We start from the raw sequence: 118409 nt of genomic DNA, 5'->3' as shown, positions 1-118409 counted from the left end.
TAAGGCAGATTCCTTTGATATATGTATATTACTATTTCTTTAATAGACTCTTAAGCAGAAAAGTGTTTTAGTTTTGCTTGCCAGAAGCAGGAAAGGGCAGAATACTGCTTTAGTACAGAAATTGGAATAATGTGTCCTTTTGGTATGCTTCTCTTCTTTAAGCAAAAGGTGGGAATACCTTGTTTTTTACTGCATACATTTCCTGGAATTGTGGTTTCAAACATTTTTCCTTGTGGAGTGTCAATGTATTGTAAAGGCACTACTAGTCCTGTGTCAAAGTCTGTATTGAGGGGTCCAGAGGAATATTTTTACGAGGACCATATTGAAAATACCCGACATGGTGTAGAATTTCTTTAATAATTATTTAATAAAGTTTTAGGTCGACTGAGCATCAAGAGTATACACTAGAAACAGATTGTATCTCCTGTTTTATTGTAAGGCATCTGTTCTTTTTTATGCTAGCAACAAATAAGTTGGGAAGCCTTTTTTGGAAATTGGGAGCATCATGTGCAGTGTGACATTCAACGAAGAAGAGGTTGCAGTCAGACCCACGATGGCGCCTGCTGCGTTCGTCCGGGCCTCGCTACGGTAGGCAATGTCGGTTGCGGCGGTTGGTCACCCCCACTGCTCCTTGGACTGCGCCACACAGGAACCACTTCTTGGTTCCTCGCTGCTGTGCCTCGGTTATAAGACGGTCCCCAGTGCCAAAGAAATCTTCACATTCAACCCGTAAACGAGCGTGCTGCATTCGTTCCACCTAGACTGTGCTGGGCTAAGTCACTTGCGGCGGGTGTTATTTCCACTACTCCCTGAACAGCTCCAAACCGGGCAATCACAACGGTAATCGAAAGGTTCACGTTCTGCCCGTAATGATGAGTGCTGCTTTCGTTTCAACCGGCCTGCACTAGGTCACGTCCGTTGCAGCTGCTGTTCACTTCCACTGCTCCCTAAAAGCCAAACAGAACTTTCGCGAAATGGACACTGAAATGGAACGAACTATCTCAGTGAATGTATCGGTGCGCTGCCACCCACTTGTGGCCAAAGAACAAATAGAAGGGTGCCAGATTTGCACGCAGCCAGTGCCAAGTCAACAAATGATAGTTATCCGTGGAGAGAAGCGATTTACATATGACTATGTTTTCGGGGACGAATCTAGCCAAGAGGCAGTATACGAGGCGTGCGTCTCAAGGCTGCTTCACAAGATCCTTGACGGTAAGGCGGTTGGTCACCCCCACTGCTCCTTGGACTGCACCACACAGGAACCACTTCTTGGTTCCTCGCTGCTGTGATCTTCACATTCAACCCGTAAACGAGCGTGCTGCATTCGTTCCACCTAGACTGCGCTGGGCTTTGTCACTTGCGGCGGGTGTTATTTCCACTACTCCCTCAACGGCTCCAAACAGGACAATCACAACGGTCAACAAAAGGTTCACGTTCTACCCGTAATGACGAGTGCTTCGTTCGTTTCAACCGGCCTGCTGCAACTGACGTGACCTAGTACAGGCCTGTTGAAACGAACGCAGCACTATTCATTACGGGTAGGACGTGAACCTTTCGTTGACCGTTGTGATTGTCCTGTTTGGAGCCGTTCAGGGAGTAGTGGAAATAACACCCGCCGCAAGTGACAAAGCCCAGCGCAGTCTAGGTGGAACGAATGCAGCACGCTCGTTTACGGGTTGAATGTGAAGATCACAGCAGCGAGGAACCAAGAAGTGGTTCCTGTGTGGTGCAGTCCAAGGAGCAGTGGGGGTGACCAACCGCCTTACCGTCAAGGATCTTGTGCAGCAGCCTTGAGACGCACGCCTCGTATACTGCCTCTTGGCTAGATTCGTCCCCGAAAACATAGTCATATGTAAATCGCTTTGCTCCACGGATAACTATCATTTGTTGACTTGGCACTGGCAGCGTGCAAATCTGGCACCCTTCTATTTGTTCTTTGGCCACAAGTGGGTGGCAGCGCACCGATACATTCACTGAGATAGTTCGTTCCATTTCAGTGTCCATTTCGCGAAAGTTCTGTTTGGTTTTTAGGGAGCAGTGGAAGTGAACAGCAGCTGCAACGGACGTGACCTAGTGCAGGCCGGTTGAAACGAACGCAGCACTCATCATTACGGGCAGAACGTGAACCTTTCGATTACCGTTGTGATTGTCCGGTTTAAAGCTGTTCAGGGAGTAGTGGAAATAACACCTGCCGCAAGTGACGTAGCCCAGCGCAGTCTAGGTGAAATTAATGCAGCACGCTCGTTTATGGGTTGAATGTGAAGATTTCGTTGACTGTGGGGACCGTTTTGTAACCGAGGCACAGCAGCGAGGAACCAAGAAGTGGTTCCTGTGTGGCGCAGTCCAAGGAGCAGTGGGGGTGACCAACTGCCTTACCGTCAAGGATCTTGTGCAGCAGCCTTGAGACGCACGCCTCGTATACTGCCTCTTGGCTAGATTCGTCCCCGAAAACAGTCATGTATCCCCAGTGGAAGTGAACAGCAGCTGCAACTGACGTGACCTAGTACAGGCCGCTTGAAACGAACGCAGCACTCGTCATTACGGGTAGAACGTGAACCTTTCGTTGACCGTTGTGATTGTCCTGTTTGGAGCCGTTCAGGGAGTAGTGGAAATAACACCCGCCGCAAGTGACGTAGCCCAGCGGCGTTCGTCCGAGCCTTGCTACGGTACGCAATGTCGGTTGCGGCGGTTACGATTGCTGAGCTTGTTGAGGTTGAGGCGTTGAGACTTTTCACTCAGCTGGTTCAGCACCTCTTGAAGTTCCATTTTCAAGCGCTGGTTTTCAGCTTCCAGCTGCCTTTTGCGCGAGACCTCCACCTCCAAGTCCTTTGACTCGCCGCCGTCATATTCAACGGATGTTACTACTCCTTTTTAACTCTGAACTAGTTTGCACCTTGCAAGCTCAGTCATCACTTCCTGGAGCTGTTTGATCCAACACAAGCTGAAATTGTTCTCCTTAGCAAAGTTTACAACGGGCTTGTTCTTGATCTTTCTTGCCCTGCTTGCATACGCAGAGTGTTCAGGGTCTCCTCCATGTTGGTGTCTGCTGGGCTAATGCAGGCAATCATTAAGGTGTGACAGTTGCCGCCCAGCGAATCTTGAAGCAGTCTTGTCAATTTAGACTCACGGTATGGTATGTGGATATCCCCGTCGCATAGAATGCTAATGATGTTGGCAAGTGAGAGAAGTCCTCGATTGATATTTATTCCTTCTCTCAGCCTATCACCAACAGCCCCGGTCTTCTCGGTCCGTTCAGAGCCAGCCATGGCTTCCGTATGGGTCCAGGCTAGTTAGTCACATTCAGAACCACAAAACTGGAACACTATTATAGTGTTTTGTGCAGTGTAATTTGAATGCAGGCTGCATCTAGACTAGCATCGACAGAATACATTGAGCTAAAAGTGTGTTGTTTTTTAAATTGTTTCGTGGTGTTGTTGGCAAGCATTTTGTATGTTAGGTATATACTTTACGGTTCTCACTTCAGAAATCTAGAATATTTTAACAAAAACTACTCTCATAATCTGTGTTACATGATACTTGCACAATATTCGTAGTTATTGGATGTCTTCAGTGTGAGTTAATATGAGCAATAGCTTGTCACAAATGGCTTCTAGTGACTAAGAATCTCACTTCAATAAGGCAGATTCCTTTGATATATGTATATTACTATTTCTTTAATAGACTCTTAAGCAGAAAAGTGTTTTAGTTTTGCTTGCCAGAAGCAGGAAAGGGCAGAATACTGCTTTAGTACAGAAATTGGAATAATGTGTCCTTTTGGTATGCTTCTCTTCTTTAAGCAAAAGGTGGGAATACCTTGTGTTTTACTGCATACATTTCCTGGAATTGTGGTTTCAAACATTTTTCCTTGTGGAGTGTCAATGTATTGTAAAGGCACTACTAGTCCTGTGTCAAAGTCTGTATTGAGGCGTCCAGAGGAATATTTTTACGAGGACCATATTGAAAATACCCGACATGGTGTAGAATTTCTTTAATAATTATTTAATAAAGTTTCAGGTCGACTGAGCATCAAGAGTATACACTAGAAACAGATTGTATCTCCTGTTTTATTGTAAGGCATCTGTTCTTTTTTATGCTAGCAACAACAAATAAGTTGGGAAGCCTTTTTTGGAAATTGGGAGCATCATGTGCAGTGTGACATTCAACGAAGAAGAGGTTGCAGTCAGACTCACGATGGCGCCTGCTGCGTTCGTCCGGGCCTCGCTACGGTAGGCAATGTCGGTTGCGGCGGTTGGTCACCCCCACTGCTCCTTGGACTGCGCCACACAGGAACCACTTCTTGGTTCCTCGCTGCTGTGCCTCGGTTATAAGACGGTCCCGAGTGCCAAAGAAATCTTCACATTCAACCCATAAACGAGCGTGCTGCATTCGTTCCACCTAGACTGTGCTGGGCTAAGTCACTTGCGGCGGGTGTTATTTCCACTACTCCCTGAACAGCTCCAAACCGGGCAATCACAACGGTCAACAAAAGGTTCACGTTCTACCCGTAATGACGAGTGCTGCGTTCGTTTCAACCGGCCTGCACTAGGTCACGTCAGTTGCAGCTGCTGTTCACTTCCACTGCTCCCTAAACGCCAAACAGAAGTTTCGCGAAATGGACACTGAAATGGAACGAACTATCCCAGTGAATGTATCGGTGCGCTGCCACCCAGTTGTGGCCACAGAACAAATAGAAGGGTGCCAGATTTGCACGCAGCCAGTGCCAAGTCAGCAGATGATAGTTATCCGTAGAGAAAAGCGATTTACGTATGACTACGTTTTCGGGGACGAATCTAGCCAAGAGGCAGTATACGAGGCATGCGTCTCAAGGCTGCTGCACAAGATCCTTGACGGTAAGGCGGTTGGTCACCCCCACTGCTCCTTGGACTGTGCCACACAGGAACCACTTCTTGGTTCCTCGCTGCTGTGATCTTCACATTCAACCTGTAAACGAGCGTGCTGCATTCGTTCCACCTAGACTGCGTTGGGCTACGTCACTTGCGGCGGGTGTTATTTCCACTACTCCCTGAACGGCTCCAAACAGGACAATCACAACGGTCAACAAAAGGTTCACGTTCTACCCGTAATGACGAGTGCTTCGTTCGTTTCAACCGGCCTGCTGCAACTGACGTGACCTAGTACAGGCCTGTTGAAACGAACGCAGCACTATTCATTACGGGTAGGACGTGAACCTTTCGTTGACCGTTGTGATTGTCCTGTTTGGAGCCGTTCAGGGAGTAGTGGAAATAACACCCGCAGCAAGTGACGTAGCCCAGCCCAGTCTAGGTGGAACGAATGCAGCAAGCTCGTTTATGGGTTGAATGTGAAGATTTCGTTGGCTGTGGGGACCGTCTTGTAACCGAGGCACAGCAGCGAGGAACCAAGAAGTGGTTTCTGTGTGGCGCAGTCCAAGGAGCAGTGGGGGTGACCAACCGCCTTACCGTCAAGGATCTTGTGCAGCAGCCTTTAGACGCACGCCTTCGTATACTGTCTCTTGGCTAGATTCGTCCCCGAAAACATAGTCATATGTATCCCCAGTGGAAGTGAACAGCAGCTGCAACTGACGTGACCTAGTACAGGCCAGTTGAAACGAACGCAGAACTCGTCATTACGGGTAGAAGGTGAACCACCCATCATTGGGAAGAACGTGAACCTTTCGTTGACCGTTGTGATTGTCCTGTTTGGAGCCATTCAGGGAGTAGTGGAAATAACACCCGCCGCAAGTGACGTAGCCCAGCGGCGTTCGTCCGGGCCTTGCTACAGTAGGCAATGTCGGTTGCGGTGGTTACGATTGCTGAGCTCGTTGAGGTTGAGGCGTTGAGACATTTCACTCAGCCGGTTCAGCACCTCTTGAAGTTTCATTTTCAAGCGCTGGTTTTCAGCTTCCAGCTGCCTTTTGCGCGAGATCTCCACCTCCAAGTCCTTTGACTCACCGCCGTCATCTTCAATGGATGATACTACTCCTTTTTCACTCTGAACTAGTTTGCACCTTGCAAGCTCAGTCATCGCTTCCTGGAGCTGTTTGCTAAGGAGAACGATTTCAGCTTGTGTTGGATCAAAGTTTACGACGGGCTTGTTTTTGATGTTTCTTGCCCTGCTTGCATAGCGCAGTGTTCAGGGTATCCTCCATGTTGGTGTCTGCTGGGCTAATGCAGGCAATCATTAAGGTGTGACTGTCGCCACCCAGCCAATCTTGAAGCAGTCTTGTCAATTTAGTCACGGTATGGTATGTGGATATCCCCGTCGCATAGAGTGCTAATGATGTTGGCAAGTGAGAGAAGTCCTCGATTAATATTTATTCCTTCTCTCAGCCTATCACCAACAGCCCCGGTCTTCTCGGTCCGTTCAGAGCCAGCCATGGCTTCCGTAACTGGGTCCAGGCTAGTTAGTCACATTCAGAACCACAAAACTGGAACACTGTTATAGTGTTTTGTGCAGTGTAATTTGAACGCAGGCTGCATCTAGACTAGCATCGACAGAATACATTGAGCTAAAAGTGTGTTATGTTTTTTAAATTGTTTCGTGGTGTTGTTGGCAAGCATTTTGTATGTTAGGTATATACTTTACGGTTCTCACTTCAGAAATCTAGAATATTTTGACAAAAACTACTCTCGTAATCTGTGTTACATGATACTTGCACAATATTCGTAGTTATTGGATGTCTTCAGTGTGAGTTAATATGAGCAATAGCTTGTCACAAATGGCTTCTAGTGACTAAGAATCTCACTTCAATAAGGCAGATTCCTTTGATGTATGTATATTACTCTTTCTTTAATAGACTCTAAGCAGAAAAGTGTTTTAGTTTTGCTTGCCAGAAGCAGAAAAGGGCAGAATACTGCTTTAGTACAGAAATTGGAATAATGTGTCCTTTTGGTATGCTTCTCTTCTTTAAGCAAAAGGTGGGAATACCTTGTTTTTTACTGCATACATTTCCTGGAATTGTGGTTTCAAACATTTTTCCTTGTGGAGTGTCAATGTATTGTAAAGGCACTACTAGTCCTGTGTCAAAGTCTATATTGAGGGGTGCAGAGGAATATTTTTATGAGGACCATATTGAAAATACCCGACATGGTGTAGAATTTCATTAATAATTATTTAATAAAGTTTTAGGTCGACTGAGCATCAAGAGTATACACTAGCAACAGATTGTATCTCCTGTTTTATTGTAAGACATCTGTTCTTTTTTATGCTAGCAACAACAAATAAGTTGGGAAGCCTTTTTTGGAAATTGGGAGCATCATGTGCAGTGTGACATTCAACGAAGAAGAGGTTGCAGTCAGACCCACGATGGCGCCTGCTGCGTTTGTCCGGGCCTCGCTACGGTAGGCAATGTCGGTTGCGGCGGTTGGCCACCCCCACTGCTCCTTGGACTGCGCCACACAGGAACCACTTCTTGGTTCCTCGCTGCTGTGCCTCGGTTACAAGACGGTCCCCACAGCCAACGAAATCTTCACATTCAACCGAGTAAACGAGCGTGCTGCATTCGTTCCACCTAGACTGCACTGGGCTACGTCACTTGCAGTGGGTGTTATTTCCACTACTCCCTGAATAGCTCCAAACAGGACAATCACAATGGCCAACGAAAGCTTCACGTTCTACCCGTAATGACGAGTGCTGCGTTCGTTTCAACCGGCCTGTACTAGGTCACATCAGTTACAGCTGCTGTTCACTTCCACTGCTCCCTAAACGCCAAACAGAACTTTCGCGAAATGGTCGCTGAAATGAAACAAACTATCCCAGTGAATGTATCGGTGCGCTGCCGCCCACTTGTGGCCAGAGAACAAATAGAAGGGTGCCAGATTTGCATGCAGCCAGTGCCAAGTCAACAGATGATAGTTATCTGTGGAGAAAAGCGATTTACATATGACTATGTTTTCGGGGACGAATCTAGCCAAGAGGCAGTATACGAGGCGTGCGTCTCAAGGCTGCTGCACAAGATCCTTGACGCTAAGGTGGTTGGTCACCCCCACTGCTCCTTGGACTGCGCCACACAGGAACCACTTCTTGGTTCCTCGCTGCTGTGCCTCGGTTACAAGACGGTCCCCACAGCCAACGAAATCTTCACATTCAACCCGTAAATGAGCGTGCTGCATTCGTTCCACCTAGACTGCACTGGGCTACGTCACTTGCGGTGGGTGTTATTTCCACTACTCCCTGAACAGCTCCAAACAGGACAATCACAATGGCCAACGAAAGCTTCACGTTCTACCCGTAATGACGAGTGCTGCGTTCGTTTCAACCGGCCTGTACTAGGTCACATCAGTTTCAGCTGCTGTTCACTTCGACTGCTCCCTAAACGCCAAACAGAACTTTCGCGAAATGGACACTGAAATGAAACAAACTATCCCAGTGAATGTATCGGTGCGCTGCCGCCCACTTGTGGCCAGAGAACAAATAGAAGGGTGCCTGATTTGCATGCAGCCAGTGCCAAGTCAACAGATGATAGTTATCTGTGGAGAAAAGCGATTTACATATGACTATGTTTTCGGGGCCGAATCTAGCCAAGAGGCAGTATACGAGGCGTGCGTCTCAAGGCTGCTGCACAAGATCCTTGACGGTAAGGTGGTTGGTCACCCCCACTGCTCCTTAGACTGCGCCACACAGGAACCACTTCTTGGTTCCTCGCTGCTGTGACTCGGTTACAAGACGGTCCCCACAGCCAACGAAATCTTCACATTCAACCCGTAAACGAGCGTGCTGCAGTCGTTCCACCTAGACTGCGCTGGGCTATGTCTCTTGTGGCGGGTGGCGGGTGTTATTTCCACTACTCCCTGAACGGCTCCAAACAGGACAATCACAATGGTCAACGAAAGCTTCACGTTCTACCCGTAATGATGAGTGCTGCGTACGTTTCAACCGGCCTGTACTAGCTCACGTCAGTTGCAGCTGCTGTTCACTTCCACTGCCCCCAAAATGCCAAACAGAACTTTCGCGAAATGGACACTGAAATGAAACAAACTATCCCAGTGAATGTATCGGTGCGCTGCCGCCCACTTGTGGCCAAAGAACAAATAGAAGGGTGCCAGATTTGGACGCAGCCAGTGCCAAGTCAACAGATGATACTTATCCGTCGAGAAAAGCGATTTACATATGACTATGTTTTCGGGGATGAATCTAGCCAAGAGGCCGTATACGAGGCGCGCGTCTCAAGGCTGCTGCACAAGATCCTTGACGGTTTCAACATCACGATACTTGGCTATGGCCAGACTGGATCTGGCAAGACATTCACAATGGGTACCTGCTGCTCTGCTAATGACGTCCACTCTAAGGATACAGGGATCATCCCTAGGGTAGTTGAAGACATATTCAAACAAATCGCGATGAGCTCAGGGAAAACATTTGTTGTGCGAGCTTCGTTTCTGGAGATTTACAAAGAACGCGTCTATGATTTGATATCTCAAAAACAAGATCGACAACCACTGGAGATTCGGGAAGATAAGACTGGAAGCATAAAGGTTACTGCTGCTGACAACAATGCTGCAGATAACCAGCGCATGCGTAGATAGTCCCTCTTTCCTTCTTCCCCTCCTTTCTTTCCTTCTCTATATATTTCCGAGCCGGAAATAAAGCGTCGTCTTTTCGCTCTGCGAATCTGCCTGGTTTTCATCGCGTAGTTGCCGGCCTTTGGCCGGTAGAACGCAACAGTGGCGACGAGGATTCTGCTGCAGCAAGGAAACCAGCAATACGCCCAAGCACTACAGTCATGCAGAAAGAACCCACCTCCAAGGATCAGCCATGGCACACAGGCTACCGGAATTCGAAGACGAAAAAGATAAGTGGCAGCCGTACCTTGTCAAGATTCAAGCTTACTTCGAAGCGAACGATCTGATAGACGATGCTAAGAAAAGAGCCCTGCTGGTAGCGGCGCATGGAACAAGGACAATAGAAATTTTGAACGCGAAGGTAGCACCGCAAAAGCCTAACGACCTTACCTACAAAGAAGTTGTGGAGACGCTAAGCAGCTACTACGACCCGGTACCGAATGAAATCTCTGAAAGTTTCAAGTTCTTCTATCGCTGCCAGCAAGAAGGGGAATCTGTACATGCATTCATTGTGGCAATACGGCAGATTGCACACAATTGCAATTTTGGAACGATGCTAGACAGAATGATAAGGGACCGTATTGTGTGTGGTGTCAGATCCAAGAATCTCCAGAAGCAGCTGTTAGCGAAGAAAAATCTGAATCTCGAAGAAGCCGAGGCTCTTGCCCTCGCCGCAGAGAACGCTGAACGTGATTCGCAAGGGATTGTTACTGACCAAGAACAAGCGAGATTGCTAAAGCTCTCTGGCCAATACGAATCGCACACGAAGTCACAGGGCGTGCAACAATGCAAATGTTGCGGTAAGCTTGGTCGTAATACAAAGGCTTGTCGACTAATCAAACGCAAATGTTTTAAGTGTGCACGGCCAGGGCATTTAGCGTGAATGTGTGCGGCAAATGAGACAAGCAGGACGCTAGCACTAACAGCCCAGACGCTAGAAACCGGAGAGTGATAGTGGCGCGTCCCAAATCTGGTCCTTGACCACCACGCGCTCTCTTATACCCCCCATCAGAAAATCGTTTGCACGGATTGGCATCGAAATAATGATGGATATTGATACTGGCTCCCCTGTTTGCGTCATTACCAAAAGCATTTACCAAGTGCACTCCCATCAATGGCCGCAGCTGCAAAAGTCGGAAGTACAGCTTTCATGCTATCTCGGAAAGTTGCCACTCCTCGGTACACTGACCATGCCAGTTTCCTATGAAGGTACCACAGTACAATGCAGTCTGATGGTTTTAGACTGCAATGGCCCAGTCTTTGCGGTCGGGACCTGCTGAAAAAATTGACAGACAAACGCATTCAGGTGCTGCCCATGTATTCGAAGCCTTCCGTATCAAAGCAAGCCAGGGAGGACGTGCCGATGCTGCTCCAGCAAAACTGTGACCTGTTCACTGAAGGCGTTGGTCTCATGAAAGGTCCGCCAGCCCGACTGCACATCAAGGCCGGAGCAAACCCCAAGTTCTTTAAGGCAAGGAAAATTCCTTTTGCACTTCGTGATAAAGTGTCTAAAGAGCTTGACAGATTAGTCTCAGCTGGCATAATACCACCAGTTCCTCATTCTGAATGGGCAACGCCCATCGTGCCAGTCTTGAAGAAGGACGGAACAGTGCGCATTTGCGGGGACTTTAAGATTACACTAAACCCTGTATGCGAGGTTGAGCAGTACCCCTTGCCTGTCATAGACGACATTTTTGCAAATCTATGTGGAGGAAAAAAATTCAGTACTTTAGACCTTCGAGATGCTTACAATCAGATTGAGCTAGATGAAGACTCGCGGAAATTAGCAGTGATAAACACACACAAGGGGCTCTTTTGCTACAACAGGTTACCGTTTGGCATCGCATCAGCGCCAGCGATATTCCAACGAAAGATTGAATCGGTGCTGCAAGGACTAAAAGGGACTCAGGCTTACCTAGACGATGTCCTGGTAGCCGAGAGCAGCGATGCTGATAACGCAAATCTGCAAGCGGTGCTACAGCGTTTCCGCGAGAACGGTATCAAACTTCGTTATGACAAGTGCAAGTTTGGCGAACAATCAGTGACGTATCTTGGTCATCGTATTGATGTTGAAGGGTTACACCCCCTCGAGAAGCACGTGGATGCAATCAGGCTAGCCCCTTTACCGCGAAATGTTGCCGAGTTGCGATCCTTTGTGGGAATGGTTACATTTTACAAGTTTTTGCCAAATCTTTCCACTATGCTTGCACCCCTGTACAGCCTTCTTGAAAAAGGTGCAAAATGGGTTTGGCACGAAAAAGAAGACGCGGCATTTAAGAAGGCCAAGGATGCTTTGTGTTCAGCCCCAGTGCTAACGTACTTTAATCCGCAGCTGGAGTTGATGTTGGAATGCGATGCTTCACCTTACAGTGTCGGTGCTGTGAAAACAGGCCAATTGGCTTCCAATCACGGACACTTACCTCAGCTGAGAGAAACTACTCCCAAATTGAGAAAGAGGCTTTAGCCCTGGTGTTTGGTATGACACGGTTTCGCGATTACCTGTTGGGCCGGGAGTTCACGCTTGTAACGGACCACCGTCCCTTATTAGGTCTACTCCGACAGGATCGTCAAATTTCTGTCATGGCTGCCGCCCAAATTCAGCGCTGGGCGCTTTTGCTTGGGGCATACAAGTACAAGCTCATTTGTAAACCTGGAAAACAGATGCTAATTTCTGACGCTCAAAGCCGTTTGCCTCAATCGCTGCAGGAGCCGCAAGCGGAAACAGAAGATATGTCGGAAATGGTGCTTATAATCGACGAATGGGACCAACCAGCGGTTTCCCACCAAGAGATTCAAGCGCTCACAGCAGCTAACGGGCTTTTTCAAGAGATATGCAGGTACGTGACTAACGGATGGCCCTCCGTCGTAGAAGGTGACAGCAGGGAAGTGGCGGAATTCCGGAAAAGGAGACATGAGTTGTCTGTGGAGAAGGGGCTGTTGTACTGGGGGCATCGTGTGGTGATACCAAGTGCGGCGCGTGAGAAACTGTTGACGATGCTACACGAGTCTCATCAGGGTGCGTCAACCATGAAGACAAGGGCGAGGGCTAAGTTTTGGTGGCCCGGTTTAGATCAAGATATTTGAATATTGCTCTCGAATTGTCGAAGCTGTGTGCAGGCTTTGCCCATGCCCCCTAGGAATCCTGTCAGCTGGCCGATTTCAAGAGAGAGGTGGTCACGGCTGCATGCAGACTATGCAGGGCCTATTGGAAACAAAATGTTGTTGGTAATTGTCGATGCACACAGCAATTGGATAGAAGCCATTCCAGTATCTCGAGCAACCGTTAAAGCCACTGCCGATTGCATGAGAACCTTGTTTAGCAGGTTTGGATTGCCCCGCACCATAGTTACCGACAACGGAACACCCTTTACTGGGTTAGAGTTTGCGGTATTCCTACAGAAAAATGGAATCAAGCATATTCGTACCCCACCTTATCACCCCCAGAGCAATGGTCTTGCGGAACGGGCCGTAAGAACAGTCAAGGAGGGTTTGAAGAAAATGTCGGGCGTGGAGTTGACAACTGCTCTGGCGAGAATTCTTTGTAACTACAGAAATTCGCCACAAGCTTCAGGCTCTACTCCGTCCGAACTTCTTCTGGGATACCGTTTGCGTACAAAATTAGATATGTGTTTTCCTCCCAGGAACTACGAAATGCCCAAGCATTCAGACTGATTCCGCCAATTGGTACTTCACCCCGGGAGACGCAGTCTACGTGTGCAACTACGGCATAGGAGAAAAGTGGACACCAGGCAAAGTGAAATCGACGAGTGGTGCCCGTCTAGTCACTGTGGCTACTGAGGACGGAGTCGTTCGACGTCATGTCGACCAGATCCGAAAACGCTCATCAGACACCGATGAAAGCAGAGAAGTATCAAGTCCTGCAGAATCGCCTCCTGCGACCTTAGGGGCCCTGACAGACGAGGCTCACGACCTTCCCGAAGGGCTTGTTCCTGAGCTACGCCGGTCCACAAGAACTAGAAAGCCAGTGGAGCTCTATGGCTATTAGGGGAAGGAAATGCTGCTGACAACAATGCTGCAGATAACCAGCGCATGCGTAGATAGTCCCTCTTTCCTTCTTCCCCTCCTTTCTTTCCTTCTCTATATATTTCCGAGCCGGAAATAAAGCGTAGTCTTTTCGCTCTGCGAATCTGCCTGGTTTTCATCGCGTAGCTGCCGGCCTTTGGCCGGTAGAACGCAACAGTTACCAACCTGACCGAACACAGAGTAACCACTCCCGAGACATAGTGCAGCTCCTCAAGATCGGTTCTGCATCTCGCAGCACTGCCTCGACCAAGATGAACGTGCGGTCATCGCGGTCGCACGCCATCTTCACTTTGAGTGTAGAACAGCATGGAAAAGACAATGGTGGCTCCACAAGAATAGCCAAGTTCCATCTCGTGGATCTGGCTGGCTCTGAATGGACCGAGAAGACCGGGGCTGTTGATGATAGGCTGAGAGAAGGAATAAATATCAGTCGAGGACTTCTCTCACTTGGCAACGTCATTAGCGCTCTATGCGACGGGGATATCCACGTACCATACCGTGACTCTAAATTGACAAGACTGCTTCAAGATTCGCTGGGTGGCAACAGTCACACCTTAATGATTGCCTGCATTAGCTCAGCAGACAGCAACATGGAGGAGACCCTGAACACTCTGCGCTATGCAAGCAGGGCAAGAAAGATCAAGAACAAGCCCGTTGTAAACTTTGATCCAAGAAAAGCTGAAATCGTTTTCCTTAGCAAACAGCTCCAGGAAGCGATAACTGAGCTTGCAAGGTGAAAGCTAGTTCAGAGTGAAAACGGAGTAGTATCATCCGTCGAAGATGACGGCGGCGAGTCAAAGGACTTGGAGGTGGAGCTCTCGCACAAAAGGCAGCTGGAAGCTGAAAACCAGTGCTTGAAAATGGAACTTCAAGAGGTGCCGAACCAGCTGAGTGAAAAGTCTCAACGCCTCAACCTCAACGAGCTCAGCAATCGTAAAATTAAGGAACCTTTCGTGAATTTGTCAGAGCAAACAGACAAACACCTGGCCGGCGCTGAGGAAGATCACCCAGCAAGCCTCCTGAATGACCTACAAAGCGCTTTTTCGGAATTCACGGGTGAGAAACCTTCAGGTGATGATGGCCAATACATGAATACCACCAGAGACGAAATTGCTGCCGATGAAGAAGGGACAGCTGGCCAGCAATCTTACGAACGCCACGGTGCGAGTAGTTGCGCATTGTTGCAACCAGGCGGCGTAATGACCTGACACTGAAAGAGCAGCTGGAAGACCTCAACCGGAGGCTACAAGCCAGGGAATATTTCGCAAGCAAAATGCACATGAGCGAGCAGAGGCTCGATGTAATGAAGGCCCAATACGAGCAGGTGTATTTCAGAACTACAGGTTTGGGCTGATGCTGGTGAACACCTCCGGCAAAGCACTCCCTCACCAAAACAGGAGTTGGCCACCCTGGTGCAGTAATTGGCCGTCAACCTCAACGAGCTCAGCAATCGTAAAATTAAGGAACCTTTCGTGAATTTGTCAGAGCAAACAGACAAACACCTGGCCGGCGCTGAGGAAGATCACCCAGCAAGCCTCCTGAATGACCTACAAAGCGCTTTTTCGGAATTCACGGGTGAGAAACCTTCAGGTGATGATGGCCAATACATGAATACCACCAGAGACGAAATTGCTGCCGATGAAGAAGGGACAGCTGGCCAGCAATCTTACGAACACCGCGGTGCGAGTAGTTGCGCATTGTTGCAACCAGGCGGCGTAATGACCTGACACTGAAAGAGCAGCTGGAAGACCTCGACCGGAGGCTACAAGCCAGGGAATATTTCGCAAGCAAAATGCACATGAGCGAGCAGAGGCTCGATGTAATGAAGGCCCAATACGAGCAGGTGTATTTCAGAACTACAGGTTTGGGCTGATGCTGGTGAACACCTCCGGCAAAGCACTCCCTCACCAAAACAGGAGTTGGCCACCCTGGTGCAGTAATTGGCCGTCAACCTCAACGAGCTCAGCAATCGTAAAATTAAGGAACCTTTCGTGAATTTGTCAGAGCAAACAGACAAACACCTGGCCGGCGCTGAGGAAGATCACCCAGCAAGCCTCCTGAATGACCTACAAAGCGCTTTTTCGGAATTCACGGGTGAGAAACCTTCAGGTGATGATGGCCAATACATGAATACCACCAGAGACGAAATTGCTGCCGATGAAGAAGGGACAGCTGGCCAGCAATCTTACGAACGCCGCGGTGCGAGTAGTTGCGCATTGTTGCAACCAGGCGGCGTAATGACCTGACACTGAAAGAGCAGCTGGAAGACCTCAACCGGAGGCTACAAGCCAGGGAATATTTCGCAAGCAAAATGCACATGAGCGAGCAGAGGCTCGATGTAATGAAGGCCCAATACGAGCAGGTGTATTTCAGAACTACAGGTTTGGGCTGATGCTGGTGAACACCTCCGGCAAAGCACTCCCTCACCAAAACAGGAGTTGGCCACCTTGCAAGCTCAGTCATCACTTCCTGGAGCTGTTTGATCCAACACAAGCTGAAATTGTTCTCCTTAGCAAAGTTTACAACGGGCTTGTTCTTGATCTTTCTTGCCCTGCTTGCATACGCAGAGTGTTCAGGGTCTCCTCCATGTTGGTGTCTGCTGGGCTAATGCAGGCAATCATTAAGATGTGACAGTTGCCGCCCAGCGAATCTTGAAGCAGTCTTGTCAATTTAGACTCACGGTATGGTATGTGGATATCCCCGTCGCATAGAATGCTAATGATGTTGGCAAGTGAGAGAAGTCCTCGATTGATATTTATTCCTTCTCTCAGCCTATCACCAACAGCCCCGGTCTTCTCGGTCCGTTCAGAGCCAGCCATGGCTTCCGTAACTGGGTCCAGGCTAGTTAGTCACATTCAGAACCACAAAACTGGAACACTATTACAGTGTTTTGTGCAGTGTAATTTGAACGCAGGCTGCATCTAGACTAGCATCGACAGAATACATTGAGCTAAAAGTGTGTTGTTTTTTAAATTGTTTCGTGGTGTTGTTGGCAAGCATTTTGTATGTTAGGTATATACTTTACGGTTCTCACTTCAGAAATCTAGAATATTTTAACAAAAACTACTCTCATAATCTGTGTTACATGATACTTGCACAATATTCGTAGTTATTGGATGTCTTCAGTGTGAGTTAATATGAGCAATAGCTTGTCACAAATGGCTTCTAGTGACTAAGAATCTCACTTCAATAAGGCAGATTCCTTTGATATATGTATATTACTATTTCTTTAATAGACTCTTAAGCAGAAAAGTGTTTTAGTTTTGCTTGCCAGAAGCAGGAAAGGGCAGAATACTGCTTTAGTACAGTGGGTGTTATGCAGTGGGTGTTATTTCCACTACTCCCTGAATAGCTCCAAACAGGACAATCACAATGGCCAACGAAAGCTTCACGTTCTACCCGTAATGACGAGTGCTGCGTTCGTTTCAACCGGCCTGTACTAGGTCACATCAGTTGCAGCTGCTGTTCACTTCCACTGCTCCCTAAACGCCAAACAGAACTTTCGCGAAATGGTCGCTGAAATGAAACAAACTATCCCAGTGAATGTATCGGTGCGCTGCCGCCCACTTGTGGCCAAAGAACAAATAGAAGGGTGCCAGATTTGCATGCAGCCAGTGCCAAGTCAACAGATGATAGTTATCTGTGGAGAAAAGCGATTTACATATGACTATGTTTTCAGGGACGAATCTAGCCAAGAGGCAGTATACGAGGCGTGCGTCTCAAGGCTGCTGCACAAGATCCTTGACGCTAAGGTGGTTGGTCACCCCCACTGCTCCTTGGACTGCGCCACACAGGAACCACTTCTTGGTTCCTCGCTGCTGTGCCTCGGTTACAAGACGGTCCCCACAGCCAACGAAATCTTCACATTCAACCCGTAAATGAGCGTGCTGCATTCGTTCCACCTAGACTGCACTGGGCTACGTCACTTGCGGTGGGTGTTATTTCCACTACTCCCTGAACAGCTCCAAACAGGACAATCACAATGGCCAACGAAAGCTTCACGTTCTACCCGTAATGACGAGTGCTGCGTTCGTTTCAACCGGCCTGTACTAGGTCACATCAGTTTCAGCTGCTGTTCACTTCGACTGCTCCCTAAACGCCAAACAGAACTTTCGCGAAATGGACACTGAAATGAAACAAACTATCCCAGTGAATGTATCGGTGCGCTGCCGCCCACTTGTGGCCAGAGAACAAATAGAAGGGTGCTTGATTTGCATGCAGCCAGTGCCAAGTCAACAGATGATAGTTATCTGTGGAGAAAAGCGATTTACATATGACTATGTTTTCGGGGCCGAATCTAGCCAAGAGGCAGTATACGAGGCGTGCGTCTCAAGGCTGCTGCACAAGATCCTTGACGGTAAGGTGGTTGGTCACCCCCACTGCTCCTTAGACTGCGCCACACAGGAACCACTTCTTGGTTCCTCGCTGCTGTGACTCGGTTACAAGACGGTCCCCACAGCCAACGAAATCTTCAAATTCAACCCGTAAACGAGCGTGCTGCAGTCGTTCCACCTAGACTGCGCTGGGCTATGTCTCTTGTGGCGGGTGGCGGGTGTTATTTCCACTACTCCCTGAACGGCTCCAAACAGGACAATCACAATGGTCAACGAAAGCTTCACGTTCTACCCGTAATGATGAGTGCTGCGTACGTTTCAACCGGCCTGTACTAGCTCACGTCAGTTGCAGCTGCTGTTCACTTCCACTGCTCCCTAAATGCCAAACAGAACTTTCGCGAAATGGACACTGAAATGAAACAAACTATCCCAGTGAATGTATCGGTGCGCTGCCGCCCACTTGTGGCCAAAGAACAAATAGAAGGGTGCCAGATTTGGACGCAGCCAGTGCCAAGTCAACAGATGATACTTATCCGTCGAGAAAAGCGATTTACATATGACTATGTTTTCGGGGATGAATCTAGCCAAGAGGCCGTATACGAGGCGCGCGTCTCAAGGCTGCTGCACAAGATCCTTGACGGTTTCAACATCACGATACTTGGCTATGGCCAGACTGGATCTGGCAAGACATTCACAATGGGTACCTGCTGCTCTGCTAATGACGTCCACTCTAAGGATACAGGGATCATCCCTAGGGTAGTTGAAGACATATTCAAACAAATCGCGATGAGCTCAGGGAAAACATTTGTTGTGCGAGCTTCGTTTCTGGAGATTTACAAAGAACGCGTCTATGATTTGATATCTCAAAAACAAGATCGACAACCACTGGAGATTCGGGAAGATAAGACTGGAAGCATAAAGGTTACTGCTGCTGACAACAATGCTGCAGATAACCAGCGCATGCGTAGATAGTCCCTCTTTCCTTCTTCCCCTCCTTTCTTTCCTTCTCTATATATTTCCGAGCCGGAAATAAAGCGTCGTCTTTTCGCTCTGCGAATCTGCCTGGTTTTCATCGCGTAGTTGCCGGCCTTTGGCCGGTAGAACGCAACAGTGGCGACGAGGATTCTGCTGCAGCAAGGAAACCAGCAATACGCCCAAGCACTACAGTCATGCAGAAAGAACCCACCGCCAAGGATCAGCCATGGCACACAGGCTACCGGAATTCGAAGACGAAAAAGATAAGTGGCAGCCGTACCTTGTCAAGATTCAAGCTTACTTCGAAGCGAACGATCTGATAGACGATGCTAAGAAAAGAGCCCTGCTGGTAGCGGCGCATGGAACAAGGACAATAGAAATTTTGAACGCGAAGGTAGCACCGCAAAAGCCTAACGACCTTACCTACAAAGAAGTTGTGGAGACGCTAAGCAGCTACTACGACCCGGTACCGAATGAAATCTCTGAAAGTTTCAAGTTCTTCTATCGCTGCCAGCAAGAAGGGGAATCTGTACATGCATTCATTGTGGCAATACGGCAGATTGCACACAATTGCAATTTTGGAACGATGCTAGACAGAATGATAAGGGACCGTATTGTGTGTGGTGTCAGATCCAAGAATCTCCAGAAGCAGCTGTTAGCGAAGAAAAATCTGAATCTCGAAGAAGCCGAGGCTCTTGCCCTCGCCGCAGAGAACGCTGAACGTGATTCGCAAGGGATTGTTATTGACCAAGAACAAGCGAGATTGCTAAAGCTCTCTGGCCAATACGAATCGCACACGAAGTCACAGGGCGTGCAACAATGCAAATGTTGCGGTAAGCTTGGTCGTAATACAAAGGCTTGTCGACTAATCAAACGCAAATGTTTTAAGTGTGCACGGCCAGGGCATTTAGCGTGAATGTGTGCGGCAAATGAGACAAGCAGGACGCTAGCACTAACAGCCCAGACGCTAGAAACCGGAGAGTGATAGTGGCGCGTCCCAAATCTGGTCCTTGACCACCACGCGCTCTCTTATACCCCCCATCAGAAAATCGTTTGCACGGATTGGCATCGAAATAATGATGGATATTGATACTGGCTCCCCTGTTTGCGTCATTACCAAAAGCATTTACCAAGTGCACTCCCATCAATGGCCGCAGCTGCAAAAGTCGGAAGTACAGCTTTCATGCTATCTCGGAAAGTTGCCACTCCTCGGTACACTGACCATGCCAGTTTCCTATGAAGGTACCACAGTACAATGCAGTCTGATGGTTTTAGACTGCAATGGCCCAGTCTTTGCGGTCGGGACCTGCTGAAAAAATTGACAGACAAACGCATTCAGGTGCTGACCATGTATTCGAAGCCTTCCGTATCAAAGCAAGCCAGGGAGGACGTGCCGATGCTGCTCCAGCAAAACTGCGACCTGTTCACTGAAGGCGTTGGTCTCATGAAAGGTCCGCCAGCCCGACTGCACATCAAGGCCGGAGCAAACCCCAAGTTCTTTAAGGCAAGGAAAATTCCTTTTGCACTTCGTGATAAAGTGTCTAAAGAGCTTGACAGATTAGTGTCAGCTGGCATAATACCACCAGTTCCTCATTCTGAATGGGCAACGCCCATCGTGCCAGTCTTGAAGAAGGACGGAACAGTGCGCATTTGCGGGGACTTTAAGATTACACTAAACCCTGTATGCGAGGTTGAGCAGTACCCCTTGCCTGTCATAGACGACATTTTTGCAAATCTATGTGGAGGAAAAAAATTCAGTACTTTAGACCTTCGAGATGCTTACAATCAGATTGAGCTAGATGAAGACTCGCGGAAATTAGCAGTGATAAACACACACAAGGGGCTCTTTTGCTACAACAGGTTACCGTTTGGCATCGCATCAGCGCCAGCGATATTCCAACGAAAGATTGAATCGGTGCTGCAAGGACTAAAAGGGACTCAGGCTTACCTAGACGATGTCCTGGTAGCCGAGAGCAGCGATGCTGATAACGCAAATCTGCAAGCGGTGCTACAGCGTTTCCGCGAGAACGGTATCAAACTTCGTTATGACAAGTGCAAGTTTGGCGAACAATCAGTGACGTATCTTGGTCATCGTATTGATGTTGAAGGGTTACACCCCCTCGAGAAGCACGTGGATGCAATCAGGCTAGCCCCTTTACCGCGAAATGTTGCCGAGTTGCGATCCTTTGTGGGAATGGTTACATTTTACAAGTTTTTGCCAAATCTTTCCACTATGCTTGCACCCCTGTACAGCCTTCTTGAAAAAGGTGCAAAATGGGTTTGGCACGAAAAAGAAGACGCGGCATTTAAGAAGGCCAAGGATGCTTTGTGTTCAGCCCCAGTGCTAACGTACTTTAATCCGCAGCTGGAGTTGATGTTGGAATGCGATGCTTCACCTTACGGTGTCGGTGCTGTGAAGACAGGCCAATTGGCTTCCAATCACGGACACTTACCTCAGCTGAGAGAAACTACTCCCAAATTGAGAAAGAGGCTTTAGCCCTGGTGTTTGGTATGACACGGTTTCGCGATTACCTGTTGGGCCGGGAGTTCACGCTTGTAACGGACCACCGTCCCTTATTAGGTCTACTCCGACAGGATCGTCAAATTTCTGTCATGGCTGCCGCCCAAATTCAGCGCTGGGCGCTTTTGCTTGGGGCATACAAGTACAAGCTCATTTGTAAACCTGGAAAACAGATGCTAATTTCTGACGCTCAAAGCCGTTTGCCTCAATCGCTGCAGGAGCCGCAAGCGGAAACAGAAGATATGTCGGAAATGGTGCTTATAATCGACGAATGGGACCAACCAGCGGTTTCCCACCAAGAGATTCAAGCGCTCACAGCAGCTAACGGGCTTTTTCAAGAGATATGCAGGTACGTGACTAACGGATGGCCCTCCGTCGTAGAAGGTGACAGCAGGGAAGTGGCGGAATTCCGGAAAAGGAGACATGAGTTGTCTGTGGAGAAGGGGCTGTTGTACTGGGGGCATCGTGTGGTGATACCAAGTGCGGCGCGTGAGAAACTGTTGACGATGCTACACGAGTCTCATCAGGGTGCGTCAACCATGAAGACAAGGGCGAGGGCTAAGTTTTGGTGGCCCGGTTTAGATCAAGATATTTGAATATTGCTCTCGAATTGTCGAAGCTGTGTGCAGGCTTTGCCCATGCCCCCTAGGAATCCTGTCAGCTGGCCGATTTCAAGAGAGAGGTGGTCACGGCTGCATGCAGACTATGCAGGGCCTATTGGAAACAAAATGTTGTTGGTAATTGTCGATGCACACAGCAATTGGATAGAAGCCATTCCAGTATCTCGAGCAACCGTTAAAGCCACTGCCGATTGCATGAGAACCTTGTTTAGCAGGTTTGGATTGCCCCGCACCATAGTTACCGACAACGGAACACCCTTTACTGGGTTAGAGTTTGCGGTATTCCTACAGAAAAATGGAATCAAGCATATTCGTACCCCACCTTATCACCCCCAGAGCAATGGTCTTGCGGAACGGGCCGTAAGAACAGTCAAGGAGGGTTTGAAGAAAATGTCGGGCGTGGAGTTGACAACTGCTCTGGCGAGAATTCTTTGTAACTACAGAAATTCGCCACAAGCTTCAGGCTCTACTCCGTCCGAACTTCTTCTGGGATACCGTTTGCGTACAAAATTAGATATGTGTTTTCCTCCCAGGAACTACGAAATGCCCAAGCATTCAGACTGATTCCGCCAATTGGTACTTCACCCCGGGAGACGCAGTCTACGTGTGCAACTACGGCATAGGAGAAAAGTGGACACCAGGCAAAGTGAAATCGACGAGTGGTGCCCGTCTAGTCACTGTGGCTACTGAGGACGGAGTCGTTCGACGTCATGTCGACCAGATCCGAAAACGCTCATCAGACACCGATGAAAGCAGAGAAGTATCAAGTCCTGCAGAATCGCCTCCTGCGACCTTAGGGGCCCTGACAGACGAGGCTCACGACCTTCCCGAAGGGCTTGTTCCTGAGCTACGCCGGTCCACAAGAACTAGAAAGCCAGTGGAGCTCTATGGCTATTAGGGGAAGGAAATGCTGCTGACAACAATGCTGCAGATAACCAGCGCATGCGTAGATAGTCCCTCTTTCCTTCTTCCCCTCCTTTCTTTCCTTCTCTATATATTTCCGAGCCGGAAATAAAGCGTAGTCTTTTCGCTCTGCGAATCTGCCTGGTTTTCATCGCGTAGCTGCCGGCCTTTGGCCGGTAGAACGCAACAGTTACCAACCTGACCGAACACAGAGTAACCACTCCCGAGACATAGTGCAGCTCCTCAAGATCGGTTCTGCATCTCGCAGCACTGCCTCGACCAAGATGAACGTGCGGTCATCGCGGTCGCACGCCATCTTCACTTTGAGTGTAGAACAGCATGGAAAAGACAATGGTGGCTCCACAAGAATAGCCAAGTTCCATCTCGTGGATCTGGCTGGCTCTGAATGGACCGAGAAGACCGGGGCTGTTGATGATAGGCTGAGAGAAGGAATAAATATCAGTCGAGGACTTCTCTCACTTGGCAACGTCATTAGCGCTCTATGCGACGGGGATATCCACGTACCATACCGTGACTCTAAATTGACAAGACTGCTTCAAGATTCGCTGGGTGGCAACAGTCACACCTTAATGATTGCCTGCATTAGCTCAGCAGACAGCAACATGGAGGAGACCCTGAACACTCTGCGCTATGCAAGCAGGGCAAGAAAGATCAAGAACAAGCCCGTTGTAAACTTTGATCCAAGAAAAGCTGAAATCGTTTTCCTTAGCAAACAGCTCCAGGAAGCGATAACTGAGCTTGCAAGGTGAAAGCTAGTTCAGAGTGAAAACGGAGTAGTATCATCCGTCGAAGATGACGGCGGCGAGTCAAAGGACTTGGAGGTGGAGCTCTCGCACAAAAGGCAGCTGGAAGCTGAAAACCAGTGCTTGAAAATGGAACTTCAAGAGGTGCTGAACCAGCTGAGTGAAAAGTCTCAACGCCTCAACCTCAACGAGCTCAGCAATCGTAAAATTAAGGAACCTTTCGTGAATTTGTCAGAGCAAACAGACAAACACCTGGCCGGCGCTGAGGAAGATCACCCAGCAAGCCTCCTGAATGACCTACAAAGCGCTTTTTCGGAATTCACGGGTGAGAAACCTTCAGGTGATGATGGCCAATACATGAATACCACCAGAGACGAAATTGCTGCCGATGAAGAAGGGACAGCTGGCCAGCAATCTTACGAACGCCACGGTGCGAGTAGTTGCGCATTGTTGCAACCAGGCGGCGTAATGACCTGACACTGAAAGAGCAGCTGGAAGACCTCAACCGGAGGCTACAAGCCAGGGAATATTTCGCAAGCAAAATGCACATGAGCGAGCAGAGGCTCGATGTAATGAAGGCCCAATACGAGCAGGTGTATTTCAGAACTACAGGTTTGGGCTGATGCTGGTGAACACCTCCGGCAAAGCACTCCCTCACCAAAACAGGAGTTGGCCACCCTGGTGCAGTAATTGGCCGTCAACCTCAACGAGCTCAGCAATCGTAAAATTAAGGAACCTTTCGTGAATTTGTCAGAGCAAACAGACAAACACCTGGCCGGCGCTGAGGAAGATCACCCAGCAAGCCTCCTGAATGACCTACAAAGCGCTTTTTCGGAATTCACGGGTGAGAAACCTTCAGGTGATGATGGCCAATACATGAATACCACCAGAGACGAAATTGCTACCGATGAAGAAGGGACAGCTGGCCAGCAATCTTACGAACACCGCGGTGCGAGTAGTTGCGCATTGTTGCAACCAGGCGGCGTAATGACCTGACACTGAAAGAGCAGCTGGAAGACCTCAACCGGAGGCTACAAGCCAGGGAATATTTCGCAAGCAAAATGCACATGAGCGAGCAGAGGCTCGATGTAATGAAGGCCCAATACGAGCAGGTGTATTTCAGAACTACAGGTTTGGGCTGATGCTGGTGAACACCTCCGGCAAAGCACTCCCTCACCAAAACAGGAGTTGGCCACCCTGGTGCAGTAATTGGCCGTCAACCTCAACGAGCTCAGCAATCGTAAAATTAAGGAACCTTTCGTGAATTTGTCAGAGCAAACAGACAAACACCTGGCCGGCGCTGAGGAAGATCACCCAGCAAGCCTCCTGAATGACCTACAAAGCGCTTTTTCGGAATTCACGGGTGAGAAACCTTCAGGTGATGATGGCCAATACATGAATACCACCAGAGACGAAATTGCTGCCGATGAAGAAGGGACAGCTGGCCAGCAATCTTACGAACGCCGCGGTGCGAGTAGTTGCGCATTGTTGCAACCAGGCGGCGTAATGACCTGACACTGAAAGAGCAGCTGGAAGACCTCAACCGGAGGCTACAAGCCAGGGAATATTTCGCAAGCAAAATGCACATGAGCGAGCAGAGGCTCGATGTAATGAAGGCCCAATACGAGCAGGTGTATTTCAGAACTACAGGTTTGGGCTGATGCTGGTGAACACCTCCGGCAAAGCACTCCCTCACCAAAACAGGAGTTGGCCACCTTGCAAGCTCAGTCATCACTTCCTGGAGCTGTTTGATCCAACACAAGCTGAAATTGTTCTCCTTAGCAAAGTTTACAACGGGCTTGTTCTTGATCTTTCTTGCCCTGCTTGCATACGCAGAGTGTTCAGGGTCTCCTCCATGTTGGTGTCTGCTGGGCTAATGCAGGCAATCATTAAGGTGTGACAGTTGCCGCCCAGCGAATCTTGAAGCAGTCTTGTCAATTTAGACGCACGGTATGGTATGTGGATATCCCCGTCGCATAGAATGCTAATGATGTTGGCAAGTGAGAGAAGTCCTCGATTGATATTTATTCCTTCTCTCAGCCTATCACCAACAGCCCCGGTCTTCTCGGTCCGTTCAGAGCCAGCCATGGCTTCCGTAACTGGGTCCAGGCTAGTTAGTCACATTCAGAACCACAAAACTGGAACACTATTATAGTGTTTTGTGCAGTGTAATTTGAACGCAGGCTGCATCTAGACTAGCATCGACAGAATACATTGAGCTAAAAGTGTGTTGTTTTTTAAATTGTTTCGTGGTGTTGTTGGCAAGCATTTTGTATGTTAGGTATATACTTTACGGTTCTCACTTCAGAAATCTAGAATATTTTAACAAAAACTACTCTCATAATCTGTGTTACATGATACTTGCACAATATTCGTAGTTATTGGATGTCTTCAGTGTGAGTTAATATGAGCAATAGCTTGTCACAAATGGCTTCTAGTGACTAAGAATCTCACTTCAATAAGGCAGATTCCTTTGATATATGTATATTACTATTTCTTTAATAGACTCTTAAGCAGAAAAGTGTTTTAGTTTTGCTTGCCAGAAGCAGGAAAGGGCAGAATACTGCTTTAGTACAGTGGGTGTTATGCAGTGGGTGTTATTTCCACTACTCCCTGAATAGCTCCAAACAGGACAATCACAATGGCCAACGAAAGCTTCACGTTCTACCCGTAATGACGAGTGCTGCGTTCGTTTCAACCGGCCTGTACTAGGTCACATCAGTTGCAGCTGCTGTTCACTTCCACTGCTCCCTAAACGCCAAACAGAACTTTCGCGAAATGGTCGCTGAAATGAAACAAACTATCCCAGTGAATGTATCGGTGCGCTGCCGCCCACTTGTGGCCAAAGAACAAATAGAAGGGTGCCAGATTTACATGCAGCCAGTGCCAAGTCAACAGATGATAGTTATCTGTGGAGAAAAGCGATTTACATATGACTATGTTTTCAGGGACGAATCTAGCCAAGAGGCAGTATACGAGGCGTGCGTCTCAAGGCTGCTGCACAAGATCCTTGACGCTAAGGTGGTTGGTCACCCCCACTGCTCCTTGGACTGCGCCACACAGGAACCACTTCTTGGTTCCTCGCTGCTGTGCCTCGGTTACAAGACGGTCCCCACAGCCAACGAAATCTTCACATTCAACCCGTAAATGAGCGTGCTGCATTCGTTCCACCTAGACTGCACTGGGCTACGTCACTTGCGGTGGGTGTTATTTCCACTACTCCCTGAACAGCTCCAAACAGGACAATCACAATGGCCAACGAAAGCTTCACGTTCTACCCGTAATGACGAGTGCTGCGTTCGTTTCAACCGGCCTGTACTAGGTCACATCAGTTTCAGCTGCTGTTCACTTCGACTGCTCCCTAAACGCCAAACAGAACTTTCGCGAAATGGACACTGAAATGAAACAAACTATCCCAGTGAATGTATCGGTGCGCTGCCGCCCACTTGTGGCCAGAGAACAAATAGAAGGGTGCCTGATTTGCATGCAGCCAGTGCCAAGTCAACAGATGATAGTTATCTGTGGAGAAAAGCGATTTACATATGACTATGTTTTCGGAACCGAATCTAGCCAAGAGGCAGTATACGAGGCGTGCGTCTCAAGGCTGCTGCACAAGATCCTTGACGGTAAGGTGGTTGGTCACCCCCACTGCTCCTTAGACTGCGCCACACAGGAACCACTTCTTGGTTCCTCGCTGCTGTGACTCGGTTACAAGACGGTCCCCACAGCCAACGAAATCTTCACATTCAACCCGTAAACGAGCGTGCTGCAGTCGTTCCACCTAGACTGCGCTGGGCTATGTCTCTTGTGGCGGGTGGCGGGTGTTATTTCCACTACTCCCTGAACGGCTCCAAACAGGACAATCACAATGGTCAACGAAAGCTTCACGTTCTACCCGTAATGATGAGTGCTGCGTACGTTTCAACCGGCCTGTACTAGCTCACGTCAGTTGCAGCTGCTGTTCACTTCCACTGCTCCCTAAATGCCAAACAGAACTTTCGCGAAATGGACACTGAAATGAAACAAACTATCCCAGTGAATGTATCGGTGCGCTGCCGCCCACTTGTGGCCAAAGAACAAATAGAAGGGTGCCAGATTTGGACGCAGCCAGTGCCAAGTCAACAGATGATACTTATCCGTCGAGAAAAGCGATTTACATATGACTATGTTTTCGGGGATGAATCTAGCCAAGAGGCCGTATACGAGGCGCGCGTCTCAAGGCTGCTGCACAAGATCCTTGACGGTTTCAACATCACGATACTTGGCTATGGCCAGACTGGATCTGGCAAGACATTCACAATGGGTACCTGCTGCTCTGCTAATGACGTCCACTCTAAGGATACAGGGATCATCCCTAAGGTAGTTGAAGACATATTCAAACAAATCGCGATGAGCTCAGGGAAAACATTTGTTGTTCGAGCTTCGTTTCTGGAGATTTACAAAGAACGCGTCTATGATTTGATATCTCAAAAACAAGATCGACAACCACTGGAGATTCGGGAAGATAAGACTGGAAGCATAAAGGTTACTGCTGCTGACAACAATGCTGCAGATAACCAGCGCATGCGTAGATAGTCCCTCTTTCCTTCTTCCCCTCCTTTCTTTCCTTCTCTATATATTTCCGAGCCGGAAATAAAGCGTCGTCTTTTCGCTCTGCGAATCTGCCTGGTTTTCATCGCGTAGTTGCCGGCCTTTGGCCGGTAGAACGCAACAGTGGCGACGAGGATTCTGCTGCAGCAAGGAAACCAGCAATACGCCCAAGCACTACAGTCATGCAGAAAGAACCCACCGCCAAGGATCAGCCATGGCACACAGGCTACCGGAATTCGAAGACGAAAAAGATAAGTGGCAGCCGTACCTTGTCAAGATTCAAGCTTACTTCGAAGCGAACGATCTGATAGACGATGCTAAGAAAAGAGCCCTGCTGGTAGCGGCGCATGGAACAAGGACAATAGAAATTTTGAACGCGAAGGTAGCACCGCAAAAGCCTAACGACCTTACCTACAAAGAAGTTGTGGAGACGCTAAGCAGCTACTACGACCCGGTACCGAATGAAATCTCTGAAAGTTTCAAGTTCTTCTATCGCTGCCAGCAAGAAGGGGAATCTGTACATGCATTCATTGTGGCAATACGGCAGATTGCACACAATTGCAATTTTGGAACGATGCTAGACAGAATGATAAGGGACCGTATTGTGTGTGGTGTCAGATCCAAGAATCTCCAGAAGCAGCTGTTAGCGAAGAAAAATCTGAATCTCGAAGAAGCCGAGGCTCTTGCCCTCGCCGCAGAGAACGCTGAACGTGATTCGCAAGGGATTGTTATTGACCAAGAACAAGCGAGATTGCTAAAGCTCTCTGGCCAATACGAATCGCACACGAAGTCACAGGGCGTGCAACAATGCAAATGTTGCGGTAAGCTTGGTCGTAATACAAAGGCTTGTCGACTAATCAAACGCAAATGTTTTAAGTGTGCACGGCCAGGGCATTTAGCGTGAATGTGTGCGGCAAATGAGACAAGCAGGACGCTAGCACTAACAGCCCAGACGCTAGAAACCGGAGAGTGATAGTGGCGCGTCCCAAATCTGGTCCTTGACCACCACGCGCTCTCTTATACCCCCCATCAGAAAATCGTTTGCACGGATTGGCATCGAAATAATGATGGATATTGATACTGGCTCCCCTGTTTGCGTCTATACCAAAAGCATTTACCAAGTGCACTCCCATCAATGGCCGCAGCTGCAAAAGTCGGAAGTACAGCTTTCATGCTATCTCGGAAAGTTGCCACTCCTCGGTACACTGACCATGCCAGTTTCCTATGAAGGTACCACAGTACAATGCAGTCTGATGGTTTTAGACTGCAATGGCCCAGTCTTTGCGGTCGGGACCTGCTGAAAAAATTGACAGACAAACGCATTCAGGTGCTGACCATGTATTCGAAGCCTTCCGTATCAAAGCAAGCCAGGGAGGACGTGCCGATGCTGCTCCAGCAAAACTGCGACCTGTTCACTGAAGGCGTTGGTCTCATGAAAGGTCCGCCAGCCCGACTGCACATCAAGGCCGGAGCAAACCCCAAGTTCTTTAAGGCAAGGAAAATTCCTTTTGCACTTCGTGATAAAGTGTCTAAAGAGCTTGACAGATTAGTCTCAGCTGGCATAATACCACCAGTTCCTCATTCTGAATGGGCAACGCCCATCGTGCCAGTCTTGAAGAAGGACGGAACAGTGCGCATTTGCGGGGACTTTAAGATTACACTAAACCCTGTATGCGAGGTTGAGCAGTACCCCTTGCCTGTCATAGACGACATTTTTGCAAATCTATGTGGAGGAAAAAAATTCAGTACTTTAGACCTTCGAGATGCTTACAATCAGATTGAGCTAGATGAAGACTCGCGGAAATTAGCAGTGATAAACACACACAAGGGGCTCTTTTGCTACAACAGGTTACCGTTTGGCATCGCATCAGCGCCAGCGATATTCCAACGAAAGATTGAATCGGTGCTGCAAGGACTAAAAGGGACTCAGGCTTACCTAGACGATGTCCTGGTAGCCGAGAGCAGCGATGCTGATAACGCAAATCTGCAAGCGGTGCTACAGCGTTTCCGCGAGAACGGTATCAAACTTCGTTATGACAAGTGCAAGTTTGGCGAACAATCAGTGACGTATCTTGGTCATCGTATTGATGTTGAAGGGTTACACCCCCTCGAGAAGCACGTGGATGCAATCAGGCTAGCCCCTTTACCGCGAAATGTTGCCGAGTTGCGATCCTTTGTGGGAATGGTTACATTTTACAAGTTTTTGCCAAATCTTTCCACTATGCTTGCACCCCTGTACAGCCTTCTTGAAAAAGGTGCAAAATGGGTTTGGCACGAAAAAGAAGACGCGGCATTTAAGAAGGCCAAGGATGCTTTGTGTTCAGCCCCAGTGCTAACGTACTTTAATCCGCAGCTGGAGTTGATGTTGGAATGCGATGCTTCACCTTACGGTGTCGGTGCTGTGAAGACAGGCCAATTGGCTTCCAATCACGGACACTTACCTCAGCTGAGAGAAACTACTCCCAAATTGAGAAAGAGGCTTTAGCCCTGGTGTTTGGTATGACACGGTTTCGCGATTACCTGTTGGGCCGGGAGTTCACGCTTGTAACGGACCACCGTCCCTTATTAGGTCTACTCCGACAGGATCGTCAAATTTCTGTCATGGCTGCCGCCCAAATTCAGCGCTGGGCGCTTTTGCTTGGGGCATACAAGTACAAGCTCATTTGTAAACCTGGAAAACAGATGCTAATTTCTGACGCTCAAAGCCGTTTGCCTCAATCGCTGCAGGAGCCGCAAGCGGAAACAGAAGGTATGTCGGAAATGGTGCTTATAATCGACGAATGGGACCAACCAGCGGTTTCCCACCAAGAGATTCAAGCGCTCACAGCAGCTAACGGGCTTTTTCAAGAGATATGCAGGTACGTGACTAACGGATGGCCCTCCGTCGTAGAAGGTGACAGCAGGGAAGTGGCGGAATTCCGGAAAAGGAGACATGAGTTGTCTGTGGAGAAGGGGCTGTTGTACTGGGGGCATCGTGTGGTGATACCAAGTGCGGCGCGTGAGAAACTGTTGACGATGCTACACGAGTCTCATCAGGGTGCGTCAACCATGAAGACAAGGGCGAGGGCTAAGTTTTGGTGGCCCGGTTTAGATCAAGATATTTGAATATTGCTCTCGAATTGTCGAAGCTGTGTGCAGGCTTTGCCCATGCCCCCTAGGAATCCTGTCAGCTGGCCGATTTCAAGAGAGAGGTGGTCACGGCTGCATGCAGACTATGCAGGGCCTATTGGAAACAAAATGTTGTTGGTAATTGTCGATGCACACAGCAATTGGATAGAAGCCATTCCAGTATCTCGAGCAACCGTTAAAGCCACTGCCGATTGCATGAGAACCTTGTTTAGCAGGTTTGGATTGCCCCGCACCATAGTTACCGACAACGGAACACCCTTTACTGGGTTAGAGTTTGCGGTATTCCTACAGAAAAATGGAATCAAGCATATTCGTACCCCACCTTATCACCCCCAGAGCAATGGTCTTGCGGAACGGGCCGTAAGAACAGTCAAGGAGGGTTTGAAGAAAATGTCGGGCGTGGAGTTGACAACTGCTCTGGCGAGAATTCTTTGTAACTACAGAAATTCGCCACAAGCTTCAGGCTCTACTCCGTCCGAACTTCTTCTGGGATACCGTTTGCGTACAAAATTAGATATGTGTTTTCCTCCCAGGAACTACGAAATGCCCAAGCATTCAGACTGATTCCGCCAATTGGTACTTCACCCCGGGAGACGCAGTCTACGTGTGCAACTACGGCATAGGAGAAAAGTGGACACCAGGCAAAGTGAAATCGACGAGTGGTGCCCGTCTAGTCACTGTGGCTACTGAGGACGGAGTCGTTCGACGTCATGTCGACCAGATCCGAAAACGCTCATCAGACACCGATGAAAGCAGAGAAGTATCAAGTCCTGCAGAATCGCCTCCTGCGACCTTAGGGGCCCTGACAGACGAGGCTCACGACCTTCCCGAAGGGCTTGTTCCTGAGCTACGCCGGTCCACAAGAACTAGAAAGCCAGTGGAGCTCTATGGCTATTAGGGGAAGGAAATGCTGCTGACAACAATGCTGCAGATAACCAGCGCATGCGTAGATAGTCCCTCTTTCCTTCTTCCCCTCCTTTCTTTCCTTCTCTATATATTTCCGAGCCGGAAATAAAGCGTAGTCTTTTCGCTCTGCGAATCTGCCTGGTTTTCATCGCGTAGCTGCCGGCCTTTGGCCGGTAGAACGCAACAGTTACCAACCTGACCGAACACAGAGTAACCACTCCCGAGACATAGTGCAGCTCCTCAAAATCGGTTCTGCATCTCGCAGCACTGCCTCGACCAAGATGAACGTGCGGTCATCGCGGTCGCACGCCATCTTCACTTTGAGTGTAGAACAGCATGGAAAAGACAATGGTGGCTCCACAAGAATAGCCAAGTTCCATCTCGTGGATCTGGCTGGCTCTGAATGGACCGAGAAGACCGGGGCTGTTGATGATAGGCTGAGAGAAGGAATAAATATCAGTCGAGGACTTCTCTCACTTGGCAACGTCATTAGCGCTCTATGCGACGGGGATATCCACGTACCATACCGTGACTCTAAATTGACAAGACTGCTTCAAGATTCGCTGGGTGGCAACAGTCACACCTTAATGATTGCCTGCATTAGCTCAGCAGACAGCAACATGGAGGAGACCCTGAACACTCTGCGCTATGCAAGCAGGGCAAGAAAGATCAAGAACAAGCCCGTTGTAAACTTTGATCCAAGAAAAGCTGAAATCGTTTTCCTTAGCAAACAGCTCCAGGAAGCGATAACTGAGCTTGCAAGGTGAAAGCTAGTTCAGAGTGAAAACGGAGTAGTATCATCCGTCGAAGATGACGGCGGCGAGTCAAAGGACTTGGAGGTGGAGCTCTCGCACAAAAGGCAGCTGGAAGCTGAAAACCAGTGCTTGAAAATGGAACTTCAAGAGGTGCTGAACCAGCTGAGTGAAAAGTCTCAACGCCTCAACCTCAACGAGCTCAGCAATCGTAAAATTAAGGAACCTTTCGTGAATTTGTCAGAGCAAACAGACAAACACCTGGCCGGCGCTGAGGAAGATCACCCAGCAAGCCTCCTGAATGACCTACAAAGCGCTTTTTCGGAATTCACGGGTGAGAAACCTTCAGGTGATGATGGCCAATACATGAATACCACCAGAGACGAAATTGCTGCCGATGAAGAAGGGACAGCTGGCCAGCAATCTTACGAACGCCACGGTGCGAGTAGTTGCGCATTGTTGCAACCAGGCGGCGTAATGACCTGACACTGAAAGAGCAGCTGGAAGACCTCAACCGGAGGCTACAAGCCATGGAATATTTCGCAAGCAAAATGCACATGAGCGAGCAGAGGCTCGATGTAATGAAGGCCCAATACGAGCAGGTGTATTTCAGAACTACAGGTTTGGGCTGATGCTGGTGAACACCTCCGGCAAAGCACTCCCTCACCAAAACAGGAGTTGGCCACCCTGGTGCAGTAATTGGCCGTCAACCTCAACGAGCTCAGCAATCGTAAAATTAAGGAACCTTTCGTGAATTTGTCAGAGCAAACAGACAAACACCTGGCCGGCGCTGAGGAAGATCACCCAGCAAGCCTCCTGAATGACCTACAAAGCGCTTTTTCGGAATTCACGGGTGAGAAACCTTCAGGTGATGATGGCCAATACATGAATACCACCAGAGACGAAATTGCTGCCGATGAAGAAGGGACAGCTGGCCAGCAATCTTACGAACACCGCGGTGCGAGTAGTTGCGCATTGTTGCAACCAGGCGGCGTAATGACCTGACACTGAAAGAGCAGCTGGAAGACCTCAACCGGAGGCTACAAGCCAGGGAATATTTCGCAAGCAAAATGCACATGAGCGAGCAGAGGCTCGATGTAATGAAGGCCCAATACGAGCAGGTGTATTTCAGAACTACAGGTTTGGGCTGATGCTGGTGAACACCTCCGGCAAAGCACTCCCTCACCAAAACAGGAGTTGGCCACCCTGGTGCAGTAATTGGCCGTCAACCTCAACGAGCTCAGCAATCGTAAAATTAAGGAACCTTTCGTGAATTTGTCAGACCAAACAGACAAACACCTGGCCGGCGCTGAGGAAGATCACCCAGCAAGCCTCCTGAATGACCTACAAAGCGCTTTTTCAGAATTCACGGGTGAGAAACCTTCAGGTGATGATGGCCAATACATGAATACCACCAGAGACGAAATTGCTGCCGATGAAGAAGGGACAGCTGGCCAGCAATCTTACGAACGCCGCGGTGCGAGTAGTTGCGCATTGTTACAACCAGGCGGCGTAATGACCTGACACTGAAAGAGCAGCTGGAAGACCTCAACCGGAGGCTACAAGCCAGGGAATATTTCGCAAGCAAAATGCACATGAGCGAGCAGAGGCTCGATGTAATGAAGGCCCAATACGAGCAGGTGTATTTCAGAACTACAGGTTTGGGCTGATGCTGGTGAACACCTCCGGCAAAGCACTCCCTCACCAAAACAGGAGTTGGCCACCTTGCAAGCTCAGTCATCACTTCCTGGAGCTGTTTGATCCAACACAAGCTGAAATTGTTCTCCTTAGCAAAGTTTACAACGGGCTTGTTCTTGATCTTTCTTGCCCTGCTTGCATACGCAGAGTGTTCAGGGTCTCCTCCATGTTGGTGTCTGCTGGGCTAATGCAGGCAATCATTAAGGTGTGACAGTTGCCGCCCAGCGAATCTTGAAGCAGTCTTGTCAATTTAGACTCACGGTATGGTATGTGGATATCCCCGTCGCATAGAATGCTAATGATGTTGGCAAGTGAGAGAAGTCCTCGATTGATATTTATTCCTTCTCTCAGCCTATCACCAACAGCCCCGGTCTTCTCGGTCCGTTCAGAGCCAGCCATGGCTTCCGTAACTGGGTCCAGGCTAGTTAGTCACATTCAGAACCACAAAACTGGAACACTATTATAGTGTTTTGTGCAGTGTAATTTGAACGCAGGCTGCATCTAGACTAGCATCGACAGAATACATTGAGCTAAAAGTGTGTTGTTTTTTAAATTGTTTCGTGGTGTTGTTGGCAAGCATTTTGTATGTTAGGTATATACTTTACGGTTCTCACTTCAGAAATCTAGAATATTTTAACAAAAACTACTCTCATAATCTGTGTTACATGATACTTGCACAATATTCGTAGTTATTGGATGTCTTCAGTGTGAGTTAATATGAGCAATAGCTTGTCACAAATGGCTTCTAGTGACTAAGAATCTCACTTCAATAAGGCAGATTCCTTTGATATATGTATATTACTATTTCTTTAATAGACTCTTAAGCAGAAAAGTGTTTTAGTTTTGCTTGCCAGAAGCAGGAAAGGGCAGAATACTGCTTTAGTACAGTGGGTGTTATGCAGTGGGTGTTATTTCCACTACTCCCTGAATAGCTCCAAACAGGACAATCACAATGGCCAACGAAAGCTTCACGTTCTACCCGTAATGACGAGTGCTGCGTTCGTTTCAACCGGCCTGTACTAGGTCACATCAGTTGCAGCTGCTGTTCACTTCCACTGCTCCCTAAACGCCAAACAGAACTTTCGCGAAATGGTCGCTGAAATGAAACAAACTATCCCAGTGAATGTATCGGTGCGCTGCCGCCCACTTGTGGCCAAAGAACAAATAGAAGGGTGCCAGATTTGCATGCAGCCAGTGCCAAGTCAACAGATGATAGTTATCTGTGGAGAAAAGCGATTTACATATGACTATGTTTTCAGGGACGAATCTAGCCAAGAGGCAGTATACGAGGCGTGCGTCTCAAGGCTGCTGCACAAGATCCTTGACGCTAAGGTGGTTGGTCACCCCCACTGCTCCTTGGACTGCGCCACACAGGAACCACTTCTTGGTTCCTCGCTGCTGTGCCTCGGTTACAAGACGGTCCCCACAGCCAACGAAATCTTCACATTCAACCCGTAAATGAGCGTGCTGCATTCGTTCCACCTAGACTGCACTGGGCTACGTCACTTGCGGTGGGTGTTATTTCCACTACTCCCTGAACAGCTCCAAACAGGACAATCACAATGGCCAACGAAAGCTTCACGTTCTACCCGTAATGACGAGTGCTGCGTTCGTTTCAACCGGCCTGTACTAGGTCACATCAGTTTCAGCTGCTGTTCACTTCGACTGCTCCCTAAACGCCAAACAGAACTTTCGCGAAATGGACACTGAAATGAAACAAACTATCCCAGTGAATGTATCGGTGCGCTGCCGCCCACTTGTGGCCAGAGAACAAATAGAAGGGTGCCTGATTTGCATGCAGCCAGTGCCAAGTCAACAGATGATAGTTATCTGTGGAGAAAAGCGATTTACATATGACTATGTTTTCAGAACCGAATCTAGCCAAGAGGCAGTATACGAGGCGTGCGTCTCAAGGCTGCTGCACAAGATCCTTGACGGTAAGGTGGTTGGTCACCCCCCACTGCTCCTTAGACTGCGCCACACAGGAACCACTTCTTGGTTCCTCGCTGCTGTGACTCGGTTACAAGACGGTCCCCACAGCCAACGAAATCTTCACATTCAACCCGTAAACGAGCGTGCTGCAGTCGTTCCACCTAGACTGCGCTGGGCTATGTCTCTTGTGGCGGGTGGCGGGTGTTATTTCCACTACTCCCTGAACGGCTCCAAACAGGACAATCACAATGGTCAACGAAAGCTTCACGTTCTACCCGTAATGATGAGTGCTGCGTACGTTTCAACCGGCCTGTACTAGCTCACGTCAGTTGCAGCTGCTGTTCACTTCCACTGCTCCCTAAATGCCAAACAGAACTTTCGCGAAATGGACACTGAAATGAAACAAACTATCCCAGTGAATGTATCGGTGCGCTGCCGCCCACTTGTGGCCAAAGAACAAATAGAAGGGTGCCAGATTTGGACGCAGCCAGTGCCAAGTCAACAGATGATACTTATCCGTCGAGAAAAGCGATTTACATATGACTATGTTTTCGGGGATGAATCTAGCCAAGAGGCCGTATACGAGGCGCGCGTCTCAAGGCTGCTGCACAAGATCCTTGACGGTTTCAACATCACGATACTTGGCTATGGCCAGACTGGATCTGGCAAGACATTCACAATGGGTACCTGCTGCTCTGCTAATGACGTCCACTCTAAGGATACAGGGATCATCCCTAGGGTAGTTGAAGACATATTCAAACAAATTGCGATGAGCTCAGGGAAAACATTTGTTGTTCGAGCTTCGTTTCTGGAGATTTACAAAGAACGCGTCTATGATTTGATATCTCAAAAACAAGATCGACAACCACTGGAGATTCGGGAAGATAAGACTGGAAGCATAAAGGTTACTGCTGCTGACAACAATGCTGCAGATAACCAGCGCATGCGTAGATAGTCCCTCTTTCCTTCTTCCCCTCCTTTCTTTCCTTCTCTATATATTTCCGAGCCGGAAATAAAGCGTCGTCTTTTCGCTCTGCGAATCTGCCTGGTTTTCATCGCGTAGTTGCCGGCCTTTGGCCGGTAGAACGCAACAGTGGCGACGAGGATTCTGCTGCAGCAAGGAAACCAGCAATACGCCCAAGCACTACAGTCATGCAGAAAGAACCCACCGCCAAGGATCAGCCATGGCACACAGGCTACCGGAATTCGAAGACGAAAAAGATAAGTGGCAGCCGTACCTTGTCAAGATTCAAGCTTACTTCGAAGCGAACGATCTGATAGACGATGCTAAGAAAAGAGCCCTGCTGGTAGCGGCGCATGGAACAAGGACAATAGAAATTTTGAACGCGAAGGTAGCACCGCAAAAGCCTAACGACCTTACCTACAAAGAAGTTGTGGAGACGCTAAGCAGCTACTACGACCCGGTACCGAATGAAATCTCTGAAAGTTTCAAGTTCTTCTATCGCTGCCAGCAAGAAGGGGAATCTGTACATGCATTCATTGTGGCAATACGGCAGATTGCACACAATTGCAATTTTGGAACGATGCTAGACAGAATGATAAGGGACCGTATTGTGTGTGGTGTCAGATCCAAGAATCTCCAGAAGCAGCTGTTAGCGAAGAAAAATCTGAATCTCGAAGAAGCCGAGGCTCTTGCCCTCGCCGCAGAGAACGCTGAACGTGATTCGCAAGGGATTGTTATTGACCAAGAACAAGCGAGATTGCTAAAGCTCTCTGGCCAATACGAATCGCACACGAAGTCACAGGGCGTGCAACAATGCAAATGTTGCGGTAAGCTTGGTCGTAATACAAAGGCTTGTCGACTAATCAAACGCAAATGTTTTAAGTGTGCACGGCCAGGGCATTTAGCGTGAATGTGTGCGGCAAATGAGACAAGCAGGACGCTAGCACTAACAGCCCAGACGCTAGAAACCGGAGAGTGATAGTGGCGCGTCCCAAATCTGGTCCTTGACCACCACGCGCTCTCTTATACCCCCCATCAGAAAATCGTTTGCACGGATTGGCATCGAAATAATGATGGATATTGATACTGGCTCCCCTGTTTGCGTCATTACCAAAAGCATTTACCAAGTGCACTCCCATCAATGGCCGCAGCTGCAAAAGTCGGAAGTACAGCTTTCATGCTATCTCGGAAAGTTGCCACTCCTCGGTACACTGACCATGCCAGTTTCCTATGAAGGTACCACAGTACAATGCAGTCTGATGGTTTTAGACTGCAATGGCCCAGTCTTTGCGGTCGGGACCTGCTGAAAAAATTGACAGACAAACGCATTCAGGTGCTGACCATGTATTCGAAGCCTTCCGTATCAAAGCAAGCCAGGGAGGACGTGCCGATGCTGCTCCAGCAAAACTGCGACCTGTTCACTGAAGGCGTTGGTCTCATGAAAGGTCCGCCAGCCCGACTGCACATCAAGGCCGGAGCAAACCCCAAGTTCTTTAAGGCAAGGAAAATTCCTTTTGCACTTCGTGATAAAGTGTCTAAAGAGCTTGACAGATTAGTCTCAGCTGGCATAATACCACCAGTTCCTCATTCTGAATGGGCAACGCCCATCGTGCCAGTCTTGAAGAAGGACGGAACAGTGCGCATTTGCGGGGACTTTAAGATTACACTAAACCCTGTATGCGAGGTTGAGCAGTACCCCTTGCCTGTCATAGACGACATTTTTGCAAATCTATGTGGAGGAAAAAAATTCAGTACTTTAGACCTTCGAGATGCTTACAATCAGATTGAGCTAGATGAAGACTCGCGGAAATTAGCAGTGATAAACACACACAAGGGGCTCTTTTGCTACAACAGGTTACCGTTTGGCATCGCATCAGCGCCAGCGATATTCCAACGAAAGATTGAATCGGTGCTGCAAGGACTAAAAGGGACTCAGGCTTACCTAGACGATGTCCTGGTAGCCGAGAGCAGCGATGCTGATAACGCAAATCTGCAAGCGGTGCTACAGCGTTTCCGCGAGAACGGTATCAAACTTCGTTATGACAAGTGCAAGTTTGGCGAACAATCAGTGACGTATCTTGGTCATCGTATTGATGTTGAAGGGTTACACCCCCTCGAGAAGCACGTGGATGCAATCAGGCTAGCCCCTTTACCGCGAAATGTTGCCGAGTTGCGATCCTTTGTGGGAATGGTTACATTTTACAAGTTTTTGCCAAATCTTTCCACTATGCTTGCACCCCTGTACAGCCTTCTTGAAAAAGGTGCAAAATGGGTTTGGCACGAAAAAGAAGACGCGGCATTTAAGAAGGCCAAGGATGCTTTGTGTTCAGCCCCAGTGCTAACGTACTTTAATCCGCAGCTGGAGTTGATGTTGGAATGCGATGCTTCACCTTACGGTGTCGGTGCTGTGAAGACAGGCCAATTGGCTTCCAATCACGGACACTTACCTCAGCTGAGAGAAACTACTCCCAAATTGAGAAAGAGGCTTTAGCCCTGGTGTTTGGTATGACACGGTTTCGCGATTACCTGTTGGGCCGGGAGTTCACGCTTGTAACGGACCACCGTCCCTTATTAGGTCTACTCCGACAGGATCGTCAAATTTCTGTCATGGCTGCCGCCCAAATTCAGCGCTGGGCGCTTTTGCTTGGGGCATACAAGTACAAGCTCATTTGTAAACCTGGAAAACAGATGCTAATTTCTGACGCTCAAAGCCGTTTGCCTCAATCGCTGCAGGAGCCGCAAGCGGAAACAGAAGATATGTCGGAAATGGTGCTTATAATCGACGAATGGGACCAACCAGTGGTTTCCCACCAAGAGATTCAAGCGCTCACAGCAGCTAACGGGCTTTTTCAAGAGATATGCAGGTACGTGACTAACGGATGGCCCTCCGTCGTAGAAGGTGACAGCAGGGAAGTGGCGGAATTCCGGAAAAGGAGACATGAGTTGTCTGTGGAGAAGGGGCTGTTGTACTGGGGGCATCGTGTGGTGATACCAAGTGCGGCGCGTGAGAAACTGTTGACGATGCTACACGAGTCTCATCAGGGTGCGTCAACCATGAAGACAAGGGCGAGGGCTAAGTTTTGGTGGCCCGGTTTAGATCAAGATATTTGAATATTGCTCTCGAATTGTCGAAGCTGTGTGCAGGCTTTGCCCATGCCCCCTAGGAATCCTGTCAGCTGGCCGATTTCAAGAGAGAGGTGGTCACGGCTGCATGCAGACTATGCAGGGCCTATTGGAAACAAAATGTTGTTGGTAATTGTCGATGCACACAGCAATTGGATAGAAGCCATTCCAGTATCTCGAGCAACCGTTAAAGCCACTGCCGATTGCATGAGAACCTTGTTTAGCAGGTTTGGATTGCCCCGCACCATAGTTACCGACAACGGAACACCCTTTACTGGGTTAGAGTTTGCGGTATTCCTACAGAAAAATGGAATCAAGCATATTCGTACCCCACCTTATCACCCCCAGAGCAATGGTCTTGCGGAACGGGCCGTAAGAACAGTCAAGGAGGGTTTGAAGAAAATGTCGGGCGTGGAGTTGACAACTGCTCTGGCGAGAATTCTTTGTAACTACAGAAATTCGCCACAAGCTTCAGGCTCTACTCCGTCCGAACTTCTTCTGGGATACCGTTTGCGTACAAAATTAGATATGTGTTTTCCTCCCAGGAACTACGAAATGCCCAAGCATTCAGACTGATTCCGCCAATTGGTACTTCACCCCGGGAGACGCAGTCTACGTGTGCAACTACGGCATAGGAGAAAAGTGGACACCAGGCAAAGTGAAATCGACGAGTGGTGCCCGTCTAGTCACTGTGGCTACTGAGGACGGAGTCGTTCGACGTCATGTCGACCAGATCCGAAAACGCTCATCAGACACCGATGAAAGCAGAGAAGTATCAAGTCCTGCAGAATCGCCTCCTGCGACCTTAGGGGCCCTGACAGACGAGGCTCACGACCTTCCCGAAGGGCTTGTTCCTGAGCTACGCCGGTCCACAAGAACTAGAAAGCCAGTGGAGCTCTATGGCTATTAGGGGAAGGAAATGCTGCTGACAACAATGCTGCAGATAACCAGCGCATGCGTAGATAGTCCCTCTTTCCTTCTTCCCCTCCTTTCTTTCCTTCTCTATATATTTCCGAGCCGGAAATAAAGCGTAGTCTTTTCGCTCTGCGAATCTGCCTGGTTTTCATCGCGTAGCTGCCGGCCTTTGGCCGGTAGAACGCAACAGTTACCAACCTGACCGAACACAGAGTAACCACTCCCGAGACATAGTGCAGCTCCTCAAGATCGGTTCTGCATCTCGCAGCACTGCCTCGACCAAGATGAACGTGCGGTCATCGCGGTCGCACGCCATCTTCACTTTGAGTGTAGAACAGCATGGAAAAGACAATGGTGGCTCCACAAGAATAGCCAAGTTCCATCTCGTGGATCTGGCTGGCTCTGAATGGACCGAGAAGACCGGGGCTGTTGATGATAGGCTGAGAGAAGGAATAAATATCAGTCGAGGACTTCTCTCACTTGGCAACGTCATTAGCGCTCTATGCGACGGGGATATCCACGTACCATACCGTGACTCTAAATTGACAAGACTGCTTCAAGATTCGCTGGGTGGCAACAGTCACACCTTAATGATTGCCTGCATTAGCTCAGCAGACAGCAACATGGAGGAGACCCTGAACACTCTGCGCTATGCAAGCAGGGCAAGAAAGATCAAGAACAAGCCCGTTGTAAACTTTGATCCAAGAAAAGCTGAAATCGTTTTCCTTAGCAAACAGCTCCAGGAAGCGATAACTGAGCTTGCAAGGTGAAAGCTAGTTCAGAGTGAAAACGGAGTAGTATCATCCGTCGAAGATGACGGCGGCGAGTCAAAGGACTTGGAGGTGGAGCTCTCGCACAAAAGGCAGCTGGAAGCTGAAAACCAGTGCTTGAAAATGGAACTTCAAGAGGTGCTGAACCAGCTGAGTGAAAAGTCTCAACGCCTCAACCTCAACGAGCTCAGCAATCGTAAAATTAAGGAACCTTTCGTGAATTTGTCAGAGCAAACAGACAAACACCTGGCCGGCGCTGAGGAAGATCACCCAGCAAGCCTCCTGAATGACCTACAAAGCGCTTTTTCGGAATTCACGGGTGAGAAACCTTCAGGTGATGATGGCCAATACATGAATACCACCAGAGACGAAATTGCTGCCGATGAAGAAGGGACAGCTGGCCAGCAATCTTACGAACGCCACGGTGCGAGTAGTTGCGCATTGTTGCAACCAGGCGGCGTAATGACCTGACACTGAAAGAGCAGCTGGAAGACCTCAACCGGAGGCTACAAGCCAGGGAATATTTCGCAAGCAAAATGCACATGAGCGAGCAGAGGCTCGATGTAATGAAGGCCCAATACGAGCAGGTGTATTTCAGAACTACAGGTTTGGGCTGATGCTGGTGAACACCTCCGGCAAAGCACTCCCTCACCAAAACAGGAGTTGGCCACCCTGGTGCAGTAATTGGCCGTCAACCTCAACGAGCTCAGCAATCGTAAAATTAAGGAACCTTTCGTGAATTTGTCAGAGCAAACAGACAAACACCTGGCCGGCGCTGAGGAAGATCACCCAGCAAGCCTCCTGAATGACCTACAAAGCGCTTTTTCGGAATTCACGGGTGAGAAACCTTCAGGTGATGATGGCCAATACATGAATACCACCAGAGACGAAATTGCTGCCGATGAAGAAGGGACAGCTGGCCAGCAATCTTACGAACACCGCGGTGCGAGTAGTTGCGCATTGTTGCAACCAGGCGGCGTAATGACCTGACACTGAAAGAGCAGCTGGAAGACCTCAACCGGAGGCTACAAGCCAGGGAATATTTCGCAAGCAAAATGCACATGAGCGAGCAGAGGCTCGATGTAATGAAGGCCCAATACGAGCAGGTGTATTTCAGAACTACAGGTTTGGGCTGATGCTGGTGAACACCTCCGGCAAAGCACTCCCTCACCAAAACAGGAGTTGGCCACCCTGGTGCAGTAATTGGCCGTCAACCTCAACGAGCTCAGCAATCGTAAAATTAAGGAACCTTTCGTGAATTTGTCAGAGCAAACAGACAAACACCTGGCCGGCGCTGAGGAAGATCACCCAGCAAGCCTCCTGAATGACCTACAAAGCGCTTTTTCGGAATTCACGGGTGAGAAACCTTCAGGTGATGATGGCCAATACATGAATACCACCAGAGACGAAATTGCTGCCGATGAAGAAGGGACAGCTGGCCAGCAATCTTACGAACGCCGCGGTGCGAGTAGTTGCGCATTGTTACAACCAGGCGGCGTAATGACCTGACACTGAAAGAGCAGCTGGAAGACCTCAACCGGAGGCTACAAGCCAGGGAATATTTCGCAAGCAAAATGCACATGAGCGAGCAGAGGCTCGATGTAATGAAGGCCCAATACGAGCAGGTGTATTTCAGAACTACAGGTTTGGGCTGATGCTGGTGAACACCTCCGGCAAAGCACTCCCTCACCAAAACAGGAGTTGGCCACCTTGCAAGCTCAGTCATCACTTCCTGGAGCTGTTTGATCCAACACAAGCTGAAATTGTTCTCCTTAGCAAAGTTTACAACGGGCTTGTTCTTGATCTTTCTTGCCCTGCTTGCATACGCAGAGTGTTCAGGGTCTCCTCCATGTTGGTGTCTGCTGGGCTAATGCAGGCAATCATTAAGGTGTGACAGTTGCCGCCCAGCGAATCTTGAAGCAGTCTTGTCAATTTAGACTCACGGTATGGTATGTGGATATCCCCGTCGCATAGAATGCTAATGATGTTGGCAAGTGAGAGAAGTCCTCGATTGATATTTATTCCTTCTCTCAGCCTATCACCAACAGCCCCGGTCTTCTCGGTCCGTTCAGAGCCAGCCATGGCTTCCATAACTGGGTCCAGGCTAGTTAGTCACATTCAGAACCACAAAACTGGAACACTATTATAGTGTTTTGTGCAGTGTAATTTGAACGCAGGCTGCATCTAGACTAGCATCGACAGAATACATTGAGCTAAAAGTGTGTTGTTTTTTAAATTGTTTCGTGGTGTTGTTGGCAAGCATTTTGTATGTTAGGTATATACTTTACGGTTCTCACTTCAGAAATCTAGAATATTTTAACAAAAACTACTCTCATAATCTGTGTTACATGATACTTGCACAATATTCGTAGTTATTGGATGTCTTCAGTGTGAGTTAATATGAGCAATAGCTTGTCACAAATGGCTTCTAGTGACTAAGAATCTCACTTCAATAAGGCAGATTCCTTTGATATATGTATATTACTATTTCTTTAATAGACTCTTAAGCAGAAAAGTGTTTTAGTTTTGCTTGCCAGAAGCAGGAAAGGGCAGAATACTGCTTTAGTACAGTGGGTGTTATGCAGTGGGTGTTATTTCCACTACTCCCTGAATAGCTCCAAACAGGACAATCACAATGGCCAACGAAAGCTTCACGTTCTACCCGTAATGACGAGTGCTGCGTTCGTTTCAACCGGCCTGTACTAGGTCACATCAGTTGCAGCTGCTGTTCACTTCCACTGCTCCCTAAACGCCAAACAGAACTTTCGCGAAATGGTCGCTGAAATGAAACAAACTATCCCAGTGAATGTATCGGTGCGCTGCCGCCCACTTGTGGCCAAAGAACAAATAGAAGGGTGCCAGATTTGCATGCAGCCAGTGCCAAGTCAACAGATGATAGTTATCTGTGGAGAAAAGCGATTTACATATGACTATGTTTTCAGGGACGAATCTAGCCAAGAGGCAGTATACGAGGCGTGCGTCTCAAGGCTGCTGCACAAGATCCTTGACGCTAAGGTGGTTGGTCACCCCCACTGCTCCTTGGACTGCGCCACACAGGAACCACTTCTTGGTTCCTCGCTGCTGTGCCTCGGTTACAAGACGGTCCCCACAGCCAACGAAATCTTCACATTCAACCCGTAAATGAGCGTGCTGCATTCGTTCCACCTAGACTGCACTGGGCTACGTCACTTGCGGTGGGTGTTATTTCCACTACTCCCTGAACAGCTCCAAACAGGACAATCACAATGGCCAACGAAAGCTTCACGTTCTACCCGTAATGACGAGTGCTGCGTTCGTTTCAACCGGCCTGTACTAGGTCACATCAGTTTCAGCTGCTGTTCACTTCGACTGCTCCCTAAACGCCAAACAGAACTTTCGCGAAATGGACACTGAAATGAAACAAACTATCCCAGTGAATGTATCGGTGCGCTGCCGCCCACTTGTGGCCAGAGAACAAATAGAAGGGTGCTTGATTTGCATGCAGCCAGTGCCAAGTCAACAGATGATAGTTATCTGTGGAGAAAAGCGATTTACATATGACTATGTTTTCGGGGCCGAATCTAGCCAAGAGGCAGTATACGAGGCGTGCGTCTCAAGGCTGCTGCACAAGATCCTTGACGGTAAGGTGGTTGGTCACCCCCACTGCTCCTTAGACTGCGCCACACAGGAACCACTTCTTGGTTCCTCGCTGCTGTGACTCGGTTACAAGACGGTCCCCACAGCCAACGAAATCTTCAAATTCAACCCGTAAACGAGCGTGCTGCAGTCGTTCCACCTAGACTGCGCTGGGCTATGTCTCTTGTGGCGGGTGGCGGGTGTTATTTCCACTACTCCCTGAACGGCTCCAAACAGGACAATCACAATGGTCAACGAAAGCTTCACGTTCTACCCGTAATGATGAGTGCTGCGTACGTTTCAACCGGCCTGTACTAGCTCACGTCAGTTGCAGCTGCTGTTCACTTCCACTGCTCCCTAAATGCCAAACAGAACTTTCGCGAAATGGACACTGAAATGAAACAAACTATCCCAGTGAATGTATCGGTGCGCTGCCGCCCACTTGTGGCCAAAGAACAAATAGAAGGGTGCCAGATTTGGACGCAGCCAGTGCCAAGTCAACAGATGATACTTATCCGTCGAGAAAAGCGATTTACATATGACTATGTTTTCGGGGATGAATCTAGCCAAGAGGCCGTATACGAGGCGCGCGTCTCAAGGCTGCTGCACAAGATCCTTGACGGTTTCAACATCACGATACTTGGCTATGGCCAGACTGGATCTGGCAAGACATTCACAATGGGTACCTGCTGCTCTGCTAATGACGTCCACTCTAAGGATACAGGGATCATCCCTAGGGTAGTTGAAGACATATTCAAACAAATCGCGATGAGCTCAGGGAAAACATTTGTTGTGCGAGCTTCGTTTCTGGAGATTTACAAAGAACGCGTCTATGATTTGATATCTCAAAAACAAGATCGACAACCACTGGAGATTCGGGAAGATAAGACTGGAAGCATAAAGGTTACTGCTGCTGACAACAATGCTGCAGATAACCAGCGCATGCGTAGATAGTCCCTCTTTCCTTCTTCCCCTCCTTTCTTTCCTTCTCTATATATTTCCGAGCCGGAAATAAAGCGTCGTCTTTTCGCTCTGCGAATCTGCCTGGTTTTCATCGCGTAGTTGCCGGCCTTTGGCCGGTAGAACGCAACAGTGGCGACGAGGATTCTGCTGCAGCAAGGAAACCAGCAATACGCCCAAGCACTACAGTCATGCAGAAAGAACCCACCGCCAAGGATCAGCCATGGCACACAGGCTACCGGAATTCGAAGACGAAAAAGATAAGTGGCAGCCGTACCTTGTCAAGATTCAAGCTTACTTCGAAGCGAACGATCTGATAGACGATGCTAAGAAAAGAGCCCTGCTGGTAGCGGCGCATGGAACAAGGACAATAGAAATTTTGAACGCGAAGGTAGCACCGCAAAAGCCTAACGACCTTACCTACAAAGAAGTTGTGGAGACGCTAAGCAGCTACTACGACCCGGTACCGAATGAAATCTCTGAAAGTTTCAAGTTCTTCTATCGCTGCCAGCAAGAAGGGGAATCTGTACATGCATTCATTGTGGCAATACGGCAGATTGCACACAATTGCAATTTTGGAACGATGCTAGACAGAATGATAAGGGACCGTATTGTGTGTGGTGTCAGATCCAAGAATCTCCAGAAGCAGCTGTTAGCGAAGAAAAATCTGAATCTCGAAGAAGCCGAGGCTCTTGCCCTCGCCGCAGAGAACGCTGAACGTGATTCGCAAGGGATTGTTACTGACCAAGAACAAGCGAGATTGCTAAAGCTCTCTGGCCAATACGAATCGCACACGAAGTCACAGGGCGTGCAACAATGCAAATGTTGCGGTAAGCTTGGTCGTAATACAAAGGCTTGTCGACTAATCAAACGCAAATGTTTTAAGTGTGCACGGCCAGGGCATTTAGCGTGAATGTGTGCGGCAAATGAGACAAGCAGGACGCTAGCACTAACAGCCCAGACGCTAGAAACCGGAGATAGTGGCGCGTCCCAAATCTGGTCCTTGACCACCACGCGCTCTCTTATACCCCCCATCAGAAAATCGTTTGCACGGATTGGCATCGAAATAATGATGGATATTGATACTGGCTCCCCTGTTTGCGTCATTACCAAAAGCATTTACCAAGTGCACTCCCATCAATGGCCGCAGCTGCAAAAGTCGGAAGTACAGCTTTCATGCTATCTCGGAAAGTTGCCACTCCTCGGTACACTGACCATGCCAGTTTCCTATGAAGGTACCACAGTACAATGCAGTCTGATGGTTTTAGACTGCAATGGCCCAGTCTTTGCGGTCGGGACCTGCTGAAAAAATTGACAGACAAACGCATTCAGGTGCTGACCATGTATTCGAAGCCTTCCGTATCAAAGCAAGCCAGGGAGGACGTGCCGATGCTGCTCCAGCAAAACTGCGACCTGTTCACTGAAGGCGTTGGTCTCATGAAAGGTCCGCCAGCCCGACTGCACATCAAGGCCGGAGCAAACCCCAAGTTCTTTAAGGCAAGGAAAATTCCTTTTGCACTTCGTGATAAAGTGTCTAAAGAGCTTGACAGATTAGTGTCAGCTGGCATAATACCACCAGTTCCTCATTCTGAATGGGCAACGCCCATCGTGCCAGTCTTGAAGAAGGACGGAACAGTGCGCATTTGCGGGGACTTTAAGATTACACTAAACCCTGTATGCGAGGTTGAGCAGTACCCCTTGCCTGTCATAGACGACATTTTTGCAAATCTATGTGGAGGAAAAAAATTCAGTACTTTAGACCTTCGAGATGCTTACAATCAGATTGAGCTAGATGAAGACTCGCGGAAATTAGCAGTGATAAACACACACAAGGGGCTCTTTTGCTACAACAGGTTACCGTTTGGCATCGCATCAGCGCCAGCGATATTCCAACGAAAGATTGAATCGGTGCTGCAAGGACTAAAAGGGACTCAGGCTTACCTAGACGATGTCCTGGTAGCCGAGAGCAGCGATGCTGATAACGCAAATCTGCAAGCGGTGCTACAGCGTTTCCGCGAGAACGGTATCAAACTTCGTTATGACAAGTGCAAGTTTGGCGAACAATCAGTGACGTATCTTGGTCATCGTATTGATGTTGAAGGGTTACACCCCCTCGAGAAGCACGTGGATGCAATCAGGCTAGCCCCTTTACCGCGAAATGTTGCCGAGTTGCGATCCTTTGTGGGAATGGTTACATTTTACAAGTTTTTGCCAAATCTTTCCACTATGCTTGCACCCCTGTACAGCCTTCTTGAAAAAGGTGCAAAATGGGTTTGGCACGAAAAAGAAGACGCGGCATTTAAGAAGGCCAAGGATGCTTTGTGTTCAGCCCCAGTGCTAACGTACTTTAATCCGCAGCTGGAGTTGATGTTGGAATGCGATGCTTCACCTTACGGTGTCGGTGCTGTGAAGACAGGCCAATTGGCTTCCAATCACGGACACTTACCTCAGCTGAGAGAAACTACTCCCAAATTGAGAAAGAGGCTTTAGCCCTGGTGTTTGGTATGACACGGTTTCGCGATTACCTGTTGGGCCGGGAGTTCACGCTTGTAACGGACCACCGTCCCTTATTAGGTCTACTCCGACAGGATCGTCAAATTTCTGTCATGGCTGCCGCCCAAATTCAGCGCTGGGCGCTTTTGCTTGGGGCATACAAGTACAAGCTCATTTGTAAACCTGGAAAACAGATGCTAATTTCTGACGCTCAAAGCCGTTTGCCTCAATCGCTGCAGGAGCCGCAAGCGGAAACAGAAGATATGTCGGAAATGGTGCTTATAATCGACGAATGGGACCAACCAGCGGTTTCCCACCAAGAGATTCAAGCGCTCACAGCAGCTAACGGGCTTTTTCAAGAGATATGCAGGTACGTGACTAACGGATGGCCCTCCGTCGTAGAAGGTGACAGCAGGGAAGTGGCGGAATTCCGGAAAAGGAGACATGAGTTGTCTGTGGAGAAGGGGCTGTTGTACTGGGGGCATCGTGTGGTGATACCAAGTGCGGCGCGTGAGAAACTGTTGACGATGCTACACGAGTCTCATCAGGGTGCGTCAACCATGAAGACAAGGGCGAGGGCTAAGTTTTGGTGGCCCGGTTTAGATCAAGATATTTGAATATTGCTCTCGAATTGTCGAAGCTGTGTGCAGGCTTTGCCCATGCCCCCTAGGAATCCTGTCAGCTGGCCGATTTCAAGAGAGAGGTGGTCACGGCTGCATGCAGACTATGCAGGGCCTATTGGAAACAAAATGTTGTTGGTAATTGTCGATGCACACAGCAATTGGATAGAAGCCATTCCAGTATCTCGAGCAACCGTTAAAGCCACTGCCGATTGCATGAGAACCTTGTTTAGCAGGTTTGGATTGCCCCGCACCATAGTTACCGACAACGGAACACCCTTTACTGGGTTAGAGTTTGCGGTATTCCTACAGAAAAATGGAATCAAGCATATTCGTACCCCACCTTATCACCCCCAGAGCAATGGTCTTGCGGAACGGGCCGTAAGAACAGTCAAGGAGGGTTTGAAGAAAATGTCGGGCGTGGAGTTGACAACTGCTCTGGCGAGAATTCTTTGTAACTACAGAAATTCGCCACAAGCTTCAGGCTCTACTCCGTCCGAACTTCTTCTGGGATACCGTTTGCGTACAAAATTAGATATGTGTTTTCCTCCCAGGAACTACGAAATGCCCAAGCATTCAGACTGATTCCGCCAATTGGTACTTCACCCCGGGAGACGCAGTCTACGTGTGCAACTACGGCATAGGAGAAAAGTGGACACCAGGCAAAGTGAAATCGACGAGTGGTGCCCGTCTAGTCACTGTGGCTACTGAGGACGGAGTCGTTCGACGTCATGTCGACCAGATCCGAAAACGCTCATCAGACACCGATGAAAGCAGAGAAGTATCAAGTCCTGCAGAATCGCCTCCTGCGACCTTAGGGGCCCTGACAGACGAGGCTCACGACCTTCCCGAAGGGCTTGTTCCTGAGCTACGCCGGTCCACAAGAACTAGAAAGCCAGTGGAGCTCTATGGCTATTAGGGGAAGGAAATGCTGCTGACAACAATGCTGCAGATAACCAGCGCATGCGTAGATAGTCCCTCTTTCCTTCTTCCCCTCCTTTCTTTCCTTCTCTATATATTTCCGAGCCGGAAATAAAGCGTAGTCTTTTCGCTCTGCGAATCTGCCTGGTTTTCATCGCGTAGCTGCCGGCCTTTGGCCGGTAGAACGCAACAGTTACCAACCTGACCGAACACAGAGTAACCACTCCCGAGACATAGTGCAGCTCCTCAAGATCGGTTCTGCATCTCGCAGCACTGCCTCGACCAAGATGAACGTGCGGTCATCGCGGTCGCACGCCATCTTCACTTTGAGTGTAGAACAGCATGGAAAAGACAATGGTGGCTCCACAAGAATAGCCAAGTTCCATCTCGTGGATCTGGCTGGCTCTGAATGGACCGAGAAGACCGGGGCTGTTGATGATAGGCTGAGAGAAGGAATAAATATCAGTCGAGGACTTCTCTCACTTGGCAACGTCATTAGCGCTCTATGCGACGGGGATATCCACGTACCATACCGTGACTCTAAATTGACAAGACTGCTTCAAGATTCGCTGGGTGGCAACAGTCACACCTTAATGATTGCCTGCATTAGCTCAGCAGACAGCAACATGGAGGAGACCCTGAACACTCTGCGCTATGCAAGCAGGGCAAGAAAGATCAAGAACAAGCCCGTTGTAAACTTTGATCCAAGAAAAGCTGAAATCGTTTTCCTTAGCAAACAGCTCCAGGAAGCGATAACTGAGCTTGCAAGGTGAAAGCTAGTTCAGAGTGAAAACGGAGTAGTATCATCCGTCGAAGATGACGGCGGCGAGTCAAAGGACTTGGAGGTGGAGCTCTCGCACAAAAGGCAGCTGGAAGCTGAAAACCAGTGCTTGAAAATGGAACTTCAAGAGGTGCTGAACCAGCTGAGTGAAAAGTCTCAACGCCTCAACCTCAACGAGCTCAGCAATCGTAAAATTAAGGAACCTTTCGTGAATTTGTCAGAGCAAACAGACAAACACCTGGCCGGCGCTGAGGAAGATCACCCAGCAAGCCTCCTGAATGACCTACAAAGCGCTTTTTCGGAATTCACGGGTGAGAAACCTTCAGGTGATGATGGCCAATACATGAATACCACCAGAGACGAAATTGCTGCCGATGAAGAAGGGACAGCTGGCCAGCAATCTTACGAACGCCACGGTGCGAGTAGTTGCGCATTGTTGCAACCAGGCGGCGTAATGACCTGACACTGAAAGAGCAGCTGGAAAACCTCAACCGGAGGCTACAAGCCAGGGAATATTTCGCAAGCAAAATGCACATGAGCGAGCAGAGGCTCGATGTAATGAAGGCCCAATACGAGCAGGTGTATTTCAGAACTACAGGTTTGGGCTGATGCTGGTGAACACCTCCGGCAAAGCACTCCCTCACCAAAACAGGAGTTGGCCACCCTGGTGCAGTAATTGGCCGTCAACCTCAACGAGCTCAGCAATCGTAAAATTAAGGAACCTTTCGTGAATTTGTCAGAGCAAACAGACAAACACCTGGCCGGCGCTGAGGAAGATCACCCAGCAAGCCTCCTGAATGACCTACAAAGCGCTTTTTCGGAATTCACGGGTGAGAAACCTTCAGGTGATGATGGCCAATACATGAATACCACCCGAGACGAAATTGCTGCCGATGAAGAAGGGACAGCTGGCCAGCAATCTTACGAACACCGCGGTGCGAGTAGTTGCGCATTGTTGCAACCAGGCGGCGTAATGACCTGACACTGAAAGAGCAGCTGGAAGACCTCAACCGGAGGCTACAAGCCAGGGAATATTTCGCAAGCAAAATGCACATGAGCGAGCAGAGGCTCGATGTAATGAAGGCCCAATACGAGCAGGTGTATTTCAGAACTACAGGTTTGGGCTGATGCTGGTGAACACCTCCGGCAAAGCACTCCCTCACCAAAACAGGAGTTGGCCACCCTGGTGCAGTAATTGGCCGTCAACCTCAACGAGCTCAGCAATCGTAAAATTAAGGAACCTTTCGTGAATTTGTCAGAGCAAACAGACAAACACCTGGCCGGCGCTGAGGAAGATCACCCAGCAAGCCTCCTGAATGACCTACAAAGCGCTTTTTCGGAATTCACGGGTGAGAAACCTTCAGGTGATGATGGCCAATACATGAATACCACCAGAGACGAAATTGCTGCCGATGAAGAAGGGACAGCTGGCCAGCAATCTTACGAACGCCGCGGTGCGAGTAGTTGCGCATTGTTGCAACCAGGCGGCGTAATGACCTGACACTGAAAGAGCAGCTGGAAGACCTCAACCGGAGGCTACAAGCCAGGGAATATTTCGCAAGCAAAATGCACGAGCGAGCAGAGGCTCGATGTAATGAAGGCCCAATACGAGCAGGTGTATTTCAGAACTACAGGTTTGGGCTGATGCTGGTGAACACCTCCGGCAAAGCACTCCCTCACCAAAACAGGAGTTGGCCACCTTGCAAGCTCACTCATCACTTCCTGGAGCTGTTTGATCCAACACAAGCTGAAATTGTTCTCCTTAGCAAAGTTTACAACGGGCTTGTTCTTGATCTTTCTAGCCCTGCTTGCATACGCAGAGTGTTCAGGGTCTCCTCCATGTTGGTGTCTGCTGGGCTAATGCAGGCAATCATTAAGGTGTGACAGTTGCCGCCCAGCGAATCTTGAAGCAGTCTTGTCAATTTAGACTCACGGTATGGTATGTGGATATCCCCGTCGCATAGAATGCTAATGATGTTGGCAAGTGAGAGAAGTCCTCGATTGATATTTATTCCTTCTCTCAGCCTATCACCAACAGCCCCGGTCTTCTCGGTCCGTTCAGAGCCAGCCATGGCTTCCGTAACTGGGTCCAGGCTAGTTAGTCACATTCAGAACCACAAAACTGGAACACTATTATAGTGTTTTGTGCAGTGTAATTTGAACGCAGGCTGCATCTAGACTAGCATCGACAGAATACATTGAGCTAAAAGTGTGTTGTTTTTTAAATTGTTTCGTGGTGTTGTTGGCAAGCATTTTGTATGTTAGGTATATACTTTACGGTTCTCACTTCAGAAATCTAGAATATTTTAACAAAAACTACTCTCATAATCTGTGTTACATGATACTTGCACAATATTCGTAGTTATTGGATGTCTTCAGTGTGAGTTAATATGAGCAATAGCTTGTCACAAATGGCTTCTAGTGACTAAGAATCTCACTTCAATAAGGCAGATTCCTTTGATATATGTATATTACTATTTCTTTAATAGACTCTTAAGCAGAAAAGTGTTTTAGTTTTGCTTGCCAGAAGCAGGAAAGGGCAGAATACTGCTTTAGTACAGTGGGTGTTATGCAGTGGGTGTTATTTCCACTACTCCCTGAATAGCTCCAAACAGGACAATCACAATGGCCAACGAAAGCTTCACGTTCTACCCGTAATGACGAGTGCTGCGTTCGTTTCAACCGGCCTGTACTAGGTCACATCAGTTGCAGCTGCTGTTCACTTCCACTGCTCCCTAAACGCCAAACAGAACTTTCGCGAAATGGTCGCTGAAATGAAACAAACTATCCCAGTGAATGTATCGGTGCGCTGCCGCCCACTTGTGGCCAGAGAACAAATAGAAGGGTGCCAGATTTGCATGCAGCCAGTGCCAAGTCAACAGATGATAGTTATCTGTGGAGAAAAGCGATTTACATATGACTATGTTTTCGGGGACGAATCTAGCCAAGAGGCAGTATACGAGGCGTGCGTCTCAAGGCTGCTGCACAAGATCCTTGACGCTAAGGTGGTTGGTCACCCCCACTGCTCCTTGGACTGCGCCACACAGGAACCACTTCTTGGTTCCTCGCTGCTGTGCCTCGGTTACAAGACGGTCCCCACAGCCAACGAAATCTTCACATTCAACCCGTAAATGAGCGTGCTGCATTCGTTCCACCTAGACTGCACTGGGCTACGTCACTTGCGGTGGGTGTTATTTCCACTACTCCCTGAACAGCTCCAAACAGGACAATCACAATGGCCAACGAAAGCTTCACGTTCTACCCGTAATGACGAGTGCTGCGTTCGTTTCAACCGGCCTGTACTAGGTCACATCAGTTTCAGCTGCTGTTCACTTCGACTGCTCCCTAAACGCCAAACAGAACTTTCGCGAAATGGACACTGAAATGAAACAAACTATCCCAGTGAATGTATCGGTACGCTGCCGCCCACTTGTGGCCAGAGAACAAATAGAAGGGCGCCTGATTTGCATGCAGCCAGTGCCAAGTCAACAGATGATAGTTATCTGTGGAGAAAAGCGATTTACATATGACTATGTTTTCGGGGCCGAATCTAGCCAAGAGGCAGTCTACGAGGCGTGCGTCTCAAGGCTGCTGCACAAGATCCTTGACGGTAAGGTGGTTGGTCACCCCCACTGCTCCTTAGACTGCGCCACACAGGAACCACTTCTTGGTTCCTCGCTGCTGTGACTCGGTTACAAGACGGTCCCCACAGCCAACGAAATCTTCACATTCAACCCGTAAACGAGCGTGCTGCAGTCGTTCCACCTAGACTGCGCTGGGCTATGTCTCTTGTGGCGGGTGGCGGGTGTTATTTCCACTACTCCCTGAACGGCTCCAAACAGGACAATCACAATGGTCAACGAAAGCTTCACGTTCTACCCGTAATGATGAGTGCTGCGTACGTTTCAACCGGCCTGTACTAGCTCACGTCAGTTGCAGCTGCTGTTCACTTCCACTGCTCCCTAAATGCCAAACAGAACTTTCGCGAAATGGACACTGAAATGAAACAAACTATCCCAGTGAATGTATCGGTGCGCTGCCGCCCACTTGTGGCCAAAGAACAAATAGAAGGGTGCCAGATTTGGACGCAGCCAGTGCCAAGTCAACAGATGATACTTATCCGTCGAGAAAAGCGATTTACATATGACTATGTTTTCGGGGATGAATCTAGCCAAGAGGCCGTATACGAGGCGCGCGTCTCAAGGCTGCTGCACAAGATCCTTGACGGTTTCAACATCACGATACTTGGCTATGGCCAGACTGGATCTGGCAAGACATTCACAATGGGTACCTGCTGCTCTGCAAATGACGTCCACTCTAAGGATACAGGGATCATCCCTAGGGTAGTTGAAGACATATTCAAACAAATCGCGATGAGCTCAGGGAAAACATTTGTTGTGCGAGCTTCGTTTCTGGAGATTTACAAAGAACGCGTCTATGATTTGATATCTCAAAAACAAGATCGACAACCACTGGAGATTCGGGAAGATAAGACTGGAAGCATAAAGGTTACTGCTGCTGACAACAATGCTGCAGATAACCAGCGCATGCGTAGATAGTCCCTCTTTCCTTCTTCCCCTCCTTTCTTTCCTTCTCTATACATTTCCGAGCCGGAAATAAAGCGTCGTCTTTTCGCTCTGCGAATCTGCCTGGTTTTCATCGCGTAGTTGCCGGCCTTTGGCCGGTAGAACGTAACAGTGGCGACGAGGATTCTGCTGCAGCAAGGAAACCAGCAATACGCCCAAGCACTACAGTCATGCAGAAAGAACCCACCGCCAAGGATCAGCCATGGCACACAGGCTACCGGAATTCGAAGACGAAAAAGATAAGTGGCAGCCGTACCTTGTCAAGATTCAAGCTTACTTCGAAGCGAACGATCTGATAGACGATGCTAAGAAAAGAGCCCTGCTGGTAGCGGCGCATGGAACAAGGACAATAGAAATTTTGAACGCGAAGGTAGCACCGCAAAAGCCTAACGACCTTACCTACAAAGAAGTTGTGGAGACGCTAAGCAGCTACTACGACCCGGTACCGAATGAAATCTCTGAAAGTTTCAAGTTCTTCTATCGCTGCCAGCAAGAAGGGGAATCTGTACATGCATTCATTGTGGCAATACGGCAGATTGCACACAATTGCAATTTTGGAACGATGCTAGACAGAATGATAAGGGACCGTATTGTGTGTGGTGTCAGATCCAAGAATCTCCAGAAGCAGCTGTTAGCGAAGAAAAATCTGAATCTCGAAGAAGCCGAGGCTCTTGCCCTCGCCGCAGAGAACGCTGAACGTGATTCGCAAGGGATTGTTACTGACCAAGAACAAGCGAGATTGCTAAAGCTCTCTGGCCAATACGAATCGCACACGAAGTCACAGGGCGTGCAACAATGCAAATGTTGCGGTAAGCTTGGTCGTAATACAAAGGCTTGTCGACTAATCAAACGCAAATGTTTTAAGTGTGCACGGCCAGGGCATTTAGCGTGAATGTGTGCGGCAAATGAGACAAGCAGGACGCTAGCACCAACAACCCAGACGCTAGAAACCGGAGAGTGATAGTGGCGCGTCCCAAATCTGGTCCTTGACCACCACGCGCTCTCTTATACCCCCCATCAGAAAATCGTTTGCACGGATTGGCATCGAAATAATGATGGATATTGATACTGGCTCCCCTGTTTGCGTCATTACCAAAAGCATTTACCAAGTGCACTCCCATCAATGGCCGCAGCTGCAAAAGTCGGAAGTACAGCTTTCATGCTATCTCGGAAAGTTGCCACTCCTCGGTACACTGACCATGCCAGTTTCCTATGAAGGTACCACAGTACAATGCAGTCTGATGGTTTTAGACTGCAATGGCCCAGTCTTTGCGGTCGGGACCTGCTGAAAAAATTGACAGACAAACGCATTCAGGTGCTGACCATGTATTCGAAGCCTTCCGTATCAAAGCAAGCCAGGGAGGACGTGCCGATGCTGCTCCAGCAAAACTGCGACCTGTTCACTGAAGGCGTTGGTCTCATGAAAGGTCCGCCAGCCCGACTGCACATCAAGGCCGGAGCAAACCCCAAGTTCTTTAAGGCAAGGAAAATTCCTTTTGCACTTCGTGATAAAGTGTCTAAAGAGCTTGACAGATTAGTCTCAGCTGGCATAATACCACCAGTTCCTCATTCTGAATGGGCAACGCCCATCGTGCCAGTCTTGAAGAAGGACGGAACAGTGCGCATTTGCGGGGACTTTAAGATTACACTAAACCCTGTATGCGAGGTTGAGCAGTACCCCTTGCCTGTCATAGACGACATTTTTGCAAATCTATGTGGAGGAAAAAAATTCAGTACTTTAGACCTTCGAGATGCTTACAATCAGATTGAGCTAGATGAAGACTCGCGGAAATTAGCAGTGATAAACACACACAAGGGGCTCTTTTGCTACAACAGGTTACCGTTTGGCATCGCATCAGCGCCAGCGATATTCCAACGAAAGATTGAATCGGTGCTGCAAGGACTAAAAGGGACTCAGGCTTACCTAGACGATGTCCTGGTAGCCGAGAGCAGCGATGCTGATAACGCAAATCTGCAAGCGGTGCTACAGCGTTTCCGCGAGAACGGTATCAAACTTCGTTATGACAAGTGCAAGTTTGGCGAACAATCAGTGACGTATCTTGGTCATCGTATTGATGTTGAAGGGTTACACCCCCTCGAGAAGCACGTGGATGCAATCAGGCTAGCCCCTTTACCGCGAAATGTTGCCGAGTTGCGATCCTTTGTGGGAATGGTTACATTTTACAAGTTTTTGCCAAATCTTTCCACTATGCTTGCACCCCTGTACAGCCTTCTTGAAAAAGGTGCAAAATGGGTTTGGCACGAAAAAGAAGACGCGGCATTTAAGAAGGCCAAGGATGCTTTGTGTTCAGCCCCAGTGCTAACGTACTTTAATCCGCAGCTGGAGTTGATGTTGGAATGCGATGCTTCACCTTACGGTGTCGGTGCTGTGAAGACAGGCCAATTGGCTTCCAATCACGGACACTTACCTCAGCTGAGAGAAACTACTCCCAAATTGAGAAAGAGGCTTTAGCCCTGGTGTTTGGTATGACACGGTTTCGCGATTACCTGTTGGGCCGGGAGTTCACGCTTGTAACGGACCACCGTCCCTTATTAGGTCTACTCCGACAGGATCGTCAAATTTCTGTCATGGCTGCCGCCCAAATTCAGCGCTGGGCGCTTTTGCTTGGGGCATACAAGTACAAGCTCATTTGTAAACCTGGAAAACAGATGCTAATTTCTGACGCTCAAAGCCGTTTGCCTCAATCGCTGCAGGAGCCGCAAGCGGAAACAGAAGATATGTCGGAAATGGTGCTTATAATCGACGAATGGGACCAACCAGCGGTTTCCCACCAAGAGATTCAAGCGCTCACAGCAGCTAACGGGCTTTTTCAAGAGATATGCAGGTACGTGACTAACGGATGGCCCTCCGTCGTAGAAGGTGACAGCAGGGAAGTGGCGGAATTCCGGAAAAGGAGACATGAGTTGTCTGTGGAGAAGGGGCTGTTGTACTGGGGGCATCGTGTGGTGATACCAAGTGCGGCGCGTGAGAAACTGTTGACGATGCTACACGAGTCTCATCAGTGTGCGTCAACCATGAAGACAAGGGCGAGGGCTAAGTTTTGGTGGCCCGGTTTAGATCAAGATATTTGAATATTGCTCTCGAATTGTCGAAGCTGTGTGCAGGCTTTGCCCATGCCCCCTAGGAATCCTGTCAGCTGGCCGATTTCAAGAGAGAGGTGGTCACGGCTGCATGCAGACTATGCAGGGCCTATTGGAAACAAAATGTTGTTGGTAATTGTCGATGCACACAGCAATTGGATAGAAGCCATTCCAGTATCTCGAGCAACCGTTAAAGCCACTGCCGATTGCATGAGAACCTTGTTTAGCAGGTTTGGATTGCCCCGCACCATAGTTACCGACAACGGAACACCCTTTACTGGGTTAGAGTTTGCGGTATTCCTACAGAAAAATGGAATCAAGCATATTCGTACCCCACCTTATCACCCCCAGAGCAATGGTCTTGCGGAACGGGCCGTAAGAACAGTCAAGGAGGGTTTGAAGAAAATGTCGGGCGTGGAGTTGACAACTGCTCTGGCGAGAATTCTTTGTAACTACAGAAATTCGCCACAAGCTTCAGGCTCTACTCCGTCCGAACTTCTTCTGGGATACCGTTTGCGTACAAAATTAGATATGTGTTTTCCTCCCAGGAACTACGAAATGCCCAAGCATTCAGACTGATTCCGCCAATTGGTACTTCACCCCGGGAGACGCAGTCTACGTGTGCAACTACGGCATAGGAGAAAAGTGGACACCAGGCAAAGTGAAATCGACGAGTGGTGCCCGTCTAGTCACTGTGGCTACTGAGGACGGAGTCGTTCGACGTCATGTCGACCAGATCCGAAAACGCTCATCAGACACCGATGAAAGCAGAGAAGTATCAAGTCCTGCAGAATCGCCTCCTGCGACCTTAGGGGCCCTGACAGACGAGGCTCACGACCTTCCCGAAGGGCTTGTTCCTGAGCTACGCCGGTCCACAAGAACTAGAAAGCCAGTGGAGCTCTATGGCTATTAGGGGAAGGAAATGCTGCTGACAACAATGCTGCAGATAACCAGCGCATGCGTAGATAGTCCCTCTTTCCTTCTTCCCCTCCTTTCTTTCCTTCTCTATATATTTCCGAGCCGGAAATAAAGCGTAGTCTTTTCGCTCTGCGAATCTGCCTGGTTTTCATCGCGTAGCTGCCGGCCTTTGGCCGGTAGAACGCAACAGTTACCAACCTGACCGAACACAGAGTAACCACTCCCGAGACATAGTGCAGCTCCTCAAGATCGGTTCTGCATCTCGCAGCACTGCCTCGACCAAGATGAACGTGCGGTCATCGCGGTCGCACGCCATCTTCACTTTGAGTGTAGAACAGCATGGAAAAGACAATGGTGGCTCCACAAGAATAGCCAAGTTCCATCTCGTGGATCTGGCTGGCTCTGAATGGACCGAGAAGACCGGGGCTGTTGATGATAGGCTGAGAGAAGGAATAAATATCAGTCGAGGACTTCTCTCACTTGGCAACGTCATTAGCGCTCTATGCGACGGGGATATCCACGTACCATACCGTGACTCTAAATTGACAAGACTGCTTCAAGATTCGCTGGGTGGCAACAGTCACACCTTAATGATTGCCTGCATTAGCTCAGCAGACAGCAACATGGAGGAGACCCTGAACACTCTGCGCTATGCAAGCAGGGCAAGAAAGATCAAGAACAAGCCCGTTGTAAACTTTGATCCAAGAAAAGCTGAAATCGTTTTCCTTAGCAAACAGCTCCAGGAAGCGATAACTGAGCTTGCAAGGTGAAAGCTAGTTCAGAGTGAAAACGGAGTAGTACCATCCGTCGAAGATGACGGCGGCGAGTCAAAGGACTTGGAGGTGGAGCTCTCGCACAAAAGGCAGCTGGAAGCTGAAAACCAGTGCTTGAAAATGGAACTTCAAGAGGTGCTGAACCAGCTGAGTGAAAAGTCTCAACGCCTCAACCTCAACGAGCTCAGCAATCGTAAAATTAAGGAACCTTTCGTGAATTTGTCAGAGCAAACAGACAAACACCTGGCCGGCGCTGAGGAAGATCACCCAGCAAGCCTCCTGAATGACCTACAAAGCGCTTTTTCGGAATTCACGGGTGAGAAACCTTCAGGTGATGATGGCCAATACATGAATACCACCAGAGACGAAATTGCTGCCGATGAAGAAGGGACAGCTGGCCAGCAATCTTACGAACGCCACGGTGCGAGTAGTTGCGCATTGTTGCAACCAGGCGGCGTAATGACCTGACACTGAAAGAGCAGCTGGAAGACCTCAACCGGAGGCTACAAGCCAGGGAATATTTCGCAAGCAAAATGCACATGAGCGAGCAGAGGCTCGATGTAATGAAGGCCCAATACGAGCAGGTGTATTTCAGAACTACAGGTTTGGGCTGATGCTGGTGAACACCTCCGGCAAAGCACTCCCTCACCAAAACAGGAGTTGGCCACCCTGGTGCAGTAATTGGCCGTCAACCTCAACGAGCTCAGCAATCGTAAAATTAAGGAACCTTTCGTGAATTTGTCAGAGCAAACAGACAAACACCTGGCCGGCGCTGAGGAAGATCACCCAGCAAGCCTCCTGAATGACCTACAAAGCGCTTTTTCGGAATTCACGGGTGAGAAACCTTCAGGTGATGATGGCCAATACATGAATACCACCAGAGACGAAATTGCTGCCGATGAAGAAGGGACAGCTGGCCAGCAATCTTACGAACACCGCGGTGCGAGTAGTTGCGCATTGTTGCAACCAGGCGGCGTAATGACCTGACACTGAAAGAGCAGCTGGAAGACCTCAACCGGAGGCTACAAGCCAGGGAATATTTCGCAAGCAAAATGCACATGAGCGAGCAGAGGCTCGATGTAATGAAGGCCCAATACGAGCAGGTGTATTTCAGAACTACAGGTTTGGGCTGATGCTGGTGAACACCTCCGGCAAAGCACTCCCTCACCAAAACAGGAGTTGGCCACCCTGGTGCAGTAATTGGCCGTCAACCTCAACGAGCTCAGCAATCGTAAAATTAAGGAACCTTTCGTGAATTTGTCAGAGCAAACAGACAAACACCTGGCCGGCGCTGAGGAAGATCACCCAGCAAGCCTCCTGAATGACCTACAAAGCGCTTTTTCGGAATTCACGGGTGAGAAACCTTCAGGTGATGATGGCCAATACATGAATACCACCAGAGACGAAATTGCTGCCGATGAAGAAGGGACAGCTGGCCAGCAATCTTACGAACGCCGCGGTGCGAGTAGTTGCGCATTGTTGCAACCAGGCGGCGTAATGACCTGACACTGAAAGAGCAGCTGGAAGACCTCAACCGGAGGCTACAAGCCAGGGAATATTTCGCAAGCAAAATGCACATGAGCGAGCAGAGGCTCGATGTAATGAAGGCCCAATACGAGCAGGTGTATTTCAGAACTACAGGTTTGGGCTGATGCTGGTGAACACCTCCGGCAAAGCACTCCCTCACCAAAACAGGAGTTGGCCACCTTGCAAGCTCAGTCATCACTTCCTGGAGCTGTTTGATCCAACACAAGCTGAAATTGTTCTCCTTAGCAAAGTTTACAACGGGCTTGTTCTTGATCTTTCTTGCCCTGCTTGCATACGCAGAGTGTTCAGGGTCTCCTCCATGTTGGTGTCTGCTGGGCTAATGCAGGCAATCATTAAGGTGTGACAGTTGCCGCCCAGCGAATCTTGAAGCAGTCTTGTCAATTTAGACTCACGGTATGGTATGTGGATATCCCCGTCGCATAGAATGCTAATGATGTTGGCAAGTGAGAGAAGTCCTCGATTGATATTTATTCCTTCTCTCAGCCTATCACCAACAGCCCCGGTCTTCTCGGTCCGTTCAGAGCCAGCCATGGCTTCCGTAACTGGGTCCAGGCTAGTTAGTCACATTCAGAACCACAAAACTGGAACACTATTATAGTGTTTTGTGCAGTGTAATTTGAACGCAGGCTGCATCTAGACTAGCATCGACAGAATACATTGAGCTAAAAGTGTGTTGTTTTTTAAATTGTTTCGTGGTGTTGTTGGCAAGCATTTTGTATGTTAGGTATATACTTTACGGTTCTCACTTCAGAAATCTAGAATATTTTAACAAAAACTACTCTCATAATCTGTGTTACATGATACTTGCACAATATTCGTAGTTATTGGATGTCTTCAGTGTGAGTTAATATGAGCAATAGCTTGTCACAAATGGCTTCTAGTGACTAAGAATCTCACTTCAATAAGGCAGATTCCTTTGATATATGTATATTACTATTTCTTTAATAGACTCTTAAGCAGAAAAGTGTTTTAGTTTTGCTTGCCAGAAGCAGGAAAGGGCAGAATACTGCTTTAGTACAGTGGGTGTTATGCAGTGGGTGTTATTTCCACTACTCCCTGAATAGCTCCAAACAGGACAATCACAATGGCCAACGAAAGCTTCACGTTCTACCCGTAATGACGAGTGCTGCGTTCGTTTCAACCGGCCTGTACTAGGTCACATCAGTTGCAGCTGCTGTTCACTTCCACTGCTCCCTAAACGCCAAACAGAACTTTCGCGAAATGGTCGCTGAAATGAAACAAACTATCCCAGTGAATGTATCGGTGCGCTGCCGCCCACTTGTGGCCAGAGAACAAATAGAAGGGTGCCAGATTTGCATGCAGCCAGTGCCAAGTCAACAGATGATAGTTATCTGTGGAGAAAAGCGATTTACATATGACTATGTTTTCGGGGACGAATCTAGCCAAGAGGCAGTATACGAGGCGTGCGTCTCAAGGCTGCTGCACAAGATCCTTGACGCTAAGGTGGTTGGTCACCCCCACTGCTCCTTGGACTGCGCCACACAGGAACCACTTCTTGGTTCCTCGCTGCTGTGCCTCGGTTACAAGACGGTCCCCACAGCCAACGAAATCTTCACATTCAACCCGTAAATGAGCGTGCTGCATTCGTTCCACCTAGACTGCACTGGGCTACGTCACTTGCGGTGGGTGTTATTTCCACTACTCCCTGAACAGCTCCAAACAGGACAATCACAATGGCCAACGAAAGCTTCACGTTCTACCCGTAATGACGAGTGCTGCGTTCGTTTCAACCGGCCTGTACTAGGTCACATCAGTTTCAGCTGCTGTTCACTTCGACTGCTCCCTAAACGCCAAACAGAACTTTCGCGAAATGGACACTGAAATGAAACAAACTATCCCAGTGAATGTATCGGTGCGCTGCCGCCCACTTGTGGCCAGAGAACAAATAGAAGGGTGCCTGATTTGCATGCAGCCAGTGCCAAGTCAACAGATGATAGTTATCTGTGGAGAAAAGCGATTTACATATGACTATGTTTTCGGGGCCGAATCTAGCCAAGAGGCAGTATACGAGGCGTGCGTCTCAAGGCTGCTGCACAAGATCCTTGACGGTAAGGTGGTTGGTCACCCCCACTGCTCCTTAGACTGCGCCACACAGGAACCACTTCTTGGTTCCTCGCTGCTGTGACTCGGTTACAAGACGGTCCCCACAGCCAACGAAATCTTCACATTCAACCCGTAAACGAGCGTGCTGCAGTCGTTCCACCTAGACTGCGCTGGGCTATGTCTCTTGTGGCGGGTGGCGGGTGTTATTTCCACTACTCCCTGAACGGCTCCAAACAGGACAATCACAATGGTCAACGAAAGCTTCACGTTCTACCCGTAATGATGAGTGCTGCGTACGTTTCAACCGGCCTGTACTAGCTCACGTCAGTTGCAGCTGCTGTTCACTTCCACTGCTCCCTAAATGCCAAACAGAACTTTCGCGAAATGGACACTGAAATGAAACAAACTATCCCAGTGAATGTATCGGTGCGCTGCCGCCCACTTGTGGCCAAAGAACAAATAGAAGGGTGCCAGATTTGGACGCAGCCAGTGCCAAGTCAACCGATGATACTTATCCGTCGAGAAAAGCGATTTACATATGACTATGTTTTCGGGGATGAATCTAGCCAAGAGGCCGTATACGAGGCGCGCGTCTCAAGGCTGCTGCACAAGATCCTTGACGGTTTCAACATCACGATACTTGGCTATGGCCAGACTGGATCTGGCAAGACATTCACAATGGGTACCTGCTGCTCTGCTAATGACGTCCACTCTAAGGATACAGGGATCATCCCTAGGGTAGTTGAAGACATATTCAAACAAATCGCGATGAGCTCAGGGAAAACATTTGTTGTGCGAGCTTCGTTTCTGGAGATTTACAAAGAACGCGTCTATGATTTGATATCTCAAAAACAAGATCGACAACCACTGGAGATTCGGGAAGATAAGACTGGAAGCATAAAGGTTACTGCTGCTGACAACAATGCTGCAGATAACCAGCGCATGCGTAGATAGTCCCTCTTTCCTTCTTCCCCTCCTTTCTTTCCTTCTCTATATATTTCCGAGCCGGAAATAAAGCGTCGTCTTTTCGCTCTGCGAATCTGCCTGGTTTTCATCGCGTAGTTGCCGGCCTTTGGCCGGTAGAACGCAACAGTGGCGACGAGGATTCTGCTGCAGCAAGGAAACCAGCAATACGCCCAAGCACTACAGTCATGCAGAAAGAACCCACCGCCAAGGATCAGCCATGGCACACAGGCTACCGGAATTCGAAGACGAAAAAGATAAGTGGCAGCCGTACCTTGTCAAGATTCAAGCTTACTTCGAAGCGAACGATCTGATAGACGATGCTAAGAAAAGAGCCCTGCTGGTAGCGGCGCATGGAACAAGGACAATAGAAATTTTGAACGCGAAGGTAGCACCGCAAAAGCCTAACGACCTTACCTACAAAGAAGTTGTGGAGACGCTAAGCAGCTACTACGACCCGGTACCGAATGAAATCTCTGAAAGTTTCAAGTTCTTCTATCGCTGCCAGCAAGAAGGGGAATCTGTACATGCATTCATTGTGGCAATACGGCAGATTGCACACAATTGCAATTTTGGAACGATGCTAGACAGAATGATAAGGGACCGTATTGTGTGTGGTGTCAGATCCAAGAATCTCCAGAAGCAGCTGTTAGCGAAGAAAAATCTGAATCTCGAAGAAGCCGAGGCTCTTGCCCTCGCCGCAGAGAACGCTGAACGTGATTCGCAAGGGATTGTTACTGACCAAGAACAAGCGAGATTGCTAAAGCTCTCTGGCCAATACGAATCGCACACGAAGTCACAGGGCGTGCAACAATGCAAATGTTGCGGTAAGCTTGGTCGTAATACAAAGGCTTGTCGACTAATCAAACGCAAATGTTTTAAGTGTGCACGGCCAGGGCATTTAGCGTGAATGTGTGCGGCAAATGAGACAAGCAGGACGCTAGCACTAACAGCCCAGACGCTAGAAACCGGAGAGTGATAGTGGCGCGTCCCAAATCTGGTCCTTGACCACCACGCGCTCTCTTATACCCCCCATCAGAAAATCGTTTGCACGGATTGGCATCGAAATAATGATGGATATTGATACTGGCTCCCCTGTTTGCGTCATTACCAAAAGCATTTACCAAGTGCACTCCCATCAATGGCCGCAGCTGCAAAAGTCGGAAGTACAGCTTTCATGCTATCTCGGAAAGTTGCCACTCCTCGGTACACTGACCATGCCAGTTTCCTATGAAGGTACCACAGTACAATGCAGTCTGATGGTTTTAGACTGCAATGGCCCAGTCTTTGCGGTCGGGACCTGCTGAAAAAATTGACAGACAAACGCATTCAGGTGCTGACCATGTATTCGAAGCCTTCCGTATCAAAGCAAGCCAGGGAGGACGTGCCGATGCTGCTCCAGCAAAACTGCGACCTGTTCACTGAAGGCGTTGGTCTCATGAAAGGTCCGCCAGCCCGACTGCACATCAAGGCCGGAGCAAACCCCAAGTTCTTTAAGGCAAGGAAAATTCCTTTTGCACTTCGTGATAAAGTGTCTAAAGAGCTTGACAGATTAGTCTCAGCTGGCATAATACCACCAGTTCCTCATTCTGAATGGGCAACGCCCATCGTGCCAGTCTTGAAGAAGGACGGAACAGTGCGCATTTGCGGGGACTTTAAGATTACACTAAACCCTGTATGCGAGGTTGAGCAGTACCCCTTGCCTGTCATAGACGACATTTTTGCAAATCTATGTGGAGGAAAAAAATTCAGTACTTTAGACCTTCGAGATGCTTACAATCAGATTGAGCTAGATGAAGACTCGCGGAAATTAGCAGTGATAAACACACACAAGGGGCTCTTTTGCTACAACAGGTTACCGTTTGGCATCGCATCAGCGCCAGCGATATTCCAACGAAAGATTGAATCGGTGCTGCAAGGACTAAAAGGGATTCAGGCTTACCTAGACGATGTCCTGGTAGCCGAGAGCAGCGATGCTGATAACGCAAATCTGCAAGCGGTGCTACAGCGTTTCCGCGAGAACGGTATCAAACTTCGTTATGACAAGTGCAAGTTTGGCGAACAATCAGTGACGTATCTTGGTCATCGTATTGATGTTGAAGGGTTACACCCCCTCGAGAAGCACGTGGATGCAATCAGGCTAGCCCCTTTACCGCGAAATGTTGCCGAGTTGCGATCCTTTGTGGGAATGGTTACATTTTACAAGTTTTTGCCAAATCTTTCCACTATGCTTGCACCCCTGTACAGCCTTCTTGAAAAAGGTGCAAAATGGGTTTGGCACGAAAAAGAAGACGCGGCATTTAAGAAGGCCAAGGATGCTTTGTGTTCAGCCCCAGTGCTAACGTACTTTAATCCGCAGCTGGAGTTGATGTTGGAATGCGATGCTTCACCTTACGGTGTCGGTGCTGTGAAGACAGGCCAATTGGCTTCCAATCACGGACACTTACCTCAGCTGAGAGAAACTACTCCCAAATTGAGAAAGAGGCTTTAGCCCTGGTGTTTGGTATGACACGGTTTCGCGATTACCTGTTGGGCCGGGAGTTCACGCTTGTAACGGACCACCGTCCCTTATTAGGTCTACTCCGACAGGATCGTCAAATTTCTGTCATGGCTGCCGCCCAAATTCAGCGCTGGGCGCTTTTGCTTGGGGCATACAAGTACAAGCTCATTTGTAAACCTGGAAAACAGATGCTAATTTCTGACGCTCAAAGCCGTTTGCCTCAATCGCTGCAGGAGCCGCAAGCGGAAACAGAAGATATGTCGGAAATGGTGCTTATAATCGACGAATGGGACCAACCAGCGGTTTCCCACCAAGAGATTCAAGCGCTCACAGCAGCTAACGGGCTTTTTCAAGAGATATGCAGGTACGTGACTAACGGATGGCCCTCCGTCGTAGAAGGTGACAGCAGGGAAGTGGCGGAATTCCGGAAAAGGAGACATGAGTTGTCTGTGGAGAAGGGGCTGTTGTACTGGGGGCATCGTGTGGTGATACCAAGTGCGGCGCGTGAGAAACTGTTGACGATGCTACACGAGTCTCATCAGGGTGCGTCAACCATGAAGACAAGGGCGAGGGCTAAGTTTTGGTGGCCCGGTTTAGATCAAGATATTTGAATATTGCTCTCGAATTGTCGAAGCTGTGTGCAGGCTTTGCCCATGCCCCCTAGGAATCCTGTCAGCTGGCCGATTTCAAGAGAGAGGTGGTCACGGCTGCATGCAGACTATGCAGGGCCTATTGGAAACAAAATGTTGTTGGTAATTGTCGATGCACACAGCAATTGGATAGAAGCCATTCCAGTATCTCGAGCAACCGTTAAAGCCACTGCCGATTTCATGAGAACCTTGTTTAGCAGGTTTGGATTGCCCCGCACCATAGTTACCGACAACGGAACACCCTTTACTGGGTTAGAGTTTGCGGTATTCCTACAGAAAAATGGAATCAAGCATATTCGTACCCCACCTTATCACCCCCAGAGCAATGGTCTTGCGGAACGGGCCGTAAGAACAGTCAAGGAGGGTTTGAAGAAAATGTCGGGCGTGGAGTTGACAACTGCTCTGGCGAGAATTCTTTGTAACTACAGAAATTCGCCACAAGCTTCAGGCTCTACTCCGTCCGAACTTCTTCTGGGATACCGTTTGCGTACAAAATTAGATATGTGTTTTCCTCCCAGGAACTACGAAATGCCCAAGCATTCAGACTGATTCCGCCAATTGGTACTTCACCCCGGGAGACGCAGTCTACGTGTGCAACTACGGCATAGGAGAAAAGTGGACACCAGGCAAAGTGAAATCGACGAGTGGTGCCCGTCTAGTCACTGTGGCTACTGAGGACGGAGTCGTTCGACGTCATGTCGACCAGATCCGAAAACGCTCATCAGACACCGATGAAAGCAGAGAAGTATCAAGTCCTGCAGAATCGCCTCCTGCGACCTTAGGGGCCCTGACAGACGAGGCTCACGACCTTCCCGAAGGGCTTGTTCCTGAGCTACGCCGGTCCACAAGAACTAGAAAGCCAGTGGAGCTCTATGGCTATTAGGGGAAGGAAATGCTGCTGACAACAATGCTGCAGATAACCAGCGCATGCGTAGATAGTCCCTCTTTCCTTCTTCCCCTCCTTTCTTTCCTTCTCTATATATTTCCGAGCCGGAAATAAAGCGTAGTCTTTTCGCTCTGCGAATCTGCCTGGTTTTCATCGCGTAGCTGCCGGCCTTTGGCCGGTAGAACGCAACAGTTACCAACCTGACCGAACACAGAGTAACCACTCCCGAGACATAGTGCAGCTCCTCAAGATCGGTTCTGCATCTCGCAGCACTGCCTCGACCAAGATGAACGTGCGGTCATCGCGGTCGCACGCCATCTTCACTTTGAGTGTAGAACAGCATGGAAAAGACAATGGTGGCTCCACAAGAATAGCCAAGTTCCATCTCGTGGATCTGGCTGGCTCTGAATGGACCGAGAAGACCGGGGCTGTTGATGATAGGCTGAGAGAAGGAATAAATATCAGTCGAGGACTTCTCTCACTTGGCAACGTCATTAGCGCTCTATGCGACAGGATATCCACGTACCATACCGTGACTCTAAATTGACAAGACTGCTTCAAGATTCGCTGGGTGGCAACAGTCACACCTTAATGATTGCCTGCATTAGCTCAGCAGACAGCAACATGGAGGAGACCCTGAACACTCTGCGCTATGCAAGCAGGGCAAGAAAGATCAAGAACAAGCCCGTTGTAAACTTTGATCCAAGAAAAGCTGAAATCGTTTTCCTTAGCAAACAGCTCCAGGAAGCGATAACTGAGCTTGCAAGGTGAAAGCTAGTTCAGAGTGAAAACGGAGTAGTATCATCCGTCGAAGATGACGGCGGCGAGTCAAAGGACTTGGAGGTGGAGCTCTCGCACAAAAGGCAGCTGGAAGCTGAAAACCAGTGCTTGAAAATGGAACTTCAAGAGGTGCTGAACCAGCTGAGTGAAAAGTCTCAACGCCTCAACCTCAACGAGCTCAGCAATCGTAAAATTAAGGAACCTTTCGTGAATTTGTCAGAGCAAACAGACAAACACCTGGCCGGCGCTGAGGAAGATCACCCAGCAAGCCTCCTGAATGACCTACAAAGCGCTTTTTCGGAATTCACGGGTGAGAAACCTTCAGGTGATGATGGCCAATACATGAATACCACCAGAGACGAAATTGCTGCCGATGAAGAAGGGACAGCTGGCCAGCAATCTTACGAACGCCACGGTGCGAGTAGTTGCGCATTGTTGCAACCAGGCGGCGTAATGACCTGACACTGAAAGAGCAGCTGGAAGACCTCAACCGGAGGCTACAAGCCAGGGAATATTTCGCAAGCAAAATGCACATGAGCGAGCAGAGGCTCGATGTAATGAAGGCCCAATACGAGCAGGTGTATTTCAGAACTACAGGTTTGGGCTGATGCTGGTGAACACCTCCGGCAAAGCACTCCCTCACCAAAACAGGAGTTGGCCACCCTGGTGCAGTAATTGGCCGTCAACCTCAACGAGCTCAGCAATCGTAAAATTAAGGAACCTTTCGTGAATTTGTCAGAGCAAACAGACAAACACCTGGCCGGCGCTGAGGAAGATCACCCAGCAAGCCTCCTGAATGACCTACAAAGCGCTTTTTCGGAATTCACGGGTGAGAAACCTTCAGGTGATGATGGCCAATACATGAATACCACCAGAGACGAAATTGCTGCCGATGAAGAAGGGACAGCTGGCCAGCAATCTTACGAACACCGCGGTGCGAGTAGTTGCGCATTGTTGCAACCAGGCGGCGTAATGACCTGACACTGAAAGAGCAGCTGGAAGACCTCAACCGGAGGCTACAAGCCAGGGAATATTTCGCAAGCAAAATGCACATGAGCGAGCAGAGGCTCGATGTAATGAAGGCCCAATACGAGCAGGTGTATTTCAGAACTACAGGTTTGGGCTGATGCTGGTGAACACCTCCGGCAAAGCACTCCCTCACCAAAACAGGAGTTGGCCACCCTGGTGCAGTAATTGGCCGTCAACCTCAACGAGCTCAGCAATCGTAAAATTAAGGAACCTTTCGTGAATTTGTCAGAGCAAACAGACAAACACCTGGCCGGCGCTGAGGAAGATCACCCAGCAAGCCTCCTGAATGACCTACAAAGCGCTTTTTCAGAATTCACGGGTGAGAAACCTTCAGGTGATGATGGCCAATACATGAATACCACCAGAGACGAAATTGCTGCCGATGAAGAAGGGACAGCTGGCCAGCAATCTTACGAACGCCGCGGTGCGAGTAGTTGCGCATTGTTGCAACCAGGCGGCGTAATGACCTGACACTGAAAGAGCAGCTGGAAGACCTCAACCGGAGGCTACAAGCCAGGGAATATTTCGCAAGCAAAATGCACATGAGCGAGCAGAGGCTCGATGTAATGAAGGCCCAATACGAGCAGGTGTATTTCAGAACTACAGGTTTGGGCTGATGCTGGTGAACACCTCCGGCAAAGCACTCCCTCACCAAAACAGCAGTTGGCCACCTTGCAAGCTCAGTCATCACTTCCTGGAGCTGTTTGATCCAACACAAGCTGAAATTGTTCTCCTTAGCAAAGTTTACAACGGGCTTGTTCTTGATCTTTCTTGCCCTGCTTGCATACGCAGAGTGTTCAGGGTCTCCTCCATGTTGGTGTCTGCTGGGCTAATGCAGGCAATCATTAAGGTGTGACAGTTGCCGCCCAGCGAATCTTGAAGCAGTCTTGTCAATTTAGACGCACGGTATGGTATGTGGATATCCCCGTCGCATAGAATGCTAATGATGTTGGCAAGTGAGAGAAGTCCTCGATTGATATTTATTCCTTCTCTCAGCCTATCACCAACAGCCCCGGTCTTCTCGGTCCGTTCAGAGCCAGCCATGGCTTCCGTAACTGGGTCCAGGCTAGTTAGTCACATTCAGAACCACAAAACTGGAACACTATTATAGTGTTTTGTGCAGTGTAATTTGAACGCAGGCTGCATCTAGACTAGCATCGACAGAATACATTGAGCTAAAAGTGTGTTGTTTTTTAAATTGTTTCGTGGTGTTGTTGGCAAGCATTTTGTATGTTAGGTATATACTTTACGGTTCTCACTTCAGAAATCTAGAATATTTTAACAAAAACTACTCTCATAATCTGTGTTACATGATACTTGCACAATATTCGTAGTTATTGGATGTCTTCAGTGTGAGTTAATATGAGCAATAGCTTGTCACAAATGGCTTCTAGTGACTAAGAATCTCACTTCAATAAGGCAGATTCCTTTGATATATGTATATTACTATTTCTTTAATAGACTCTTAAGCAGAAAAGTGTTTTAGTTTTGCTTGTCAGAAGCAGGAAAGGGCAGAATACTGCTTTAGTACAGTGGGTGTTATGCAGTGGGTGTTATTTCCACTACTCCCTGAATAGCTCCAAACAGGACAATCACAATGGCCAACGAAAGCTTCACGTTCTGCCCGTAATGACGAGTGCTGCGTTCGTTTCAACCGGCCTGTACTAGGTCACATCAGTTGCAGCTACTGTTCACTTCCACTGCTCCCTAAACGCCAAACAGAACTTTCGCGAAATGGTCGCTGAAATGAAACAACCTATCCCAGTGAATGTATCGGTGCGCTGCCGCCCACTTGTGGCCAGAGAACAAATAGAAGGGTGCCAGATTTGCATGCAGCCAGTGCCAAGTCAACAGATGATAGTTATCTGTGGAGAAAAGCGATTTACATATGACTATGTTTTCGGGGACGAATCTAGCCAAGAGGCAGTATACGAGGCGTGCGTCTCAAGGCTGCTGCACAAGATCCTTGACGCTAAGGTGGTTGGTCACCCCCACTGCTCCTTGGACTGCGCCACACAGGAACCACTTCTTGGTTCCTCGCTGCTGTGCCTCGGTTACAAGACGGTCCCCACAGCCAACGAAATCTTCACATTCAACCCGTAAATGAGCGTGCTGCATTCGTTCCACCTAGACTGCACTGGGCTACGTCACTTGCGATGGGTGTTATTTCCACTACTCCCTGAACAGCTCCAAACAGGACAATCACAATGGCCAACGAAAGCTTCACGTTCTACCCGTAATGACGAGTGCTGCGTTCGTTTCAACCGGCCTGTACTAGGTCACATCAGTTTCAGCTGCTGTTCACTTCGACTGCTCCCTAAACGCCAAACAGAACTTTCGCGAAATGGACACTGAAATGAAACAAACTATCCCAGTGAATGTATCGGTGCGCTGCCGCCCACTTGTGGCCAGAGAACAAATAGAAGGGTGCCTGATTTGCATGCAGCCAGTGCCAAGTCAGCAGATGATAGTTATCTGTGGAGAAAAGCGATTTACATATGACTATGTTTTCGGGGCCGAATCTAGCCAAGAGGCAGTATACGAGGCGTGCGTCTCAAGGCTGCTGCACAAGATCCTTGACGGTAAGGTGGTTGGTCACCCCCACTGCTCCTTAGACTGCGCCACACAGGAACCACTTCTTGGTTCCTCGCTGCTGTGACTCGGTTACAAGACGGTCCCCACAGCCAACGAAATCTTCACATTCAACCCGTAAACGAGCGTGCTGCAGTCGTTCCACCTAGACTGCGCTGGGCTATGTCTCTTGTGGCGGGTGGCGGGTGTTATTTCCACTACTCCCTGAACGGCTCCAAACAGGACAATCACATGGTCAACGAAAGCTTCACGTTCTACCCGTAATGATGAGTGCTGCGTACGTTTCAACCGGCCTGTACTAGCTCACGTCAGTTGCAGCTGCTGTTCACTTCCACTGCTCCCTAAATGCCAAACAGAACTTTCGCGAAATGGACACTGAAATGAAACAAACTATCCCAGTGAATGTATCGGTGCGCTGCCGCCCACTTGTGGCCAAAGAACAAATAGAAGGGTGCCAGATTTGGACGCAGCCAGTGCCAAGTCAACAGATGATACTTATCCGTCGAGAAAAGCGATTTACATATGACTATGTTTTCGGGGATGAATCTAGCCAAGAGGCCGTATACGAGGCGCGCGTCTCAAGGCTGCTGCACAAGATCCTTGACGGTTTCAACATCACGATACTTGGCTATGGCCAGACTGGATCTGGCAAGACATTCACAATGGGTACCTGCTGCTCTGCTAATGACGTCCACTCTAAGGATACAGGGATCATCCCTAGGGTAGTTGAAGACATATTCAAACAAATCGCGATGAGCTCAGGGAAAACATTTGTTGTGCGAGCTTCGTTTCTGGAGATTTACAAAGAACGCGTCTATGATTTGATATCTCAAAAACAAGATCGACAACCACTGGAGATTCGGGAAGATAAGACTGGAAGCATAAAGGTTACTGCTGCTGACAACAATGCTGCAGATAACCAGCGCATGCGTAGATAGTCCCTCTTTCCTTCTTCCCCTCCTTTCTTTCCTTCTCTATATATTTCCGAGCCGGAAATAAAGCGTCGTCTTTTCGCTCTGCGAATCTGCCTGGTTTTCATCGCGTAGTTGCCGGCCTTTGGCCGGTAGAACGCAACAGTGGCGACGAGGATTCTGCTGCAGCAAGGAAACCAGCAATACGCCCAAGCACTACAGTCATGCAGAAAGAACCCACCGCCAAGGATCAGCCATGGCACACAGGCTACCGGAATTCGAAGACGAAAAAGATAAGTGGCAGCCGTACCTTGTCAAGATTCAAGCTTACTTCGAAGCGAACGATCTGATAGACGATGCTAAGAAAAGAGCCCTGCTGGTAGCGGCGCATGGAACAAGGACAATAGAAATTTTGAACGCGAAGGTAGCACCGCAAAAGCCTAACGACCTTACCTACAAAGAAGTTGTGGAGACGCTAAGCAGCTACTACGACCCGGTACCGAATGAAATCTCTGAAAGTTTCAAGTTCTTCTATCGCTGCCAGCAAGAAGGGGAATCTGTACATGCATTCATTGTGGCAATACGGCAGATTGCACACAATTGCAATTTTGGAACGATGCTAGACAGAATGATAAGGGACCGTATTGTGTGTGGTGTCAGATCCAAGAATCTCCAGAAGCAGCTGTTAGCGAAGAAAAATCTGAATCTCGAAGAAGCCGAGGCTCTTGCCCTCGCCGCAGAGAACGCTGAACGTGATTCGCAAGGGATTGTTACTGACCAAGAACAAGCGAGATTGCTAAAGCTCTCTGGCCAATACGAATCGCACACGAAGTCACAGGGCGTGCAACAATGCAAATGTTGCGGTAAGCTTGGTCGTAATACAAAGGCTTGTCGACTAATCAAACGCAAATGTTTTAAGTGTGCACGGCCAGGGCATTTAGCGTGAATGTGTGCGGCAAATGAGACAAGCAGGACGCTAGCACTAACAGCCCAGACGCTAGAAACCGGAGAGTGATAGTGGCGCGTCCCAAATCTGGTCCTTGACCACCACGCGCTCTCTTATACCCCCCATCAGAAAATCGTTTGCACGGATTGGCATCGAAATAATGATGGATATTGATACTGGCTCCCCTGTTTGCGTCATTACCAAAAGCATTTACCAAGTGCACTCCCATCAATGGCCGCAGCTGCAAAAGTCGGAAGTACAGCTTTCATGCTATCTCGGAAAGTTGCCACTCCTCGGTACACTGACCATGCCAGTTTCCTATGAAGGTACCACAGTACAATGCAGTCTGATGGTTTTAGACTGCAATGGCCCAGTCTTTGCGGTCGGGACCTGCTGAAAAAATTGACAGACAAACGCATTCAGGTGCTGACCATGTATTCGAAGCCTTCCGTATCAAAGCACGCCAGGGAGGACGTGCCGATGCTGCTCCAGCAAAACTGCGACCTGTTCACTGAAGGCGTTGGTCTCATGAAAGGTCCGCCAGCCCGACTGCACATCAAGGCCGGAGCAAACCCCAAGTTCTTTAAGGCAAGGAAAATTCCTTTTGCACTTCGTGATAAAGTGTCTAAAGAGCTTGACAGATTAGTCTCAGCTGGCATAATACCACCAGTTCCTCATTCTGAATGGGCAACGCCCATCGTGCCAGTCTTGAAGAAGGACGGAACAGTGCGCATTTGCGGGGACTTTAAGATTACACTAAACCCTGTATGCGAGGTTGAGCAGTACCCCTTGCCTGTCATAGACGACATTTTTGCAAATCTATGTGGAGGAAAAAAATTCAGTACTTTAGACCTTCGAGATGCTTACAATCAGATTGAGCTAGATGAAGACTCGCAGAAATTAGCAGTGATAAACATACACAAGGGGCTCTTTTGCTACAACAGGTTACCGTTTGGCATCGCATCAGCGCCAGTTATATTCCAACGAAAGATTGAATCGATGCTGCAAGGACTAAAAGGGACTCAGGCTTACCTAGACGATGTCCTGGTAGCCGAGAGCAGCGATGCTGATAACGCAAATCTGCAAGCGGTGCTACAGCGTTTCCGCGAGAACGGTATCAAACTTCGTTATGACAAGTGCAAGTTTGGCGAACAATCAGTGACGTATCTTGGTCATCGTATTGATGTTGAAGGGTTACACCCCCTCGAGAAGCACGTGGATGCAATCAGGCTAGCCCCTTTACCGCGAAATGTTGCCGAGTTGCGATCCTTTGTGGGAATGGTTACATTTTACAAGTTTTTGCCAAATCTTTCCACTATGCTTGCACCCCTGTACAGCCTTCTTGAAAAAGGTGCAAAATGGGTTTGGCACGAAAAAGAAGACGCGGCATTTAAGAAGGCCAAGGATGCTTTGTGTTCAGCCCCAGTGCTAACGTACTTTAATCCGCAGCTGGAGTTGATGTTGGAATGCGATGCTTCACCTTACGGTGTCGGTGCTGTGAAGACAGGCCAATTGGCTTCCAATCACGGACACTTACCTCAGCTGAGAGAAACTACTCCCAAATTGAGAAAGAGGCTTTAGCCCTGGTGTTTGGTATGACACGGTTTCGCGATTACCTGTTGGGCCGGGAGTTCACGCTTGTAACGGACCACCGTCCCTTATTAGGTCTACTCCGACAGGATCGTCAAATTTCTGTCATGGCTGCCGCCCAAATTCAGCGCTGGGCGCTTTTGCTTGGGGCATACAAGTACAAGCTCATTTGTAAACCTGGAAAACAGATGCTAATTTCTGACGCTCAAAGCCGTTTGCCTCAATCGCTGCAGGAGCCGCAAGCGGAAACAGAAGATATGTCGGAAATGGTGCTTATAATCGACGAATGGGACCAACCAGCGGTTTCCCACCAAGAGATTCAAGCGCTCACAGCAGCTAACGGGCTTTTTCAATAGATATGCAGGTACGTGACTAACGGATGGCCCTCCGTCGTAGAAGGTGACAGCAGGGAAGTGGCGGAATTCCGGAAAAGGAGACATGAGTTGTCTGTGGAGAAGGGGCTGTTGTACTGGGGGCATCGTGTGGTGATACCAAGTGCGGCGCGTGAGAAACTGTTGACGATGCTACACGAGTCTCATCAGGGTGCGTCAACCATGAAGACAAGGGCGAGGGCTAAGTTTTGGTGGCCCGGTTTAGATCAAGATATTTGAATATTGCTCTCGAATTGTCGAAGCTGTGTGCAGGCTTTGCCCATGCCCCCTAGGAATCCTGTCAGCTGGCCGATTTCAAGAGAGAGGTGGTCACGGCTGCATGCAGACTATGCAGGGCCTATTGGAAACAAAATGTTGTTGGTAATTGTCGATGCACACAGCAATTGGATAGAAGCCATTCCAGTATCTCGAGCAACCGTTAAAGCCACTGCCGATTGCATGAGAACCTTGTTTAGCAGGTTTGGATTGCCCCGCACCATAGTTACCGACAACGGAACACCCTTTACTGGGTTAGAGTTTGCGGTATTCCTACAGAAAAATGGAATCAAGCATATTCGTACCCCACCTTATCACCCCCAGAGCAATGGTCTTGCGGAACGGGCCGTAAGAACAGTCAAGGAGGGTTTGAAGAAAATGTCGGGCGTGGAGTTGACAACTGCTCTGGCGAGAATTCTTTGTAACTACAGAAATTCGCCACAAGCTTCAGGCTCTACTCCGTCCGAACTTCTTCTGGGATACCGTTTGCGTACAAAATTAGATATGTGTTTTCCTCCCAGGAACTACGAAATGCCCAAGCATTCAGACTGATTCCGCCAATTGGTACTTCACCCCGGGAGACGCAGTCTACGTGTGCAACTACGGCATAGGAGAAAAGTGGACACCAGGCAAAGTGAAATCGACGAGTGGTGCCCGTCTAGTCACTGTGGCTACTGAGGACGGAGTCGTTCGACGTCATGTCGACCAGATCCGAAAACGCTCATCAGACACCGATGAAAGCAGAGAAGTATCAAGTCCTGCAGAATCGCCTCCTGCGACCTTAGGGGCCCTGACAGACGAGGCTCACGACCTTCCCGAAGGGCTTGTTCCTGAGCTACGCCGGTCCACAAGAACTAGAAAGCCAGTGGAGCTCTATGGCTATTAGGGGAAGGAAATGCTGCTGACAACAATGCTGCAGATAACCAGCGCATGCGTAGATAGTCCCTCTTTCCTTCTTCCCCTCCTTTCTTTCCTTCTCTATATATTTCCGAGCCGGAAATAAAGCGTAGTCTTTTCGCTCTGCGAATCTGCCTGGTTTTCATCGCGTAGCTGCCGGCCTTTGGCCGGTAGAACGCAACAGTTACCAACCTGACCGAACACAGAGTAACCACTCCCGAGACATAGTGCAGCTCCTCAAGATCGGTTCTGCATCTCGCAGCACTGCCTCGACCAAGATGAACGTGCGGTCATCGCGGTCGCACGCCATCTTCACTTTGAGTGTAGAACAGCATGGAAAAGACAATGGTGGCTCCACAAGAATAGCCAAGTTCCATCTCGTGGATCTGGCTGGCTCTGAATGGACCGAGAAGACCGGGGCTGTTGATGATAGGCTGAGAGAAGGAATAAATATCAGTCGAGGACTTCTCTCACTTGGCAACGTCATTAGCGCTCTATGCGACGGGGATATCCACGTACCATACCGTGACTCTAAATTGACAAGACTGCTTCAAGATTCGCTGGGTGGCAACAGTCACACCTTAATGATTGCCTGCATTAGCTCAGCAGACAGCAACATGGAGGAGACCCTGAACACTCTGCGCTATGCAAGCAGGGCAAGAAAGATCAAGAACAAGCCCGTTGTAAACTTTGATCCAAGAAAAGCTGAAATCGTTTTCCTTAGCAAACAGCTCCAGGAAGCGATAACTGAGCTTGCAAGGTGAAAGCTAGTTCAGAGTGAAAACGGAGTAGTATCATCCGTCGAAGATGACGGCGGCGAGTCAAAGGACTTGGAGGTGGAGCTCTCGCACAAAAGGCAGCTGGAAGCTGAAAACCAGTGCTTGAAAATGGAACTTATAGAGGTGCTGAACCAGCTGAGTGAAAAGTCTCAACGCCTCAACCTCAACGAGCTCAGCAATCGTAAAATTAAGGAACCTTTCGTGAATTTGTCAGAGCAAACAGACAAACACCTGGCCGGCGCTGAGGAAGATCACCCAGCAAGCCTCCTGAATGACCTACAAAGCGCTTTTTCGGAATTCACGGGTGAGAAACCTTCAGGTGATGATGGCCAATACATGAATACCACCAGAGACGAAATTGCTGCCGATGAAGAAGGGACAGCTGGCCAGCAATCTTACGAACGCCACGGTGCGAGTAGTTGCGCATTGTTGCAACCAGGCGGCGTAATGACCTGACACTGAAAGAGCAGCTGGAAGACCTCAACCGGAGGCTACAAGCCAGGGAATATTTCGCAAGCAAAATGCACATGAGCGAGCAGAGGCTCGATGTAATGAAGGCCCAATACGAGCAGGTGTATTTCAGAACTACAGGTTTGGGCTGATGCTGGTGAACACCTCCGGCAAAGCACTCCCTCACCAAAACAGGAGTTGGCCACCCTGGTGCAGTAATTGGCCGTCAACCTCAACGAGCTCAGCAATCGTAAAATTAAGGAACCTTTCGTGAATTTGTCAGAGCAAACAGACAAACACCTGGCCGGCGCTGATGATCACCCAGCAAGCCTCCTGAATGACCTACAAAGCGCTTTTTCGGAATTCACGGGTGAGAAACCTTCAGGTGATGATTGCCAATACATGAATACCACCAGAGACGAAATTGCTGCCGATGAAGAAGGGACAGCTGGCCAGCAATCTTACGAACACCGCGGTGCGAGTAGTTGCGCATTGTTGCAACCAGGCGGCGTAATGACCTGACACTGAAAGAGCAGCTGGAAGACCTCAACCGGAGGCTACAAGCCAGGGAATATTTCGCAAGCAAAATGCACATGAGCGAGCAGAGGCTCGATGTAATGAAGGCCCAATACGAGCAGGTGTATTTCAGAACTACAGGTTTGGGCTGATGCTGGTGAACACCTCCGGCAAAAGCACTCCCTCACCAAAACAGGAGTTGGCCACCCTGGTGCAGTAATTGGCCGTCAACCTCAACGAGCTCAGCAATCGTAAAATTAAGGAACCTTTCGTGAATTTGTCAGAGCAAACAGACAAACACCTGGCCGGCGCTGAGGAAGATCACCCAGCAAGCCTCCTGAATGACCTACAAAGCGCTTTTTCGGAATTCACGGGTGAGAAACCTTCAGGTGATGATGGCCAATACATGAATACCTCCAGAGACGAAATTGCTGCCGATGAAGAAGGGACAGCTGGCCAGCAATCTTACGAACGCCGCGGTGCGAGTAGTTGCGCATTGTTGCAACCAGGCGGCGTAATGACCTGACACTGAAAGAGCAGCTGGAAGACCTCAACCGGAGGCTACAAGCCAGGGAATATTTCGCAAGCAAAATGCACATGAGCGAGCAGAGGCTCGATGTAATGAAGGCCCAATACGAGCAGGTGTATTTCAGAACTACAGGTTTGGGCTGATGCTGGTGAACACCTCCGGCAAAGCACTCCCTCACCAAAACAGGAGTTGGCCACCCTGGTGCAGTAATTGGCCGTCAACCTCAACGAGCTCAGCAATCGTAAAATTAAGGAACCTTTCGTGAATTTGTCAGAGCAAACAGACAAACACCTGGCCGGCGCTGAAGAAGATCACCCAGCAAGCCTCCTAAATGACCTACAAAGCGCTTTTTCGGAATTCACGGGTGAGAAACCTTCAGGTGATGATGGCCAATACATGAATACCACCAGAGACGAAATTGCTGCCGATGAAGAAGGGACAGCTGGCCAGCAATCTTACGAACGCCGCGGTGCGAGTAGTTGCGCATTGTTGCAACCAGGCGGCGTAATGACCTGACACTGAAAGAGCAGCTGGAAGACCTCAACCGGAGGCTACAAGCCAGGGAATATTTCGCAAGCAAAATGCACATGAGCGAGCAGAGGCTCGATGTAATGAAGGCCCAATACGAGCAGGTGTATTTCAGAACTACAGGTTTGGGCTGATCCCAAGCATCCTTGGCCGACCATTTACCTGTGGCCGACGTTCGGAAAATGGTCGGCAGCCTACTTAGTCGGCTAGTAAACCACGGCAAGCGGCCGGCCCGGAGGTAGGCGCCAGCCATTTCGGCAAGTAGTTCGCAGCGGGCTTTGGCCCGACTTTCCTGGCAGACTAAATGCCGCGCACGGCGCCAGGTTAATGGCAAGAGTGCGGCAATGCGTCGGCCCGACTGTTGAGGCGGTACATTGAAAAAAAGTTATGAAGAGCACGACTGCTACTTTTTTTAAATTTGCCTGTTACTTGGCTTTGGTTTTTCGCGATGTTATGTAATTTGCGCTTAGTATGGAACAAAATTATACATGCTATTTAGTGTAAATGTTTTGTTACATTAATTAATGCTATTGTTTGTTTAACTTGTCCCTCACATTTTTAGTGAACCCTATAGCTGTTAGTAAAATTATTTACCGAGTTCTGATAAACAGCAAGCCACAAGGGGACCGCGATTTAATGTGTAGATCATGTCATTATACTGTTTGCTTGTTACGAAGCGCATCAGTAGGTGATGTAACATCAGTTATATTTTGGCGCACAAGCTCCCGTACACCCCATTTAGCCCGTATCACTCACTGAAATTCGTCCGCTATATGGCAGGGCACTTGAGTAGACGCAACTTCACATTGTAAGGGAGGAAAAGGCTATTGTGTAAAATAAAAGAAGCGGACAGAAAAGAAAAAGCACACGGGGGCAGACATTATGCGATAGGGCACTGGTAAGCTTTGGCCGCGGCGAACGCTCCGGCAGGCAAGCAAAGAGACAAATTCTACAAACACGACTTCGCAGCTAGAGAAGAAATGCGTACACGGAGGGAGACCCGGACGAAACAAACCGACCACGCGCTCGGACGTTTCGAAGGAAGGGCGGAAAAGAGGGGGGAAATGGTGGGAAGGGCGGGGCAACTGTGTCACCCCCGCAGCTCGAAAGTTGGTGGCGAGCGTTCCTGACTGGGCGAGAGAAGAGATGTGTAGACGCCGACTTTGAAGAGAGCATGCAGTTTTGTGGCATTTGTATACTATTTTTGAAGGAGCTCTTTTCGAACAAAGTTGTCTTACGATCAAATACATGAAGAAAAAAACAACGAAGGAAAATGATTATTGTCCAGGTTATTAATCGCATACTTTTTTTCTCAAAACAGTCTGGTAAAGCTAAGAGCCGCCAGAAAACGGGCCAGCGTCCTTGTCATTTGGTTTTGTTTCTTTGCGTGTGGCCCATTCATCCTCTTTTACGACCTGCCGGGGTGGGACGGGCGGCTCTTTTCTATTTTATTTTTTTTTTTCGGAAGTGGGAGGGGCGCATTTTCGCAGCGAGCGGTCCGATTCTACAGTGGACCGGAAACTAACCCCCTCTCCTCCCCCGCTTCTTGTCAACAGTTCTTGGAAGACTCGGCAGCTTGTGCTCGTGGGTGCGTGCTTTCAAGTTCGTTGAGACGATCTCGAGCGCGCGAGGACGCTGTACGTGCGAACGAAATGTTGGAAATGTAAGCGCGCTTTCCAAAGTTGCGCGTTATTAGTTAAAATTACAAGACAGTCAACTTTGTTACCTTCAATAACTAGGCGCTGGACAACCAGACCTCTTTTTCATTCGCATTTATATATTGTCAGGACAAGTGATTGTAGTAGTTTTCAACCGCTGTATCCTTTCAGTAACTCCGCCAAGCCATCCTGAAGTAACGCGCTCCTCCGGCGCGTTTGGACACAAAAAATCGAAGATGCTCCGCTTTTTTTTTCTTTTTTCTTTTTGCTCAAATAATGGGAGTGTGGTTTCATAGGAACGAAACAGTTGATTTTTATTTATTTTATTAGTATTTCGCTTTTGTTTTACAGATTGTTTTGAATTATGGCTTCTATATATTTTCTTGCTTGTTACTGTCCACTCCGCGAGAGACATATTTTCTCAACGCATCCTGCATATCAATATGAGTTTGAGACCCATATGTTATACAGAGTAATTGAAAATTAAGAATATTTATTGAGAGTACACGAGGTACGCGCAATAAAAGAAGCTAATTGAAAAGAATTCTTTCCTGAAGCAACTGCCGCAATTTCGGGTTTTTGTTGTGGCTTGCAGACTAATAATATGGAGAACTTTTAGTTTTAAGGCGTGAACATGTATCGGAAGTGATTAAAGCGAATTATCTGTCGTACGTACTAAGCCGAGAGATCGCTTGTAGAATAGCCCTGCATATGGAAGGAATGCTGCATAGGTGCAGAAACTTAAGACTTCTGCTTGAAAAGTACCGGGATAAGAAAGTAGAAACGATTATGACGTCATAGGCGTGAACTTCAACCATTTGCATAGCAGGGAACCAAAGAAATCTTATTGATAAACATTGAAATAGCAAAGCACACTGGGGCAATAAATAATGTTTCAGTAAAACAGCCAACAGTACCGAACATATAAGGTAGCGGCAAGAAATATATAATGCAGTGGGTTTCTGGTCACTCGTTGTATATCAATAATGCGCAGCTGCAACAGGAATCCCTCGGGAGCTCTGACCACCTAACAAATTTCCAGACAGTCGATTGCTCGATCCTTTGTGCTCACACATATACGCGTGAGCCGCAGGCTTGCGTCTTTCAAGACAAGAACCGAGTTCAAATCACTTCGATGTACAAGTGACCTTCCTGAGGTGGATGTGCCGCGTCAACAACCGCCGGATAAAGCTTTGCTCTCCAAGAGCTAACAGCTGGCTATATCTAGGTGAGACGCACTAGCATGGGGAACAGTAGACAACGGGGTCACCGAAAGAATACGATCGACCGCGTTCCTATTCTGCCAAATGATCAATCCCACTGACTTGACTACACGTTGTTTGAACGCTTCGCGCGGATCAATATGCCAGCTGTAAAGCCTGTCTTAATTTGGTGGGGATCGAATACGCCACACTCAGTGCGCCACCGAAAGTCTCTTACAGCATGCGGGAGATTGGGTGCAACAGGCGTCTCCCACTTCGCATACCTTTGGCACATATGTCTAGGGGCGCAGAATAGCAGAGCGCTTCGCAGAGATTAGATACTGCTATTGATATCCATGCTCCGTCTACAAACATCTCCTCTAACTATGCGAACACGTGCGCCTGTCTTTCCCCTGATCATGCACTACAAACATCTGCCTTCTACTTCCAAGCCAGTATAAAAGTTAAGGCCGCCCAACGTAACCTATGTGATCCACTAACTCGGATACCCAATAGCGCACAACAAAGGGCAGAATGAAGACAAGGTGGAACCCAAATAGTCGCCACCACCTAGCTATAGAGAAAATATAATCAAAGTAGATTGACTTTGCGAGAGGAATACACAAGAAAACACGCGCTAAGCCATGCAGGGTCGTATCATTGGGAGTCTGGATCAATAAACAATCAAGGAACACAGATGTGGGAAAGTTCGCACCTGTGTGCACTAGGCTTTATCAGAAGTTTCGCGCATACGTTAATTAGCTATAACTTTAGGATGAAGAAGATGTCCGAGATTATTGAATTAATAGTCTATCCCGACATCGGCACGAAGCCGTGTGTGACGCATGCACGTATGCACGCACGCACTTACGCACGTCTGCAGTCGCACAGAGTAAATTGTTCCACGACCTTACACAGTGGTACGATGGAATAGTTAATAATAATTGAAAGAAGGAAATAAAAATTAGGGGGACGCTCAAGCTTCCCCTTATCATTCGACGGGATACAATGCCTTCTCATTCTTCTCTCTATCTCTCTATTTCGGTGGACAACCGCAATTAATTGTAAATTGGTTATAGGAAAGTAAAGGCGCAGCATCTGTCACAGATCCCGGTGGGAACCTGGACCGCAACGCTGTAACGCTTCGCATATATACATATATACTGCACTCTCGATAGACGAAACTCGGGTATATTGCCGACATGAGGATAAATGGAACAGCTTGGGACAAATATTTGCCCGCCTCAGTTGAAACACGGTGATTAGGAAAGCTATATTCCTGATATATCAATATGCCGAGGCCGACTGTCTTTATCCAGAACACAAACGTGGTCTTGATAGTTTCCAAATAAAAATGAAAGGCACGCAAAGAGCCGATCGCCCGGACGATTCGCCTGTCGATCGTAACTTCCTGCGAACGCAAGCATTGTGCAAGAAGTAACCTTTGGTTCTTTTGAGAAAATTCAAAGGGATTGCGTTTTGAGAATCCCGCGCAACATGACGAGGATCGATCGGCTCCTGCACCAGTGGCGGTCTACATTGTTAAATTCTTCAACGTCAGCCTCACACGCAGAAATATGGTATGAAATGCCAGAATATATATAAAGTTCCTCGAATCCCCTTTTCCCCAGACGCGTATTCACTGCTGCTATAATATATCATTAAATAACATTGTGCATATCAAAGTAAAGTCTCCTGCAATACAGCAGGTTTCCCCTCTACGTTCCATGAGGCAGTCGGCTTAGCAGGAGAAAAGTGGAAAATTCGTATCATTGAAACAGCTATTTTTATGCAACATTGAATTATACCGTGTGCATGATATATATTGACACTATATCATTTGAGCCTGCTGATAGAATTATACATTGCGCAATAGAAGGTGAAATTAACTGTTATTTATACATATTCTGAAATAAAGCTTTAACCGCGCGTTAATTGAGCCGCGGCGGGTATGGTACACACCGTAGTTGATCGCGAGTTGTCATGAACTTATGCTTGAATTTGTGAACTGGTAGGCGCTGATTGTCTGTTTGAAGCATACTTCGTATTAAGTGCCTAAGATTTGCGCGGTAAACTGCTATGAGCCTAGGAATGTAATTGTTCATTTTTTTATGGTTAAATGGTAACCTCTGAATTTAAACAACCTCATCATAAAGTTAACCTATAACATAACCCTAAGCAAACCCACGGTAAATCGAAGAGATCACGTGCCTTTAAGGTTTACATGTTAACCGTCAATTACTTTTGCCAGTGCCCTCGAAACCTATCAATCCTAAACGCCCTTAAATTCGTTTCGCAGCCTCCGTGAGTTTACCTTTCGTACGGGGTCAAGAAAAGAGGCGGTGAGCTTTTATGAGCTTTCATCCGGATCCGGTGCACTTTGCCCTGCGACCTTCTACTGCTTTTCATGCATCCCTAAAACAAATGGACAAAATATATTTTTGTCAGAAACTTGCAGCAGTTACTATGTGGTTCAATCGGTATTTACCAGCTTGAGCTCGAGGTGACGGGCTTTAGTCGAGCTGCAGAAGCCGCATTATGATGGAAACCAAACGCGAAAACGGAAATGTGGTTTGCGATTAATATGACAGCCCGAGGGGCTCTAAATAACCCACGTACTGCTTTGGGAAGTATAAATCCGCATGGACTATGTAATCTCTGCAAAAGCACTCATGATATACAGTGTTCTGAAACTTAACTCTCTTGGAAAATTTTCCAAGACGGTTCCGATAAAGTTGCTGAACAGCTAGGTCTTGCTATTTTGGCTAAATGAAGCTGCAGGTATTCTACTGCCCCACACTTGGTTTGTGTGGAAGATATTCGGTTAAAAGAGCATTACATGCATTCGCCCCAAGCCATATTTTTTCATGCAAAGAACTACAGACGCTGGTATCAAGACGAGGGCTCTGCAGAAGCCGTAGAAAAAAGAAAAGAAAAGTAACTACCTCAACGCTTCTTGAACGACGAGGGAGGGGGGGGGGCGTGAAGAAGAAAGAAAACTGCTTCTTGCTGCGCGGGACCCGCTGCCGGGGCCCCATCGGTCCATCTCCTCTCCCTGCGGCAAAGCGGAAAGAACCACGGGGAGGCGAAAGGCATCCAGGCACCCTACCGCGGGGGCGACAGGAATGCCGAAGCGGAGACAAATAGCGGCGAAAACAAAAACAAACAAAAAAAAAAAAGAATTGCATGCACCGCACACAGAGAGATTCTCGCTGCTTTTGAAGCTTCCCTCCCCCTTCTTGAGGTCACGTGGCCAAATGGCGGGAAAACACACATCCCGCGCGATCTAAGATGCGCGGCGCCACTCAGTCGACGGCCAGCCTCCGAGTGGGCGCGATGCCTACTGCCTAATTTTATCGTCCGCTTTTATTTCGCGCAAATTCAGTCTGTCTCAACCTCCTGCAGCAGTCAGCGTTTGAAAAGAACAGCCCATATATGCAGCTGATGATTGCAGCCGCTCTGTACGGATTCTTCGTGCCGAAGTTCACCAAAACATGCGTAAGTACATGATCTTTCGGTCTTGATCAGAGGAGCTTTTTGCTAGATTCGATATTATACTGAACATAATAATGTATTCTTTTGGAGCATATGTTCATCTTGTTATATACTCCTTGCATCTTTATATATATATATATATATATAATTGGTGTGGTCGCTGATCGCGCAGGAAGACTTGCTGAGCCGTTTGGAAACAAGGCTGCGGCTGGCTGCGGTGGCAGAATTGACTCATTTTGCTGCAGTCTGGGTCCTTGGGTATCTCCTGCCCCAAAATGCTCGCCTTTTAACATGGAGGGACACTCACTATACCGATCAGGTAAGTCCAATTAGCACATATTTTGTTCGATACGACAATATACTGCAACTGTTTCTGGAGCGCGTATATATATGCGCATCTTGTTATTACGTACATTTTTTTTTTTATATATATATAATCGATGTGTGCGCATTTCGCTCTGATTGCGCAGGAAGACGTGCTGAGCCGACTTGGAAACGATGCTGCGGCGGTGGAATTAGCTCTTTTCGCTGCAGTCTGAGGTCCGATCTCCTCTGCCCCAAAACGCCCGTCTTTCACTTCTTCATATCGAAGTGCATGCACTGACATGTATACCGATCAGGTAAGTCAAATTAGCGCTGAATTTCTTCTATACGATAATGTACTGCAACTAATTATGTATTGTTTTGAGATTTATGCGCATCTTGTTACTGTAAATGCATATTTTGTAATTGGTGTGCGCGCCTTGCGCTGATCGTGCAGGGAGGCGATATCAGCTGATCTGGAAACTGGCTGCGACAGTGGAAGCTCGTTTCGCCGAAGCCCGAAGTCCTTGGTCTCCTGTACACTAAAACGCTGGCCTTTCACTTCTTTATGGCGGTGCACTTGCCGGACAGGTATTAGCGCTGATTTTGTTCGGAAAATTCGATTATCCGACTCACATCGATGGGACGCATGCAACCCAGTTAAATGTCAAATGCTATCACGGATATAAATATTGCAGCACCCCTCGCGATAGGAGCGATCAGAAGCTGTACAAGCATCATCGCTGCTGCCAAGCAAGCTCGTGCCAGGACTGAGTACAAGATTTATGCCGTGTTTATTATTATTATTATTATTATTTTTTGCTGCTGTAATGATGTCTATACGTGAAAATTGATGATTGAGTGGTGCGGTATGCTGGCAAGGTAAGTGAGCCAGCGCGTTCATTTTGTGGATTTTGGAATTATATATGTGATGCACACAGATCTCAGCCGTTTCACATTGATTTTGCTCTGTGCGCTTGCTTTCTGGGCAAGCAGTTGTATTTTCATCGTGCGGATTATTTCCTGATGCTCACATGCTCATGAGGTGTTCAGCTAACTTGTTTCAAGCTTTAAAAATTTACAACGGGTTCTATAAGCTTCTACGAGTTGGGCTGTCTAAATAGTCGTCTTGGCTGGTAAGACAATTTTTTAAATAATGCTCGGTTGTTAAATAACGAAAGTAAATCAGATGACTTATCGTTAAATATCCGGTCGCTTTTGCTGTAAAAGTTTCATTTAGTTTGAGAAAATTAATCTGTATTCTACGGAATAAACTTATTGTAGGTTTCATGTAAATATCGCGGAAACTATTTGTTCTGCCGCTTTGGAATCCCTCATACGCGCTCTATGACAAGTGCGGACACTTGGTTTTGCTAGAATTATTAAATTGCAGCATTAGCATGCAAGAACGCGCTTCGGGACGATAAGGTTTGAGTGCGCTACGGTTGCAAATTGCAACATCATGACTCCAGCAAAACGAAGTGATCGCGCCTCTTTCGCGGATTCACGGATCCTGATTACCTATTGCGGCTTTGCGCTAATGCGTTTTCAGTAGGGTCGCATGAAAGTCAGGCGCATAAAATATATTTATGTGATAGTGCAGTTGGTGGCAGGGAGCAGACATTATTTATTCTACCTTTCCACCCTATATTTGCCTGCAATGTAAAAGTCTAGGCGAAAATGAAATATTTAATTAAAACACTTGTCTTCCTACAGCTGACCAAGATGGAACCTGCCGCAGATCTGACCAGTCGCAGACATCAAGTGATCGACAGGCTGCCAAAAGAAGAAGACCAAGCCTCAAGCCCATCTTCCATATGTGGCACACGCGTGTTCTATAGTCAGTCACATATCCACGCTTATTAAAAAGCAAATCGCAAGCTTTTTCTGAACGCTGTTGACAAATAAATTTTTCACCAAATACTGCAGCTTTTGTTTCTTCATGGCATCAGAAAAGCTATTGCTTTTCTTGATGCATTTGTATGTGCTACCCCGTTATATATGCATGGGCCACGATATATTAAATGCATGGCATGAATACCTGCACGAGGGGCGATGCCGGCCACTAACCGGCGTCGGGAAGCATTCGGCCGACGTACGGTCTTTCGTCAGCAAACTAGCTAGGGCAGACGAGCGGCCGACCATTCAGTAACGCTGGCAAATGGGCGGCCCACGTGCGGCAGGTGGTCGGTCACGTCGGGCCAAAAGGTAGGGCCGTAGTCGATTGCCGAAAATCGGCCGACGTTAGGTCAGTGTCAATCCCCGACGCCGGCCCTCATTCGGGTGCCGAAGGTCGGCCGGCCACTTTTTGGTCGGCGAGAAAGGTCGGCCCTACCTTTTGCCACACACTTTTTTTTGCTTGGGATGCTGGTGAACACCTCCGGCAAAGCACTCCCTCACCAAAACAGGAGTTGGCCACCCTGGTGCAGTAATTGGCCGTCAACCTCAACGAGCTCAGCAATCGTAAAATTAAGGAACCTTTCGTGAATTTGTCAGAGCAAACAGACAAACACCTGGCCGGCGCTGAGGAAGATCACCCAGCAAGCCTCCTGAAAGACCTACAAAGCGCTTTTTCGGAATTCACGGGTGAGAAACCTTCAGGTGATGATGGCCAATACATGAATACCACCAGAGACGAAATTGCTGCTGATGAAGAAGGGACAGCTGGCCAGCAATCTTACGAACGCCGCGGTGCGAGTAGTTGCGCATTGTTGCAACCAGGCGGCGTAATGACCTGACACTGAAAGAGCAGCTGGAAGACCTCAACCGGAGGCTACAAGCCAGGGAATATTTCGCAAGCAAAATGCACATGAGCGAGCAGAGGCTCGATGTAATGAAGGCCCAATACGAGCAGGTGTATTTCAGAACTACAGGTTTGGGCTGATGCTGGTGAACACCTCTGGCAAAGCACTCCCTCACCAAAACAGGAGTTGGCCACCCTGGTGCAGTAATTGGCCGTCAACCTCAACGAGCTCAGCAATCGTAAAATTAAGGAACCTTTCGTGAATTTGTCAGAGCAAACAGACAAACACCTGGCCGGCGCTGAGGAAGATCACCCAGCAAGCCTCCTGAATGACCTACAAAGCGCTTTTTCGGAATTCACGGGTGAGAAACCTTCAGGTGATGATGGCCAATACATGAATACCACCAGAGACGAAATTGCTGCCGATGAAGAAGGGACAGCTGGCCAGCAATCTTACGAACGCCGCGGTGCGAGTAGTTGCGCATTGTTGCAACCAGGCGGCGTAATGACCTGACACTGAAAGAGCAGCTGGAAGACCTCAACCGGAGGCTACAAGCCAGGGAATATTTCGCAAGCAAAATGCACATGAGCGAGCAGAGGCTCGATGTAATGAAGGCCCAATACGAGCAGGTGTATTTCAGAACTACAGGTTTGGGCTGATGCTGGTGAACACCTCCGGCAAAGCACTCCCTCACCAAAACAGGAGTTGGCCACCCTGGTGCAGTAATTGGCCGTCAACCTCAACGAGCTCAGCAATCGTAAAATTAAGGAACCTTTCGTGAATTTGTCAGAGCAAACAGACAAACACATGGCCGGCGCTGAGGAAGATCACCCAGCAAGCCTCCTGAATGACCTACAAAGCGCTTTTTCGGAATTCACGGGTGAGAAACCTTCAGGTGATGATGGCCAATACATGAATACCACCAGAGACGAAATTGCTGCCGATGAAGAAGGGACAGCTGGCCAGCAATCTTACGAACGCCGCGGTGCGAGTAGTTGCGCATTGTTGCAACCAGGCGGCGTAATGACCTGACACTGAAAGAGCAGCTGGAAGACCTCAACCGGAGGCTACAAGCCAGGGAATATTTCGCAAGCAAAATGCACATGAGCGAGCAGAGGCTCGATGTAATGAAGGCCCAATACGAGGTGTATTTCAGAACTACAGGTTTGGGCTGATGCTGGTGAACACCTCTGGCAAAGCACTCCCTCACCAAAACAGGAGTTGGCCACCCTGGTGCAGTAATTGGCCGTCAACCTCAACGAGCTCAGCAATCGTAAAATTAAGGAACCTTTCGTGAATTTGTCAGAGCAAACAGACAAACACCTGGCCGGCGCTGAGGAAGATCACCCAGCAAGCCTCCTGAATGACCTACAAAGCGCTTTTTCGGAATTCACGGGTGAGAAACCTTCAGGTGATGATGGCCAATACATGAATACCACCAGAGACGAAATTGCTGCCGATGAAGAAGGGACAGCTGGCCAGCAATCTTACGAACGCCGCGGTGCGAGTAGTTGCGCATTGTTGCAACCAGGCGGCGTAATGACCTGACACTGAAAGAGCAGCTGGAAGACCTCAACCGGAGGCTACAAGCCAGGGAATATTTCGCAAGCAAAATGCACATGAGCGAGCAGAGGCTCGATGTAATGAAGGCCCAATACGAGCAGGTGTATTTCAGAACTACAGGTTTGGGCTGATGCTGGTGAACACCTCCGGCAAAGCACTCCCTCGCCAAAACAGGAGTTGGCCACCCTGGTGCAGTAATTGGCCGTCAACCTCAACGAGCTCAGCAATCGTAAAATTAAGGAACCTTTCGTGAATTTGTCAGAGCAAACAGACGAACACCTGGCCGGCGCTGAGGAAGATCACCCAGCAAGCCTCCTGAAAGACCTACAAAGCGCTTTTTCGGAATTCACGGGTGAGAAACCTTCAGGTGATGATGGCCAATACATGAATACCACCAGAGACGAAATTGCTGCTGATGAAGAAGGGACAGCTGGCCAGCAATCTTACGAACGCCGCGGTGCGAGTAGTTGCGCATTGTTGCAACCAGGCGGCGTAATGACCTGACACTGAAAGAGCAGCTGGAAGACCTCAACCGGAGGCTACAAGCCAGGGAATATTTCGCAAGCAAAATGCACATGAGCGAGCAGAGGCTCGATGTAATGAAGGCCCAATACGAGGTGTATTTCAGAACTACAGGTTTGGGCTGATGCTGGTGAACACCTCTGGCAAAGCACTCCCTCACCAAAAGAGGAGTTGGCCACCCTGGTGCAGTAATTGGCCGTCAACCTCAACGAGCTCAGCAATCGTAAAATTAAGGAACCTTTCGTGAATTTGTCAGAGCAAACAGACAAACACCTGGCCGGCGCTGAGGAAGATCACCCAGCAAGCCTCCTGAATGACCTACAAAGCGCTTTTTCGGAATTCACGGGTGAGAAACCTTCAGGTGATGATGGCCAATACATGAATACCACCAGAGACGAAATTGCTGCCGATGAAGAAGGGACAGCTGGCCAGCAATCTTACGAACGCCGCGGTGCGAGTAGTTGCGCATTGTTGCAACCAGGCGGCGTAATGACCTGACACTGAAAGAGCAGCTGGAAGACCTCAACCGGAGGCTACAAGCCAGGGAATATTTCGCAAGCAAAATGCACATGAGCGAGCAGAGGCTCGATGTAATGAAGGCCCAATACGAGCAGGTGTATTTCAGAACTACAGGTTTGGGCTGATGCTGGTGAACACCTCCGGCAAAGCACTCCCTCACCAAAACAGGAGTTGGCCACCCTGGTGCAGTAATTGGCCGTCAACCTCAACGAGCTCAGCAATCGTAAAATTAAGGAACCTTTCGTGAATTTGTCAGAGCAAACAGACAAACACATGGCCGGCGCTGAGGAAGATCACCCAGCAAGCCTCCTGAATGACCTACAAAGCGCTTTTTCGGAATTCACGGGTGAGAAACCTTCAGGTGATGATGGCCAATACATGAATACCACCAGAGACGAAATTGCTGCCGATGAAGAAGGGACAGCTGGCCAGCAATCTTACGAACGCCGCGGTGCGAGTAGTTGCGCATTGTTGCAACCAGGCGGCGTAATGACCTGACACTGAAAGAGCAGCTGGAAGACCTCAACCGGAGGCTACAAGCCAGGGAATATTTCGCAAGCAAAATGCACATGAGCGAGCAGAGGCTCGATGTAATGAAGGCCCAATATGAGCAGGTGTATTTCAGAACTACAGGTTTGGGCTGATGCTGGTGAATACCTCCGGCAAAGCACTCCCTCACCAAAACAGGAGTTGGCCACCCTGGTGCAGTAATTGGCCACAACCTCCTAAGATAAGCTCCATAAAACCCCGGCCCTAAGTCACCAGTGGCTGCGGAACAACTGACCACGGCAGTTGTTCCGTGGTCACTGGACAGGCCGCCATTAGAAACTGACCCTGGCAATGTTTAATGCTAGAACCCTAGCTAGTGTAGCTAGTTTAGCAGTGCTGTTAGAGGATCTAGAGGGAATGAAATTGGATGTCATAGGGCTTAGTGAGGTTAGGAGGCCGAATGAGGCATATACAGTACTGAAGCATGGGCATGTACTGTGTTATCGAGGTTTACCAGAGAGGCGACAACTAGGAGTAGGTTTCCTTGTCAATAAGTATATAGCATGTAATATAGATGAATTTTATAGTATAAATGAGAGGGTTGCAGGCATTATAATTAGGCTTAATAAGTGGTATAAACTGAAGGTTGTACAGGCCTATGCACCTACATGTAGTTATGATGACCAGGCAGTTGAAAGCTTCTATGAAGATGTAGAATCGGCAATGCGAAAAGTAAAGACGCAGTATACTGTACTAATGGGCGACTTCAATGCCAAAGTAGGGAAAAAGCAGGCAGAAGACCAGGCAGTAGGTGACTATGGCATTGGCTCTAGGAATAGCAGGGGGGAGTTACTAGTTGAGTTTGCAGAGCACAATAACTTAAGAATCATGATTACCTTCTTCAGCAAATGGAAGAACCGGAAATGGACATGGAAAAGTCCTAACGGAGAGACTAAAAATAAAATCGACTTCATAATGTGTTCAACCCCCGCTATTATGCAAGATGTAGAGGTAATCGAGAAAGTGCGATGCAGTGACCACAGGATGGTGAGGTCCCGAATTAGCCTAAATCTGAAGAAGGAACGCAACAGATTAATAAGAAAGAAACCCATCAACGAATTAGCGGTGAGGGGGAGGGCAGAAGAGTTCTGGATCTCGCTACAGAATAGGTATTCAGCTCTAACCGAGGATGGCGACAATACCCTAGAAGCAAGGAACAATAATTTCAGAGATATCATTACTGAGTGCGCGGTAGAAGTAGGCGGTAGGACAGTTAGAGAGGATAACGGTAAGCTGTCTAAGGAGACGAAAGATTTGGTTAAGAAACGCCAGAGAATCAAAGCTTCCAATCCAACAGACCGGATCGAATTGGCCGAGATGTAAGGAAGTATAACATGGAAAAAATTGAGCATGCTATAAAAAACGGGGGAAGCCTTAAAGCGGTAAAGAAGAAATTGGGCATAGGCAAAAACCAGATGTATGCGATAAGAGACAAGGCGGGCAACGTCATCACTAATATGGAAAAGATAGTCAATGTACCCGAGGAGTTCTATACAGATCTCTACAGTAGCCAAAGTAGTCAGGACCATAATGAGATTGGCGGTAGGGAAAAACAGTCAGACGTTCCACCAGTGACGAAGGACGAGGTCAAGAAAGCACTAGAAACTATGAAAAGGGGGAAATCAGCTGGAGAGGATCAGATAACAACAGATTTGCTGAAGGATGGGGGGGATATCGTGCTAGAAAAACTGGCCACCCTGTATACGCAGTGCCTGGTGTCATCGACGGTACCGGAACCATGGAAGAATGCAAACATTATCCTCATTCATAAGCAAGGGGACTCTAAGGACCTTAAAAATTACAGACCGATCAGCTTACTGTTTGTTATATATAAGGTATTTACAAAGGTAATCGCTAATAGAATCAGGACAACCTTAGACTGCAATCAAGCAAACGATCAAGCAGGGTTTCGGAAACACCGCACCTTATCGGATATGATCTCCATGTACATCACACCGGATCATCGAAATTGGGACACTATTCTACCATTCGTCACTTTCGCCTATAACACAGCATACAGCGGACTGCCGGTTATTCTCCATTTTTCCTTGTTTATGGCCGTCCTCCCACTATAATTCTCGACGCTTCCTTCTCTATGCCCGACTACTCCACATCAGTACCTACCCAGTTCTTATCTCGTGTGGCCAGATGTCGTTAGGTCTGCGACTGATAATGTTATTACCCTAGTCTCATCACTTGAAGTGTACCTTCACGCCGCTGGATACATCCCGACAGCCATTTCCCCTTGACATCAAGGCTGCTTTTGACTCTGTATTTCATCATGCAATTCTTGCAGCCTTGGCCAGCCTTGGTCTCGGAGGAAAGCTTTACAACTGGATTGGACACTATTTACAAGCGCGGCAAATTTTTATGAGCACTCCACATGGTCAAACTCCCTTTCATACAGTGAAGAGGAACGTACCTCAGGGAGCTGTGTTCAGCCCTCTCCTGTTCAATATTGCCCTCATACATATAACAAGAAACCTTCCCCGTGGAGTACGCATAACAATTTTCGCAGATGATATTTGCATCTGGAGTGCATCACGTTCACGTTATACAACGCAGCAACGAATTCAGAGAGCGTTAATGCACATCTAAATGTACCTGGCTCCCCGGGGTCTTCGCCTCTCACCAGAAAAGTGTTGCTATGGCTTTTACAAGGAAAAGCATGACTCGATACCCGCTCTTTCTGGGTGGACGGTCACTTTCCTATGTACGATCACACTGGTTCCTAGAGGTTATAATCAATAGTAACCTCTTTTGGGCCCCTCGAATTAAAAAATCTCCATGAGATAATCACTGCAGCATCATAGGTTTTAACATTCATGGCAGGAACACGATGGGGCAGCAACTGCCGATCAATGGTTCTGCTTGAAAAGCCTAAAGTTAAGGAGCGCTACGCTACTGTTTACCGGTGCTTCAAAGATTATCTCCAACAAGCAAGAAGATTCTTGAAGCTGCACGGAACTGCTTGTGAATATGCCTTGGACTCCCAAAGGGATTCTCTACATAAAGAACACTTGCAGAAGCAGGATGCCTCCCACTAGATATGATTGCCGTCCAAGAAACTATGCGCACCCATCTCCAACATGTCCTCAAAGGGAAGCATTTCTTTTATTGTGTCCACCAAACTCACAGAAACTCTGGCTTTGGTCAAGCAGTAGTTTCTGCCCCTCCCTACTATTATTCAGCCAAATAGTTTACTACCAGCCACATTTCCTCCATGGACACTATTATTCTTAAAGGTGATTATGTTTGTTCCTGGCATGGATGCAAAGAGCCGCATGCCACAGGCACCACTTCTGCAAGCTGCACTCGCCTACATAGTCAGGGAATATACGCAGCACACCCACATATTCACCAACAGTTACTGCTCAAGACACTTCATCCTGTGGCCTTTATGTACCCTCAAAAAACCATGTGCTGTCTTAACGGCTACAGTGGAAGACATCATCTACGACAGCTCAGCTCCATGGCATTAAGAAGCTCTCTCCTATATCCTGCGCCAAACTCCGGGAAGATGGGTTATCTTCACTGATTCCAAAGCATCTCTGCAAATCCTGAATAATCTGCTGAAAAAAAAACAATCATAATCATTTTCCCTTGACATCTTCATCATTTGGCTATTGCCCCAGGACACTGCATAAAATTTCAGTGGATACCAGCTCACTGTGACATTAAAGCCAATGAAAAAGCAGACGAAGCGGCTCGCAAAGGCCACCAACAACATCAAAGATACATTAGGACCCTCTTCACAAAACCTGATGCATCCCAACTGGTTAAAAATTTGCTTCCGAAACAAATTATCGACTTTGGAGCTTGCTGAAGCATTACTACCAATTTCTTTATTCAATTGAGCCACATCTAAAATTACCACTGACTTCGTCTAAACTGTGCATATACAAATGGCTTGCGCTACTGTTTCGGTGAAATAAACAGCCTATATTGTGACAACTGTGGCTCGATTGAAACTGTGGCACATATCCTACTTGAGTCCACTGCGTACGCTCACAAGCGTGCAAACTATGAACATAGCATGGAAAAGCTCTTTCCAGTGCCTTTAACAATGAACAGTGTTTTAGGTCCCTTAGCCTGCTCTAGGCAACAAAGACTCGAGATGTACTTTTTATTTACATATTTGAAAGACATTGGACTCCTTGACAAACTCTAAATTCACCTCGCATGTTTCCCTCAGGCATTTTCCAAGCTATGAACTCTATAAGCACATTTGACGGATCATGCATTTCATTATTTGATTTTATATTACTCCACGAAGCACCCTAACACATATTTAATGGCTGTTTTATCTCCCCCTTCAATACTATTATTTCCCTCGCCATTCTTTTTCAATCTTTCCCTCCTGAGTTTCTTTCCTACACAGAGTAGCATGCCAGCGAAATCTAAATGCCGGCAAAATTCTGTTTTTCTATTAAAGAATCTCTCTCTCTCTCTAGATATATGCTGAAGATGGGTATAGAAAAGAAGAAACCAAAGTACCTCGAAACGTTTATCACTGGGTTGTTACTTAGGTATTATAAAAATTATTGCACACGAAGCAACAGCCGACCTTTTTCATTTCTTTAACAGGTTTCTGGCTCATCAAGAGACAGAGCTGTTCACAGCAAATGCCTAAGGAGATGCAGACCACGTTTCAGCTGAAGTTGCGAATCTTTGCGTCAAGGCGTTGTTTCCCAATCTGGTGCTGTAAATTTTCAGCCTTATATGGAACAATACATAAATGTTTCGAACATACATTTATTTGCTAACATTAATATTTAGTTATAGCTTAAACATGGTGAAAATTATTTGAAAGATGAAATGTAACATTTTAACATTATAATTATTACATAATAAACAATGTTGTTTCAAAATATATAATAAATAACGCTATTTCGTGCTGCCTCGAAAACTTCACACTCTGCGAGCTGATTTCCATGATTACCATTACGAAAACATTAAAGGCGCTCTACGGAGCTAGCCAATATAGCTTTGGCATGCGTAGTATGCGAAAGAATGCCAATGCGATTATCATCCAGCAAGAATTTGTTAAAGGCGATTTTTGAAACTGAGTTTTACAATCAAGGTTTGACTTTCCGCCTTCGAGTCTTTCTCTTCGCGGTGTTTATTTTACTTTCAAAGGCTGTGGCACCTCTGCTGGCCCCACCCACTGAAATGTCTGGTGATGTCAGCAGTCACGGGTTCGGGCTTTTACTTATCGCTGCACGCCGCAACTTCCGCTGTCAAGAGGCGATGGCACCCATCAGTTTTGGGCGTCGATTTCACAGAACATTGAGTGTGCGGCGTTAGTCAGGCGTCTGAGATCGCCTTTCCCCTCACGGATTTCATGAAAGTAGCTTTAAAAACTGGAGCTGCTTGTTTGATGGTAAATGAACGGAAAGTTGCACAACGTTTTTCAGTCAATCTATGCATAGAAATCAACCATATTGGCGAGGCAATAAATTGTGCACCAAGTGCCTCAAGACGCCACTCTAGCAAGCATGGCACAGCTGGTCAGTAAGCCAGTAGCCATGAAAAAAGTGTTTACATTTGTGCATGGGACATTTCTGCTGATGCCTGTAATTTCAACTGGGATGTGGTCCATGATTTGGGTGCCCCAACAAGATTTTATCAGCACATACTGAATAAGCGCGCTCCTTCCGAATCTGCCAGTATGTACGAAATTGCGATCAGCTAGCCCCCAGTAATCCTATATAGCTTATTATTGCAACACTTTACAACCACGGGCAGTGTTCTTCGGGACGCTGAGATGCAGATACATTCATCGTAGTAATCCACTGACAATGCCCAAAATAGAATGACACTGGCAAAAAGCTCTGCCGCGGATATTGATATCTTGAACTAACACAGTTCAGCCATACTGAGAAGTGTACCCATATTTTCCATAAGGCACTTTCTTAGAGCACAACTAAATGCACTGAGATTGCATCCCAGCCAGTATTGTCGGATATAATCATGGTGTCTAGCAACTGGGAAAAACTGGAAATGGTCAGATATTTCATGCACAGAGAAAAAGCAGGGAAATCTCAGGGAAACTATGAAATATTTCTCCAAGTCAAGGAAAACTGCACAATATATTCTGCAGTGCATTTTCATTTTAAGCTGGCACACAGCAAATATGTTAATCAGGCAGATTTTTTTTTTGTGCTGAGCACGAGCACGTGGCCCCCACCGCAGTCTCGCCGCAAGGCGAGGTGCAATATATTTGACGCCAGTGCATGGCTGAGCTGCCACAACCGAAGAATCAATACTCACGTGAGTTGGATACTCAATAAAATATACTGAAGTGCTGCGTGAGAACAGTAGACAACAAAATTAAGAATAATTGCGTCGGCAGCGGCTAGTGTAAAGTGATCGAGATTGGTACTAAGCTACGACGACTTGGAACGTAGTACCGAACATTCACTTGTACTAAACTTGGTAAAGGAGTAAGAAATGCTCTAATAAAAGAAATTCATCTGTATCAGGGCATACGGGATTATGACTGTAGTGGCTAGTATTGTGGTACAGATATTTCTGCAACAGTATCCAAGCCAAGCAGAAGCTAGAAGTAGCATAAAAAGTGCTGCCACTTTAATTTTTACTTTATGTTGAGAATTTCCTTGCCAGTAACTATCGTGAGCCCTTGTTATAGGAATGAATTCTTTGTTTCTTTTACCCTTAGATCCTGCTCGTGGAATTTCAGAGACCTACACCCAGGTTCCCGAGCATGCTATGCTGCTTCTGCACCGGCATTTGGATTTTGCAGAGAATCCATTTCCAGCTTTAGAGCTGCCTGTGACACAGAACTTTGGTGATGATGGGCCACCTCACAAAAATGGTTCTTCTATTAGCTGGGAACCGCGTGGTGACCAAGAACCGGCAGTAGGGCCCTCAGAGAAAAATGTATCCAATCTGTGGGTTCTGAAACCTGGTGGAGCGGAGCACTCCAGAGTTCTGCCCTCTGTGAAGCAGCCTGTTGTTGTTCTAAAACATTTGTGGAGGCAGGAGATTGAGAGTTACCACACTAACCCTTTCGGTGAAATGAACAGCCCATATTGTGACAACTATGGTTCGATTGAAACTGTGGAACATATCCAACTTGAGTGCACTGCGTACGCTGACGAGCGTGCAAACTATGAACATAGCATGCAGAAGCTCTCCCCAGTGCCTTTAACAATGAAGTGTTTTCGGTCCCTTAGCCTGCCCTAGGCAATAGAGACTCGCTGTGATAGCGCGTGTGCATGACGCGCCACTTGCTAACTGATAGCAGCAGCGGATAAGTAACCGCACTGGCTATATAAGCGCGTCAAAGAACGAATAAACGTCATTCCTTATCCTGCACCTGGTCTGGGCTGTTTCTTCGAATACGGCCAGCTCGGCTGCCGCCGCTACTACATTTACTGGTGACGAGGATGGGATCTGCGCGGCTGTCCACTTGTTTCGGCAACTGCTACTGAAGACTGCGATTTCCTGGCCGGCGCTGCAATGTCGAAGGTGGGAAAAATTGATTTCTTTGACGAAGGAAGCGAAAGCTTCGAGTCCTACCTGGAACGATTTGAGCTTTACGTGGAGGCAAACGATGTGGCTGAAGGCAAGAAACTAGCTGTGTTTCTGACGGTCGTGGGCCCTCGAGTGTATGAAGTTTTGAAGAACCTTTTAATATCCCGCTTTCCAGCCAGCAAAACGTATGACGAGGTCACTACCCTGCTAAAGAGCCACTACAGTCCCCGAAAGGTCGTGATAGCGGAAAGGTGCAGATTTAACCGTAGAGTACAACTCGAGCAGGAGACGGTAGCTGAATTTATGGTTCAGCTCAAAAACCTGGCCAGAAGCTGTGAGTTCGGCGAATTCCTGGACGAAGCGCTTAGAGACAGGCTAGTCGCCGGGCTACGCTGCGTTGACACTCAGCGTGAGTTGTTTGCAGCTGAAAAACTGACATTCGAAGAGGCGTGTAAAATCGCTCTAAATCGTGAGCTAGCCTCCGCCCAGACTCAACAAATAAAGTTAGAACAGCACCAAAGTATATTGCAAACGCAACCGAGGCTAGAAGTTGATCAGCTAGACCAAGGGCGCCGGGTAAAGAAACACGGTAGAAACAAGGCGGAACCCCTAGAATGCTTCCGTTGCGGGAAAAGGCATGCAGCCGAAAGGTGCCGGTATCGCAAGTACAAGTGCCATATCTGCGACGAGCAAGGTCACTTGAAAATAATGTGCAGACAGCAGGCGGTCAAAACGAAGGCACTGAACGCAATCGATAGTCCCGCAAATGAGTCTGAGGACGAGCAACAAATCTACAGTATGACAACGAGTACTTCTGCATACTATGTCACTGTTAAAATGGAAGGACGGGCCGTAAGAATGCAAATTGACACAGGGGCGTCAGTCACCGTCATGCCAAAATCTGTTTTTCGGCGCGAGTTTCCGCATTTGGCAGTGGAGGAAGCTACCGTTCCTTTAAGGACGTACACAGGGGAACTGGTGCCGGTCGTGGGATCGGCAAACGTGCAAGTCGAGTACGGTAATCAAACTGAGGTTATGCCGGTGCTGATAGTAGATGATGGTGGAAAAGAGTTGTCGTGTCTACTGGGTCGCAATTGGCTGAGTAAGCTTAAATTGAACTGGCAGGAAGTTAAAGCTTTGCAGCAAGATGATGCCGTACTTGACATAAAGAAGAAATTCGAACCCGTGTTTTCACCGCAAATGGGGCTGATAACGGGCTACAGGGCACAAGTCCTTTTGAAGCCGAACAGTAAACCAGTGTTTTGTAAGGCCCGTCCAGTGCCTTTTGCTTTGAGACAAGCTGTGTCCGAGGAACTTGACTTCTTGGAACGGACTGACGTATTAAAACGGGTCACTAGAAGCGATTGGGCGACACCTTTGGTAGTAGTACCAAAGGATGGAGGAGTAAAAGTACGGCTCTGTGGTGACTACAAGGTCACAGTAAACCCCGTATTGTTGAGTGAACATTACCCTCTCCCCGTGCCAGAGGATTTGTTCGCAACGTTGGCAGGCTCAAGGGTATTCTGCGTGCTAGACCTGGCTGCCACTTACCAGCAAGTGGAACTTGACGAAGACTCGAAGGCTGTTTTAACTGTAAACACACACCAAGGTCTTTACCAATTTCAGCAACTGCCCTACGGCATCGCAAGTGCTCCTGCCATATTCCAGTCGCTCATGGACTGTATTCTCAAAAATATTCCCCAAGTAGGATGTTACATTGATGATGTCATCATTGGCGGTTCGGGTATCACTGAATGTCGCCAAAAGCTAGAACAAGTGTTGAGACGATTACAGGATCACAATGTGACACTGCGCATGGAAAAATGCAAGTTCTTTTGCAGTGAAGTCCGCTACCTGGGTCACAAAATTTCAGCGGAAGGAATAAAGCCACTGCGGTCCAAAGTAAGGGCAATAACTGACGCACCTGAGCCCACAAATAGTACTGAGCTGAAATCATTCCTTGGAATGATAACCTTTTACTCAAAGTTCCTGCCAAACTTGGCAACAGTTGCTGCCCCGCTGTACGAGCTTCTGAAGAAAGGAAAACGTTGGGAATGGACAGACATGTGTGTTCAAGCATTTCAGAAAACAAAAAACTTGCTCACGGACAGTCCGGTACTATCTTACTACGATCCAAAGCAACCCTTGGCTATGAGCTTCTACGCGTCACAGTATGGGCTCGGCGCAGTTATTTTTCACATACTTCCAAATGGCATGGAAAAACCTGTTGCTTTTGCATCCAGGACGTTATCACAAGCGGAAAGGGGCTATGCCCACATCGAGCGAGAAGCGCTAGCGATAATCTTTGGCCTCAAAAAGTTTCATCGCTATCTATATGGGCGAACATTCACGTTCACTGATCATCAACCATTGCTAGGCATCTTGGGCTCGCAGAAGCCTGTTCCATCTTTGGCGGCGGCTCGAATGCAGAGATGGGCTTTGATCTTGGCTTCTTATCGTTACGACTTGAGATATCGGAAAGGATCTCAAATGCAAGTCGCAGATGCGCTCTCCAGACTGCCTGTTGCAGGGGGAACCAATGTAGATCAGACATATACACTAGCCGTTTTCCAAACTATGCCACTGACGGCCAATGATATTGCCAAAGCGAGCAAGTATGACCGTACGCTCAGCAAGGTATACCGATATACATTGGAAGGATGGCCAGCACAAGTGCAAGATGCCGAACTTGTGCCATACTATAGCAAACGCTCGGAGTTATCTCTCGAAGCAGGTTGCATCACGTGGGGGAACAGAGTTATCGTGCCCACAAAGTTGCAGGACTCTGTGTTAGGACTGTTGCACGAGGAACACCCTGGGGCGTCACGCATGAAGATGCTCGCACGCAGCCTGCTATGGTGGCCAGGGTTAGACTCGGACATCGAAAAAACTGTAAAACGCTGCAGCATTTGCCAAGCAATGCAAAATACTGTTGCCCGTGCTCCACTCGAGCCATGGCCGTTTCCCGCCCGCTGCTGGCAGCGAGTACATGTAGATTTTTTTTAGTTTGAAAAAACGACATTTCTCCTGTGTGTCGACTCGTTTTCAATGTGGCTCGAAGTGTTCCCTATGTCCTCCACTACCGCCGCAAAGACCATCGAGTGCTTGCGAAGTCTGTTTGCTGCTTACGCATTCCCTGAACAACTGGTTTCTGATAATGGCCCACAGTTTTCATCGCAGGAATTCCAGGACTTCCTCGATACATGTGGCATCCGACGCACGTACAGCCCGCCATACCATCCGGAGTCCAACGGGGCAGCCGAAAGGGCAGTTCAAACGGTCAAGAAGAGCCTTCGCAAGCAGCTCCTCCACGACAGCAAGGGAGTTAACAGCAGATCGCTGCGGGAGAGACTGGATCACTTCTTGCTGGCGTATCGGACAACACCTAACACGGTCACAGGCAAGTCTCCCGCAGAACTGTTCCTGAAGCGAACGCCGCGCACAAAACTTTCATTACTAAAGCTGTCGTTTCGTGATGACATGGAGAAAAAGCAAGAAGTAGTAAAAAGGCAGCTTGATCAACGAAGATCGATTTTCCGTTCATTTAGGGAGGGCGACTTCGTATACGTGAAAACAGTCAGGAAAGAGAAGGTGTCATGGACGGAAGGGCGTATAGTACGGCAAATCAGCCCTGTGACCTACATTGTAGAAATGAAGAACGTCGTCCGGCATGTTCATATTGATCATTTGCGTTCGCGAAGTTGTTTCCGACATGCAGGGTTGGAGACCGAGGCGATGGGTCCTAGATTACCCAGGACCAAGGACTCCGCACGCCATCAGGAGGCCTTCGCTGAACCCCAACAGGCGCATCATGAGGTGGACATGCCTGCCCTGGGGATACCCAGCACGGATGAAGATGGCTTCACCGCACGCCAGCAGGTGCATCCTGAGGTGGGCACGCCTGCACCTCCCCTTCTCGAAGATGCTACAAATCGGAACCCACCACCACTGGAAGAGCAGGAAACGTTACCTCCAGCTGCCGACATCGGGGATCCTCGGACGCAAGCCGAAACTCATTCAGAGTCTCGAACACCTCTGCGCAGAAGTCAGCGCACCCGAAAACCACCTGACCGGTACACTTCTCATGATTTCCGTCATTGAAACCAAGGATTAAAGACAATGATTTGGGGGAGAAGGAAGAATGTGATAGCGCGTGTGCATGACGCGCCACTTGCTAACTGATAGCAGCAGCGGATAAGTAACCGTGCTGGCTATATAAGCGCGTCAAAGAACGAATAAACGTCATTCCTTATCCTGCACCTGGTCTGGGCTGTTTCTTCGAATACGGCCAGCTCGGCTGCCGTCGCTACTACACTCGCGACAAACTTTTTATTCACATATTTGAAAGACATTGGACTCCCTGACAAACTCTAAATTCAACTCGCATCTTTCCCTCAGGCCTTTGCAAGCTGTGAACTCTATAAGCACATTTGTCGGATCATGCATTTCCTTATTTGGTTTTAAATCATTACTCCACGAAGCAACTTAACACGTATTTAATGGCCGTGTCTTATCTCCCCCTTCAATTCTATTATTTCCCTCACCATTCTTTTTCACTCTTTCCCTCCCAAATTCTCCTTCCTACACAGAGTAGCATGCCAGCGAAATCTAAACGCTGGCAAAATTCTTTTTTTCTCTCTCTCTCTAGATATATGCTGAAGATGGGTATAGAAAAGAAAGTAAAGTACCTCAAAACGTTTATCACTGGGTTGTTACTGTATGATAAAAATTATTGTGCACGTAGCGACAGACGGCACCTTTCATTTCTTTAACAGGTTTCTGGCTGATCAACAATCAGAGCTCTTCACAGCAAATGGCTGTGGAGATGTGGAGATGCAGAGATGCAGACCACATTTCAGCAGAACTTGCGAATCCTTGCGTCAAGGCGTTGTTTCCCAAGGTGGTGGTGTAAATTTTCAGTCTTATATGGAACACTACATAAATGTTTTGAACACATTTATTTGCTAACATTAATTAGTTATAGTAGTTATAGCTTAAACATAGTGAAAAAAATTTGAAACATGAAATGTAACATTGTAACATTATATTATAATTATTACATAATAAACAATGTCTCAACATATATAATAAAAAATGCTATTTGGTGCTGCCTGGAAAACTTCACTCTGCGAGCTGATTTCCATGATTACCAGTACGAAAACATTAAAGGGGCTCTACAGAGCTAGCCAATATAGCTTTGGTATGCGTAGTATGCGAAAGAATGCCACTGCGATTATCATCCAGCAAGAGTCTAAATTCACAAGACTGCTTCAAGATTCGCTGGGTGGCAACAGTCACACCTTAATGATTGCCTGCATTAGCCCAGCAGACAGCAACATGGAGGAGACCCTGAACACTCTGCGCTATGCAAGCAGGGCAAGAAATATCAAGAACAAGCCCGTCGTAAACTTTGATCCAACACACGCTGAAGTTGTTCTCCTTACCAAACAGCTCCAGGAAGCGATGACTGAGCTTGCAAGGTGCAAACTAGTTCAGAGTGAAAAAGGAGTTGTATCATCCGTTCGAGATGACGGCGGCAAGTCAAAGGTCTTGGAAGTGGAACTCTCGCACAAAAGGCAGCTGGAAGCTGAAAACCAGCGCTTGAAAATAAAACTTTAAGAGGTGCTGAACAAGCTGAGTGAAACGTCTATGCATTGACGACATAAAAGAACTTCAATAAAACGTTCTTGATGTTGGCGCCATTGCCATTCCCCTAAAAGGGGCTTAAGAGAATGTAGCGTGTTTTCTCACCTAGTTCTTGGCTTCCTGTGCACCGCCTTTATGCAATCCCTGTGGATTATGTTCTCATGTTTTACATCTATCAATATGGCTTGTTCAGCACATGAATGTGATCTCTATTGCCCTTACTCCCAGCAAGACTGGGAATTCAGCAGAATATACTGGTGCAAAGAAGGTCGGCAGTGGCGCGAGAGGAGCCTTCGCTCTATGCCAGTCATTAAATTCATCGTTCACCCTGTCGCCACGTTTTGCCGTCTCTTTGCTTTTCTCCACGTAACGGTTTGGTTGAAGGTGCGGCGTGCGTCATCCCCACCCTCGCCTTGGAGAATCAATGTCATCTGTAAGTCGGGAACATCGACCTAGGGCCCAGGAACATCACCGAGCAGCTTAGCCCCCGCCCTTCCAGCCCAGACCCGACCAACTACCATCGCCCAGCCTCCATCCCGGATCTGAAGATTTCCCCGCTACTTCGTCACCTGCATCCACCTGGAGCTTCGTTCTGGCCGCCGTTTGACCCCGGCCACCATCGTCATGACTCAAGAGGGCCACTCCGCTATTCCGGCTTCTACCAACTCGACTCCAGCTCCCCTTGGCACTTGGACTGTCAGTAGCCGTCAGCGCAACCAGCAGATGTTCGCCGGTCTCCGCGGCGACGACGCTGATGACTGGCTTAACAGCTACGACCGGGTCAGTGCTTTCAACCGGTGGGACGATTCTCTTAAACTAATTGATGTGTCCTTTTATTTGACGGATGTGGCCAAAACGTGGTTCCTAAATCATGAATCGACGATTCCAGACTGGGCTACCTTTAAACAAAAGTTATGCCAGATTTTCTGCGCTCCTACTGTTCGCATGGAGTCCGCCAAGAAGAAGCTAGAAGCCCGACTTCAGCGGTCAAATGAGACCTATACCTCTTATATAAAAGATGCTCTTGCGCTTTGTCCGTGCATAAATGACACCATGCCAGAGGCCGAGCGGGTTCGGCACGTCCTTAAAGGTATTGGGCCACTCGTCTATAACGCCCTGGCCGTGCAGAACCCTACCACAATTGACGCCATCATATCGACGAGTCAACGCCTTGACGAACTACAGTCAATGTGCCTGCAGCCTGATCCCACTTCATTTGGTTTCACTGCCGACGCTGACCTCCGTGCGCTTATTCGCGGGTTAATTCCTGAAGAGCTCTCAGCTCAAGGTAATTTGTGCCGCCCTGCATCTGAGCCACATCCTTCAAGTACCGGCCTGCGTAGCATTGTCAAAGAAGAGCTGGCCTCAATGACCTATTCCCCCCAACATCGGTTGCTCCTACCATCTGTCCGGTGCCAACGTACGCCTAGGTCACGTCCTTGCCACCTGCAGTTGGAGCACCTACGCCACCGGCGCCTACCACTGCTCATGTCGCTGCATTGGCACCACCTGCCACGGCGCCGACATACCACCCCAACTGGCACCCAGCCTGCCCTGTTATTACTGCGGGTACAGAGGCCATATTTCCCGCTTCTGTCGTCGCAGGCTCCAGAATGAACGCTGCGGCTACGACTCATTTGAAGCAGACTACCCTCCTCGCTTTTCCGGCTCTAACCACCGTTCATTCCCTGATTATCCCGGACGTTCATCACCGCAGCCAGAAAGCCCCGCTCCGCCTGCTGGTTACAGGCCTTCAAGACGCCGTTCTCCTTCGCCTTTTCGCGGCTCAACCTCACCTCTCCGTCAAGCTTCTCTGACGACCCCCCGCCTGTCGGAAAACTGAACACTGCAGTTTTAGGAGGGAAAACTGCACTCTTAGGCCATCCCAAAAATCCTCCGGAACGTCCCTGGAATATTATTTTAGTGCGGGTTGAAGGTTTATCTGTTGAGGCTTTGATTGACACGGGCGCCGCTGTTTCTATGATACACACTGACCTGTGCTCCCGCTTGCAAAAAGTGAAAATGCCTTATGATGGACCTGAACTCCGTGGAGCTAATGGTGCAATAATTCGGCCTTTTGCTAAGTGTACTGTGCGAGTTTTTGTTGATGGTGTCTGCCACCATGTACAATTTGCCATGATGTCACCATGCGCTCACGCAATTATTTTAGGCTGAGCTTTTCTGTCTGCCGCATCAGCCAGCATTTCGTGTCGCGACAGGGTCATTTACATGAACGAGAGCGATCAGTCTTCTGAACCTCCCGAGCCCCGTGATCGCCTGCTTGCCGCTACTAACTCAGTGTTGCCCCCTGGATGCGAACAACTTGTCGCGCTTACTTCTACTGACATTGATAACGGAGATGTGATAATCGTGCCTTCTGATCGCCATCTGACCCGTGGAATCGTGCTACCACCAAGTCTTGTTCGGTTTGAGCATGGCACAGCGCTTGTCGCTGCTTCGAACACTTCCCCAGAGCCCATTGTGCTGACTAAAGGGACATGTTTTCCTTGTGCCCTGGACATTCACCCAGTGTCCCTCACCACCCGTACCGCCCCCTCTTCCTCACCAGCAGCTTTTTCCAATGCTTCTCTCTGTGTTCTCTTTGGCACCATCAATCCTGACCTTCCTGCCACTCACCGCAAAGCTTTGCAGGAATTACTTCGAAAACACCAAGCCTCCTTTGATGTCACTTCTCCGACCTTGGGCCGAACGTCTTCTGCACAGCATTGCATTATTACAGAAGGTACTTCTATTGTTAGTCGCCGCCCTTACAGTGTTTCCTTATCAGAACGTAAAATCATAGAAGATATTGTGAATGATATGCTCCGACGAGACATTATTCGGCCCTCAGCTAGCCCCTGGTCATCTCCGGTCGTCTTGGTCAAAAAAAAGGATGGGTCCGTGCACTTCTGCATTGATTACCGTGCACTTAACAAAGTCACTCGCAAAGATGTTTATCCTATGACACGAATTGACGACTCCCTCGACTGTCTTCAGAGCACCGAATATTTCTCCACTTTGGATTTGCGTTTCGGTTACTGGCATATACCGATGCACGAAGCTGACAAAGAAAAAAACCGCATTCGCTACTCCCGATGGGCTTTACGAATTCAATGTCATGCCTTTTGGACTTTGTAATGCCTCCGCTACGTTTGAGCGCATGATTCACACTGTTTTTAGAGGACTTAAATGGAAAGCATGCTTGTGCTACCTCGACGACATAGTTATTTTCTCTGCGACTTTTTCAGATCATTTATGCCGCCTTGATCAAATATTAACGTGCCTGGCATCCGCCGATCTCCAGCTGAACACAAAAAGGTGTAATTTCACCAAGAAAGAAATCAAGATCCTTCGTCAACGGTAAAAGTCAAAGGAGTCTTACTCAAACGGCTGCATCGTGATAACTGTGTTCTGAAGTGGTCAACTGTTGGTGCTGGGAGTAGCGACATTTTGTGGCCCAACCAGAGTATACAAGGTCCTCCCCAGACGGCATAGCAGCCCCTGCCTTCCTGACGAGACACAGCTACTGACAGCAGGCTAAGGCAGCGGCGGGAAAAAAAGGACTCATCGACTGCACGCACGCGCACTACCCCCGGCTTCTCAGCACGTGCCGAGATCATCGATCACGGGATACCTGCGCAACTGGGGGCGTTTCCGACGCGTATAAAAACTGCACGGACACCGACGGACCACACTTCAGAGCGGGCTGGTGGCCGTTGTGCAAGGACTGCTAACCTTCCGCTCTTGCGCATCGCAGGCCTTCCTGACGAGACACAGCTACTGACAGCAGGCTAAGGCAGCGGCGGGAAAAAAAGGACTCATCGACTGCACGCACGCGCACTACCCCCGGCTTCTCAGCACGTGCCGAGATCATCGATCACGGGATACCTGCGCAACTGGGGGCGTTTCCGACGCGTATAAAAACTGCACGGACACCGACGGACCACACTTCAGAGCGGGCTGGTGGCCGTTGTGCAAGGACTGCTAACCTTCCGCTCTTGCGCATCGCAGGTGGGCTATTGAGACATTTTGTCATGATATACCTATTTTCGTAGCTACCAGTCTGCTCTGAACGAGGTCTAAAATTTGTAATTTATTCCTTGTTTGCATCGTCTTGTCAAACCGAATTTCCACACTATGGATGAGTTAAAGGATTTTGCAAGATCCATGTCTGAAAAGACACCAAATTCCATTAAGGAACTAGCCAAACTATTCATTGAACTGACAGCGAAGTTTATTGAAGCCGTAGGCGGGCTTAGGACTGACGTTATGGCTATGAAAGAATCAGTTGAGTACAACAGTGACAGCTTCGATGAGTTCAAGAGCGAAATTCGGAATCTACGCCAAGAGCTCACGGAGCTGAAGAAACGGAGTCAAGATAGCGAAGGAGACTGTCAGTTGCTAAGGAATGACCTGGGGAACCTTAAAAAGGAGCTTGTTGAATTGAAGCAATATGGTAGGCGCAACAACATTGAACTAAAAGGAGTACCAGAGACAGAGAATGAGAGCATAGATGACACAGTCCAGAAGGTGGCCAAGTGCCTGAAAGTAGAGCTCTCTGCTTCTGATATAGATGTCGCGCATCGAGTTCCAACTAAAAGATCAGGGCTGCCAAATATAGTCGTGAAGTTCAACTCAAGGTGTGTGAGGGACAAATTCTTTCAAGCAGCAAAGAAAAACCGGTTGAACACCAGGATGCTTGGTTTTGAGGAAAACGACCCAATTTTTGTGAATGACCACCTCTGCCCTGAAAATAAGATCCTGCTAGGCAAGGCCATCCAACTGAAAAAAGAAAAAGGCTGGAAATTTGCCTGGGTCTCTAATGGTAAAATCATGGCGAGGAAAGCAGACAACTCGAAAGTCGTACATGTGACATGTGAAGATGATCTTGCGAAAATTGTCTAGTAGCTGATTCCTAGCCACGGCTACCCCAGGGCAGAGATATGGCATTCATGACGAATGACAACAGTAGCTTGCACATATTCCACAGCAATATACGTAGTATAAGAAGGAACTTAAATTCGCTTCTTGCTTATCTTTGTCAGCACAAAAAACACTACGATGTCATTGCAATATCAGAAACTTGGCTCCAAAAAGGTGAAGATGTTGTTATTCCTGATTATCTCACAATTTCTTATCCGCGTGATTCCCTTTCACGTGGTGGTGGTGTAGCCCTTTTTGTTCACAACAGTCGCGCCTATTCAGCATTGCCCAACCTTTCTTGCAGCACACCAGATATTGAAGCATTATTTATCAGACTGGACAACTCTGTTATCGTAGGTGTCGTGTACCGGCCCCCTAATTCACCTGCAGCTTTATTTCTTCAAAAACTTGAATCTATATTCTTCACTCTAGTATCAGGACACAAGGGTCCGGTTGTAATTAGTGGGGACATTAACATAGACACCTGTCACGCAAACCATAGTGACTACACGTATCTACTGGAGTCCTTTAATTTTCAAAACTTGATCACTATTCCAACTAGAATTACAAGTACATCTGCAACGGTCATTGATCATGTTTTAACGAATATAGCCTCGGAAATTATTGCAGGGGTATACAGCCAACCCATTTCAGATCATCTGCCTACATATGTAACGGTCAGAAACATCCCCAAACCAAAATTAAAACACACCAAAGTAAGTTCGAGGATTGACTACGAATTACTGAGATCGAACATCCAGTCAATCGACACTAGTACCTTATACCACGATGACGTTGACACCGAATTCTCCAATCTAATTGACACTTTGACCCGCGCAAAAATTAACAGTAGTAGTAAAAAATCCGTTCGCTCATATAGGGCACCCGTATCGCCCTGGATGACGAGGCAGATTTTAGCAGTACTGCAGCAGAAGGACTTTTGGTATCACAAATGGAAACAGCATAAGGATAATAGCTATTACCTTGGTCAGTATAAAAAATTGCGCAATCAATCAGTGGCACTCATGCGTAAACGGAAAAAAGAATACTACACGCATTTAATCGAACAGAGCTCCGGTAACTCTAAAAAACTGTGGGAAATAGTGAACGGTGTTATAGGCAAACCACACAAACAGACGTTTCCTGACGTGGTTGATCAGAATGTTGTAAACAGCTTTAATTCATATTTTACTACCGTTGGAATTTCTTCAGGTACCAGTGTAAATGACACACATATAAATTCTTTCTTACCGAACCCACTCCCAAATTCCTTTTTTATGAATGACATTGAACTTAACGAAATTCATTCAACGTTGGTATCTATGGATAGTAATAAAGCTGCAGGTATGGATGAAATTACAGTACGTATGTTAAAAGAAAACATCGATATCCTCGGTCCTATATTGTGCCATGTCCTCAACCACTCACTGCAAACCGCCAAATACCCAACGTCGCTAAAAACAGCCAGAGTTGCCCCGATATACAAGGACGGTGATCGCTCAAACCCTTCTAGTTATCGACCAATATCTGTGCTCAGTGCCATTAATATACTTTTCGAGAAAATCCTTGCAAACAGAATTAATAGATTTATAGAGAAATACAACATAATTTGCCAACAGCAACACGGTTTTCGGCCGAATCATTCAACGTCATCAGCTGTGCAGTCATTAGCCCAGATTATAAACAGTGCTTTAAATAATAACAAACTTGTGGCTGTAGTCTTTCTAGATTTAAAAAAGGCTTTTGATACGGTCGACCATTCCATCCTTCTGTACAAGCTAAAGCACTATGGTTTTAGGGAACGGATTTTCGAGTTGCTTTCAAGTTACTTTAATGAACGTCATCAGGTAGTTGTCATGAATAATGTCTCATCGTCACCACAACCTATACGTACAGGCGTGCCCCAAGGGTCTGTTCTGGGCCCAATGCTTTTTTCGGTATATGTTTCCGACCTCCCACGTGCCTTAAAATTCGGAGAAATGCTGATGTATGCAGATGACACCGCTATAATAATCACAGGCAATAGCATCGAGGAAATACAGGCTAAAACAAACGTCGATTTGGCAAACCTTTCTGAATGGTTTTTAGCTAACAAGCTTTCTGTTAATGTCAAGAAAACAAAATATACTATATTTCACTCTCGTAGCAAACAAGTAGATACCAACTCTTTTAGCATTAGCATTAACAACTCCGTACTAGAATATACACCTTATTTTAAATATCTTGGTGTAATCTTTGATAGGCATCTGCACTAGCAAAATCATGTATTAGCAGTGGGGGCGAAGGTGGCATCCGGGTGCTATAAACTACTGCAAGCACGTGACTTCTTTGACACCAATACACTGCTTATTTTATATTTCTCCTTTATCCACAGTCATCTCTCATACTGTCTGGAATCATGGGGGTGGACGTACGACAGCTATCTCGAGCCGATCAGAAAATTGCAGAAACGATCGTTACGAATCATAACACATTCTAAACTGGATCACCCCAGCAAACCATTATTCCGCGACCTACAGATACTACCCTTCGATTCACTGCGCCAGCTAAAAACAGCAACTGTAGTTAACAGCATCGTAAGATATAACCACCCCTTCCATATATCCCTTTTTCATGCATCATCACGTACTACCAGAAATGCAGTATTAGGAAACTTTAATCTACCGCCCACCCATAATGTGTATGGAGAACGACGGCTGTCTTTCATAGGTGCTAAAATATGGAACACTCTACCACAAGAAATAAAATACGCTCGAACTTTCGCGTCTACAGCTAAAACATATTTTCAGCGCATTCATTATATGTGATACTAATACTGTGCACCGTTGGCATCTGATATATTACTGTAATTTAGCACGCACGATGTTTTTCTCTTCTTTTTTTTTTTTTTCTTTTTTAAATGAAGCGATTGTTCATTGTTCTGCTTGTTTTTAGAATTTGTATTGATGTATACATCCTACTCCCCGCTGTTCCTGGTTTGTATTGTGCACGTGACGAAGTGTCTGCATCATTGTATCTCATTTCTTGGACCCATAACTAGCCTATGGCTACGGGTCCAAACAGTGTTGGACATATCTTTATTGTATTTTTCAAGAAAAATAAAGAAAAAGAAAGAAAAAAGAAAGAAAGATCCTGGGCCACCTCGTCAGCCGCGATGGCATTCGACCCAACCCTGACAAGCATGCTGCAGCTTTGAACTTTGCACGCCCTCAGCGGACTAAGAAACTATGCAGTTTCCTTGGCCTGTCTTCGTACTTTCGCCGTTTCATTCGCAATTTCGCTACCATTGCTGCACCGCTCCACCGCCTCCTTACCGACCGTACTACTTTCAATTGGTCCGAAGAATCTTTCCAAACCCTAAAGAATGCCCTCACTTTGGACCCTGTTCTCGCTCACTTTGACGACACTGCTGCCACCATTCTCCACACCGATGCCAGCAGCCTCGGTATCGGCGCCATACTTCTGCAACATGATACCGCTTCTCGGGAAAAGGTAATTGCGTTTGCCAGTCGAACTCTAACACCAGTGAAACGCAACTACACCATCACTGAGCAAGAGTGCCTCGGCGTCGTTTGGGCAGTTCAGAAATTCCGCCCCTACCTCTACGGCCGCCATTTCACGATCGTTACCGATCACCACGCTCTGTGCTGGTTATCAACCCTCAAAAATTTGACTGGATGCCTGGGCCGTTGGATTCTGCGTTTGCAGGAATACCACTTCAATGTCATATTCAAATCGGGTCGCAAACATCGAGATGCCGATGCTCTTTCCCGTTTCCCGCTCCCAGAATCACCACCTAGTGCTTCTTTGCACCTTCCTGCGTGCACCCTCGACGTCCCAATGCCGTCCAGAGCCCCAAACATCACCTGTGCTACTCCTGCCGCTGCTCCAGATCGCTATGCCATTACTTCACACCAGCGAGCAGATCCCTACTGTCTTTCCCTAATCAACCTTCTCAGCGGTGCTTCTCACCCTCCTACCGCTAAGATGCGCAAGCAACCAAAAGTTCAAAGTTGACAACGATGTGCTCTCCCATTATATTTATTGCTCTGAAGGCACCCGTTGGGTCCCCGTCATTCCGAGAGCGCTTCGCACCCATATCCTGGCGGCTTTCCACGATGATGCTACAGCCGGTCACTTAGGCTTTCATAAAACTTACCACCACGTGAAAACCCATTTCTTCTGGCCAGGCCTCACCTCAAGTGTGGCAAAATACGTCACCTCTTGTCTGCCATGTCAGCGCCGCAAATGGCCCACTTCTCCTCCTGCTGGCCTACTACAGCCGCTACCTTGCCCTGCTACTCCTTTTGCCGTTGTTGGCATAGACTTAAACGGGCCAGTTCCATTGTCCGCACGAGGTAATCGCTGGATCGTCACCGCCGTTGACCACCTAACACGCTACGCTGAGACCGCTGCCCTGTCTAATGGCTCAGCACATGAGGTCGCGACCTTCTTTTTGGAATCGCTCGTACTGCGCCAAGGGGCCCCTCAAGTGCTTCTCAGCAATCGTGGTCGGACATTTCTGTCGACGATTGTAGCCGAAGTTATTGAGGCCTCAACCACACATCACAAATTGACCTCCAGCTATCACCCGCAGACCAATGGGTTGACTGAGCGGTTCCACCGCACGCTTTCTGACATGTTGTCTATGTACGTCGGCCAGGACCACTGAAACTGGGACGTAATACTTCCTTTTGTGACGTTTGCCTACAATACGGCTGTACAGCAGACCACAGGTTACACCGTTTTTCCTCGTTTACGTCCGTTCTCCCGCTACCTTTCTTGACGCCTCTTTCCTTTCTACACATGCCAGTTCCTCATCCTCGCTTCCTGACCAGTTCCTTTCCACAGTGGCCAAATCTCGCCGGCTTCCTCGCGTCAACACGGAAGCTAGCCAAGAAGACCGCAAGTGCCGCTATGATGCAACCCATCGCCAAGTTTCGTTCCATCCCGGGGACGAGGTTACTTTGGACCCTATTACGCACTCCTGGCCTTTGTGACAAGTTACAGCACTGTTACATTGGTTCTTACACAGTTCTTGCAAAAACCTCCCCGGTCAACTATCGCGTCTCTCCTGCTTACCCTCCCCAGGACTGTCGTTACCGTGGCACTTAAGTTGTCCACATTTCACGTATGAAACCTTTAATTCGGCGCAATCCTGCAGACTAATTGCGGCCAGGCTGACCGCTTCAACTGCGCAGGTGAAATAGTGTGAGCACTGTGTGGCGCTTCATCTTCCACATGGCTGAACGTGCTGCTTCATCTTCATCCTGCTCCCTCTTGCAGATACCCATCGTCATCGCGGAGTGTGTTTAGCTGCAGTGTGCGACCAAGGCTTCAGGTCTGCAATAAAGCTTGATTCCCCAAGTCCGACCTTCGCGTTACCTTACAATATATATATTTATCTGCAATATATTTTGGCTGCTGAGATTGCATATCTTTCAATTAAACATGCAGACTAAAATTAAAACTGCTGAAAAAATTTAATTCTATCTTCACTGATGCCCCGCAGCCTAATGGTCATGAAGATCGTCGCGAATCCAAATCAAGTCCGAATCGCGGCCGCGCCGAGAGCCAGTCCTGCCAAACCGCGTGTAGGCGGCAGTCGGGGCAAATTTTTCACATGCATGGAGAAGTTTATTTCCTTCCTCCATGGGTCACGTGTGTTTCCCTTATTCTAGCATAGTTTTCTTGTGGTCACCGTGTTCTTGCTGCTGTGTTGCATTGCGACT

At 48.2% G+C, this 118409-nt stretch overlaps 1 protein-coding gene, 1 long non-coding RNA gene and 16 pseudogenes across 2 annotated transcripts in view; all 18 read left to right on the top strand.

Moving 5' to 3' along the window:
* The first annotated feature begins 7706 nt into the window (after nucleotides 1-7706).
* Nucleotides 7707-17461, top strand: LOC146184774 (chromosome-associated kinesin KIF4-like; annotated as a pseudogene).
* Nucleotides 10423-13710, top strand: LOC146184775 (uncharacterized; annotated as a pseudogene).
* An 858-nt stretch (nucleotides 17462-18319) lies between the features above and the next one.
* Nucleotides 18320-26847, top strand: LOC146184772 (chromosome-associated kinesin KIF4-like; annotated as a pseudogene).
* On the top strand, nucleotides 19809-23096 carry LOC146184773 (uncharacterized; annotated as a pseudogene).
* Nucleotides 26848-27705: 858 nt separating the features above from the next.
* LOC146184770 (chromosome-associated kinesin KIF4-like) lies at nucleotides 27706-36233 on the top strand (annotated as a pseudogene).
* On the top strand, nucleotides 29195-32482 carry LOC146184771 (uncharacterized; annotated as a pseudogene).
* An 859-nt stretch (nucleotides 36234-37092) lies between the features above and the next one.
* On the top strand, nucleotides 37093-45620 carry LOC146184768 (chromosome-associated kinesin KIF4-like; annotated as a pseudogene).
* Nucleotides 38582-41869, top strand: LOC146184769 (uncharacterized; annotated as a pseudogene).
* An 858-nt stretch (nucleotides 45621-46478) lies between the features above and the next one.
* Nucleotides 46479-54527, top strand: LOC146184766 (chromosome-associated kinesin KIF4-like; annotated as a pseudogene).
* Nucleotides 47968-51251, top strand: LOC146184767 (uncharacterized; annotated as a pseudogene).
* A 104-nt stretch (nucleotides 54528-54631) lies between the features above and the next one.
* Nucleotides 54632-63913, top strand: LOC146184764 (chromosome-associated kinesin KIF4-like; annotated as a pseudogene).
* On the top strand, nucleotides 56658-60635 carry LOC146184765 (uncharacterized; annotated as a pseudogene).
* Nucleotides 63914-64017: 104 nt separating the features above from the next.
* On the top strand, nucleotides 64018-71101 carry LOC146184762 (chromosome-associated kinesin KIF4-like; annotated as a pseudogene).
* Nucleotides 65942-70021, top strand: LOC146184763 (uncharacterized; annotated as a pseudogene).
* Nucleotides 71102-73402: 2301 nt separating the features above from the next.
* Nucleotides 73403-80486, top strand: LOC146184760 (chromosome-associated kinesin KIF4-like; annotated as a pseudogene).
* Nucleotides 76118-79405, top strand: LOC146184761 (uncharacterized; annotated as a pseudogene).
* Nucleotides 80487-88599: 8113 nt separating the features above from the next.
* On the top strand, nucleotides 88600-90559 carry LOC146184759 (uncharacterized). The gene is made up of 4 exons (XR_014708917.1): nucleotides 88600-88731; nucleotides 88883-89028; nucleotides 89169-89302; nucleotides 90428-90559. It is a non-coding gene; the product is annotated as an uncharacterized LOC146184759 (long non-coding RNA).
* Nucleotides 90560-101930: 11371 nt separating this feature from the next.
* The window catches only part of LOC146184758 (uncharacterized), a 21063-nt gene continuing 4584 nt past the window's right edge, over nucleotides 101931-118409 (top strand). The window contains exons 1-4 of the mRNA XM_084608618.1: nucleotides 101931-103210; nucleotides 103595-103701; nucleotides 105289-105508; nucleotides 105827-105999. Of these exons, the coding sequence (XP_084464744.1) occupies nucleotides 102094-103210; nucleotides 103595-103701; nucleotides 105289-105508; nucleotides 105827-105999 (1617 nt within the window). The 5' untranslated portion in view covers nucleotides 101931-102093. The remainder of the gene's footprint in view (nucleotides 103211-103594; nucleotides 103702-105288; nucleotides 105509-105826; nucleotides 106000-118409) is intronic.

The sequence above is a fragment of the Amblyomma maculatum genome, chromosome 7, assembly GCF_055883805.1.
Source record: "Amblyomma maculatum isolate TAMU_Amacu chromosome 7, ASM5588380v1, whole genome shotgun sequence".
Lineage (NCBI taxonomy): Eukaryota > Metazoa > Arthropoda > Arachnida > Ixodida > Ixodidae > Amblyomma > Amblyomma maculatum.
Note: the sequence above shows the minus strand (reverse complement) of the source record. Positions and strands in the feature narration are given on the sequence as shown.